Genomic DNA, 144179 nt, shown 5'->3' with positions numbered 1-144179 from the left:
GTTTTGAACCAAAAAATGTTATATTTTCATTATTTTTACAACAAAGAACAAATATTTCTGGGGACGGCAAAAAAAAAAAGTAGTAGGATATACCGTCATATCGGGTGACTTTACCCTATTTTCTTGCAACATTCAAGGTAGGTAATAGAGGACATGGGGGTATTATGGAATACCCTTTACTGTTCTAAAAATAACTGAAATGTTTTTTTAATAAAAATCCCCAAAGTCATCGTGAGTGTATAATATAAAAAATTGTTATAAAATGTCACTTGTTAAAAAAAAACATTTTTTTTTTTTTATGAAAAAAATGTATTGAAAATAAATTTACAAATGGAAGTTAATATGAAACAGTCAGGTAATATGGAATACGTTGTTTACACAATGGAACAACTAATCAGACGTCATAAAACCTAGTTAATTTTAACAAGAAAATAAAAAATAATTATAAGATTAATGTGCATGTCACATCTGGTTCAGGACGAATTACAAAAGTCACAGTTCTTTCACTGAATTAATATAATCAAGGTAAGCCTACAAAGAGCAACTGATGCACTGAATCCAAATTTAACCTCGTTAGTTGCCGGAGAATTTTCCGTTACAGAAAAGGCAGTCAGCGTCTTTGTTTTCTAGTTCTTTAGTAGATGGCTTGAAATCCATTACAGATGATACATCAGAATGGAACGATTCATCGCTGCTGACACTGGAGTCATCTCACACTGACACTGGAGTAATTCGTGATACCCGACACGCTATCTTGGAAAGTGAACATTTAAACTGACGGAAAAAGCATTGTCAGATAAAAAACGACCACAGTATAACCAACTATAATGCTTTTAGTCTACATTATGCTTAACATGAATGTTCAAGTCAAATGTGTAAATAGAAGTGTTTGAAAATTTATCTGCAAAAAGTCTTGAAAATAGATAAACAAATCTTCTTGTGTGTCGAGTCGTGCAACAACGCCAGCGGTCAATTCTCACTGCACTGTATCATGGGAGTCTTCCTTATCCAGTTCATGGTATTCGCACGAAATAGCAGTACCAAGCAGAGCAAAAACCTCGGTATTTCATATTTCCCGACTATTCCCTAATACCCTCCTCTCCTCTAAATAAGAGAAAGAAATTATAAAGTATTTTTTTATTACAAAATGCTTTAAAAGTCCCACTAAGGTCTCAAATTTCGAAGAAGCATGCTGTTATATTTTATTTACTTAGTTCATTTTGAGATTTCATGGTGCGATTAACTTTCTTCAAATATAAATTTTAATGTGTGGAATTCCTTTTGCATGAAAAATCTTCTTTAAGAGACCTTTGTAAGGCAATTACCATCTGCCTAATTTTGACATTCGTAAAAAAATTTACATTAGCAATGATAAAAACTCATGGTTATCTTTGCTTAATACTGCAAAAATATTTTGCTTAAAATGTGCTTAGACACTTACATAATTCATTGTAAATTATATAATGAGTTTTTTTGAAAGGAATTTGAACGTGGGCATGCTTAAATTAACTGAGAGATAAAATAGAATTATTTAGCATTTCGTTGCATTTAATTATTGTTGCATTCCTGCTCTAATAAAAGATAATATTTTTAAAAATTATTTGCTGGAAACGCGCGATGTTTTTTTCCGTTGTACTTTCTGTTTCGTTGAGAAACTATTTTAGAAAGCAAAGCTTTATTTTTTTGCAATAAAAGGCAAACAAAAAGGAAAAATTTCAATAAAAAAATCTATTACAGTTCTGAAAAAAAAAAAAAATGCTGACAGCTTATAACGATTTAATAATAAACATCTGAACACATTATTAAGATCCTCATATGTATAATAGCCAATGATCGAGGTTATTACACATTTGAGGCGCATATGCACTGGTGTGCAAAAATGAAGGACGAGACGGTTTTTTCAATATGACTTTGTACAAAAGCTTTCCAAATCAACACATTTAATACCGTAAGATCCCCAATACGTAAGGACATGTGTAATGTAAGCAACATTTACTAAAAGAGAAATCAGAGAGATAAAAAGAAGCTTTATTGAAAAAGTAGCATGGAGCGCAATGCGACTGAAGGCCGAAACATCCCTGTGATGGGTGTCCAGCAAGAAACATCCGGTCTTTAGTAGGGGATATGATCTCCCCAGACTACTAGGCAGGTTTCACAGCGTCTGCCCATGCTGAGAATGAGGGGGTCAGTGAGTTGTTAAAGCATTGCTGCCCATTCGTCTTGCAGCGCCAATCGAAGCTCCCAAATCGTTACTGGTAGTAAGGTACGAGCTACCAAGCGTCTGCCTAGAAATTCCCATACATGCTCGATGGAATTGAGATCCGGAGATCGTGCCGGCCAATCCATACGTTCAATATCCTCACTCTCTAAGAGCTGTTCGGCAGCTACTGTGCGATGACATGGTGCATTGCCGTCCATGAAAAGGAACTGCGGACCCATAGCGCCTCTAAAAAGACGCACATATGGAAGAAGAATCTCGTTACAATAACGGGTCCCGTTGACTGTACCTGCGTCGAAGATGTGAAGGTCTGTACGACTACCAAGCATGATGCCTCCCCAAACGAGAACACCGCGACCTCCATACCTGTCCCTTTCAATGCTGTTCGAGGGATGATTGCGGCTTCCCCGCTCTCTCCAGATGAGTATGTGTTGAGAATCGCTACTCAGACTGAATCTGCTCTCATCTGTAAAGAGTACTTGTCCCCATTCATTGTCTCTCCAATTCAGGTGTTTCCGGCACCACAGAGAACGCCTTCTCCGATGGGCAGGCGTTAGAGGTACACACCGTATAGGGCGTCGTGCAAACAGACCACCACCGTGCAGTCTTCTGGCCAAGGTAAAACGCGATATCGGTCGTCCAGTCACCTGTGTCGTATGTATAGCGATTTCTCTCGCTGTCTGCCGCCTGTTTCTACTGGCCTGTAAGACAATATACCGGTCATCTGTGGGTGTGGTTCCTCGTGAACTACCACTACTGAAGCCCCGGATAGCTGTTCCTGTAGTTTGAAATTGTCTCCAAAGTCGTGAAACGATGCTGTGAGCTATTCCGAACTCTGTAGCCACACTTGTCACACTGCGGCCTTCCTCCAATTTCCCAATGATTCGACCTCGGGTAAAAGCATCCAGATGTCGTCTAACAGATTGATTATTCGCCATTTCTCGCTGAGGCAGCAACTCGGTGTGATTTTAACTGCTATACGGCGTGCAATCTCTTTGCCAGAAATACTGATCTTACACCGACAACATGCTTTATACTACTCAGACACTCCCCCATTACGTCTGCCTGCATATCTGCGCATGTGCTACCGTACATAACCTTACTTAATCTCCTGATTGGTCTTTCTGTCCGCTCTGCCTCTTCGTTCAGCTGATATGCTAATTTTTCGGCTTCGTCCTTAATTTTTGTACACCAGTGTATAACATATAACGCTCCTGACGTCATCACGTTTTTTGGGGGTCGTCTCCAAAGCACGTTTTTTGGGGGAAATTTTTCAAACATTTATCCATAAAACCTGTTTTTAGTTAATTATTTTCAAATTCTAGGGTCATATCACTTTTCTGGCATCTAACGAAAAATAGACACAAAACGTCATAAAAATCATGAAAAAATAAATGCACTGGAAGTGATGAGGAAATGGTAGTTTTTTTGCTAAAAATATGGCTTTTTAAAACGTATACAGGCCTACAGAAAGTTTTTGTTCAACAAATAAGTAACGTAAAATGGGACTTCTTGACCCGAAATTTCATATTTTTTGCGAGTTTTACACTGAATTTTTGGTTAAACCATAATGTGAACTGATAAACTTATTTTTACCACTTTTCAGACGTTCTGCTACCACCTTAAGCCTTTTTAAAATAACAATTTTAACTCTTTATATTTTTTCTTATATTTTTAAAAATTGGATTCAAGTAGCCAGCGCTGGGACTACTTGGTCCCACTCAGCGAATTCGTTAGAAAAGCTGTAAAACAGATGGTGGTATCAAGAAGGACCAATGATTTTTGAAGAAAACTCAAAACGTACATTCTAGTGAGCAAACTATTTATATAAATTGCAAAATATTGGTATAAATTAATGTAAAATCAACGTATGCATAAAAGCATATTTTTGGACAACCGTAATTTTTCAAATAGAAACATAGTCTAATTACAGTTAAAACCAATTGAAACATTAGAAAAACACATTAAACATTAGAAAGAATGAAAACCCACCAATTTAATTGCTTGGGTTGATTTTTTTTGCTTAATATTATTTAATACCTGCTCTTCCTAGCTACTAAATACTACAGGATGCCCAGGCTTGTTTTGTGAACGATCTTTTAATTTCCTTTTTAGAGTTGATATATTTAAGTCAAAATGGGCTGATGCCACTCTCTAAGACACTTCTCTGGAATTAGTGGAATCTGAACACAATTGTAATTTTTCCTCTTAATAATCCACGTTACTTCCAACTTCAAGGGGTTCTCTTTTACTTTTGGACTCTTTTTATCTCCAGATCTTCAAATAAACGGGCATAAATAGTAACTTAACACTTTATTTTAAAAGATTACAAACCTTACTTAACATAATTTAGTGATGAAATATGGTTTAGATCTTCTCGAACGTTGGGTTCAAGTAGCCCCATTTTAAGGCAACCAGTGCACTTTTACTAACCTATATTAGTTACTGTGTTAATTACATAGCTGTAACCTTAAAACACTGTTATTTTATGAAGAATAAGAATGCAAAGATAAAACTACATTTACCTTGATGATATCAGATGTTTCCATGCACTTACATGTGAAAATTTGTAGACACTAAAAACAACTGTTTAGACAACTTGCAATCATAACCTCAATCAGAAAAAGGCGGAAATAGCAGAAACTTTGTTAAATGCTCCAGCATCCACCTAGTAATGCCATCGAATGTCGCTGGTAATGCTACCTGTCATGGAGAAAGTTTTTTAAGTCTATACATTGAGTTACATAGAACCAGGACGGATTTTAAACACTTTTTTCTCACGGGTTCAAGTAGCCTCTGGACGCTCAAGTCGCCCCACTTTACGGTAGTCAAAATGTGTTATTCATATCATCCTCATATATATAATAGTGAATGATCGTGTAACGTTCCTGACGTCATCAACAATGAAACTCGCTCGTTGATATTTTTTTTTGGTAATGTTTGACATTCATTGAAATGATGGCTTTATTTTGACGAGATTGAATCGGATCCAGTATCTTAACTGTTTAACGGGTAAGATTCATTTTAGGAGAATGAAGAAACGAAATTGTGAAACAATGAATGCTATCTACTGGAGTTTAGGGTTACTCCATTGGAGTTAGGGTCAAAATCTCAATTATCAAACTATCATTAAACAGGAAATTGCTGCGTTCAAATGTAGAAGCAATTTTCACTCGTCATACCTTCACGAGCGATTTTCTAACATTTAATAATCATATAAATTTCAGAAAAATACAATGAATATTGAAGAAAAAAATATTAAGGGTGAACGCCTACCTTAAGAATAGTTGAATTCTTTTCGAGCGATACGGCATAATGGCTTGGTGTATCTATAACCTAGTGAATTTCATTTCTTTACTAATTATAAAGCTGTAAGTTGAACATTTGTGGTGCACAATTTTAAAAGTCACTTAAGCAAGTGGTCCACTTATAGATGTTGATTTATATGATACTAGTGTTCGTCCAGTGGTCGAAGTTCGACCATATTCATAAATGAATATTTGGGAAACCTTGTATGAATTTAACTATTCCCAACGTTTTTATTTCTACTTTTACTCTTGTTTACTGCTTATCTGGAAACTTACAATTTTGATTCGTACACACAGTAACAAAAGGTAATAATTTATCCCAATTTTGCTTTTTATCTGTTAAAATATATGGATGAAAGGGATATTTTGGTAATCGGGTCGTTTCCGAAATTTTTAAAGTGTTTTTTCTGAAAGAGCAAGCTTAGAAACATGGGTTTTAACCATTTTTAAAATAAGTTTTAAAAAATTAATATTTTTTAACAATTACTTAAATAGGTGCGCAGATTGAAATTCAGTTTTTACGCTTCTGCACATGGCATCAAAAGCGATGAAATGCCATTCACTGATGCCATTAGCGCACAGCGAAAATTATCATAGCGTGGAAAGGCGGCTGACAGCAAAGCGTAAACATTTAGCACGGCTCTGGAGTAGCGCGCCAAAGTACATCACTTGTAACGTCATAAAGATCACGTTTTAATTCCAAAATTGAACATTTGAAATATAAATAAAAAAAATAACTGTCGAGAAAACATAAGTTTTTTCTGGTTCCACGTTATTTCTTTTGCTTATTCTATCAATTTCAGTGACTAAAAGTAGTACTTTTGACTGAAAAAAACAGCCCCATTGAGAAATTGGTGTGGTTGTCAAATTCTTGGCTTGGTTAACTATATTTTGGATACCATGTACACTGTAAAAACGATTCAGAAACGTTCCTGGAAAATAATAGGCAGCTGATGTGCCCAATTTCAACCAGGAACGTTTTCCGATACAAGTGAGTAACCTTCCTGAAATGCTGATAAATAGCCCCTGTTAAAACCAGTCGTGAACCTTCTACAAAAATTAAATAGGTTTAATGTATTTGATTAGAACCTTCCTGTTTACCAAGAAAGGCCCAGAAGCATTACCGTGACCATGGCCAAAGCTGCGCGAATAATTGCAAGCAAGAGCCAACCATATTTCTTGCCTGCAATTCCTGCCTCGCAAGGCTGCAGCTATCCAGTGACTTATTTGCTTCCATTGGGAGTTCAGTCAATCTGGACGGGCCGTGATCAAATTGAAGCCGGTACACCTTATAAACATGCTCAGTCATTCTTTAAACTGGTAGCAAAAAATATCTTTCACACCAGTGAAATATCTGCATTCATGCATCTTTTAGCAATTCAGGAAACTTTTCTGCGAAGATACTTGATTTTGCGGGGAAATAGGTGAAAACCTCTGAAATCCCGAAACGTTCCACAGCGATAACCAGTAACGTTTCGGAATTTTTTTACAGTGTTGCTTTGTGCTAAGCCTATGCAAAGAGATACTTCCTTACTCTTTGCTTACGTATGCAAAGGAAAAACATTTTTTTGCGCTGGCATTGGAAACAAAAAATTTGACGCCAATGGATAAAAATCGTCAATAATACAATTTTCGAAATATTCCCGTATGAAATGAAGCATCAAAACTCAGTTTATACGAAAAACTTCTGTGTGAACAATATTACTTATAAAACGTCTATTATTACTGAGTAAGTAGCTTCTTCGTCATTAGAAATATAAATTTCTAAGAATCAAATAAACGAACTCTACTCGTGGCAACAAATAACTGTCCATTCGATAACACTGGAAGTCGCAATAATAGTACAATTAAAAAAAAAAAAAAATCATCTTTGAGATTTGTTTATGGTTGAGGGCGGTGCATAACTGATGTCACACTTTTCAACATTTTCGACCCTCTCCCCTCTTTGTCAAAGTTTCGCAGTTCACCATACCCCTCTTCCTTTTGCCACATGTCTCGCTGTTTTTCATAAACGTTCCTATCAAAAAAAAAAAAAGGCTTGTTGTCACATTCTCCTCATTGTATGTCCCTCTTGTCATTTCTTTCCTCTCTCCTAGTCACAAACTTTTACTATTTCGTGAACCCCACCTTAAAGCGGGACTTCATTCGTGGACAGCCCCTGTTTTGTGGTAACCGTATGGAAATATATATTTCCTTACTCTTTGTTTACGTATGCAAAGAAAAAATATTTCTCGCACTGCAATTGGTGTCAAAAATTTGATATGAAGAGCCCTCTCTCTTGTCACAATTTGTTACTATTTCGTGAACCCCACCTTAAAGCGGGACTTCATTCGTGGACAGCCCCTGTTTTGTGGTAACCGTATAAAAAAATATATTTCCCTACTCTTTGCATACGTATGCAAAGAAAAAACATTTCTCGCGCTGCAATTGGTGCCAAAAGCCCTCCCTCACTCCGTAAAATGATTTATTTAAATATTAAAATCGCGAAAACATAATCAAAATGAAAATATTATTAATGCCCATAGTTACCCAAAAAGCCTCAATAATAATAATAATAACAATAAAAGCAAAAATTTTATTTCTATATGCTCAAGCGAGGAATGGCAACACCCCAGTATTTTCCAGCAATTTCTTCACGCGAACTATGTCGCGTGAAAAAGCAAATAAAAATGAATTTTCACTAACTTTTAATTGCTTCTAGTTCGTTTTCTAGTCATCTTTGCGGGTTTTCGTTTTTTCGCCGTAAACGGGGGGTAAACGTTTTTAGAAGTAGTTTTCACGAGCTTTCCAACCATACCAAGCTCAAAGCACTAAAATGCATTTTTCGTGTAGAAAAAAAGGTTTAAAAAATGAATTAAAACTTAATGTTTCATGCTTCCAACAATGAATTTCAACAATGGAAAAGATATAAAATTAAAATTTTTGAGTTTCGCTAACTAAAAAACGCTTATAACTTTTTTCTAGTGGATTTAGGTTATTGGACCTTGGGCGCCCTGACAATTTCTTCGTTAGGAGTATTTTTTAAAGACCTTTCCAATCATATCAAATTCGAAAAAAATGGACCATCCGTTCGCGTAGAAAGAGCCATTTAGGACGAAAATGCGTTTTTTATTCATATCTCCGTTAATTAGCGTTCGATTTCAAAAATTTTTATTGATGACACTAAAACTCGGCAATAGCTACTGAACAAAAAAAGAATGAAGGAAATCGGTTCACAAACAGAGGAGGAATCGGCACCGAAAGAAAACAGCTTGCCTATTAATATATAAAGATAGGACTCATTCTGTTACTGAAAAAGTGATCAACTTAGAAAGGTGGTCAACTTGCAAGGTTTACATCGGTGATCAACTTTACTGTGCATGTGAGGATTGTGCGGCCCCTTAGACTTTTATACTGTTAGGTCTCCAAGAGGTTAATTCTTGTGTTTTCTAGTGCGTGGGCTAAATGGAATATCTTTACTTGCGTTTCGTTTTAAGTTATTCCTATAACAACGGGAACTTAACTGTGATGTAACACCAAATTAATAGAACAAAATCATACAGTATGCGCTGTGAACTTCCATTATAAGAAGCTTGAAGGGACCACAAAATTTTGCTCGTTGTAACGGGAATTTCGTTGTAATGGAATTCAAGCAATGTAATGGAAATTAAATCGAAACTGAAAATTTATTTCGTTTAAACTGATATTTTGTTGTATTGGTATTCATTGTAACGGAATTTCACTGTATTATAAAAATAAAGGGTTTATCCCTTATCGTAGACATTTAAAATTTCCTCATACCTCTAAATTGATCAAAAAGTAACATTGAAACCGAAAAATAGGGGGGGGGGGATTTCATGTCGGTGAAACGGTTAAAAAAACAATTCTCGATTTCAGAAAGATGAATTAAAATGAAATCTGAATTTTTAAAATCTAGTTATCTTAATATATAAAAATATTCTATGCGGACGTTTGTTACCATAAGGTTTTTAAACGGCTGGACCGATTTTGATCAAATTTTTTGTGTGTAATTAAGTTGTGGCAAGCATGGTTTCGAAGCGCGATGTATCGAATCGGACACGTTTTTCTTAATTAATTAAATAATTTAAACATTGGATGGGTTTTATCTCCAAAATGATTAATATTTATTTTAACCTATTGTTGAGCGAGAACTGAAATAAATATTTAACCCGTTGCCAAAGGACAATAAGAAAGCCAACTCTGCTTTTTGTAATGAAATTTCCTACTATGATACGTCAATTGAGAATAGATAAAACATAGAGAGAGAGAGAGAGAGTGAAGTCTTCACATTTCTTGAAAACAACGATTTTAGGGCCCGTGATATATTTTAAAGTAAAGTACTGGAACGTTCACGCAAAACGTGTGTTCTGTCGTCGTAAGTTGAGCCATGTGACCGGATCGGTGCTTTAGGTTTTCCTAACCAAATGATCAGAAAGTGCCGTACCTAGCTACATTTGTTTCTCGGCTGAAATCCATCTAAGTTTTGGCACCAATGTCAAGAATACTTTAAGGATTATCAAGCTAATCAGTACATTATTAAAGGAAAAGATGATGGAATTTAAAGACGAAACAAATTTTATTTTCGTTCAGATAAATTACAACAGGGTAGTTCTGTACACAAAAGATCAGTACAGTGGAATATCTTTATCTTTGGTGGAAAGAACAAATTAGGAAATTTATGAAGTTTAAAAAGTTTTCGTTCAAAAGATTGGACTGCTAATCGGTCGGAGTTCGCTTCGCTTTATGATTGGCTGGATTACAGTAACGTGGTGACTTGGCGACTTTGGCCATAAACAATAGTTACGTGATTATTATTATTATTTTTACATTTTAAAGCTACTGTTAATTTAATTGATTGTATTTTTTTATTTGGCGAACTATTTTAAATTGCAAAAAATAGTTGATAAAACAAAAGCTCAGTGGGCATTAGATAAATCAAGTTGTAATAAATACACGCATTCTGACACCAAGTATCTTAAAAACATTTTCTTTTTACATTTTTTTCAACAAAACGGTTCAAACACTTGATAGTTTATTGAAAGATTTTAACTTTTCAGTTGACAAAGTTTGAACAGAACAACGTCTGTCGGGTCCTCTAGTATTACTTTAATACCTCTCTTGAAGCACTACGTTTTTGACTTGCATTGTGAATGCGTTCTCATCATGTTATCATTATTCAATATTCACGTTACTGTTTTACATAATGAACTACTTTAAGTATTTCCTTATTTATCGACAATTCTTCCACGTGCAATATTTTTTGTTCTCATTGTTCTAGAGCAGAGGTGGGGAGTCTTTTCCCCAATGGAGGCCGCATTTAAACTAGGCAGTGTTAAAGGAGCATACGTTGATAAATTTATTAATGTAACGTTTATGTTCCTTTTAATGCCAGTAGGTTTTGTACAATTTTTCCCACTATTGCATTATATAGAAATAAAAGAAAATTCAAACGAAAGAAAGAATCTTTCTTTTAATTTTAGAAAGAAAAATAAAAGAAAATTAAGTTTAAAAATAAATAAACAATAAGTTATAAATTCATTTTTTTAACTTTTGAAATTACAATAAAAATATTTTTACATTTGTTAACAATTTGAATTACAGTTTTAGAAAACGAATAACGTATTTGAATATTAGGGTAACGGCACCAGTCACAGACAAGGGTCCAGTAACAGACAGTCGCAAGTTTGGATTTAAATAATAAGAATTTTATTCGTATAAAACTGATGTTGCTACGATCCATGAATACGGCGCAACCATCTAGTGTTATCAGAGTGAATTTTATGAGCCAGTTGTTATTTACAAGGCAGTGGGGGGAAGGTTATGGACAGCAACCATGAGGTCTGCCGGTGATTCATGTTCATTTGAATTAAATAAGGTTTTACATCTAAAAATAAAGAACTTTTTCACATTTTGAAGAGAAAAGGGGAATTCTGTCAATTACTCATCATCCTTTCCTTATTCTATCTGTTACTGGGTATCATTAGAATTTTCGGTGTCTGTTACTGGCGGTCGGACCCTTTTCCGAAATTGAGCAAATAAAAATAGAATTAACAAATTTAAAGGATCTAGGAACAAGTAAACGTTAGATGAGATGTAGTTGCATGAGATAAAAATAGCTTTTTAAAAGTCTAAATACATGAAAAGGCTCGGAAAATAGAGTTAACCTGAGAGCGATGTCTTAAACATGTCTGTTACTGGTGCTGTTATCCTTCTTAAAAAAAAAAAATGAAGTGAAAGTACTTTAAAACTTTTCTATCTAAGTAATTTCATTATGTTAACGGGAAATTCATTAAAAAATAACAATATTAAATTATAAAGCAATAATGAGTAGAATAATTTGTACATCCATTAAAGTGGGATATTGAAATTTATTTGCTGCTTTAAAGTAATTAATTATTTCTATATTTGGCATCCAGATTTTTAGCCGACAACTGACAATAGTCTGTTTATACGGACATATATATTTTGAACATTATTTTTTTATGTTTAATAATTTTTACATTGATTTTCAAATTGTCACTATCTATACAGTTAGAATTAACTAACACAAGAGCTAGCTCTTGTAAAGGGCGCGCAAGAAACATATGGAGGCCCATTCGGCATCGGGGCAGCACGTACCCCACCTCTGTTATAGAGTCACTATTCTTTCGGATCAGGTGAACGGCAATAACTGCAAAAATTTCCTTTTCCATTTTTTTTTTTTTTTTTTTTTTTTTTTGCATTTTTGTCATCTATTGCACTTTAGCTTTATTGTACAAGCTTGGTTTCAGCTGGGAAAAAAAACCCCGTCTAATTCCAACATTTCCCTATTGTTAGTATGGAATCCGAAACTCGTTTTTTCAAATATCCCGAAATTTCATTTCTGCAGATACTGCCATTTACCTGACCACAGCAGTATTATTGTGACGATAAACAATACAGCTGTCTTTATTGAAGTAACAAAAAATTTGAATTTCTTAAAAAATCAATACTACGTTACATTGGAAAAGTTACTTAAAATTTTTATGTACAAGTATTATGCATCCATTTAACGTACCAATCATTCATTGCTCAAGCATAATTTTCTTCCAGTTTGCTTGAATAATACAGAAGCAGTTTTCAGAAGTTTAAATTGCAAAAGTTTGAAATAAATATTCTTCTTTTACTAGGTTTCAGATTAAATAAAAACAAACAAATCAGAAGCAACTGGCCACGTGAATCAGCTTCAAGGGTCACATACGATCCGCAGGCTTTAAATAGGGCACCACTTACTTAGCATTGGATTCCAAATGAAATAAATTATAATGTACGAAACGAATAATTAGCATAATACTGACTATGCATGGAAAGTAACGATTTAATACTATTGTTTAAGAACCCTTAAAGAAAAAAAAATCCAGTTTTAGTATAAATCTATCTTTTATGTTATTTTAGGCTTTTTAAACTTTTATGTTTATGTATAAATTTTGCGCGGAGCAATGAACTATATTTTCAACATTATTGTCGCCATTATCGCATTACGTATGAGTTTTTGAAACCATTTTTGTCCTACGAGAGTAAGTTACCGCCCTTAAGCCAGGGCTAAGGCAGAACTACATGCAATATACCAACAGCTCGGTTATCCCATCCAGAGACTGCAGTTTCGTCCTAGTTATGGACTCATCAGTTTGTAGTAGGGAACAACCGAGCTGAAGACAAATGTTATCTCATTGAAACTCAAGCAAACTGGTAGATAAAGTAAATTTTTCTTTCCGGACAGATTACGCAGACATGGTGCGTCAGAAAAAAAAATCCCATATAAAATCTTGTCTAAATTCTAATCATATAACTTATATGGTTTTAAGAAGTAAAACTACTCTGAAATGTTTTCCTTGTGCTTTTTACGCTCCAATGCACTTTTATAACAGGAAAAAATTGAAATAAATGAAATTTCTTAAAAAATTTAAGAGAAAGGAATAGAAAATATTAACATTTCGTTGGAACAATGACTTCAAGTTTTCTGGAAAAAAAGTACAGTAAAATGAAAATATTTCGCTTAAATAACGATTTCCGACAAAAATTTTCTTCTTTCCGTCAGTAAGCAAAAGAAACGGGGTCTCCTGGTTGACATGATTCCCATCCTCCAAATGGTCTGAAACATATAAAGTTTACTTCTTTTTAAACAAGGATGTAGAATTGTCTGGACGTAGCCAATTTGAAAAGAATATTTTTTTTTCACAAAATGGCATCGTTTTGAAAAAAAAAGTTAAATTTTTGGCTCCTTTTTTGAACTTTGTTATTTTTAAAAAATAATAAAAATAAAAAAACACAAAATCCCCTACGTTGAGACAATTTTGATAGTACTAAGAAAGCCTGTACCCAATTTCAAGTAAATCGGTGCATTAGAACTTGAGATATCTTGTCAACCGTATCGGAAAAACTAGTTTCGAGAAAAACCCGTTTAAAGTTTGCAGTCTCATTTCAGCAAAAGAGTTTATTTTAACAAAATTAACTGCAACTCCAAAAATAATTTGAGTTTCCATAAATCCTCTAAGAAACTTATTCTTAAAGGTCTAAACTTTGAGAATATGAAAGAAAAAAAAAATTGATTTTCATGAATTTCTAGACTAGAGTACCCCCTTAAAAACGATATTTTTTCATATTTTCAAGACACTAACTGGATATTGGCTTTTTGTGAATTTATCGTCTGCTGTGCTATACATTTAATTTAACTTTTTATTATCGTCTGCAATGTATAAAATTCTTCTAACTATTTTTTTTTTCGTTTTTCACCTGCACTTTCTATTTTTCTTTTTTGCTAAGGCAACAGCAGAAGAAATGATAAAAATCTGACCACGAAGAGTTGACCATCAGCTCCGCCTTGTTTCAGAAGTGTCCATTTTCGTGAAGGGTGATATGGTGAGGAAAGATGAGGAACGGAATTTGCAAGTGAGGCATTTGTTCTAGAGCTTGAATATGTCACCTTGGAATTTAAAAAAAAATCAGCAAACTGGATATTGACTTTTTGTGAATTTATCGTATCAGAGACATAAAGAGGTAAAACATTTTAATTTCGTGCGGTCAAGGGAGATGTCTCATTGGACAGGACACATTTTAAGCAAGTCTTGGTTTTACGTCCTTCAGCAGCTATTGGTCAGAGATAACAACGCCTCTTATAATTAATTTCAAGAAAATTTGCGAGGAGAGTTACAATAAAAAATGCAAAGCTTGTTATTTTTACTTTTTCGCAAACTCAATGCAGTTATTACAACAACTTAAACCTTTCAGGTCTTAATAATTGCATAAAGAAGATATACTAGAAGTACATTTTTTTCCATATCGCCAAAAAAGTTGCTGAACTCCAGAATATGACGCGCGTCCTTTCTTCATTCTCTACCTATTTCAAGGAATGGACTCGTTTTCTGAAATGATTAATAAGGGTCATTTGTTCGCAGTTGAACTATACAGAACAGTTGAGCTAGTGTGATGGCATGGTAAATGTCGTTTATTTATCGCACTTGTTGGTTATAATTTATACTATTAATAAAAATACAATTAAAAGGTTTTTCTTTTAATAAAAAAAGTAATCATTTGATTGATTATTCAGTAAGTTACTGCCCTATAGCCATGGCTAAGACACAAATACATGAAGTACACCGCCAGCTCAGTCAATTCCAACCGAGGACTGCAGTTTCGTGCTTATTAGCACTCATCAGCCCGGCATAGGAGTGACTGAACTGGAGGTGGAAAACCTCTTAAGGAAGTCAAGAGTGTCAAGCAAACTGGTAGCTAATACAGAATTAGCACTGACCAGACGAGTGACCGAAGCAACTGTTCGGTTCAACTCGAATATTGAAGGCAAGGCAAGTTTCAAACTGGCATAGAAAGATTCTCATTTTTAAAAAATAGAAATGAACTGAAAAATTCAACGAAGAAAAGAAACATCACGCGATCTTATTTGCACAAATATTTAACTTCTACTGACATTTAATATTTAACTAAAGAAACATGCCTGAAAATTCAGAAAATTGCGAATCATCATAATATTACTACTTTATCGTCATAATAGCTATCACGTTTGATATAAAGCGTTGTTGGTTTTCTGATCATAGCTAGAAATATTAAAAACAATAATAGCAATAAACCACAACAGTCTTTACTTCGTTGCTGTACTTTTGACCCTGTTTGCTGGGCTTTATTTACACTGTTTTTCTTCGTTGTGTGGAACACTATTTTTGATATTTTACACATTCAACTGCTTATAAAATAGTGAAAATAATTGTGACATACAACACTTTTATTTTTTTAAAGATTTTAAAAAGTAACAAAAATAGAAACATAAATTTAAATTTTTTATTTTTGTAACTTTTCAAAAAATATTTTCAGAATAAATTATTTTTCTAGGTCGCAGATAATAATTTTTAACTCTGCGGATGTTGCGATGCTGTACTAAGGAATACATACATACATATATCTATCTATCTATCTAATCTATCTATCTATCTATCTATCTATCTATCTATCTATCTATCTATCTATCTATCTATCTATCTATATATATATATATATATATATATATATATATATATATATATATATATATATATATATATATATATATATATATATATATATATATATATATATATATATATATATATATATATATATGTATATGTATATATAACAAAAACAAGTAAGCTTCAGTAAAATTACGACAACGTGTATACTTGTGCAAATAAAAAAAAATAAAAAAAGTTAAAAAAAAAAACCTCTGCAAACAGCTGTTTCTAGGGTTTGCTTTTATAACCTTGAAACAGCTGTAAGCAGTTTTTTTTTATAAACTCCTCTTGATTGTTTTTATTTTCAGAAGTATACGCGTTCGCGCAATTTTACTCAGTTAATTGTACAAAGTTTCTGACTGCTTTTTTTACATATGTGAGCTTCAATTTTGTAGTTAATCAGTTCTTCAGTATCGTGTGAAATTCAATATCGCATTTTCGTTGAAAAACATTGTTCTCTTCATTACTAGTTTCATCAGAAGTAAATTAGTAAACATATAGTAAGATATTTTTACTGGTTAACTTACGTTTTTTTTGTCGGTATTGACAATTCAATTTCATTAAAAGTACTTTAAATTTGTCGTGTGTTCATCCTCCATTATTAATTTTTTCACGTTTTTAAAATTACATGTCATTTGGACAATGCTTTCAATTTTCTCAAAATTAAAATTAAAGAGCGTTAATGTTAACGCTCTTCTGCTTGTCTCTGATGATTTTACAATGAATATTTTCAAAATAATACCAGTGAAAAAGATTTTCTTCCAGAACGAAATGGGACATATAATTAGGTTTCTTTTACCTAAATTATAAGAGAAGTAATTAATTTTCTAGATTTTGCATGAAAAATCTAATGCACCTTCTTCAGTTTCTTTATTAAGTTCATGCAACACAAGATGTTTATTTTCCTGCTGCGTAAATTCCATTGTTACAAGTGTGAGCAGAAATTTCATATTAAATGAATATGTTTTGACAATCTCTTTTTAAAAAATGTGCCCTAAAATCTGAAAGAATATCTTTTGTAAAATTTTCACTCAGCTCTGTTAGCTGCACACAATGCCTCCCATTATTATATGTACACTGGGGGTTATTATATATATATTGTATGCATTCCCATGTCAAACTTAGACGCAGATGACTTGATATAAAATTAATGATTTTGTTGTAAAAGGATATATATGCATAAAATAAAACTACTTTTTGAAATTTTTAGGTTGAAATTATGAAGTCTTAATAAAACAATCTTCTGAAACAACTTCTTCTAAACAACGTCTTGATAAAACATGTTTACTTAAAACAGTCTCGGAGAAAATAGGGTGGATTATTATAGATTTGGGGGCACGGCAGTGCCCCCGCCAAGTCGAGCGCGAAGCAAACACTGCCGTACCATCCTTTACTGGAACCATTTCGCCGCATTTTCAGGCCCCTATTTAAGAACCTTCTGATGAGAATAGAACGCAGAAATTTTCGTCATCCAGTAAGCTATGATCACATACTTAAAATCCGAAATTTCAAGTCTGTAGGTCATTTAGTTCCGAAGTTAAGCGAAAGCAAAGTTTCGCATTTATGACACTCACTCACTCACTCATGATCATCAAAATAGAACTGGTACTTCCCATAAACTCAGAGAGGTGAAATTTGGTACAGAGTTAGGGTTTGATGGCCACATAAAGGGAAAACTATAAAAACTAGGCTAATTGAAAATCTAGAGTGACCCTGATTAGAAAACACAAGAGCCCAACTAAACTATTAGAGATCGACATACAACCTTTACAAAAAATATTCAATTTGGCGGGCCACTTCACTTGATGTCAAAAATCGAAAGCTGAAGTATCTAATGAAGAACCCTCAGGTGTATTAGAGATATGGTAACGCCCCCTTCTACTGGTACATAAAAAATCGACTGTCATTGCAAAAGTCCAGCGTAGTGGGACACCATCTTCTAACTTAATCTAGCCTAACTTCAGTCTACTCGAACATTACACAAATTAAATGTTTCTACAAAAAGAAGGGAAATCCCACCAAAAACATTCTGTAAAAAACTAGCCAAGTCTCGATAGAGCTGCTTGTTTATCTCTAAAAAGTAGTGAAATCTAGACAAAGTCATGACAAGTCTAAGGTTCCTTACTGCGATTTCTTTATTATTATAATTAATGTTGTGTGACTTGGCCGTTAAAGGGTACACAAGGGTACAAAACCAAGTGCTCCATGACACCATTGCACCAATCTTTCGCCAGAACTGCTACCCATTGACGATGGAAAATCGCCACTTGGAAAACGTGTAAACAAAATTGACCTGTACCCACTAAGGTATAAAGAATGTCTAACGGCCAAGTCACACAACATTAACTATAACAATAAAGAAATCGCAGTAAGGAACCTTAGACTTGTCATGACTTTGTCTAGATTTCACTACTTTTTAGAGATAAACAAGCAGCTCTATCGAGACTTGGCTAGTTTTTTACAGAATGCTTTTGGTAGGTAGTTAATATTACAGTTTAAAATTGAATGTTAATTGGACAGTTTAGAGTGATTGTGGTGTAAGACAAAAATTTTAAAATTTGAGTTCAGTATGGATTTGGATCCTCTATATTTCCTATACTAAGTGAACATTCAAAATTGCTTTTAGTTTTACGTAATAATACCCAGCTTTCATTCGCATAGAAAATTGCTACAGAAGAAGAAAAGATTTTATGAAGAATATATTTCAAATGAAGAAGAACCAATTGAACTCATGAAGAAGAAACATTTTGTTGGACTACAAAAAACATACAATGTGTTTATAAAGTATTGCATAATAAAGAAAATTTAGTGGGGAAAAAAGTGGGTTACTACAAAACTTAAGAATGACACAATATGCGTTTAAGTTGTTATTATTTAATAGTTACTAACGAAAGTTAGTAGCCTGCATGTTAATTAAATGAAAAAAAAAAGTGTACTTGAACGCTTGAATTTAAAAAAAGTTACAATGAGGTATATAATGTATTGCAAAACGTGCATTTCTATTGTTAAGCGTTTAAAGTAGAAGGTTATAGCAAAAAGCTCTGTCCAAAACTAAACGAACCTACTTTCCCCGTATACAAACATCGGCTTTCTAGTAACTAATAAATATTCTCTTAATTAGCTCAGACTGCAAATTATGTTAAACATACCTTGTTAAAATTTTAAGCTGACTTCTAGAAACAAAATATGCCTCTCAAGCAACTAATATATTGTTTTCAATCAAAACTTTTAAAATCGTTTAAAAAAAAAAAAAAAAAAAAAAATCTGGTACATGAAAAGGATGGGACGCGTGCTCATTTAAACCAGGTAAAAAATTAAAAAGTTTTTTTTTCTTAAGAATTATGTTCACATGGCTCGACATGGAATAGACTTCTACATACAATGCGTGAAATCAGAAATTTTGGACTAACGTCAGTCTGGCTCTCAAGTACAGATACAGTTTATCAAAAAAAAAAAAAAAAAAAAAAAAAAAAAAAAAGAAATTGTAAAGCTTTTTTTTCCAGGAAAAAAAAAAAGGGCTTTGGGTTTTATTTTATCCCTGTTGCCAAAAATTGAAATGTATAAGCAACTATACTTTAGAAAATAAATAAAAAGTAATAAAATGAAACACTTAAAGAAATAAATAAGCTGACATAACGTGCATAAAGTAAAAATAAAAGCCTTTTAAGACGTTAAAAGCTTTTAAATGTCCGGGACGTTTTTCCTCAGTATAGGTGTCCTTTCTGTTCTGCTGACGTATTAGTTTCCAGTTCCTTGTCTATTTACTTTGCTGCCTTTCACTTTTCGTCCATTTGATGTTTGGTTTGCATTGGTAAACCATTCATTTTTCTTTTTATGCACTGATGAAGGTGCTTGATTTGATAGCCCCGATGCAGCTGTTTGCTGAGTTTTCTCTAAAGACTCTCTCTTTTTAAATTATTTGTACTTTAGGCACTGCGTCAGTTTACTTATTCCACAGTACAAAGTTTTCGACTGCTTTTTTACCATTTGCACTTAAATAAATACTTTTCTTTATATATCTATAAAAAAAACAACAATTTTGTCAGTGCTTGCGGAGTCGGAGTCGAAGGCTCGAAAATTTCCGTAGACGGAGATGGACTGGTTTTTGGATAAAGGAATCGGAATCAGAATCGAACCGGAATTTTCTTTGCGTTTTTAGCTCGATATCGGCTTTATTCGATTCCAGTGACTAATTGCCGCTTTGTTAAAATCACCAACAAAAATGAACAGTGGTTCTACAGTTATCGTTTTATACTTTTTGTAAGTAAGCTATAGGAAAGTAGGTTAAGAAAACCGTACTTTCTGATATTTTATTTTTTAGTATTTATTTATTATTTTTATTTTTTGACTTTTGTTTTTTAGCGACATTTTTACGATACATTAGACCTTCGTTTTTCATGCATTCTTCTTTGTTAAAATTTTACGGGAAAAGACACTTAAAACGGAGATAACATTGCAAAAAATATATTGTTTAGCTTTAGCGGAAAAGAGAAAGTGCCTGAAATTTTCAGGCAATATTTCGTTCTGAGAAAAATACGATTAGTATTCTGTAGACAATTCGTTGAAAAAACAGGAAGGAAAATTAAAACTAAGACCCCCCCCCACTTTTTTTTTGTATTTGATGAAATGAAAATGTCGAAGCTTTTTTCCGCAGGAAAACTCTTTTCATTGCATTTCAAAAGCAATATATTGCTATTCATATAGAAAAAAAAAGCTTTTTTATATGTTTGCCAGAATGCATTATATCAGAGTTCTTTCAGAAATATGTTTTTGCTTCCTATGATGAAGTAAAGGAATTATTTTGCATTTAAATAAAAATATTTAAAAAAAAAAACATATTTTGCGTTAAACTTCAAATTGGTATTTCTGGATAATCATTAATGAGTTCTTGATTCTCATTATATTAATGATGCTGCAATACATATTTTTTGAAAATAGTTTTTACGTGGAAACAGACTAAGCAAGACCATTTTGCTCTGAGGGGAAAAACCACACACACACACACACACACACACACACACCAAAGAAAAAAGAAGAACAAAGAACAACTAAACTTGGGAGAACAACTTTTAAGAACCACGAATCTTTCTCAAAAGTTGTAAGTGAGTTTTTATCCCTCAGTTCCTCTGATCGATAAGTGTACATGTTTAAGATCTCTTGGAGAATTATATCTGAATAGCGAACATTAGAGAAGAAAACGGCAGGCAAAATATTTGCACGTCATCGTGAGAACATAAATTTAAGAGGAAACGCATTTGGGTTAGATTCATGGCACGCTTAAGCAAGCATTTCTCCAGTTAGAGCAAAAATTTTAAACATTATAAGGAATGTACACATATTTCACGTACATTTGAATGAAACGGATAAATGTTAAAATAAATGTCTATGAACATACATATTTATTAGTGCAGAGATATTTTAATAAGCGTATTTCTCGTATGGGAAACAGAAAATTGGTCTCAGAAATTTTGTCAAGTGTATTTTCATGCTTTGTATTTCAAGTAAAAATTAGTGTCCATAAAAATGAAAGGAAAAAAAAAAGTTGGAGTTCTTAAATTATTATACTTCCATGTTTTGGCATTTTTTAAAATGCAAAATATCCAATACTATATAATAATTTAAAATTGAATGCAAGACTTCATTCCCTGCTATCTTCCAGTTCATCTTTGGAAAGTTAGTTTTTTATGGAAACGCTTTGCTATGGTGAAAGCATCACTTCCTTCATGTTTTTTTTTTCAGTTTCAGTAAGTATTTTGATAGTATTTCTATTCACAACTGGTGTAGGACTTGTAAAGCAGATTGTAGAATCAAAAATCATTTCAGATACTATGTTTATTTCAGTTGTTTTCAAAGGAAAGACTCTTGGTGATTGGAAGTGCGCTGATATTGGTTGAGAACCAAGTCGAACAGATTGTAATATTCCGAAGCCGTAAGTTTTATTTTGGAACCTAACTCTTCAAGTTGTTGATACTTATTTATTCTTTAAATTGCGGCATATTTTTCATTTAATTTTCCTAACAATGTTTTGATATCTTGATTTTCATCAGTTGCCACTGTTGTGAATTCTCTAGATGGCGATATTGGTTACCTGTTTTAATTCCTTTGCGTACTCTGGTCGTTTCCCTAAGACGAATCATGCGGGCAAATCAATTCATACTACAAACATTGCAAGATATCTAAGAAGTTCTTTAGATTTCGAGGTACTGAAGTTCATACAAAAAAGTTCTGTAAGCCAACAAAACTACTTAATGAACCCTGGTTTGCTGCCATGAAACTCTGGAGGCACAGTTGAATTGAAACAGTTGCAGAACTATTAAGTGCGAACTTTTATTCTATGCTCAAATTTTTTAGTATTTTCCCTTTCTTTTGCTTGTGAAACAGGACAGAAATAGCCTAGAATGGTAGCAAAAGTAGGTTTTCGCATCCCATCAGCTTGACATTTATTAAGCCAAAAAGTCCTTAGGTCCAGTAATTTCTCTATCCTTTTTATCAGGTACCAAATTGAGAACAGGTTTCTGCAAAAAATACAGAAAAAAGGTTGAAGTTCTCTCTCTCTCTTTCTTCATTATTATTTTTTTTTCAACGCCGGCAATTACACCGTTATTTTTCTTCCTATTTTTATCGCGATTCACCAGACTGTTAAGAAACAATATTTAAAAAGCATGAAAGGAAGGAATTATGACACACACCTTAAATTTTTTTACGGGAATTTAGCTTCATGAGTGTCTTTTTTTCCGTGCTACTTATCATCGAAAGTAGAAAAATACTTATCTTTAGTACTAATTTTGTTAAAAACACCAAAAAAAAAAAAAAAAAAAAAAAAGCAGCCTATTTTCCAAATTTCAAATCAACAACGACATAAATCAAGAAATTTTCCAAAAAAATATCATTTTCTCTATGTTGTTTTGCTCCATCAGTGGAATCTTTTCGAAATTAGAAAAAAAAGTTTTTTTTTCTGGTCACCAAGGGCGTAATAGCTCATTTTAAAGGGAATTAGTTGTATGTACTTCAATTAGATATAAAACTAGAATAATTTTGAAAAAAAAATCTTTTTCACAAAATATGAAATTTATTATTTATTTATTTATTATTTATTTTTTGAGATACCGTCCGCTGAAAATTTAAATTAAAAAAAAATGAATGCATCTAAAAATTTTCAGAGTAAGAGACCATGAATAATCAGCAGTTTCAGCTTTAATTAAACTACTGTAGCAAAAAATTGCAATAACTGCTGTAAATGCTGATCCTGTCCTACTCCACTTTCCCTGACCCACTCCGAAATATTTTGGATGTATTCATAATGAGTATCCGAAAAACCTTCTTTCTTGAAAATTTTTCAACTTAGATATCCAATTAAAGTCGTTTAATTTTAGTTAAAATGAGTTATTATACAACCCTGTACCGATAATAAAACTTGAGTTATAATATTTTAAAGCACTGCCGGCAAGTAAAAAAGCGCTTTTTCACGAATTTCAAAAATTAATTATTCATCAATTATGAATGTTATAGGTTAAAAAAATGTACAGCAATTTGAGCTGTTAGAGCAAAATTTCTAAAATTTTCAAGAAAACCTGAGACGGTCAGGTTGAGTAAACTTGATTTGACATAGAATGACCCAGCAATGACATATCTTTACTAATAATAAAGCTGAAAGTCTCTCTGTCCGGAGGATGTCTGGATGTCTGGATGTCTGTAGGATGTCTGTGACGCGCATAGCCCCTAAACCGTTCGGCTGATTTTCATGAAATTTGGCACAAAGTTATTATGTAGCATGGGGGTGTGCACCTCGAAGCGATTTTTCGAAAATTCGATGTGGTTCTTTTTCTATTCCAATTTTAAGAAAAAAAATATCATAAGATGGACGAGTAAATTACGAAATTATCATAACGTGGAACCGTAACATGGGCACAAGCCAATTGGCGAGATACGAAATTATCATAACGTGGAACCATAAGATGGGTACAAGCCAACTAGCGAGAAAATTCACCATACATTATTTGTAAACATACAGGCGAACCAAAAGACCTTTTGATTTTTCTATTACGGGCAAAGCCGTGCGGGTATCACTAGTTAGTAATAAAAATACTATATATTCCAACGTATAGTGCGTACCGGCACATAGAAAAACTCGCATTTACCTTTTTCAAATTTTAAGGTACATTCTAATTAGAGGCATAACGCGCACAACCATTTCTAGCACAGAAATAAGAAACAGAATTATTTCAGATAAATTATCCGCGTTTTTTAGTTTTTAAACGTACACATCAATATAACATGGAAGGGAAATTAAAAATGATGATGAAATAGATGGGTTTTCGAAAACGTTAAACAAAAAGGACAAAATGCGTTAATGCAAGTCAAGAAATAGCATTTTAGTTGATATTTTTGGCATTGAAATAAATTACATTATGCACGCTCAAACGTCAGTTTAAAATGAAGTATACCTGACAGTTGAAACAGTAGATGACTCTATATTTGTGAATCGGATTAACAGTGATAATGAAGGAACCTTAATTGATAATTTGTCTGAAAATATAATGGAAGAAGAATATGACGAACTTTCATGTAGTAGTTGGAAAATATTCATTTTTAATTTCGTTAGATATTTAGGTAGACCAAAAAATTTCAATGTGTTTACAAGAATTTGTTGTTTTCCATTTTTCAAAAATATCTTTTTCTGAAAGAGCTTAGTCGAAAACACGAGATGAGTTACTTTTTTTCTTAATTTTGATTTATTTTCTCTCTTTAAAAAAATCTTGAAGGACGTTCGGCCACTGTTTTCATTTTCGCTGCTGATGTCACAAGTGAACAAGTCGCTAGGGTTACCAGAACACAGTTTCAAGACATTGCCAACTTCTCCAAATGAATATTTTATTTACGTGGCAGTTCTCGTCATGTTAATAATTGCTCGCAGTGAAAAACACACCAAAAGGCGCTATCCTGCCAGAAAAGGCAACCACGAGATCCAATCTAAAATGGTTGTCTTCACTTGCGACGTCACAGGATGAAACATCTTTAGGGAGGATCTCTTAAAGGATCTACAAGATGATCCTTCTTTAAAAGACCTTTGCAACACAATTCCTATTTGCTTACTTTTAACATTCGCAAAAAAAAAAAAAAAAAAAAAAAAAAAAAAAAAAAAAACATTAGCAATGATAAACAGTTTATAGTTATGAGATCATCTTTGCTTAGTATACTGTAAATATATTTTGCTTAAAATATGATTACAAACTTACATAATTCATTGTAAATTATATAATAAGTTTTTTAAAGGATTTTCGCGTGGGCATGTTTAATTTAAAGGAGAGACAAAATAGAATTGTTTAGCATTTCTTTGCATTGAATTATTGTAGCATCCCTGCTCCAACGAAATATACTAATTTTTTTAAATTGTTTGCTCTAAAAGTGCAATGATTTTTTACGTTGTGTTTTCTGTTTCATTGAGATACTATTTTAGAAAGAAACGCCTTTTTTCTTCGCTACAAAAGGAAAAAAAATGAAGAATTTAAATAAAAAGCCTATTACAGTTCGGGAAAAAAAGTTATTGACCGCTTATAACGATTTAATAATTACTATCTGAACACGTTATTACGATTATAAATAAAATTGGAATACATCTGGTGTACAAATAAGTTTTACAGGATTTTTTTTTCAAAATTCCCACTGTATTGGGAAAAAATGGTTTCATGTTCATTTTTTAAAGTATTGTCCTCCGTTGGCCACTGCCTTTTCCCATCTTTCTGGCTATTTTCAGATGCCATCTCGAAACAACGATGCGTCTTTTGATGCGGTCCACGAATCGATCCAATTTTGGACTTCTTCAAAAGAGTGGAAGTGCTGATCCTCAAGATCATGCGTCATCGACGAAAACGAATAATATATTAGTCTAAAGGGCAATATATAGTAGGGTGGACCGAAAAACAACTCTTACAAGAATGGTGTGATTTATTAACCGTACTTAAGTTGCTGTCAAACTTTTAAAGAGACGAAATTACAGGAAGGATTTTATAAAAGACAAAAAATAAAGATCTTTGATTTTGTGGCTATAAATTTTCTTTCAAAATGGTAAAGACCGATATTGCTTACCAGAAAACAATATCCGTAAACAAATAAATAAATGAAAAACGATCCTGAATATAATAGAGGCAAGTAAGATCACAAATAATGTTACATTTTGAAATGTGCGCATTAAAAATAGTGTAATGTGGAAACAACCGCATAAAACCAATATTTTAGTTGATAGATGAACATAAGAACAAATTTTGCTTCAGAAAAACTATGACAAGAATTTACTGGTGATTCCCCAACTTTTTGAGTCAAAACACACTTTTTGGAATTAAGATTTTTGCAAGGCACCCTACAAAAATAAAAGTGTGACTAGTTTTTATACTGACAGTCAAAAATGAAATGAGACTCGTGTATCTGCGTTGCATAAACGTGGTTTATTCTGCAGAGGCTCCGTAAAGAATGGCAAACGTTTCATAAATAATAAGTCTCTAACTAATTGCAGAAGAATAGTAAAATTTCGAAGTGACCACTGGAGGACTGCAGGGTTCCCCGGAACATATTTGGGGAATTGTTGGACTATACAATAAATATATGTGCAGCAGTGAATCACTGCTGAATACCGAAACTTTGCCTTCAATTCACGAGTTGAACCGCACCATGCTGAGGACACTCGCTGGTGAGGTAAATTTACTTTATCTACTAGCTTGTTGGCACTCTCAGCTTCAATGAGATGACATCTGCCTCTAGCTCGGTCATTCACTAATCCAGACTGATGTGTTCTAACATAAACGAAACTGCAGTTTCTGTATGTGATAAACGGACTGTGTGGTATGTTGCATGTAGCTCTGCCTTAGCTCCGGCTTAGGGGCGGTAACTCACTGCTTAACTGAAGTGAACTCAACTTAACTTTAACTATTCACAGATATATAACTTTCTCTTCACATAATAACTATGAGTTTAGTGAAAAATTATAAGATATATTTTAATCCTCTAATTAACTATTATAAAATTGTTGATATATGTTTTTTATTTTTCTTTTGCGATTTATAAGCGTTTTGCCGCAGAAAAAAACTGAGAAAGTATTTAAAAGAAGATTGTTTCTACTATCATCCGGAAAAGCAGAAAAAAAAAAAGAACGAAATTGCATTATATATGCACAAGTTAAAGTACTTCACTGAAAGAAGATATGTCTCAGAATTAATCTTTTGTTTTTAAAGACTTGCTTTGTTGGTTTGATAGTGTGTTAGTTAAGTGTGTGTTGCTAAGTGTTAGTTAGAGAGACGTAATCTGTCACTTTACTCCCAAGTCTGAGTTGCATTAATTTCACGTTGATGGGGGAGGGGGAGATTAAACTATATTTTTTTTATAGTTCCTTTCTCTATTTTCTTTTTTTTGTGCTTGTAATAGTTAAAAATTCATTTCCATTTTTTATGGATTGGAGTACTTCGTAAGTTGATGAGTTTTATGTAATTTTCGTTGTCAGTTAAACAAAGGAATTTTTTTGCTCAACGAATCAAAGCTTTTAGTACTATATCACTAACTAACTATTTTAACTCTCATTTTTAAAAAAAAAAAACTCATTTAAAACTACACTAATGCATTTTTAATACACATAACTTTAAATTGTTTAATTTGAGAAGGCAGAAAGTAACAAATGAAAATAACAAATAATGATTGAAATATAATGCTAAACCTTTTGATCACTTAAAGTTGATAATACTAGTGAGAAGATGAAAATACAGGAGTACTATATAAAATCAAAGTATTTTAAAGTTTTTACATAAATGAACAAGAAGTTCGTCCAGAACTAAACGAGCCTACTTTTCCGTATCTGATCAAAATTCTCAATCACGAATTGCGATAGGACCCTGCTAGTTGGACTTCTTATTTCTACTAATGGAATGGAATGGAAATGGCCAAGAAATTTTCACCCGACATATTATGCCTGGTGATTTTCAAGAATGGGTAAAACTAGGCATATCCATAAAAAATAAATGGTGATTAGGATGCGGTAGTAAAGATAAAAATTTAATGACCGATATCCATCAGTACATTTATCATATATAAAGCTCCCATCTACAGCGTATATCATCATGATGTTTTTATTTCTCATCAACTTGAAATGACGAGAACTAGAAATTGGGAGACTTTGTATTTAGATGAAGTTTTGCTAATGAAGTTCGTCTGTATAGGTGTTTTCTTCTAAAAAAACGTAATTTTACACAAAAAAACCTTTTTTTTAATATAAAGTCTGCTTGGGTTAAGCTCTTAAAAAAATATGAATAAAATCAAGCCCCAGACGATCTGACAACGAAAATTTCGTTCTCTAAATAGGGTAACGGCACCAGCAACAGACAAGGGTCCAGTAACAGACAGTCGTAAGTTTGGGTTTAAATAATAAGAATTTTAGACGGGTAAAACTGGTGTTGCTGCGACCCATAAATACGGTGCAACCATCTAGTGTTATCAAAGTGAATTTTGTGAGCCAGATGGCATTTATGCAGCAGTGGTTGAAGGTTATGAACAGCCACCACGAGGTCTACCGGTGTTTCATGTTTATTTGAATTTAATAAGGTTTTAAATCGAAAAATAAAGAACTTTTGCACATTTTGAAGAGAAAAGGGGAATTCTGTCCATCACTCATCCTATCTGTTACTGGGTACCATCAGAATTGTCAGTGTCTGTTACTGGGGGTCAGACCTTTTTCTCGAAATTGAGCAAATAAAAATAGATTTAGTTAATTCAAAGGATGCAGAAGCAGCCAAACGTTAGATGAGATGTAGTTGCATGAGAGAAAACTAGTTTTACAAGTCTAAATACGTTAAATGTCTCTGAAAATTGAGTTAACCTGAGAACGATGTCTTAAGCATGTCTGTTACTGGTGCCATTACCCTAAATGTTAAAAACAACCGTCCTCATGGTAACCTGAAAAAATCAGAGCAACATCAACTTTGTTCAAGTACAGATAGTAAGCAATCAATAATTTCTCAATAATGATTGAAAGGTAATATGGAACCGTTTGATTACTGAAAATTGATAGTACTTGTGAGTAAGGGAAAAAAACAAAAGTATAACAAAGTTAAAAAGGCTTAAAATTGTTAAATAACTAGAAAAGTTAAGCTGTGTGAAATTAAAAACAATGACTATTTTTAAATAATACCTTTATTTTTATTATCAAAGTTTTACAAGTGTTGGTGAATGTTTTTTGATATATATCAATGGATTTTTCTTCCATTCAAAATACAAAGAGTCAGTCATTATCAGTTCTTCAGACACACAAATCTTACTTCTCAAGTATTAAAAAAATAGAGATTTAGTTTCTCAAGATCACAAGACAACTTTAATACTAAAACAGAGTCAATTGATTCCAAAACTAGTCAAGATGTTTCGGAAAAGAATCATGCAATACGTATGCAGATCTATAATTTCAGTTGAAAGGAAAAAGATGGGTTGGTGTAAAAGTATGAACTGTTCTTCCCCGAAGTAGGGATTTTGATTATCAATTGTTTTCATCTTTTTATGATTTCTCCATTGAGTGGAAAGTATAATGAATAACAATTAAGTTGTTTCTTAGCTTTTTTCAGTTCTTGAAGTCATTAAAGTTTCATTTGGGTGTATATGCTGGACTTCAGCAACAATCTGTACCGAAGTACAGCCTGTTTTAGTTTCCCATCGCTGCACATGCGTCTGTTTTGGCGATATACAAATTTCTTGAGTAGATAGAGTGGGGGATATGTCATGTAGCTCGGTTCTAGAGTGTAGAAAACTGCGCCCAGCACCGTATTCTTCATTGTCTACATTTTCTTCCTCGCTATTGACTTCCATTATGGGAGATATCGTTTCTGTGTGAGATCTCTTGCGATCACCCTTGATGGCTCGGATATTTGGAAAAGCGCTGGATGTGATCGATGATGCTCGTCTACTACTTCGTTCTGTAGTACTTGAAAACGGAAATCCTGATGACGACATCGTGCTTTTGCAGCGTCTTCTGTGTCGCTCATCAACAGACTTGCAAGCCACTATTCCCAGCGTCACTCCTACAACTACTAGAAGGGATCCCGTGAGAAGAAGAATGATGCCAACTACCTGCATCGGGTCCAGCTGGTTTTGAAAGTCTAATTTGGTGTTCTGGAACAGTTTTTGGAGAAAAATCATTCCTTTTGGGGAAATTTTTGGCTTGCAGGACATGATGGTAAGCACTGTTCCTCCCACGAGATTGAAAATTCCAAACAGAGAGAAGCATAGAACGAATGGAACAGCCATGACAAACCCAGCGAAACGTCCTTGCAGTAACAGTTGACAACGAGCAGGATCTCGTAGGTAACCTTTGAAGTAACGGTCCTCCATGTACCTGAAATTATACAATAAAATTAACAAAATTTTTGCATGTCTTCAGATATACATACTAAAGTCTTGAATCGTAGAATGAAGTAGAGACACGTCTGTGCCATCTTGGGGCTAAACGATGCTTTCTTCCAATGTCTGCTATGGTTATGTAGCGTGTTTTGCTTATTGTTTGTGTTTTCTTATTAACCTTATGTTAATCCACAACCAACAAGCATCAGAATCAAGAAGCAAAACAAGCTACTTCAGTAATAGCAGATAGAGGAACGGCATTTAGTCCCAGGATGGCGGACGTGTCGCTACTTAAGCAACAATCTAGGGCTTTAATACATACCACACCAACAATGCAAAAAGGATTTTACTCTCTCTCTCTCAAAAAAAAAAAAAAAAGTGTTGGCAGTTTTGCTTAAAACCAATTCAAATATAAAATTTCATTTAATTATTTTAAAACTTAATTTTTTTATATTTAAATTTTGATTTTATCGCTTTTGTCATATTACTCATTGCGAATGAAATTTCATCAAAATTAGAAAATACTAGGTAAATATGATACGTAAAACAACCGAAAATAGAATGTAGAAATTACTTTTTCAAAATTTTGTGGTAAAGATAAATAGTGGAAAAAAAGCGCCAAAAACTAGACATTTTCGGTAAAATATGTTCATATTTCCATAAAATATTGCAAATATACTCCACAAAACTAACGAAAAAGTACTAAAACTAAATCTTTCACAACAAATGTTAACAAAACACTTAAATACTTGGCATAAAGTTTTCAGTAAATTTAAATGATAATCCGTTTTCAAGGAACAGTTTGAATTTTGTAATTATGTCGAAAATTAGGTTTTGAGAAAATCAACATTTTCTGTTCTACTATTGCAAATTTTATTATTGATCAAACAATTAATTTTTAATACAAATTCACCAAAAATAAGGTCTTGTGATTCATTTGAAATGGTATTAATATTAAAAATTAAATCATTATATGGATTTTTTTACTCATGCATTTTATATGCATTTTAAATGCATTTTTTAGTAAAAAAAGTGGCGTGACTCCCATAAAAAGTGTCATAACTTCTCCAACCACCGATTAAATTCTCTTCCACCGATTAAATTTTTTTTTTAATGGTTCAGCCAAAGATCTAGTTTTTAGAAATGTAATGAATGAAAAACCGTTCGTTTGACCAATTTTTACTCATTTGAAGGCCTTTTATCGCCTTAAATGTCTAGTGAGAGAATCAGAGGTTTTTCTTTGAACTTCTAGTATTTTTAGCAAAATCCATTAAGAAACCTGGAAACATTTCATCTGTCATCTACCCACTAGGGTAGCCCTACCCCCTCAAGTCATGAAGAGAATTTCTTATAATTATCTAGCTTTCAGTCATAAATTTGAGTGTTCAAACATGCACATTTTTCTTAAGGGGAAAGTTTGGTTTGAAATGACTAGAACCGCATTTTTCTTCGTTTGTGGTGTCATTTTCGTGGAATTTCCGAAAACTACAGGAATGCTTAAATTATCCTTTCTGACCCAGAAAGGTTATTTTATCCTTTTGAGTGCGTTATGAAAAGTGCTTAGCATTTTTTAAAGAATTCTGTTATTTTATTCTTTTTAGTGAAAATGTATTTCAGAAATAGAATAATTCTACCGTCACGAACCTTCACCTCATTTTTTCATATAAATGCTCGGTACTTAAAGGGAAAAAAATATATACGTGTCTAAAACTTTAAGCAGTTGCACTAAAATCCTTGTTCCTCGCTAGGATTTATGCTTGCTAATTTCATCCTTGCTTCCGAGAAGCCTTGATTCAAAATTTTCATTATAATTGCTTTTAACATTACTGGAAACAAAATTTGTAACAATGGGTTTTATATTTAAACATTTAATGGGAAAATTGCATGAAATTTGCTATTTTCCATCCTAACCGAAATATTAATTTTATTTCAAAGTTTATATTTTTCAGCGTTAAGTTTTACCTTATGATTAAGCAAATCATTTAGTGAAATCCAAAAGTCTCTAAGTGGTCTAGTTGCTAAAATATAAGCAAAACCGAGCCTCAGATTACTCCGTGACAAAAAGCCAAGTGTAATAAAAGTGCTTAAAAATAGTTTCATAAAATAATCCGAACAAGACATCATTTGTTGCGTAGAAGCATGGGCTGTTCAATATTAATTAGTTTAGGTAAATTACTCTACTATTATATGCTTTATAATAAAATAACTAAGGATGAAAAAAAAATTACTTAACACTGCGAAGAAACAACTTTTTCTTGTGCAACATGTTTGGTTTGGCAGATTTAACTGAAAATACACTGATAGCAGCGAAGCATATACGTTGCTACGTGACATCTCACTCAGAGCTGTCAAACCAAAAACGAAAAAATTATTTAACATTTGCACACTTACCCCTTCGCATACTAGTCCTGGTCTCCCCTATTAATAATTCCCCGTTTCCAAACTTTACAAAACAACTATTTAATTAGACAGAACAAAATGTGAATTAATAAATAGAAGTTAATTGACGCTAATACTACGTGCATGTAGAGTTTTACTGACTTAACTTAATTGTTTTGTTTTGTTTAAATTTGTTTTTGCAGCAGAGTGTATGTGAAAGGATAATCAAATTTGTATGTTTTAGAAAATCAATCTCAGTACTTTTGCAGTCATCTTATGAAAGTCTGCAATTTTAATTAAACCAACCAAATATTTATTTAGAACATGCACTCTGTTCATTAAATGTTGAGGGACATAAAGCTTAAAATTTGACTAGTTATTTAACAAGCATAAGTTTAAATTTCAGTTTGAGTTTAAAGCATAGTTATTATTAAATTGCTGCTGTGTTAAAACAAACTATTTATTTATTAAATTTGTGCGTTCAACCGATGAAATGAGGTTTCACTCGTAGAATTTAAGGGTCGCTGTTACTGTAAATTGTCCGTAAATTAAAAATACTGTGAGGTAAGTAAAAAGCTATAACTTTATTAAAACTATTAAGAAAAGTTTAAATAAGATGTGCGTCTTCAAGCAACACTCTATCAAACTGTGCATATCGTTTTCATACCTTGCCGTTGCCAATACATTATATCAAATATTTTCTTGCTACGGCGCTCTCTTCTTGACTCATTTGACTGTAATGTGTGGGGAAATCAGTAAGGCAGAAGTCATTTTAAATCTAGAATGAATATTCAAACTAAGGGTACGGTAAGAGAATACGATCTTAGAAATATTAGAAAGTATATATTACCTGATTTGTTTTTATTACTTCAGACTCAACTTTAACTTTTGGCGGTAGTTACAGCTACCAGAATGCTTTCTTTATTTTAACATACTATACTGGTGTGAAGTGGAACATTGCGTACACACAAGATTCAGTCATATTTAACCTACAATTAAAGTAAAAGCAATAATTAATACTAATCAATAAAAATAAATCATCAAATTCATTTACCATTTAATAGCAGGAATATATAGAAATTCATATTTTTTCGAAGTTAGAAGGGAGATTAGGGGATAAATTCGAATAACCCATTTATTTCCCCATGATGTAGGTAGATAATCGCACAGCACACAATCAGTTTAGAATTTTAAGAAGTTCTACACCAACAATACTCAATCTGTGACCCGAAGGTTGCATGAAACTTGCCGAATCGTCTGAATGTAGTCCAAAATTATTCAAAATTAAAAATCAAACGAAAAATGTAATTATGTATTGAATTTATGTAAAAACATACTTAAAGGTCTCGTTTACATCGAGCAGTCAATTTTGAAAAAAAAAAAAAAAAAAGGAAGAATAAAAATCTTAGTTGTTTCCAGAGTACAAGATTTACGGGGTAAATGGAAACACTTCTCATCAAAAATAACCGGAAAGGTGAAATTCATAGATAAATGTTTCTAATAGCCTTCCACATGGGAAGTAAAACTTGTTGAAACAAGTTACTTTGCATTTGTATACTTGCTGGGGGAAAAAAAAAAACGCAAGCTCATTCAGTTTCGTAAAAAAAAAAAAAAAAAAACGCAAGCTCATTCAGTTTCGTAAGGAAAAAAAAAAGAAAAAAAAAAAAACGGAATTTTCTTTCTTGTTTAATATGACTGCTATATTTCAAGACGTGATGCGAATTCAGACAAAAAATTAGTATGAAAGTAAAACTAAACGGAAACAGGAACTATTTCTTAAAATGATTTTTCAAACTATTTGCGCAAGTCATACTTAGCGTGCTTTAGTAAGAAATTTAATTAAAATATTTCCCATCATTGTCATCATTAATATATTTTTCTTTTTGAACAACCAAATAGTATATAGAGCTGGAATGATAACCTTTTTAAGCCCATTTTAATATCAACTCAAATTCTTTTTCAGGTTTGTTGCGATTTCATTGTTGACTGATGATCGGAAAAATCATAATAAATTCAAATTTGTATGTCTTGCCATTTTCGACTCGTATTTGTTAACAAATATTTTGTTTGCAATTGATTTCAGCAGATATGCAAGGCTTTTAAAGTAATTTTCAATTGTAGGGTAGAAGTATCGAATGTTGGGTACCCTTTGTTTTTTTTTCAATTACAATAAACATGATAAAGAAAAAAAAACAATAATAATGTGCGTGAAATGAAAATATAGAAACCTGGGATTAGGATCATTTCCTCATTTCCATCCCCCTGGTAGAACAATAATAAATTTATAGAAAAAGGCTGCGGGCCCGATGTCCGTGTCGAACTGAGTTTGGAGAAAAGCATCGGAGTCGAGAGTCAAAGGTTGGAAATTCCGAGAGTCAGAGTTGGTCATTTTCCCTCAAAGGCCACAAGTCTGCCAGTACTAGCGGAGCTCACTGTAAAAAAATTCCGAAACGTTACTGATTATTTCCGTGGAATATTTCGGTATTTCACAGGTTTCTATTCATTTCCTGAGAAAATCAAGTATCTTTGTCAAAACTTTTCCTGAATTGATACAAATTACACAAGTTCAGACTACTCATTGTTGTGAAAAATACTTAAAGCTACCAGTTTAAAGGTTAATTGAGAGTATTGAATAAGTGACGGGCTTTAGCTCAATTACGGCTCGCCCAGATTGACAAAGCTCCCAATAAGAGCGAATAAATCTCTGGATTCCTTAGCTTTGTGAGAACTGCAGGCGAGTTAGATTCGTGGTACTTGCCTGCAATTCTGTCTTAGCTTTGGTCATGTTTCCAATAATGAGTTAGGCTCTCTCTTGGCAAAGCAGGAAAGTGCCAAGCTATTATATTAAACTTACTAAAGTTTTCTCTAAAGGTTCCAAAGACTCGAATGGTTTTAATCGGGGAGATTACTAAATTCTTCAGAAAGATGCCAGAATATATTCAGTAAGGTTACTGAGTTTTAGCGATAAACATGCCTGTTTTTTGCAAGATATGTTACTTGCAGATATTGGACACATTATTAGCTCATTATTTTCCAGCAACGGGTCTGAGTTGTTTCTACAGTATTGGAATAGGTGTCAATTTGATTTTGGGTCGAAGGATCCAAAATTCCCAGGGCAAGAATCAGCCATTTTCTCTCTGACCCTGTAGCACTGATACATACAATAGTCCTTGAAAAATCATGTTCGAATCTGAACACATTACTCACAAAAAATCTATGATAGACTAAGGAAAACACTACTCCAAAATTCCTTTTACGAAAGCGTCAAAAATATTTTCAAAAATCCAGTATAAGAATGAAAACCATCCTTGAAAATAACACCTTCTAAAATTCTTCACTAGAATAAGACAAATTCTTCATCGTAATTGTGAAACAGCGACCGTTTATAATGGCTACATTTTACACATTGATATTTTGGAATACGAAATCTTAAAATGACATTTTGCACAGCGACATTTTGTCCCCAAAACCTATTAGAGGATGCTTCTTTGCCTGTAAAGTTGTTTATTTTATGCAACAGGAATTATCTCTGACTCGATTATGGCTATGTAAAATAAACAACTCATCAGGCAATTTAGAAGCACATATTCGGTATTAGCCAGAATCGCGTTAGAAGAAAATTCTGGCTTCGTAAATAAACAACCATACAAATAAAAGAGCAGTCTCAATTTCAATTTGGAGTCAAAATAACTATGCCCAAAATTAATCGATTGTATCTGAAAGGGTCACGTGGTTGCAAAACTGAGTTAGCTGTGATTTTACCATATATTTATGTAGAGAAGTCGAGTAATATAGAAGGGAAGTGAATGCTTGCTCAACAAAGCACTTTACTTAGCGGGCCCAAATTTTGTTTAATGCAGAAGGCAAGATTATAGATGGTCTGGATTTTTTGGCGTTTTGAAGTAAGAACAAATTCACTCTATTTAGCATTATTACGGTAGCGGCAGGTCAGTGATTTAGGGGGTTAGGCGAGATTGCCCCCGACTTTGAGAAATTATAATTTTTTTAAAAAATATAAGTAGAGGAGTGGTTTTTATTACTATCCTATGAAATTTGCATTAGTTATACGCCCGTTATGCTCCCTCTCCCTCCTGGAAAATTCGGAATCACGGGCCTGGATGGAGGTAAGGTAGAAAAGTATCGGAATGGAATTCAATTTTCTCATGGATTTATTAACGTCACTCTAGAAACTGTAAACGGGGAAAAAAAGAAAAAAAACCTATGCTTTCAGTGATGTATAAATGCAGGTGAAAGTAAAGATCAAAACTGTTCTGAGACTTTTTCTGGAAATACAGCTGAAGACGCTTAACAAGATTGCTCATGACCTTCCTCTGAGAGGACACTTGTTTGTTTTTTGCGACTGGGATTTTGGGACAGTAAAACGAATGTTTAACATATACGACAGATTATTGCCGTGTGAACTCCCATCTCTTATAAGTAAACTCCTGAAATTACGTCAAAATGTTCACCGTCGAATCTTTTGAAATTAATAAAATCTGTAACTGCTAAAACAGATGTCTTTTATTGAGATTTTGGAAAAACGATTCTACTTGATAACAAATGTTTTCAATTCTCAACATTCATAAAAGTTAAATATTAAAGAGAAAAGAAAAAATTTCATGGAAGGAATAACTGATATCAATGAGATTATTCAGAGCAATTTTAGCCTGGACTTATTTTAAAAATTGGCTTCGAAAAGTAATAGATCCAGTTCTATACAGCTTGGTAGTTTAAAAAGAAAATAATATTGATAATAATAATAAACAAATACGTTGTTTTCAGAAAAATCGTTGTTTTTTAAATTAGTCGATTTTTAATACAAATATTGTATAAGAATGCTAATTCAGCTTTTATTTAACACCCCCGTTAGTTAAAGTGCCACAAAAATGAGAGGAATACATGGCTAATTTAGACTTTATTGATATCTTGCTCAACCTCTCTCTCTGTCTTGAGTGATACATTTAAATTTAGTTTATTTTTCATTGTTTATTTAATTACACTCACTCACTTAAAAGATGACGAAACTCAACTTAGAATGGAAATAAGGCATACTTCGTTTAGTTCCTTTTGTATACCATTTTTTTATGAATCCTTGCATTACTTCTTGAGATATAGCAGTCATATAAAACGAGGAAAATTATTCTGTGCGCTATCCTTTTGGGATGATTAAAGCCAAGAATAAATAAGCATCTCGTCCTTTAAGATATACCTGTAGACCAAATTTTCTCTGAATCCTTGCATTACTTCTTGAGATATATCAGTCACAAATAATGAAAAAGGAAGGGGGGAAAATATTCGATTGCTCCGCATTCTGGTGTTATTGGCTCTAACATCTGTCCACCTGCTGCTTCCTAACATTTTATTTGATTCCGGTCATCATTTCTTGAGAAATGTCAGTCACGCATATCGATGAAAACGTTCAGTTGCTCCACTATCTTGAACGAATTGACAAAAAGAAAAAAAAAAAACACTCAGACCCAAATCATGTATGGGTACTTGCAGGTATCGTTCGATGTATTACTACTTTTCTCCGCACGCACCCCACCTCTTAGCCGTGGGCCTTAGGTTCCATCTCACGGGGGGTCCGCGTAGCGGGCCCCCCGCGGGACTGAGTGCGGCGGTCGATAGTCGTCTGTGCTACGGACGGGCTTGGTGCTTATTGCGCCGGGGAAGGTCACCATACTGAGCTTCCGCTCAGCTGGGTGTTTACCCCTTAATGTGTGGGTCTTGCTCACCGTGAGATACGGTATATCTCCCCGTACCTCGTTAGATGTTAGGTGGAATGGTGGCAAAAAATCGGAAACATACACACGCACTATTCTTGAAGAAAAGTACAAAACAATTCAGCGAACGTCCGAACTGAACGCTGTCAGAACTTTTTATAGTTGGTATATAGCGAGTCACAAGAGATAAGACATTGTAAAAAAGGAAAAAGGTGTTTGCTTGTATTGTTAACCGGCGGCCTCCTAAACTGGCGACATTTTGAAACAGTGACATTTTGGACCGGCGACATTTTGGGCCAGTGATATTTTGGACAGCAACACATTGGAAAATCATTCCAACTGAAAAAGTTTGACCATAGTACGACCAATATTCACTGAGCTTTGAAACACAGTGTTCTGTGACTTGCACCACTTTACACTCGCCACCAATAACAACTTTTGGGAAAAAAATATAGCGTTTAACAAGAGTTTAAAGTTATATGTGTGCATATAGTGTGATTTTGCAAATTGTTCTAGATTTTGTAGTGTGCTTTTGCGTATCATGGCAAAGCATTTGCATTTATTTTGGAATAGCTATAAAAAATGCAAAAAACTTATTTTATTTACTTCGACAACCTGACATTCCTCTGAAAGGGGCGATAACTTCCAATCTCATCTTTTGTATGGTCCCTTAAAGTTTTAAACTCGAAAATCTCCTTGAGTTTTGGTCGCACAAAAATCAAGCTTTTTGTATCAGTAATAGTTTTCAGTGGAGATTGTTTCTCTAATTAGTTAGGGGACCTGGGGCCGTATAAAAAGTTAAATTTTGTATTTTTTGGCTCATTTTTATTTTTGATTCAAACTTTCAATATCTTAAACATAAATCTACATCTGATTTTGAACATTTTTGCAATTGGAAGTATACATCTACGACTAATGGTTGCGAAAATAAAGGTCTTGCAGGTTAAAACGGAACACCCTGTATATTATACACTTAGACATTGCTTTCAATTTTCTCAAAATTAAAAATGGCAACTTTATACATTAACGCTCTTCTCCGCTCCTTTCTGATAATTTTTAAACGACTATTTCTAAAATCATACCAGTGATAAAGATTTTCTTCCAGAACATAATTAGGATTTTTTTACAGAAATTATAGGAGAATTAATTAATTTTCTAGATTTTGAATGAAAAATCCATTGCACATTCCTCAGCTTCTTCATTAAATTCATGCAACTCAATATGCTTATTTTCCTCCAGAGTAATTCCATTGTTACAAGTGCGAGCAAAAATTTCATATTAAATGAATATATTTTAATCTCCTTTTTAAAACGTGCCCTAAAATCTGAAAGAATATGTTTCGTAAAATTTTCGCTCAGCTTTGTTAGCTGCATACAATGCCTCCCATTATTATATGTACACTGTATTATATATATTGTAAGCATTCCCATGCAGAACTTAGATGTAGAGGACTTGATATAAAATGAATGATATTGTTGTAAAAGGGTATATGCATCAAATAAAGCTACTTTTTGAAATTTTTAATTTCAATTTGTGGAGTCTTTATAAAACATGTTTTTTCTAAAACTTACGCAGGCGTTTAAAATTGGCCGATATATTTATAAGAGGCAAACAATCTAATTTTAAAAATGTACTAGATTTGTTAGAGATGAATCTTTTTTGGCTCTTAATGGTACTTTTACGAAAAACTGTGGGAGACTAACGTAACGTGACTAACTAACCATCGAATAACAAGCAATGACTGCATATAAAAAACTTTCTATAATTAATTTCTTGCTCTTGTATTACTTTTACACTTTTTAGGAACCTTCTTTGTGTTGCATTATGGTTCTTACTTTACTTTTTTTCTATACTAGTATAAGAAATTGAATGGAAGAATTCAGTTCAATTAACTCCATTTGAATGTGCGAAAAAAATAAACAAATAAAAAAACTGCTTTTACAAACTGAATAACATCATTCTTGGGCTAATTAAATCCTAAATATCTCTCTTTTAAAAAATTAACTTTATGTAAATTGACAGTTTCACCGAATTCTAGTATTCTGCCGAAATACTAGTATCGTTATAAGAAACTCCGTAGTACTTTTCAATGGCATATTATTTTTTAAGGTTTACTGATTCATCGAACGAATAGTGTTAGGCATGCTTTTGAATTAAAATGCAATATTGAAAAAAAAAAAAAATACTTGAACGTGTTTGCAGAATGCATTTTAATTCCAGATATCACCGCAAATGTTTGAATTTTCAACTGATCATTCTTGCATTTTCTGAAATATATGTCAGCAGCGCTTATTGTCACTGTATCATGTAACATCTTCAAATGTTTTCAACGAACAGCCATTACTTCATTTTAATAATAGGTGGAGATGTATTTTCTAAAAAATAGAGACGTTTTCCTTTGTTCAGACTGTATTTCCATTATCTTAATTCTTAAGCTTGGATTCTTGTGTTGAATGCACATTCACCAGAGTACTCATTTCGCTTTATTCACCTTTTTTCTTTCTTAATAATTCTTTAAATTGGAAGTATCTTTATAAAGACCTTTAAAAAAGTATTTTTCTAAGTAAACAGAAGGTCTACAATGTAATATTACTGGTATTTTTCACCCTTTATATTTTTAATCAACATAGAATGCCTACATATTCAAAATTGTTCTTGAAAATGTACATTAAATTAAATACGTTTTAAATATTAGCAGTCATTTTTTAAATGTTACGCCAGTCACATGCAAACTGTTACGTTAGTCACAGCTCAAATGTTACGTTAGCCACACATTTTATATCTACTGATACTAAAAAAATATTTTGCACTTTTTAAGTAGATATGACACAGATGCAAGAAAATAAAAAGTGCTGTTTGGTTCAATCATCTGGTTTAGTTTTTAAGCAGAAAATAGTACATTTTCGTGACTAACGTAACGTAAATATTTTCAGTGAAATAACCAAACTAATTAGAATATTTATAATGTATGCAAAAAGAACAGCCAATTTTATTGGGCCAACATCTAATCATTTAGAGTAAACATAGTTCTTTTAAAAATTTGCAAAAATTTTTACATTGCACAAGAAAACGTAGACGCATGTTTTTTGCACATGCTAATAAGCCTTTTCTACAACCTCGCACGTTTAGAGCCAGAAGAAAAACACCGAATGAAATTTAAACTGTTACTGGATTTATGTACTACAGAGTATGCTGAATGAAATGATAGGTCACAATTAAGGCTTTGTGGGAAAGAAATTTCTGTGGTTGAGGTTGACATTTCTATGCAATGACCCTAAATTACTCTAACAAAAATTGCGCTAACTGCCGTATCTGCTGATCTTTTCCTGTCCCACTCGGAAAATGATTGGATGTATTCATTTGAATGAATAGAAAAACATACATTTTCTTTCAAATGTTTTAAAAGACAAACTCTTAATTTTTTTTTTAAATTTAAAATTGTTAGGATTCAATACTTATTTCTATTCTAAATGGGCATGTCAATTACGTCATCTTTCCTCCAAGAAAGCTTTGCGCTTCATCAAGCGCGCAGCTCTCTGTACATGTACACGGCAAATAATCAAACACTTTTTGAACACTATTTGCACGCGTACACTTGTCCCCTTTTTGAGAACACTATTTTTGTAATAGCTATTAGCCGTTTTGTGAACACATGTCATAATACTTTTTGAGCACGTACACTTGTCCCCTTTTTTAGAACACTTTTTTCGGTCAGTTTTCAAAACACTTATAAAAACACTGTTCAGAACATGTATTTCCTTTTTAGCGCACTTTTTAAATATTTCATGGATAGTGTAAAAGAACAGTTTTTGAACACTTGCGCTAAACATTTTGTGACTCATGTTTCAGGGCGCTTATTCCAAGCTCGAAATTCACCTTGCGAGATTAGTTCTGATCGCCTCACTAGATGGCGCTATAGGGAAAAAAGCGGTCTCGAAAGGAAATTCTCGCAAGTAGCAATTCCAATCGCCAAAAGAAGGGGAAAAGTGACTTTTCGGACGCTTATTTGCGGAGTGAAATCTCAACTGCCCTAAAGTAGGTGAGATTGTGCGATTTTTGTAATACAATTTGGGAGTTGGTCTTTCTGAAAGGTATTGGCTCGAGGAAAACGAATTTGGATGTTGCCAAACTTGGAGATGGTGCAGTGGGCAAGGGAGGGATTAAAACTGCACTGGGGGGGGGGGGGGCAAGTGGTTTTCCGTTAAATTTTTGTGACACAAAAATGGGAGTTAGTTTTTCTAAAAGGTATTGGCAAGCAGAAAACAAATTACAATGTTACGAACCTTGAACATAGTGAAGGAGAGGGAGGGGGGTTAAAACTGCGCTGGGGGGGGGGGCAAGTGGTTTTCCGTTAAATTTTTGTGACACAAAAATGGGAGTTAGTTTTTCAGAAAGGTATTGGCAAGCAGAAAACAAATTAGAATGTTACAAATCTTGAACATTGTGAAGCGGAGGGAGGGTTAAAACCGCGCTGGGGGCAAGTGGTTTTCTGATAAACTTTTGTGACACAAAAAAGGGAGTTAGTTTTTCTGATTGGCAAGCAGAAAACAAATTAGAATGTTAGGAATCTTAAACATAGTGAGGGGGGGGGGAGTGGTTGTCCGTGGAATCTTTGTGATAAAATTACGGCAGTTGCTTTTTCTGATAGGTATTGGCACCAGGAAAACGAATTAGGATGTGGCCAACCCCAAAAATGGTGGAGGGGCAAGGGGGGGGGGGTTATAACTGCAAACCTGAAATAGGTATATATGCAACATTTTTCGCTTTACAACAAGTTTTCAAAGCTTAAAATGCTTAATTCAACTAATAACAACATTATAATGCACAAGCATCCGAATTAAATTGCAGACACGTGTTTCGGAAGACACGTGTTAAGAGCTCCTTTTTCAATGTAAAAAATGTTAATTTGTGAATGAAAATGCATTCGGCTAAGGTTGATAACTTCCATTGATTCCACTTTCTTGTAACCAAACCCATCATTTAGGAATTAAGGTAAGGGTGGAGGGGGGGGGGGGAATCGGGGACACTCCAAATTTTCAAGATATAATGCATTTGAAATAACTAAGGGGCTAGGAATTTCCTACTTCCTCTTATTTTTTTTGACCGCTCGACGGCCCGCACAAATGCGTCTAGAGCAAATTTTATGCAAAAAGCGTTTATAAATTTTATTTTTCTTTTGTACATTATTCCACTTAAAATTTAGTTTTTTCACAAAAGTACTAGTTGTTTCTGAAAATTGTATGAATTTCAAATTTACACAGAATATACAATCCCTTTTTTTTTTGCGTTTTTTTTTGGGGGGGGGGGGGCGGTAGCATCACAAATTACCGCCCTGGGTGTCACTCATGCTGGGTACACCACTGACGTAGGTTATTTTTTTGTCTTCTTTTGCTATAAAATCCTCCTCCCCCTTTTTCCTAAATTCTTTATTTATTACCTACTGTCAATATTCAATTTCAATTGAATTCAATTTGTAAGAAAATTTATTTTTGTTTATTGAAATTTGATATTGATTAACTAATTACAAAATAGTATAAAGGCGGTAATTCCTGGGGAATTGTTTCTAAAATTTGATTTTCCATTTCGCCGACATCAAAATTAGCAATATTATACAAATACTGTATTCGATTATACTGTAAGCATTTGTAAATTGGCTGCTATATAATATGATGCATTTCAAGGAAAAGAGAATGCTTCAAAATGCTCCCTTTTTCTTTTCTTCTTCAATTTAGGATCTTTCCTTTGGGTTGAACTTTAAAGTTCTTTATCAGCTGAAGAGAAATAATGATTGAAAAATTTATTCCTTTTACGAATATTTTTTCAATATACATTTACAGAAGCAGAGTATTTATTTATTTTAAACTGCTCTTGTAACCAAGATTGCTGTTTTGACTTTTTAATCTTGAAAATAAAGATGGAATTGTGTAATCATAGGTACAAGTTGCTTGTTTTTAAAAGAAAATCTAAAAAAGTACTGTTTTGAGGATATCTTAAGATTGGGTCTTGGAAAACAATACCTAGAAAAAATGGAGTTTTAAAACCGGAATATTGAAGAAGTAATACTTTTTATTTAGCATATGCTTATTAAATTATAATTTTAAAGGAGAAGAGAAAAAAAATCTGGAACATGTCTTTGAAACTGAGATTGTTGTTATAATTGCAACTGGAGCGGGGGGAGGGTTGGTTTTTATATTACTAATCCTAATATGGAAGATTATATATTCTGTTATGTCTGCTCCCATCCCCAGAAGCTCAATTAGCACAACAAACCTTTTGCATTTTGTAGGGGTGCCCCTCCCCCCAAATATCCGGAAGACTCCCCCCTCCAAAAGCAAGAGCCCCCCCCAAAAATACCACTCAAGCCCCTTTAAAAATTTCAATGGCGCAGTCAGCGCCATGCCCTAACACCCCCTTTCCCCTGTATTTTAGTGTTTTTTTATTCAATTTGAATTAGCAGATTTTTTCATCAAGACTTTTGGATGCCTCTAAACTTTCGCACTCTGCACTTCATTAGACATGGCAACAACATAATATTCAATCTACGATTACGAACTATTTATATTTTTTCGTCTGCATTTATGACGGTTGAGATTTTTTTTTTTTTTAGTATCATTATTTTTTTAAAGTTACTATTATTATTATTTCGATTATAGTTTCTTGGTAAAAATATATTTCATATAAGACGTTCTTACTAATATAGATGGTGTTATATAGTAAATCAACAAAATTTACGGTTAATTTTTATCATATTTATGTATTGGCTGTTTTCACCTCTTCGATTTTGTTTTAGACACTGTAATATTGAAATATGAAAAAAAATATGACTTACTTTTTGCCATTCGACTAAGCTTTTGGCACCGGAGCCCTCGGCCATTTTTCCTTTGTGTGCTATTTTGTAAAATTCTCGGAGAATTAATTTTTAAGAACATCTGGATTTGCTTCAAGAAAATCTAAAATTATTTCGGTGTGATTCTTTGTAACGTAAAACGTATTCTTTGAAGAGTAGCCATTATTGTGCCAGTCGTCAAAGTTCGCGCTTTTCCGTGCAAGGATTAAACAAAACAAAACTAGCTGCTCTGAAAGGACATTGGTTGGAAGAAGTCACGTGTACCTCCTGGCCGACCAAATTAATCGAAAAAATCGGCGCCTCTTCGAGAGACAGCTGCGAGCTGTTCAGAATTCAACGTTGCGAGATTTTTTCGACAACATCGATCACGTGACGGGAAATCTCGAAGTCGAAACGTGAATAGTTTGGAATGACCCCCCAGTATAGTTTTTAAGATATGTTTCGTAACAATTATCGATCACTTATATCCTCCCTGAATGTGCGCTACCCAAGTATAAAAAAAAGGATTTAAAAAGAAAAAAATATTCACTAAATTCATTTTTGTTGAGACTGCAGGCTTGATGATGGGTTTAGTCTTTGAGTGAATATGATTATTAATCTGCATTATTAGTATGAAAATTTAAAATCTAATGTCATCTCAAAATCAATTGAATAGTTTACAGTAAAATGACAAACGAGCAAAAAATTTAGCAGGAAATTGTAGTACAAAATCATATTTACTACAGAAATGAGAACTAAATTTGAAATATAAATTTCCATAAGTAAGTTTTCAAAGCCAATTAATAATGTAAAAAGTAAACAAAAATGTGTCAAAAACAAATGGTTATATAAATTAGTAAAAAAAAATAATAATAATTCCGCAAGAACAAAACCTTTTTTTATTACTGTCTATATATCTAATTTTTTTTTACGTCCCTACTACTTAGCTACTCAGTAGCATACTGCTCGGTTTATGATCAATGACCATTAAAGCAAGTAGTGTTCTTTTATACTATTACTAGTGGTACCCGCACGGCTTTGCCCGTAATGGAAAAATTAAAAGGTCTTTTGGTTCGCCTGTATATTTACAAATAATGTATGGTGAACCTTCTCGTCAGTTGGCTTGTACCCATGTTATGGTTCCACGTTATGATAATTTCGTATCTCGCCAATTGACTCGTGCCCATGTTACGGTTCCACGTTATGATAATTTCGTAATTTACTTGTCCATCTTATGATAATTTTGTTCTTAAAATTGGAAAAGACAAAGAACCACATCGAATTTTCGAAAAATCGCTTCGATGTGCACACCTCATGCTACAAACTAACCTTGTGCCAAATTTCATGAAAATCAGCCGAACGATTTAGGCGCTATGCGCGTCACAGAGATCCTGACAGACAGACAGAGATCCTAACGGACAGAGAGACTTTCAGCTTTATTATTAGTAAAGATAAAGATAAAGAAAATGCAATGAAATTCTTTAATGACTAATCATTTCTGTGAAACTTCACTGCAAAGATGGAATTAACCATTTTACCATTTTTATGCCATGATGTTCCGCTCAACAGAAAATTCAATTAAAAACATCAGGAATAAAACATTAGCTAATGCATAAGTGACATAAAATCTTCGTAGGGAAAAAATGGCAAAACATATGAGTTTGGGATTCCAGTTTTGAACCGATTAGTAAACTGAACAAACGAGTGTTATTAAAAAGTGCTATTACTAAGCAAATGTTGCTGAAGATAACTGAAATTGTTGAAGTGGTAGTGCAAAAAAATAAGTTAATATGGATTAAGATCTCTATTATCCATATATCTCTTTAATATAGTATAATTGAAAAAAAAAAAAACTTAAGATTAATATAAAAATATCTTTAAAGTCCTACAAAAGTCGACGAAATGATTAAGAATGCCAACTAAAATTAAATATTATCATATGGAAACAACTCCCTGTTTAAAAAAAAATGTTAAAACATTAAACCGACAAATTTGCAAAGAACCGCCAACACGTTTTGCAATGCTCTACAAGTTTGTGCGATTTAACGTTGCAATATTTTCTTTCACTTTTCTGCACAAAAATAATTCTTTGTTTCTCTTTTTCGGGTTCGTTCAATATTTCCATATCGTATTTTGTACATGCACAAATTTTGACACATGTAAACGGAAGAAAAAGAACATTCCACTTGCTAAACGGCCATTAATAAAAGATCAAAAATTAGAGAGGAAAATGTCAACGTCGATGGCATTGTGACCAAGCATAAATAGACAAACGAAAAATCAAAAACATCTAGCATCTAGCCCCTGCCACTAATTTGAATTTTAAAGTCTTGAATTCAAATTAGGTTTTTCGTAACCAGGGATTGCGATAGGACCCTACTCATTGGGTTTCTTGTTTCTAGAAATGGAATGAAAAGGAGATGATGATGAAATTCGCACCCATCATACTATGACATGGGGCCTGTTAGATTAGGTAATACGAGCCATATCCGTAATAAGAGAAATGGTAATTAGGATGCGGTAATAAAGACATAGTTATTATGGCCGATATCCACTAGTACAATTATCATAAAAATTATATTTACAACGTTTCCCTTCATGCTAGTTTTATTTCTTATCAATAGGAAATGATGAGAATAAGCAATCGGGAAGTTTTGAATTCAGATGAAGTTTTGAAGTTCATCCATTTTGGTCTTTTCCCCGAAAAAAAAAGCATGATTTCACTCAAAAAAACAATCTTTTTTAATGTAAAATTTGTTTAAATGAAAGCAGACGATTTGTAACTATGGCGCCGAAAATTATTCTCTCTAAATAAGCATTAAAAACAACAGGTTAGATTTAATCTCGTCGTCATGGTAATCTGAAAAATAAAAGGAACATCATAAACGGTCAAGTAATGAACAAAAATCAATTCATCTTTGCTCAAAAAAGGAAATAAGCAGAAGATGAAAGTATTTTAAAGTAATGTTTCTGCTGAAGCTTTCACCAGTTACCATCTTCAAGAATTAAGCGTAGACATGTACACGGTTAGCATAAAGAATATCCCAGTTTTAAAAACTTATATTTCATAAACTATTACACTAAGCACTGTAAATGATACATAAAAATAAGGATAAACTGTGAAAGATTTTTTTTCACTCACAAATGTTCGATGCGTGCTTTCGTATTGCGACACACATCTATAACATACATTTTAAGTGTTTCACAGTCAATTTTTCGTAATGCTACACACATGCAATCTTTCAGTACTTGCAATGTTGTAGGTAATGGTGGTGTATAAACACTGTCTTTGACGAAACCTCATTAAAAAAATCACATGGGGTTCTAGGTCTGACTGGCCGAAGCATAAAGGGAAATCATCATTACCTGCCCATCCAATCCAACGTCGCGGAACGTCAGGGGTGCAGAGAAGAGGGGGTGGGGTGGGGGGGCAAAAACATCTCCCAGAGGTCTTGGTTTTAAATTTGTTTCCAATCCCAATACATTAGTTAATACTCGTATAAGGACTGTTGTGACCAAAAATCCCCTTCCGGAAGGAATTTCTGAATACGCTAGTGCGGATCGTGCACGTTTAAGTAGCTACGTATGTTCAAAAAAACTTGGACAGTTTATCTTTTTTTTTATGCATCATTTATAGTGGTAGTGTAATAGTTTATGAAATGTAAACTTTTTAAACCGGGATATTCTTTTAAGCTAACCCAGTATAAAAGTACTGATGAGTAAACTATGAAGAGTTCAAAATATAATGGAAAAGTCACTAAAGTAAACGTTATATTTTTGTAAGGAAGATAAACTCTGAGTATATCAGATAAGTAACCATTTCAACAAATCGAGACTAAAATAAGGAAGGAAGTGCTATGCAATTTGTTTTGCATTGTAAAATGTACGATTTCTAATTTATAACGCACTTTCAAAAGCATGTGAAATCTTCAACGTATTTTGGGCCGCCGATAGATATGAATGGATCAAAGTAAAAAGAGAAAAAGAGACCAGAAAGAAAAATTCTATGCCTATTACACGGTGCAGAGAAACCTAAGCTCTATGTTCCTCCCCGCTTATTACTCCAATAGAGAGCACTGCAAGCGCTTATTGAATTACGTAAATAGATTATGGTAAAAATTTAGTGGCAACACTTTACAGAGTTTTAGAGATGAATCGAGTTCGAACATGTACGCAAGCTCCGTGTAAGCGAGTAATTCGCTATGTTTAGAATAAATGGTTTGGTTTAATCACCAATATGTAAATTGTACATAGATAGTTTTCAATAAAGATGTTAAGTTTTCTTAGAGTTGTAATAATTTGAATCTACCACTGAACCACCGAATTGACAAGGAATTCACTTTTTTCGAACATGGTGCGTCGGCATTGGAAGTATGAACCAGTGAACTTTTAGTAGCCATTTGGATAGCATTTTTATGCGAAGACTACAAAATGTATGATCTTTTGAACTATTTGCACTGAACATTATTGAAAATGGAACCAAACTCATTTATACAAAAAATAACTGTAGTTTGCTCTTCTACTACGGCAATCGTAAAAAATGTTGATAAATACCCAGAAGAAAAGCAAGACGAAGAATCAAATTGGCTACTACTTTTAATTTCAATAACTTGAATGTCAAAATAGCATAGTAACAAGATATTTATCCTTTGCAAATGAAACTAATTATTTTCGTTTTATATTAATCGTCTGCTAGTAACAAATATTTATCGTTTGCTAATAAAAACATTTATTTTAACTATATATTTATTGTCTGCTATCAAAGATATACCACACTAATAAGCAAAAAATGGGAGAAGAGAAAAAAAAAAAAAACTCTGATTTGTTGCACATGGCACACAAAAGAACAAAAATACAATATCGTTTCCACTTTTAAAATAACTTAGATAATGCCCATAAATAAATACTGTCCTCCCTTATACTTAATTTACTAACAAAGGATAAAAAAGGTGTTAAGAGATCGAACATAGTGTTGTTCTGAAATTCCAATGGAAACGCTATTGCATTTCTGAGGCCAAACTAGCAACATTGGACCCTCGTTGCAGAGAAACTAGGGCCTATGCAGTCAAACAGCTTTACCTGCGCTCATATCTTGTGGAAATGGACCTATAGCTAGAATTTTGTCCAAATCCGTGACCCTCAAGGTTGTGCCGTTTGGCCGTTAGCAAAATTTTCTTTATGTCTTCAAAAACTCGCTCGCATTTGTTTGTCCATTTCCACTCAACATCTTTTCGAAGCAGATTATCTAATGGTTGTCTGATTTTCTGTAGTCTGGGCACGAATTTTCCATAATAATTTATAACTCCCAATACAGATCTCAATTCTGAAATGTTCTTTGGGGGAGGCATTTCCTTAATAGCTTGAATTTTCTTTGGATTTGGATGGAGACCGTTGCCATCAATTATGTTGCCCAAAAATTCAATTTTCGGTAAAAATAGTTGACATTTTTCTGGACGAATGACAAAACCGTAATCTTGACGCTTTCCAAAAAGTTCATTTAATTGCTTTTTATGCTCAGAAACAGATTTGCTTGCAACCATTATGTCATCAAGATAAGCACTTGTGTTTTTAAGTGCAGAAATCATTGCATCAATAATTTTCTGAAATTCTCCAGGTGCTTGTTTCACTCCTAGGGGTAATCTGTTAAACTTATAAAGTCCTCTATGAGTGTTTATAGTGAGCAATTTACACGAATCTTCATCTACTTCAATTTGAAAATATGCTTCAGATAAATCTATCACACTGAAAATGCAATTTTCCGCTAAGTTTGCAAAAATATCATCTGGAACGGGTAACGGGTGCTTGTTCGTTTCCAGTGCATCATTCAGTCTTGTTGAATAATCAGCACATATTCGTAATTTCCCATTTGGCTTCTTGACGACTACGATAGGAGCTGCCCATGCTAAATAATCAATTGGCGAAATTATTCCTAACTTTTCCAACCGATCTAACTCTTCTTCAATTTCGGGAAGTGCGGCATAGGACACTGGTTTCTTGTTTCTGAATACTGGTCGAACACTTTTCTTTAATTGTAGTGTCACCTTTGTTTTTGTACAGCGACCTAATTCTGTTGAAAATACTGCAGGAAATTCCTTCATAAGTTGCGGGGTAAAATTAATGTCCGGGACTGAGCGAACACTACAACATATACTTGAAATCGGAACGTCCCACAAATCAAACAGTTTGATCCACTGAATTCCAAATAAATTAAGATTTTGTACTTCTGTTACAAAACAAGTCCCAGTCTTCGTAGTGTCATTTGTTGTTATTTGGCAGTCAAATTTATGAGTTAACTTGACGAGATTTCCAGATGCACTGCTGGCGGAAAATTTTGTTTTGTTCGCCGTTGGTTTTCCTATTTGTTTCCACGTATCTTTGGAAATAATAGTAATGTCAGAAGCTGTATCGAATTGAAGTTTGACCATTTCATTATTTATTTGCACGGAAATGTATTTTCTTCTATCTTCAACAGAAATTTCATTTATGGCAAAAACTGCTTCTGTATTAGGCGAAAAATATTTCCCTTTCTTCTTCCGTCCAGCCGCAGTAGCTTAGTGTCCGCTGTTACAATATCCATCTTTATGCCCTTCTGTGACATTTTTGGCAATGATGTTTTAAATAAGTACACTTCTTTGCAAAATGCATTTCACCACAAAACCAACTAGGATATTTTGGCATAATTGGATTATCATTACATGGATTTGGCGATGATTCACCAAGCTTTGCGCTTTTCTTTTTTATCAAACTTGGAAGCAGACGATCTTGAAATTTTTCCTCGCCAAATTTTGTTAATTTATCGTTCGGAACTTTATTGATGATTTTGCTGAACTGCACTGTTGTATCATGGCTGCATCTTCTTTTAATGAAGTGAAAGTTTGGCATTCTTCTACGAGTTTGCGAATATCAACTGGTGATGTAGGGGATTGTTTATCCATTAATTGTATCAGTCTAGCACGAATTTCATAATACTTTGCTGCGTTTAGTCCACTTATGAAAATTAGGCATTTGAACTGTTCGATGTCCAATTGATTATATTCAATATCCTCGCAATTTTTATTTACAATGCCTGCATATGAGGCGAAATCATCGAAGTTTGATTTTTTTATTTGAAGACAGTTGTATCTTTTGTGAAATACTGACTGTTTAAGACTAAGAATAGATTTCAATTGACTCACTGTATCGGCAAATGATACATCTTTGACTTTCTTTGGAAGAATGTAGTTGACATATTTATTATAAGAAGGTAGATCCAATTTCCTTAAAAGTAACCTAACTTTAGCGGCGTCATCCAATTAAGCCGCATCGGTATTGAAAGTTTCTTCGTACCGTGTGTACCACTTATCGAATGTTAGTCCGCGATCTGCGTCGTAAATAAAGTCACTAATACCTTTCGCCAATGTTTCCATTAAAAATTCAACGTTATCAGGTCCATTGGACGCTGTAGTTGCTGATGGGCCTTGATGTTGGCGAAATGCTTCTTCCAAAAGTTCCAGCCGTTGATTTGTTGTAAATGCCAGCTGTGTTAGTTGCTTCAATAATTCATAAGTGTTAGCCATTTTTTTTAATGCTTGCAGAATTCTATTCAGTTTAATGGTCCATAATTTGTGAAAATCCTCGTCACCACTTTTGTTATATCCGTGCCTGAGGTGTGTCGAGTGTGTTTAATTAACACGGATGCAACAAATACGAAAAATGGGTTTATTTACAAGACATAAATTATGAGCTGTTACTTTACATTGACGGATGCAATCGCAATGTTCTTGACATCACAAAAGCAGTTCTGCTGTCGCCAACAGACTTTTGTTATATCCAACAAAATGAAAGAAAATTCGCGAAATAATTAATACTGGTGTTCGCCCAGTGGTCGAAACTCGACCATATTCATAAATGAATATTTGAGAAAATTCGAATGAATTTAACTATTTCCAACATATTTATTTCTACTCTTACTCATGTTTACTGCATATCGGTTGAAACGTACAATTTTTACTTTCTTCTACAGTGGCTCCCAAAAGTGTTCGTACATTTTGAAATTTTGTAGTAGAACTCAAATAACGCAAAACTGAATTCGAATATGAAGTCCTTTTTTTTTTCACACCGTTCCTATGCCATTCTGAATAAAATTGTATTTTTTTTTAAAATATTGCCAGATTTTTTTTTTTGAAATTTGTCAAAAAAACGAAGAGACAGAGAAAAGATACGCCACAAAAGTCATCGTACACTGAAATATTTTCGAATAAATTCATAATTAACATTATAATTTGTGGTATTTTTATTATTTTTGCATTATAATGATACTATAAAGTCATTTGCCTTTATTTTTTTGTGTATTTAATCCCTAATATTCTGCTTATTATTTTAAAATGGCAGGCATGCGTGGAAAACAACAAACACAATTCAAAAATTGATTTTTTCCCTCACAGTAGCCGTAAATTGGTTTGAAATGTCTTTAAATTGGTTAATTTATTCCATTCTATAGTGAAGTGCTTGATAAAAGGCTTTAAAGACAAGAATCGGATCGAAAACAAGGTAAGAAAAGGTCAACTGGCAAAATTAACAAAGCGTGATCGGAGGTTTACAGTTAAAAAAACATGAAAAATACACATTCCAGAACTGAAAAAATTTCTGCAGTATTGAATGAAACATTTTTCGTTTAATTTTACCTAAAATTGTTCGCCAAGGTTTCTGATTAGCTGGATTAAATGGGATCTCTTCCCGCAGAAATTTTCTTGTTCGCGCGAAAAACAGTAAGCTTACGCTTTCCGTCGAAAAATCAATGATAAATAAACTCAAAACGTTTTGGTACAATGTTCTACTTATAAATGAAAATTAATTCAACATTTTGGGTTAAATTGTTGTATAATTGTAAATTTAAGAAAAAAATGAGGAATTTAATCTTAAGAACTTAGTTGGATCAGTTAATCAGGACTTTGAAGGTGTTCTTGTGTGAGGGTGCATCTCAGAATCAGGACTTGGAAATTTGTAATTTTTTGGTGAAATAATGAACTATGCTGTTCATTTAAATATTAAAAAAAATATTTTAAACTATTAGCCCAAAATTTGGTAATCGGAAACAACTTTGTTTTTTATCAAGATAACGATAAGAAGCATACGTTTGCGTTTGGTGCCTCATAATTTGTCCTTAAGCTTAGAAATATCTCTTCAATCGCCATATTTAAACTTAATATAACATATTTGGAGATGTCTGGTGGCTAGATTACGAAAATACACCACTGAAACGAAAAGCGAACTAAAAAAAGTAAGACTCGTAGTGCGGCTGAACACTTACTCAGAAATTGAAAAAAAAAAAAAAAAAAAAAAAACTAGTATGTTGTGGCCATCACGAAACTTTCTTCTATATTTTTCTTTTTTTTTTCTGATCCCTCCTCATGTTTGATGAGGAAGCAATATTCCCAAAAAAAAACAAAATTACACATGCAAAAACTTGACGACAATAAAAATGAATCAGCCCCTCTTGGCGCGATTGGCGCCAAAATTGAACCAAAGCCTGTTTACATATAGATTCACATATATTCCAAATTTCAACCAGAACGTAGCATTACTTCTTGAGATAGGGCACTCACAATGGAAAAAAGAACGGGCGATTGCGCTACCCCCTTTTTAGCTGTTGACACCAAAATAAAATCAGCTTTTGTACCCACTAAAGGCTACTTGCCGATAAATTTTTCTTTCATTCTGTTCATTATTTCTTGAGATACAGCAGTCACAATTGACGACAAAAAACGTTCTATAGCTCAACCCCCGTTTGAGTTATTGACACCAAAATTAAATCAGTACCTGTTCCTGTTACTGACAACATATGGACCAAATTTTGTTTGATTCCACCAGTTACTTCCTGAGGAATAGCAATCACGCGTAACTCAAAAAACGTCCCATTGCTCCACCCCCCTTGGATGAATTCGCGCCAAAAACCAATGGGCACAAGTTCACATAGGGGCGCATATGTGTACCAAATTTCGTTCGATTTCATGCGGTAGTTTTTGCTGTAGAGCGGCCACAAAAAACTGGTCACACACAGACGTGACACACATACACACACACACACACACACACACACACACACACACACACACACACATACACACAGACAGACAGACATTTTCCAAAAATAGTCGAAATGGACTCAGCACACCTCAAAACGTTCGAATCCGTCAAAATTCGAAATTCGAAAATTTGCACGAATCCAATACTTTTCTTCTATATCTTAGATCATGGCCCCACTGAATGCGCTGGCGCTTACCAGGCCTTGACAATTTTTGACTTTCCTGTGTTAAACCGGGGCAACTATTTCTGCACTTGAACATGGCCACACTGGATGGAAAAACTTCAAAACTTCATATTTGCCCATTCTGACCGCAAGGAGGCGCCACAAGTCACGGTTGCATCAACCAATCAACGACAAGTTTCAAAGCTTGTTCATTTTAATTAATAAATGAAACAGAAAACAAACAATATTTCGCAAGATGCTCAGAAATATACCGAATCAACCAATTCGAATCGAATCAGTAATGTTATTCAGCTGATTATTTAATTCGTAAATGGAGCATCTAAAGTTGGTTTGGCAATTTCTTTTAATTTAATTTTACATGCTCATTTATAGTTTGTGCTTCATTTGTTGGATTATTTTACGCTTAATGGAGAAACTTAATTATTCAGAGGATTATTTTTTATTTTAATGGACTTTTTGATCTTGTTTCTAGGCTTGCTTCGCTTATAAGTCTTTAAAAAGACAAAATAGTTCATGGTATCGCCAAATAAGTACTTTATATGTAACTTGAAATAGTCCCTGACAGTAAATAAAATTGAAACTAATCGCCAGCTTAAAAAATGCACCGCTACGTACCTATAACGGAAAATTACCCCCCTCCCCACCCTTTTTTTATTTTAAGAAATGCTAGATATTTAGAGCTGCTCCTAATGCTATACAATTAGAAGAAGATGACAAAAATTTGTAAGCAGATCTTAGACTCCTGCGGATTCTTGACGGTCTACTGTGTGTGTGTATTTTATTTTTCCAACAGAAAATTCATATCCAAATTTTCGCCAAACTTGGCGATCAAATATCTTACAAAGTTTCTAGTTCAAAGCTCCTTTCTCATTTATTTTTCAAGTGTAGAAAATAGTTTTCTTATGACTAGAATTCAACGTTTACAGGATTTTACATCGCTAAATATTCTAATTTTCTTAAAAATACAGTCGATTTGCGATAACTCGAAGTCCGATAACTCAAACATTACTACAACTCGAAATTTTTATTAAGTCCCTACTTTTTTGTCTTTAATTCCAATCTAATTATTATAAATAACTCGAAGTTAACTTCTTTCAACTCGAAGTTTTTTCCAGGATTACTCGAAATTTATTTCGAAAGAACGAAAAAAAAAAGAAAGAAAGAAAGAAGTGACTATGGGAGAATAATTATTTCACCTTCATTTCCAATCCGAATTTGAAACGAACGAAGATGTGCACATTTCCTGAAGTAGAATCAGCTCTATTCAAGCGGTTCCAGCATGCTTTTGATTTTTTTCTATCAATACATTTGATTAAACTGTGCATATTGTGCTAAAAAACTTAAGTTCTATAATTTTGTCTGTTATATGTACATATTAAAGCATTCGATGGTTTTTAGTATTAAAATATCAAAAACCAAAACTATCGTAAGTCAAACTTTTGATAAGTCAAAGTTTTCCGTCTTTCTTTTTACTTTCTTCTATCTAATATATAGAAGAAAGTATTGGATTCGTGCAAATTTTCGAATTTCGAATTTTGACGGATTCGAACGTTTTGAGGTGTGCTGAGTTCATTTCGACTATTTTTGGAAAATGTCTGTCTGTCTGTGTGTGTGTGTGTATGTATGTATGTATGTGTGTGTGTGTATGTATGTGTGTCACGTCTGTGTGTGACCAGTTTTTTGTGGCCGCTCTACAGCAAAAACTACCGCATGAAATCGAACAAAATTTGGTACACATATGTGCCCGTATGTGAACTTGTGCTCATTGGTTTTTGGCGCGAATTCCTCCAAGGGGGGTGGAGCAATGGGACGTTTTTTGAGTTACGCGTGCTTGCTATTCCTCAGGAAGTAACTGGCGGAATCAAACAAAATTTGGTCCATATGTTGCCATTAACAGGAGCAGGTGCTGATTCAATTTTGGTGTCAATAACTCAAAGGGGGGTTGAGCTATAGGACGTTTTTTGTCGTCAATTGTGACTGCTGTATCTCAAGAAATAACGAACGGAATCAAACAAAAATTTTTTGACAAGTAGCCCTTAGTGGGTATAAGAGCTGATTTTATTTTGATGTCAACAGCTAAAAAGGGGGGTAGCGCAATCGCCCGTTCTTTTTTTACATTGTGAGTGCCCTATCTCAAGAAGTAATGCTACGTTCTGGTTGAAATTTGGAATATATGTGAATCCATACGTAAACAGGCTTTGGTTCAATTTTGACTCCAATCGCTCCAAGAGGTGTTGATTTTTTTTTGAGCAATCACGATTGCTTATTGCTTTCATTTGACTGTCTTTGGCGTTGTGGTTCCTTTTTACTTTCTTCTATATCTAATATATAGAAGAAAGTATTGGATTCGTGCAAATTTTCGAATTTCGAATTTTGACGGATTCGAACGTTTTGAGGTGTGCTGAGTCCATTTCGACCATTTTTGGAAAATGTCTGTCTGTCTGTATGTGTGTGTGTATGTGTGTGTGTATGTGTGTCACGTCTGTGTGTGACCAGTTTTTTGTGGCCGCTCTACAACAAAAACTACCGCATGAAATCGAACGAAATTTGGTACACATATGTGCCCCTATGTGAACTTGTGCCCATTAGTTTTTGGCGCGAATTCCTCCAAGGGGGTGGAGCAATGGGACGTTTTTCGAGTTACGCGTGCTTGCTATTACTCAGGAAGTAACTGACGGAATCAAACAAAATTTGGTCCATATGTTGGTATTAACAGGAACAGGTGCTGATTCAATTTTGGTGTCAATAACGCAAACGGGGGTTGAGCTATAGAACGTTTTTTGTCGTCAATTGTGACTGCTGTATCTCAAGAAATAATGAACGGAATGAAAGAAAAATTTATCGGCAAGTAGCCCTTAGTGGGTATAAGAACTGATTTTATTTTTGTGTCAACAGCTAAAAAGGGGGTAGCGCAATCACCCGTTCTTTTTTTCCATTTTGAGTGTCCTATCTCAAGAAGTAATGCTACATTCTGGTTGAAATTTGGAATATATGTGAATCCATGTGTAAACAGGCTTTGGTTCAATTTTGACGCCGATCGCTCCAAGAGGTGTTGATTTTTTTTTTTTTTTTGCGAATAAAAATATTTTTATTAATGCAACAATAAGAAAGATAAATCGTAATAGATTGTCGTCTGCGTATTTCTCGTGATTTTAATTGTATGGAAATGATAGGAAATATTATCTCAATGATTTAAAATTTTTAACTGTTGCCATCTTATGTTTGTTAACAAATAAAATATTTGTAATTAATTCAAGCAAGGCTTTTAAAAAAACTTTCAATTTTCGCTCTTTGCTTTGCTTTTGCAATAATTCAGACATTGGGATAGTCGTCAAGTTTTTGCATGTGTAATTTTGTTTCTGTTGGGAATATTGCTTCCTCGTCAAGCATGGGGAGGGATCAGAAAAAAAAAAAGAAAAATATAGAAGAAAGTTTCGTGATGGCCACAACATACTAGTTTTTTTTTGCGAATAAAAATAGTTTTATTAATGCAACAATAAGAAAGATAAATCGTAATAGATTGTCGTCTGCGTATTTCTCGTGATTTTAATTGTATGGAAATGATCGGAAATATTCATAGACTAATAATAAGAGTAGACCGAGCTATGGCAACCCTTTTGCTGCTCATGAACCAAACCATGTGACTGGTGGATATCCTAGCAACAGCGGGCGTTAATCGTAGCAGACGATCAACGCCAGCGCGAAATAAAATAAATAGAATTTATGGAACACGGAAGAATGATCGTTTATGGAGTCCGATTTGTAAATTTGTTATTCTAAGTTGTAAATATTTTGTTAATATAGTGAGTTTTTCGTTTAGATAGTATTGTGCATTTCCTTTAGTCAATTTCAATAACTCTCTAAGCAATAAAAGATGCAAGCGACCAAGAAGAATCAGCAAACGGTAAGATTTTTACTTACAGTTTCAATTTAAGATACCGATTAGTACATTTTTGCGTTAACGCAAAACGTTTACGCCATTTCGTTCACGCCAACGCTGACAGCTCCAAATGAAATACAAGTTACCGAAAACTGATCAAAAACTATTACTAATGTCAAAATAATGCATAACTAAAAGAAAAACAATTCAATCTCTGCACCTGGAAGTTTTTTTTAATGAAAACACATTGTCGTAAAATACATGTCGAGAGCCAAACTGTAGATAATGCTGCCATCTAGCAACCATGCTGCCAAAGTCTTCGCCAAGCCCTTCCACTAGTCACATGATACATCTATGAACCAATTTTCTTCATCAGCAAGAATGAGAAAGCTCGGTCTACTCTTATTATTAGTCTATGGAAATATTATCTCAATGATTTAAAATTTTTAACTGTTGCCATCTTATGTTTGTTAATAAATAAAATATTTGTAATTAATTCAAGTAAGGCTTTTAAAGTAACTTTCAATTTTCGCTCTTTGTTTTGTTTTTACAATAATTCAGACATTGGGATGGTCGTCAAGTTTTTGCATGTGTAATTTTTTTTCTGTTAGGAATATTGCTTCCTCGTCAAGCATGGGGAGGGATCAGAAAAAAAAAAAAAAGAAAGATATAGAAGAAAGTTTCGTGATGGCCACAACATACTAGTTTACATTCGAGCTATCGCAAATCGAATGTATGTTTAAAAATACCTTTAAAATGGCAAATAAAAAAATCATATCATTGTTTTGCTTTTGCAAAGACAAAATTAATTTTGTACGGAACTCTCCCCTGCTAGGATTTTACAAAATATCAACAGTGTTGATATTTTGTAAAATAATCTGTTCCACATTTTTTTAAAAAAATTAGTTTCACAAATTCATGTGTAGATATTTGAAAAGTTTCTTTCCCTATTGCATGTATTTGTTAAATGTTAAAAATAAATTTTACAAAATAATAATAATTTGAATTTTGCCTGCTTGAGTTCGAATAAAGTTATTCACGATCATGAATTGCAATAGGATCCTACTCGTTGGATTTCTTGTTTCTACAAATGGAATGAAATGGAAATGACCAAGAAATTTGCACCCGTCACAATATGACTGTTGGTTTTCTAGAATAGGTAATATGAGTCTGTAAATAAGATAAATATTTTATGGCCGAATCTGACCTTTATCATAAAAATTATTATTTGCGTGAACACTTTATAACAATTGAAAAATATATTGAAGTAATAGCACCTGGGATGAAAACGGTAAGGTCGGAGCCTGGGGGTGGGGATAGAACCTGAACTAAAGTGAACGCTCTCCGGTCTGTGCGCCTTCCGATGTGTGTATGTACACTCAAACCTGTTTTTGTGCGGACTTTTTTTTGTGTAGTTTATAAAAATTATTTATAAAACGAGCGAAAATTTTTAAGGGTTTTTTTTTTTTTGAAAGAACATTTTTAAAATCATAGGATCTGACCATTTTTTTAAAATAACTTGACTAAGTTTAATATTTAAAAAATAATGCATTAATCGGTGCGCTTTCATTGTTTACGCTTCTGCAGATGACATCACAAATGATGAAATGCCATTCACTGATGTCACTCACAGAGCACAATATTCAATAGTTTCTTTACTCACAAGTGTTGGCAACTATATGATTGATAGTAAGCGTAGAGTGCAATATGTAATTCGCTTCTTGATCATCATAACGTAGAAACGCGGTAGACAGATGCGCCAAAATACATCATTTGTGACGTCATAAAGACCACGCTTTATTTTCAAAATCAGAAATTTAAAAAATTAAAAACTAAGCTTCGGAAAAATGAAAGTTTTTTCTAGCTGCATGTTATTTTTATTTATTTTTTGATTATGCTATGAATTTCCTTTTGTAAGGAAAAAAATCTGCACTTTTTCGAAATAGCTCTTGTGCACTAAACGTTTGTGCATCTCTATGCGTATTGTGCACTAATATACTACTAAAATATACACTAAAGTTATTATAACATGAGATGTGCTAAAAATGGAAGGGGAAAAAGATAAATATTATTTTGGTGTCGGTAAAATATTGGTGCGAGAACCACGGACCCGTCGTAGAACCATGTATTAGTCACACTCTGATTTTAAATGTTTTTAAAATTATGTAAATGGTTCATTTTCTCAAATTGCCATCATATTTTTAACTTTTCTATTGTTCTTCTTCATTTGAAAAAGAATATTCCTAATCAGGCCTGTCAAGTGGGGATATCACGGGGGGGGGGGCAATTATGACACCCCTAAATTTCACAAACATACTAAAATTAGGCATTATGCTTGTTTTTTCCCGAACACAAAACCTTTGCCCCCCCCCCCCCCGCGAATTTTTCAATGTCGGACCTGTTCCCAAGCGTACATTTTTAATTAAATTCTGTTCGTTGTAAAATATACACTACATTACGAGCGAAAAGAATGGAAATTGTTAACGTAAATTCCTATACCCCCCCCCCTCTAATCCCCATCAGGGTCAAAAGGGGCAATAAATGACCCTCTCAAGTTTTGCGAAATGAATGTATTTACAGATTGCGGTTCGTGTTTTTTTTTTTTTTTTTCGATGTAATTTATTGAACAGAAAAAAATTCGCATGTAAATGAGCATGTAAAATTAGAAATGAGGGCTGCCTGCCATATATCATCAATCTTAGAACTGTTGTATCCAAAAAGGAAACCCCAAGGGATTTTCAATAAAAAATTTGAAAATTATTCAAAACTTTCAAAAAAAAAAAAAAAAAAAAAAACAAGTTTGAAAAAATATATTAAGAATTACGCATTAATGTTAAAAAAAATCATATGTTTTCTGCGTTTAGTTAAAAAATTTTATTACGCGTAATTTTTGATATAACATTAAAATAATAACAAGAAATGCTCTTCACCTTTGTAATACAATGTTTATTCAGCACTTTTTCTCTTCATTCCTTTTTTTGAAATTGAAATTTTCGTCAAATGACGTACGCCCGACAATAAGTCGAGAAATCACGTATTCACAGATGCCAAAGAGCCAACGCTCACAATCACGCCAAGTGGAAACAAAAACAGGGGTAGCCAGTGGCGCCCTCTTTGTTGCCATGAGTTTCAGCGATTGCCACGGCCGTTAAGTATTCAGTGGGGCCATGCTTAGATATAGGAGAAAATAAATGAAAGAAAGAACAATGAAATCTATTCCCAGACGTTTAAAAGCTGTTGTTGTTACTGCATGATATTCTACTAAACAATAACTTACTAAAAAGTTAAATTATGTACTAATTTTTTGACATTTTTTCAAAGTGTACGAAGACTTTTGTGAGATAAAATTTCCGACACTTTTTGGTTTTTGATTTTTAAAAAATTAAGTTTTAATGTTTTATTAAAAATTTTCATGTAGTTTTGTTAAAAATAGATCATAGATCTTATAATTAAATACCTATTCCGAAACATTAATTCTAACCAATGGATAAGAGCCTATTTCATTGAAAGTCGTAGGTGTACGAACACTTTTGGGAGCCACTGTATATCTAATATATAGAAGAAAGTATAGGATTCGTGCAAATTTTCGAATTTCGAATTTTGACGGATTCGAACGTTTTGAAGTGTGCTGAGTCCATTTCGACTATTTTTGGAAAATGTCTGTCTGTCTGTGTGTGTGTGTGTGTATGTGTGTATGTGCGTGTGTGTGTGTGTATGTGTGTCACGTCTGTGTGTGACCAGTTTTTTGTGGCCGCTCTACAGCAAAAACTACCGCATGAAATCGAACGAAACTTGGTACACATATGTGCCCCTATGTGAGCTTGTGCCCATTGGTTTTTGGCGCGAATTCCTCCAAGGGGGGTGGAGCAATGGGACGTTTTTTGAGTTACGCATGCTTGCTATTCCTCAGGAAGTAACTGGCGGAATCAAACAAAATTTGATTCATATGTTGCCCCTAACAGGAGCAGGTGCTGATTCAACTTTGGTGTCAATAGCTCAAACGAGGATTGAGTTATAGAACGTTTTTTGTCGTCAATTGTGACTGCTGTATCTCAAGAAATAACGAACGGAATCAAACAAAAATTTTTTAACAAGTAGCCCTTAGTGGGTATAAGAGCTGATTTTATTTTGGTGTCAACAGCTAAAAAGGGGGTAGCGCAATCGCCCGTTCTTTTTACTTTCTTCTATATCTAATATATAGAAGAAAGTATTGGATTCGTGCAAATTTTCGAATTTCGAATTTTGACGGATTCGAACGTTTTGAGGTGTGCTGAGTCCATTTCGACCATTTTTGGAAAATGTCTGTCTGTCTGTATGTGTGTGTGTATGTGTGTGTGTATGTGTGTCACGTCTGTGTGTGACCAGTTTTTTGTGGCCGCTCTACAACAAAAACTACCGCATGAAATCGAACGAAATTTGGTACACATATGTGCCCTTATGTGAACTTGTGCCCATTAGTTTTTGGCGCGAATTCCTCCAAGGGGGGTGGAGCAATGGGACGTTTTTCGAGTTACGCGTGCTTGCTATTCCTCAGGAAGTTACTGGCGGAATCAAACAAAATTTGGTCCATATGTTGGTATTAACAGGAACAGGTGCTGATTCAATTTTGGTGTCAATAACTCAAACGGGGGTTGAGCTGTAGAACGTTTTTTGTCGTCAATTGTGACTGCTGTATCTCAAGAAATAATGAACGGAATGTAAGAAAAATTTATCGGCAAGTAGCCCTTAGTGGGTATAAGAACTGATTTTAGTTTTGTGTCAACAGCTAAAAGGGGGGTAGCGCAATCACCCGTTCTTTTTTTCCATTTTGAGTGCCCTATCTCAAGAAGTAATGCTACGTTCTGGTTGAAATTTGGAATATATGTGAATCCATATGTAAACAGGCTTTGGTTCTATTTTAACGCCGATCGCTCCAAGAGGTGTTGATTTTTTTTTTTTTTTTGCGAATAAAAATATTTTTATTAATGCAACAATTAGAAAGATAAATCGTAATAAATTGTCTTCTGCGTATTTCTCGTGATTTTAATTGTATGGAAATGATAGGAAATATTATCTCAATGATTTAAAATTTTTAACTGTTGCCATCTTATGTTTGTTAACAAATAAAATATTTGTAATTAATTCAAGCAAGGCTTTTAAAATAACTTTCAATTTTCGCTCTTTGCAATAATTCAGACATTGGGATAGTCGTCAAGTTTTTGCATGTGTAATTTTGTTTTTGTTGGGAATATTGCTTCCTCGTCAAGCATGGGGAGGGATCAGAAAAAGGAAAAATATAGAAGAAAGTTTCGTGATGGCCACAACATACTAGTTACGAAATGACTTTCCTTCTTTCACTCATGCATTTAATTATACCCTTTTAAAAAACGTTTACGCCAAAACATTAAGGGCAACGAACTTTTGCCTTTAAAGTTTTTAACCTTTTTACTTTCTTCTATATCTAATATATAGAAGAAATTATTGGATTCGTGCAAATTTTCGAATTTCGAATTTTGACGGATTCGAACGTTTTGAGGTGTGCTGAGTACATTTCGACTATTTTCGAAAAATGTTTGTCTGTCTGTGTGTGTGTGTGTGTGTGTGTGTGTGTGTGTGTGTGTGTGTGTGTGTGTGTGTATGTGTGTGTGTGTATGTGTGTCACGTCTGTGTGTGACCAGTTTTTTGTGGTCGCTCTACAGCAAAAACTACCGCATGAAATCGAACGAAACTTGGTACACATATGTGCCCCTATGTGAGCTTGTGCCCATTGGTTTTTGGCGCGAATTCCTCCAAGGGGGGTGGAGCAATGGGACGTTTTTTGAGTTACGCGTGATTGCTATTCCTCAGGAAGTAACTGGCGGAATCGAACAAAATTTGGTCCATATGTTGCCAGTAACAGGAACAGGTGCTGATTTAATTATGGTGTCAATAACTCAAACGGGGGTTGAGCTATAGAACGTTTTTTGTCGTCAATTGTGACTGCTGTATCTCAAGAAATAATGAACGGAATGAAAGAAAAATTTATCGGCAAGTAGCCCTTAGTGGGTATAAAAGCTGATTTTTTTTACTAATAAAAATATAAGTATTTTGCATGTTTTGAAATTATCATACACTGAAATCCTATTACAACGAATACCAATACAATATAATATAATATCCGATGCAACGAAATACATTTTTACTGACGATTTAATTTCCATTATGTTACTCTAATTCTGTTATAACGAAAGTCCCGTTACAGCGAACAAATTTTGCGGTCCCTTGGAAGTTATTATAACGGGATTTTAATGTATTTCACATATTTTACTGACACATTTTATTACTAAGGTATTTTTTTAAAAACTTTAATACTAAAGTATTTGAAACGAGAAATTTTGCATGTCTTTCCTAGGTATTTTATTTCTATGGCATTTGTGTTATCTTTAATAATAAAAAAAAATTAAAAAAAAAAAAAAAAACCCATTATGTCCAAAGCATTTCGCCGTGTCCCTCGTGTAGCAAAGCAAGATATGCAAATGCCAGATATTAAATACCTTGCCCAGAATTCCATTGCAAATTATCTTTTCTACGGTAACATGCTTCGTTACATAAAGGTGCCTAATGCTTTACATCTGATGTTTCTCGCCTCAAAACTTAAACTACATTTCTGTGTTATTTCATTATTATAAGTTAATTTTGATTACTTTAACCAAGGCTTCACTCGATGCGCGTCTTGTAAGACTCGATAAGACGCGTATCAAGTGAAGCCTTGCTTTAACAAGTTATGAAATTAATTATTAGTAAAATGTTATATGTATGCCAGTTATTAAATTTTGTATGCACTGATTACGTGACGCAAATTTCTACGTATATTTTGATTTTACTTACTGTTTTTAGTCTACTTTCCCAGTAAAAGTCAGAGAAAGAAGAAAAAAAGCATGAAAGAAGGCTTAATGCATCTTAAAAATATCCCGAAAAACAAAAAAAAGTCAAAAATAAATAAAATAGTTAGATAAATATTGAAAAATTAAAAATTGGAAAGAAGGGTATTGAGATGGGGAAAAATGTCTGTCGGTCTGTCTGTCTGTCTGTCTGTCTGTCGGTCTGTTCCCCCCTAATATACCTTTTGAATGAATAGTCCGATTCGAACAATTTTTTTTTGTTAGAAAGATCTCGGCGAGGACATCTCATTCCCATTGTTCATTTTTTGATTTGAACAATTTTTCGTTCAATTTTGAACAGTTCAAAAAACTTAACATTAGCGCCTACGAGGAAATTCAAATCAAAAATAAATCTTGAACTTAGAGGCGAAGTGGCTCCAAACAAACTTTGTAGGGAAAAGCTTTTGATGAAAAACATATATCGAAAATATCTTTATGATTTGAACAAGTTTTCGTTCAATTTTGAACAGTTCAAATCCCATAACATTAGCGCCTAAGGGGAAACTGAAAGTCAATATAGATTCCGAACTTAAAGGCGGATTTACTTCAAACAAACTTTGTTGGAAATAGCTCTTGACGACCTACTCCCGACTCCGACTCCGAGAATTTAGGGGCACCTGACACCGACTCTGACTCCTGTTCCCGACAATTAATCGGACTCCGACTCCCCGACTTCGACTCTGACTTCGTAGCTTTGGCAAACATTTATACACGGAGGACAAATGACTGACTCCGATTCTTGGATATTCAACGCCGACTCTTTTATCCCAAAATGAGATTGACTCCGACTCCGACTCCGGTGCTGTGGTTTTAACTGTGAAATAATTATTGTTGATATGATTTGTTTTTATTTTCACGCTAAAGTTTTAATTTAGGTATTTAGTTTTCGGTGAATAAACTCGAAAAATATGCGCAGACGATTTTTTTTTTTGACAATGAAAATTATTTCTTTAAGTGGACATTTTATTGTTTTTTTTTATTTTGGTTAGTGCATTAATTCGTTTAAAAAATTATTTTTGGCAACAGGTGAAAAAGAAACGATTTTTTTATATGATGTATTTATTTTAATGATCTTATTATTATTATTTTTTCGTTTTGAAAGCTGTTAAAAAAAATTTTTAATGGAAAGAAATGTATTAGCTGCTTTGTTTAAAAGGTGCTGCTATTTTATTTGTTCGTTTTTTTGAAGAAAAGTAAGGAATATTTTATTCCTAGAAATCAGCTTAAAATATTAAAAAAAATATGTTTGAAAAAATTTGCGATTTTAGCTATTTTTGAGAATATTGATCAGGTACTAGAAAGTAGTATGGGTATACGGGAAAGTAGGCTCGTCTAGTTCTAGACGGAACTTCTTGTTCCTACAAAGTTTGTTTGAAGCAAATTCGCCTCACAGTTCGGAATTGCCTTGAATTTCACCGTAGGAGCTAATGTTAAGTTTTTTTTGAACTGTTCAAAATTGAACAAAAAATAGTTCAAACCAAAAAGCGAAATATGGGAATGAGGTGTCCTCGCCGAGATCTTTCGAACAAAAAAAAGTTTGTTCGAATCGGACTATTCATTCAAAAGTTATTAGGGGGGGGGGGGGCAGACAGACAGACCGACAGACAGACCGACAGATAGAAAGGCCGACAGACAGACCGACAGATAGACAGACCGACAGATAGACAGACCGAGAGACAGACCGACAGACATTTTTAACCATCTCAATACCCTACTTTCCAATTTTTAATTTTTCGATATTTATTTAATTATTTTATTTATTTTTGACTTTTATTTTTGTTTTTCGGGATATTTTTAAGATGCATTAAGCCTTCTTTCATGCTTTTTTCTTCTTTTTCTGTCTTTTACTGGGAAAGTAGGCTAAAAAGCATGAATGAAGGCTTAATGCATCTTAAAAATATCGCGAAAAACAAAAAAAAAAAAATCAAAAATAAGTAAAATAATTAAATAAATATTGAAAAATTAAAAATTAGAAAGTAGGGTATTGAGATGAGGAAAAATGTCTGTCGGTCTGTCTGTCGGTCTGTGTGTCGGTCTGTCTGTCGGTCTGTCTGTCTGTCCCCCCCTAATAACTTTTGAATGAATAGTCCGATTCGAACAAACTTTTTTTTGTTCGAAAGATCTCGGCGAGTACACCTCATTTCCACATTTCACTTTTTGATTTGAACTATTTTTTGTTCAATTTTGAACAGTTCAAAAAAATTTAACATTAGCGCCTACGGGGAAATTCAAGGCAATTCCGAACTGTGGGGCGAATTTGCTTCAAACAAACTTTGTAGGAAAAAACTTTTGATGAAAAACTTGTATATAAAATATCTTTTTGATTTGAACAATTTTCCGTTCAATTTTGAACAGTTCAAATCCCTTAACATTAGCGCCTACGGAGAAACTGAAAGTCAATGTAGATTCCGTACTTGAAGGCGGATTTACTTCAAACAAATTTTGTTGAAAACAGCTCTTGACGCCAAACTCCAGACTCCGACTCCGAGAATTTAGGGGCACCTGACTCCGACTCGACTCCTGTGCCCGATAATTAATCGGACTCCAACTCCCCGACTTCGACTCTGATTTCGTAGCTTTGGCAAAAATTTATACACGGAGGACAGATGACTGATTCCGATTTTTGGATATTCGACTCCGACTCCTTTATCCCAAAATGAGATTGACTCCTCAGCTATGGTTTTAACTGTGAAATAATTATTGTTGATATGACTTGTTTTTATTTTCACGCTAAAGTTTTAATTTAGGCATTCAGTTTTCGGCGAATAAACTCGAAGTCATTCATGTTTCTACATAAAGATATACGCAGACGATTTTTTTTTTTTTTTTTGACAATGAAAATTATTTCTTTAAGTTGACATTTTATTGTTTTTATTTATTTTGGTAATTGCATTAATTCATTAAAAAAATTATTTTTGGCAACAGGGGAAAAAGAAACGATTTTTTAATATAATGTATTTATTTCAATAAGCTTATTAATTTTAATTATAATTTTTTCGTTTTGAAAACTGTTAAAGAATTTTTTTAATGGAAAAAAGTGTATTAGCTGCTTTGTTTGAAAGGTGCTTTTTTTTTTTTTAAAGATGAGTGAGGAATATTTTATTCCTAGAAATCAGCTTATGATAGTAAAAAAATATGTTTAAACAATTTGCGATTTTAGCTGTTTTTGAGAATATTGATCAGGTAGTAGAAAGTAGTATGGGTATATGGGAAAGTAGGCTCGTTTAGTTCTGGACAGAACTTCTTGTTTATTGAGGTTAGAAGACAGTGGATCATAAAAAATTATGAATAAACGGACAGAATTATCGGCGTCAAGATCGTAACGCCATTTGGACATCTCACATGTATGTTTGAGAAAAATTACTTTTCTTCTAAGATACTGCATAAAAGCTTATGAAAACACTTTTAAACAATTAAAAATTAATTCTGATGATCGATAAATACCTTTAAAACGAAAACATAATATACTTAGTTCTCAAAAAATAGCATTGTAAAAATCGTAACTTTTGGACATGCATCAAATTTCAAACTTACTTTTTTCCAAAATCGTTTTCAAAGTAAATAATCTGTCTTTACTTTTGTTATTTGTGTAAAATATTAACAAAAAATTATTCAGCGTAAGATTCATGCCTTAGATTTTTTTTTTAAAAGTATGGAAATAATTAAAAAAAAATTTTTTTAATGGTACATTTGCTCAGTTAACGTTTTGGTATGTCCAAAATTATGCCTTTTAGCAAAGAAAATATTTTTTAAGGGCATAAAAAGAACATTTTTTCAAAAATTTATGGCAATTCTTGTCTTTATACAGTATTATAATTTAACTCAAAAATTTATGGCAATTCTTGTCTTTATACAGTATTATAATTTAACTCAAAATTTTTTGAGTTAATTAAAATGAAAGTTATTTGGTGTTGAAGCTTCAAAGTTGAGGCCTGTGCTTGTTCCCACCTTTTGAGAACTGTCCAATTATGAATTTTTCCATTATACATAGCTTTTATAGCTGAAATAAATGCAGCATTAATTTTATTGCCATATTTGCTGCCTCAAGGAATTATCAGCAAAAAAAAGGGGAATTCCTTTCAGGAGCATTTCATGGATGAACTACTAGTAAGTCCAAATTTAAGTTAGAGTAATGGTTTTTGCTGTGGACAAAGTAAAATGTCTATGTAAAATTTCAATTGAAAAATTGAAAGGAAAATAAAAAGTATATGATAAAAACTAACAAACTTTGCTCGATACGCTAGTCACCATTTTCATTACATACCTTTGAATCTCTTACTTGCAATTCTGTCTTAGCGTTGGCCATGGTTGCATTAATGCTTATGGAGCTATCTTAGTAAATCAGTAACGTTCTAATCAATTATGTTATATAAAGTACCTAATTTCACTTGAAATTCCAGACAGGTAAGTATGAAGTATGTACCAAAGTACTCCAAAGTATGAAGTATGTACTGCGTGCAATAATACACTTCCTGTATTAAACATAAATTTTGCCAAACAAGCATTCTACCTAGAAGCAAAATTAATAAGACAAATAATCGATTGAAAAAAGAAAAAGGTCAGCTTTTTCTCAAGATTATCTAATTTCATTTTCTATATCTAATTTTCAAACAAAGATATACAAACTTAAAGCTGTCCATTTTATTGCACTATTTCTTTAAAATTCATGGTATTAGTTTGATAAAAATCTTTTTTTTTGGAATTTTTTTATGCGATGCAATGAAGAAGTAAATTCCCAGCAATTTTCTCATGAGCAAATATTGATGTAACTCTGCATAAAAGTAACCTATGTCTTATTTTTCCAGAACCCAATGTCTGCTGAGGAAGTAGCACTTCTATATTCCCAGTAGGGGCTGTACGATGTAGGAAGTTTTACATCGTGATGCAACGCTGAACTTACATTGCGAGTAGTTGAAGCAGATTGAATTATTCTTCCCGCTATAGGCGGCAAACCCCCGATTAGGGTAGTTTTCTTTGCAAAAATCCAAACTTTTGTCAGAATTTTCCCAAATTTGGCACGAAAACTACCCTTTGGGAATTCACAAACATCAAAGGACAAATGTACCAAACTTGGAATAGATCTGACAAAAACCCACGCGGGGCATTCCCCATGCATAGCAGGACTAAAACGGGGGCATTCTCGAGCATCAAAGTAATTCTGTGCCAAATTGGGAAAAGATCTTATAAAAACTGGTTTTTGAAAAAAAAAAAGATCCCAATAGCTGGGCGAAAACTACCCAATGAGAATTCCTGAGCACCAAAGAAGTTCTGTGCCAAATTCAGAAAAGATCCACAAAAACTTGCTTTTTATAAGGAGAACCTCAATGGGGGTTGCCCCCCCCCCTTTAGAGGAAGGAAAACTACCCTGCTTGAATTCCAGAGCAATAAAAGACCTCTGTGTAAAATTTGGAAAAGATCCCACAAAAAACTTGGTTTTTATAAGAATAATCCCAATGCGGGGTTGCCCCCCCCCCCCTCCCATAGAAGAACGAAAATTATCCTGCTTGAATTACCGAGCATTAAAAGACGTCTGTGTAAAATTTGGAAAAGATTCGACAAAAACGTGGTTTTTATAAGAAGACCCCCATGGGGTTCCCTCTCCCCCCCACAATAGAGGAACAATAACTCCCCTTTGAATTCCCGAGCATCAAACGACCTCTGTGCCAAATTTAGAAGAAATCCGAGAGAAACTTGGTTTTTCTAAGGAGAACCCCCATGGGCGTTGCCCCCCCCATGAAGGGACTAAAACCGTTGTGTGTGCATTCCCGAGCATCAAAGGACCTCTGTGCCAAATTTGGAAAAAATCCGACAAAAACTTGGCTTTTATAGGGAGAACTCAGCCCCATAAGGGTTGTCCCTCCCCCCACCCCCTCCATAGCGGGACGAAAACTGCTCAATGAGTATTCCTGAGCATCAAGAATGAACCACTGTGCCAAATTTGGAAAAGATCCGGCAAAAAATAGATTTTTTGCAGGAAAACCCCCCTTATGGAGGTTTAGTTAGATACCATGGGGAGTTAATGGAGCCGGACTAACATGCGGGTTTCCGTTCTTTTTTTTTTTACTTGGATAAAAAAAAAAAAATGCTTGTATGTAAGCAAACTTGTGGAGCACACCGATCTATCTGTTTAGAGGTTTTTATTCTAAACCGGTGTAACGATGTAGGGTGTACTTGTACATCGGTATTTTACGATGTATCGATGCATCGTAAAACCCTAATTCCCAGATGTCATTTCACAATGTTCTTTAACTTGAATTTGCAATAATTATTTTTACATTTAAAAAAAATTGTCTGCTTGTATTTTTACATTAATAAAATTTCTTTTTAAACATCTTTTATGTGCCTCTTTTTTCAACAAATACTTGCCTTTTGCTTTAGACGGAGGGAGGGGGGTGCAGGCCAGTCATTTCGATTTTTTTCCAATTGTGGAAAAAGGTGTATAATCTTCAAAAATTTTATAGAAAACCAACTAAAACCACGGCCTTTCGTACGTAAAGACATAAATGTTCAAAAATCAAGAGGGGGAGGTCATCCCCCATTAATGACCCCCCCCCCCCCCGTAAATGACGAGCCTGTGATGAGTGTGACTATGCGCATCAAAGTGGGAAATTATGGTGGTAAGATTCTGAAGTAAAGATTTGACTAAATCTTATAAAATACAGTCGAACCTCGTTAAAACGAACTTTAATGGATTATTAAAATCGATTATTTTTAACAGAATTCGTCTTATCCAGAAACAAACAATGGGACAGGGATTACAAAAAACTCCATTTTAGAAGTAATTCTTTTTAAGCGTGTTCGAATTAACGAGGTTCGTCTGTATTCTCAAAAAAAAAAAAAAAAAGAAAGAAAACTAATCAGCTCAAAAAAGAAAAAAATTAAAATAAAAGAAATAAATAAACTCAAAAAATTACGAAATTAACATGCTCAAATATGACGAAATTAATTTGTCGAAACTAATACTCTCAAAACTACGAAAATGATTGTCGATTTGACGAAATTAGAATGAAGAAATATTTCGTTACATTTGACGAAATTCGCATCTTCAAACCAGAGACGAAAGCAGTTTCCTCAATTTGACGAAATGTTCGCTCGGAGCATATCCCTGGAAGTGATTTCGTCAGAAACGAAGAAAATTTCGTCGAATTTGAAAGTCCATTTCTGAGAGTGTATTTATTTTATGAGCTATTTATTTTTATTTCTTTCTTTGAAAACGATTAAAGAATTTTTTTATAGAAAAAGTATACTAGCTGCATTGTTTGAAGGTTTTGAGGTGGGAAAGTGAGTCATTCGGTCCGTCTGTCTGCACTCCTCTAATAACTTTAGAGTGAATAGGTCAATTCAAACAAACTTTTTTTAAAAAAAGATCTCGAGGAGGACACCTCATTCCAATGTTTCAGTTTTTGGTTTTGAATAATTTTAGTTCAGTTTCAAACAGTTCAAAAGTATACTTTTAAGTGAATAGTCAGATTCAAACAAACTTCTTTTTGTTAAAAAAATCTCGGAAAAGACACCTTATTCCCATGTATTTCTTTTTGATTTGAAATTTTTTTTTGTTCATTTTTGAACAGTTCAAAAAAAAAAAAAGTTAACATTAGCGTCTACGGAGAAATTTAAGGCAAAAATAGACACCGAACTAAAAGTCGGATTTGGTTCGAAATTTGCTGGAAAAAGCTCTTGATGAAGAATATGTATAGAAAACATTTTAAATTAAACTTTTAAGGAACATGTATAGAAAATATTTTTTCCTTAAAATACCCTTAAAGGATATTTTATGCCCTTTTCGGAAAATTAGCTAAACATTTTGGCTAGGCCAAGGAAAACTCATTACGAAACTGCACCTGGCTTTAATTGTCTAACGTAAGGATGAAATAAAACATTTCTATTAAAGCAAAGTGAGGGTTTCGTTCGTGAGAGCACACAGCAAATTTTATTTTCCAGAGCTGGAAAACGCACTAGTTACGTAGAAAATGCATGAACATTATTATGTTAGAAGCGATTCCCTGAGGTCAGACGATTACCAGAGGAACATGGTTGCAGCATTTTAGCCCGCTAACGTACTTTCGGTACTATTTAATCTTCAAAACGTATTATGCCTTTTAATGGATATCATTGTTAAACTTTTATTGCGCAAAATGCGTTTTCGGGTAAATGCGTCTGCTTGAGCTACCTTATCGGGTAAAACACGTTCCAGTCAAACGTGTACAAAAACAATTACTTTAGACCGTTAAAACGAGTTATCACTGTTAGTTCAGTGACAGCAAATAGCAAAAGTAAATAAATTAGCTTGACATTTGTCGTACTTGGAAATTTAGAATCAGTACAAGGACGGATCCAGAAAGTATTCAAGAAGGGGGCAATCGGTTTAATTTTTTTACCCTCTTACTAATTTCCAAACCTTCACCTTCTAACACAACAAAAGATTGTCTCAAATTAAGTTTTTTTTTTTTTTTTTTTTGGAACTTCTATCTTTACAAAATTCCGGAGGAATGAGACTCCCATCCTTCCTTTTTCTTAACGTCATCGGTGTTGTATTATTGCTTATTTTTAGACTTCAATTTAAAACACCTTTCCAGATGAGAGTCTCCCGAACCCCTTTTAATGACCGCTAAAATCGTCTAAAATTTGAGTTTTCGGAATTTTGAAAATCTTCTTGTTCAAAGTTCCGACCCCTCTCTGAAGTGTTACGAGATTTGACCCCAATTACGTTTTTTAAACTACAATTTGAAAAAAAATTCGAAGGAGAGCACTCTCTTTTGTAACATAAACGGAGATCGCATAAAATTATGTTTTTGGAACTTCAGTACCTAAAATATTCCGAAGGTGAGTTCCTGCATCTTGGCTCAAGGAGGGGGCGATCGCCCCCATTGCCCCTCTTTTGTATCCGTCCTTGTCAAAGTCACATTAAATGATAATTTTTTGAGGTAAAGCGCTTTTTTACTGAAAAAAGCGAACTTTTTTATTTGCTTCTAAAAACGTGTAAAAATCCATATTTTTGGTAAAAATAGCATCTTATCAGAGAAAAACACGGTTTGTTAATGCTTAAATTTCTGCAGCATTGACTAAAATGCAATCTTAATCTTTACTAATAATAAAGCTGAAAGTCTCTCTGTCCGGAAGATCTCTGGATGTCTGTAAGTTGTCTGGATGTCTGGTTTTCTGTGACGCGCATACGCCTAGACCGTTCGGCCGATTTTCATGAAATTTGGCACAAAGTTAGTTTGTAGCATGGGGGTGTGCACTTCGAAGCGATTTTTCAAAAATTCGATGTGGTTCTTTTTCTATTCCAATTTTAAGAACAAAAATATCATAAGATGAACGAGTAAATTACGAAATTATCATAACGCGGAACCATAACATGGGCACAACCCATTTGACGAGATACGAAATTATCATAACGTGGAACCGTAACATGGGTACAAGCCAATTGGCGAGAAAATTCACCATACATTATTTGTAAATATACAGGCTAACCAAAAGACCTTTTAATTTTTCTGTTACGGGCAAAGCCGTGCGGGTACCACTAATTTAAAGTAAAATAGAAAAGCTTTTGCGATTCAACAGCCTATCAGCGTGAATTGAATCTCTCATTCAGCAAAGAATCAGTAAAAGCTGAAAATTTCGGCAGTACAACAGCAGATTTTTATTTGAAATTTCGCTAGCAGTTCTCGTTGAAAAAACTATAGTTTGGTAAGACGGAACTTGAAAAGTATATGAAATACTTTTCTAAGACCACGTCCACAAAAATATCTCCGTTATGAAAGTCAATATTCAATATTGTATTAAAATGATAAGCAAAATTTGAGGGTGAGCGTTAAACACTTTTACGTGAACTCTATAATATACCTCTTAATTGAAATTGATGTCTTCTGATTTAGTAGAATCTCAAAAGTTTTATCCTCCGTCAAAAGTAGCATTACGTCACTCTTCGTAGACTTATCAGCACCTGTTATTAAGTGAAATGTAAAGCTCTGCAAAATCCCTATTTTTCTAAAGGACTGATTTGAAACAGTTTATGAATAATAAGCTGATCTGAAAAATCAGGGTGTTGTTTTTACTTTCTTCTATATCTAATATATAGAAGAAAGTATTGGATTCGTGCAAATTTTCGAATTTCGAATTTTGACGGATTCGAACGTTTTGAGGTGTGCTGAGTCCATTTCGATCATTTTTGGAAAATGTCTGTCTGTCTGTGTGTGTGTGTGTGTGTGTGTATGTATGTGTGTGTGTGTGTGTATGTATGTGTGTCACGTCTGTGTGTGACCAGTTTTTTGTGGCCGCTCTACAACAAAAACTACCGCATGAAATCGAACGAAATTTAGTACACATATGTGCCCCTATGTGAACTTGTGCCCATTAGTTTTTGGCGCGAATTCCTCCAAGGGGGGTGGAGCAATGGGACGTTTTTCGAGTTACGCGTGCTTGCTATTCCTCAGGAAGTTACTGGCGGAATCAAACAAAATTTGGTCCATATGTTGGTATTAACAGGAACAGGTGCTGATTCAATTTTAGTGTCAATAACTCAAACGGGGGTTGAGCTGTAGAACGTTTTTTGTCGTCAATTGTGACTGCTGTATCTCAAGAAATAATGAACGGAATGAAAGAAAAATTTATCGGCAAGTAGCCCTTAGTGGGTATAAGAACTGATTTTATTTTTGTGTCAACAGCTAAAAGGGGGGTAGCGCAATCACCCGTTCTTTTTTTCCATTTTGAGTGCCCTATCTCAAGAAGTAATGCTACGTTCTGGTTGAAATTTGGAATATATGTGAATCCATATGTAAACAGGCTTTGGTTCTATTTTGACGCCGATCGCTCCAAGAGGTGTTGATTTTTTTAATGAATAAAAATATTTTTATTAATGCAACAATAAGAAAGATAAATCGTAATAGATTGTCGTCTGCGTATTTCTCGTGATTTTAATTGTATGGAAATGATAGGAAATATTATCTCAATGATTTAAAATTTTGAACTGTTGCCATCTTATGTTTGTTAACAAATAAAATATTTGTAATTCATTCAAGCAAGGCTTTTAAAATAACTTTCAATTTTCGCTCTTTGCTTTGCTTTTGCAATAATTCAGACATTGGGATAGTCGTCAAGTTTTTGCATGTGTCATTTTGTTTTTGTTGGGAATATTGCTTCCTCGTCAAGCATGGGGAGGGATCAGAAAAAAAAAAAAAAAAAGAAAAATATAGAAGAAAGTTTCGTGATGTCCACAACATACTAGTTTAGTTTTATCGGAAAGAATGTTAGATATTGTAAAGCTAATTGAACGTAAACATAATTCTAGCTACCTGATAGTTTTTAGTTAAAATTTTTTTATAGGAAATAGTTCCAAAAGATGTTGGAAACTTAGAATTAATGACAACAAGTTATTGTTTGTGCTTTATTGAATTACTTTCCCAATAACAATAGCTAACAATAACTTTTACGTTTGCAGTTTTAAGCTACAGTAGGAGTTTTCCATGCTAATAATACTGCCGTGCTAAGCACAGATGTGGTATCTGCAGTAGAGCTCAAAATGAGAAATTGATGATTAAAGTTTTACAACTCGTTTCTTTGATTTATGACTTAATTAAATGCTCAAATTGCGGTAGTTGTTTCGTAAATAACTTATCTGAAAACCGTAAGAGAGTATTTTTGTAAAAATCTTAATTTAAAATAAATAAATGTAGTTACGACAAATTTTCTTTTCAAAACCTTTTTATATACTAAGCTATTTTCACCGTAAGTGACTACTGCTAGGCATTTTTAGGGATATCTGCACAGATACGACAAAAATAGCTTAATAAAACGTGCTCAATGTATCATTAAATGATACTGAAAACATCTGCTTTCTTTGGACTTAGCTGTTTTGCTTTATTTTGTTAATACAATTCTAACAGAATCTACCTTCTGAAAGATACCATTTTCAAAACTCCAGACAATTAAAACTGTAATCCATAACAATTTTCTGTTTTTTATATTCAAAGAATGTGTTTTTTTTAATACTGTTTTATTTTCTAGATACATTTTTACCGAACATGAAGATAATTTTGGCAGCAGACGATACTTAAATAAAAATATTACTGGCCGTAGAACGAAATGCGTTTTTTTTGCATGAAAGAATTAGATACAGTGGCTCCCAAAAGTCTTCGTACACCTACGACTTTCAGCGAAATTGGCCCCAATCCATTGGTTAGAATTAATATTTCGGAATAGGTATTTATTTATAAGATCTATGATTATTTTTTAACAAAACTACATGAAAATTGTTTAAAAAATATCAAAACTTAATTTTTAAAAAATCAAAAACCAAAAAGTGCCGGAAATTTTATGTCACAAAAGTCTTCGTACACTTTATAAAATGTCTATATATTATTGAATAGTCTAACTTTTTATTAGTTTATTAATTAGTAGAATATCATACAGTATTCATAACACCTTTTAAACGTCTGGGAATAGATTTCATTCTTTTTTTCTCTTTTTTGCGTAATTTCTGAGTAAGTGTTCAACCACACTTCGAGTCTTACTGTTTCTAGCTCTATTTTCGTTTTAAAGCCGTATTTTCGTAATCTAGCCTCCAGATATCTCTAAATACGTTACATTAAGTTCAAATCTGGAGATTGAGGAGGTATTTTCTAAATTTTAGACCGATTTTCGAGGCACTAGACGCAAACGTTGAAAACCGTGTGCTTCATATCGTTATCTTGATAAAAAACAAAGTTGTTCCAGTAACCAAATTTTTGGCTAATAGTTCACAATTGGTTTTTAAAATATTTAAAGGAATAGCATGATTCATTATTTCGTCAGAAAATTCCAAACTACCAAGTCTTGATGCTGATATGCACCCTCACACTAGAACACCTCCACCGCCATGATTAACTGATCCAACTAAGTTCTTAAGATTAAGTTCCTATTTTTTTTCTTCTACTTACAATTATGCAACAATTTAACCAAAAATGTTGAATTCATTTTTATCTGTAAGTAAGACGTAATTCTAAAACGTTTTGAGCTTATTTATCCTTGATTTTGCGACGAAAAGCGTAAGCTTTCTGTTTTTCGCGCGACCAAGAAAATTTCTGCGGGAAGAGGCCCCATTTAATCCAGAACTTGGCGAAAAATTTTAGGTGAAAATTAAACGTAAAATTTTTCTTTTAACTCTGTAGAAACTTTTACAGCACTCAAATGTGTATTTTTCAAAATTTTTTCAGTTTTAAATCTCCGATCATGCTTTGTCAACTTGCCGGTTGACCTTTTCTTACCTTGTTTTCGGCCCGATTCCTTTCTTTAAAGCATTTTATCAAGCACTTTACTATACAAACAAGTAAATTAACTAATTTAGAGTCATTTCAAACCAATTTACTGCTACTCTGGGGATTCGAATTTTGAATGGTGTTTGCGGTTTTTTACGAATACCAGCGATTTTATAGTAATAAGCACAATATTAAAGAATAAATAAACAAAACATTAAAGCCAAATGACTTATAAGGGTCAACACAATGCAAAAATATTAAGAAAACGGCATATGATAATTTTAATTATGAATTTATTCGAAAATATTTGAGTGTACGATGACTTTTGTGGCGTGTTATTTCTCTGTCTCTTCGTTTTCTGACCCATTTCAAAAAGAAGATCCGTCAATATTTTGAAAAAACCAATGAGTTGTATTTAGAATGACATAGGAATGATGTGAAAAAATATTGGACTTCATATTCGAATTCAGTTTCGAGTTATTTTGGTTTTAGTAAAAAATTTCAAAGTGTACGAACACTTTTGGGAGCCACTGTATGAATATTTTACATGCATTTCATTTTTAGAATTTGCATTTTAAATAACCATTTAAATAGAAAAAGCTGAATATTTACTTTAAAAATTATGCAAAATTGTATTAGTTTTTATTATCAACCTGTATCAACTATTCAACGTAAACTAATTTTAACATTCTGTGTTACAATAAAGTGCTACATTATTAAATATGCTACTTTACTAAAGTATAAAAGTCGTATCTACAAATTACTAAGGAAAAAAGTGGTAACTGCGCAGATACCACTTTAAAGGCTTAGTGTTTGTCACTTACGTTCAAATTGCCTTAGCAAACTAAGCAAATTTGCAGTTACAACTTTTTTCGTAACGCTTTTTCTAATATTTCCCGTTCACAAATCGAGAAAAAACTTGAGATTCAGGTAAATTAAATTATTAACGACCACCTGGTGACAATAACTCAATTTTGATAAAATGTGCAGATACCACATCTGTGCTTAGCACGGCAGAATACATAATACGCCAAATAACATTTTAAAAATTTTCCTTTGTTTAATGTTTTAGAGATTAAAGTTTCGAAAAATAGACAGCAAATCATGTTTTAATTCATTGCGAAATTTTCATGTTAAAAGAGTATTCAATATGTAAGATTAAAGTATATTTTGTAATTCACTCAAATCGAGCATTTTATAACAAATAATATTAACATAAAAATGTAAAAGGAACGTAACGCATATTGTAAATTGAAACATGTATGTTCAGTGATGAAAATTGATACGATTTGAAATCATCTTGAATTTTCAAGGCCCATTTTCCCCAAGTAATTTTTAAAATGTTTCTCTTGAGCGTCTAAAAGGATTTGGCTCCATTTTCCCATTAAAATATGAAAGAAAGAGTTTAGAAGACTTGTTGAGTCAAAAATATTTATTCAAGACCGTTCTAATGTCTACTGATGGATTTGAAAACAAGATTTTATTCAGAGTTTCTGTTTACATAGAATATTCGAAATCTTCAAACAAAGCATTCGGCATTTCACAAACCTAAATTTCACAAGTCTTTTAGAAACGTTTTATGCCGGAGAAGGATTGTACTGTAGAACAAAAAATTTGATATTTATCTTTTTGCGTTGTAATTGGTTTGACCCTTATGTCGCAAAAGGTCATAAAATCTATCATTTTTCTCCCGTGTTACATACTGTCCGAAAAACTCTAATCGGACTTCGAATCAGTACACTCGTAACACATATCGCACAAATACATTTATTCACAGGACACAGCACATAACAAGAAAACATTTACACAATACATAATTTCATGGCAAATTTTCCTAACTAATGCTCAAAACTCGAAAATAAAACTCAATAACTCAAAATGAAACTCAATAACTCACTATTTCATTTTATAAAATCTCTCAAGTGTTTCTCGCTTCTCAATACTCAAAATACGCCATCCAAACTAACATTTTTCAACTCTAATAATCAAAACTCTTTTCGCACGCACATTCTAAAGATATTTTGTTGCCAGCTCTCAGAAAACAAAAACTAAATAAAACAATTTCAATTACGCATTTCACTAGTAAAATACAATAAAATTATTATAACGAGGAATCTCTCAACATTCTCCCACCTTGCAATATGAAATTTACTAATTTGTATTGCAACACAAAACCTACGAAATATCAATTAGATCAAAGAAATTATAACAGTTCAAATGAAACAGAGTTTTACAGCTTTAAACGTTCAGGTACTCTAATCTTTCTCCCATATCTGGTTTCTTTCAAAAGGGGCCAAGTGTTGTTTGATGTTTCTTCTCCCACAAACACGTCTGAAGGTATCCCAGGCTCTTTTCTCGTTCCTGAGAAAAAGGTTGTTTCTGCAAAGGTCTCTTTGACCAGCGAAGGTAATTTCAAAGAACTAACTTCAGTCGCAGATAGTTCTAAGGGATATAGATTTTGAAATGGCCGCAGTCTCTCTCCTGTTGTGTCTTTACTCTGGCTACTCTGGAATGGCCATCTGCTCCAGGATAGATTTTTATTACTACTCCAAGAGTCCAGTCATTACGCTTGGATCCGTCACTCCCTATTTAAACAATATCACCAACTTCCAATGAGTTAACTTTCCTATAGCCTTGGTTAATTAGAAGTGCAAAATATTCATTTCTAAATCTTTGTCGTAAGTCTTCTCTTAATTTCTGTAGATATTTGGACCTTCTTGTCAACAAGGTTCTGTCTACCACATCTAGATCAGCATTTTGAATCTTGGTGCAGTTGTCACTTACCAGAAACATAGCCGGAGTTTAGGGCATCAGTTGATCTGGTGAACTTGATATGTATGTCAACGGTCTCGAGTTCTTGATTGCTTCACAGTCGCATAATATTGTTGAAAGCCCCTCGTAGTTAACAAACGATTTACCTAGCATTCTTCTTAAAAGGCCTTTCAGCATCCCAACCATGCGCTCCCACCAACCACCCCACCAGGCAGCGGTTGGTGGAATGAACTTCCAAGAAATCTGTTTTGTGGTGGAATAAGAGCTTATTTTATTCCAGTCGAGCGTCATTAGCACATTGTTCGTTCCAACAAACATCATGCCGTTGTCGGTGTAGAGAACAGCAATTCTTCCTCTTCGAGCTACGAATCGTCTTAATGCTAAGATGAATGACTCTGTTGACATTGACTTAACTAGCTCAAAATGTACAGCTCGGTAAACCGCACATGTAAATAAAATGATCCAGGCCTTTTCTCCTGATCGCAAATACAAAGGCCCGGCATAATCAGCCCCGGAAACTTCAAAAACACCTGCATGGGTGACTCTGTCTCTTGGTAATGGGGCGAATGGCACTTCCAGAGGTTTAGCTGTATGGCGTTTACATATAACACAGTTAGAAATCACTTGCTTAGCTAACTTTCTGACGCCTAATATCCAATATTTTTCTCTTAATCTCACTAATAAAGTAGACAGTCCTGCGTGGAAAGATTTTTTATGTTCTTCAGTCACCATTTTCAATACCGCTTTATGTTTTGAAGGTAACAGAATAGGACTCTTAAACTCTTCTGTTTCCTCACAATCAAACAATCTTGTTTGTAATCGTAGTAATCCATCCTTATCTTTGAATGTTTGCAGCATCTGCAAACGATTATCTTCATGAAATTGCTCTGACTGTATTTGCCTCATAAGTGCAATTTCAGCTCTGTTGTACTCATCAGCTGTCAACTCTCCTATTATCTTATTCTGACTGGAAATATTGTGATAAAATCTATAGATCCATCCAATTGTTCTGATTGTCTTCGTATAACTTGAAAATCGGTCACTTACAATGTTATCTGTGCATTGCACGTTGAACATAGATGATACCACGCCTCTCTTTCTTTCACTTTGAATTTCTTCTTCATCAACACAAAATTCGTCTTTTGGCCATTCTTCCGATGGGAAATACAACCATTGCGGACCTTCCCACCATTTTGACGAAAGAAGTTGACGAGCAGAACAACCTCTACTCGGAAGATCTGCTGGATTTAGTGATCCTGGGACGAACCGCCATGCATTCAAAGGAGTCAAGGATCTAATTTCCTGCACTCGGTTTTGTACAAACACTCCCCACGGCCCTTCTCTTCTCAACCATGAAAGAACGGTAGTAGAATCAGTCCAAAACACAATTTTCTCTTTTTTGAATTCTTTCAGAACTTCTACAGAAAGACGTGCTAAAATTGTGGCTCCAAGAAGCTCTAATCTTGCTATAGTCGTCTCTTTCTTTCCACAAGGTGCAATCCGAGATTTGGCTCTTAGCAGATGAACAGCTACTGAATCATTCAAACAAATTTTTATAAAAACAACAGCTGAATAGGCAAACTTACTAGCGTCGCAGAAAAAATGTAAACTATCAATTACGTATTCGCATTGCAACCATCTAGTTATCTTCAATTCTTTCAAAGTCTCCAAATTTTTCAACCATTTCAAGAATTCTTCTTCAGTATTTGTATCTACTTCTTGATCCCATGTTAATTTGCATTCCCATAACCTCTGCAGCAAAAGTTTTGGCAGTAAAGTAACCGGACAGACTATGCCTAAAGGATCAAACGTTTTATGTGCAGCAGATAAAATTGACCTCTTAGAAATTTTCATCGAAGAGGTATCAGTATCATGTGATAACTTTAAACTGAGGGTATCATTTCCACGGTCCCACATCATTCCTAGCACATTCGTGGGTTCTGAAACTTGACAGCGGGAATCCGAGTACTCCCACCCTCGTAATTCAAATTTTCTCTCCATTAATATTTCTGTAGCCGCTTGCATAAATTTATGCAACTGAGCTTCATCCTTTACGCTAACAAGACAATTGTCCACATAAAAACTGTTAGCAAGTTCTTCTACAGTTTCAACGGGATATTTCGAGGACTCAACTCGTGCCTCTTCTAGTGCTGATTCTAAATGATACTGAATCACAGATCCGAGTAAAAAAGGGCTACACGAAGCACCGAATACTACACGACAGTGCCTGAAATACTTTAGCTCAGACTTATCGTTGTACCAGAGGAATCTCAGATAATTTTTGTCCCTTTCAGATACACGGATTTGCAGAAACGCTTTACATATATCTGCAGTAACCCCTATTTTATACATACGAAAGCGTGTTAATATTGATGGAATGAATTCAATAAGGTTCATACCCTTTTCAAGGCAGTCATTTAGACTTGGTGAAGATCTCGACTTAGCGGAAGCATCGAATACTGGCCTAATGCGAGTCGTACTATTTTCTTTTACAACAGGCCGATGTGGTAAATAATGCTTGAATTTCATTATAAGGAACCTCTTCAATTATTCCCTCCTTTTCCCATTCTTTGAAAACCAGGTCATAATCCTCATACAGATTTTTCGCTTTTAAGTTCTTTACTGTGTTGTTCAGTCTCTTCAAAGCCAATTCAAAATTTTCAGGCAGAGGGGGATGTTCACTCAACCAAGGCAAATCAACGATAAACCTTCCTTCATCGTCTATTCTAACAGTTCTCAAAAAATGTTCTTTAGCTGCTGCATGCAATTCATCTTGCGTTTTCTTCTCAGATGGATCCAGTATACCGATCGTTTCCAGTGACCACAAGTTTGATATACAAGTATCATTACAAATCATACTCGTTACAAGTAATGCAGTGTTTTCTCGTGATTCTAAACTAGAGTTCTTCCCCATTAGTGTCCACCCTAATTTAGTTTCAATTGCGGCAAGGCCACTAGGAAGTAATTTATAACCACCTGTCATCAGTTTTCCCGCAACGTCTGCTCCTATCAAAATTTCAATAGGGGCTGTACTATCATCCTCAATATGAATATTTAAGTCACAGAGTTCTTTTATACAGAGTTCATTTGTAGGTGGCTTTGTTTCACATATGACTGGTTGACTCAAAACGTCAAAATTGCAGTTATATTTACCGTTAGCACTAGTTAAATACAATTTAAAAACTTCATGTTTACACACACCAGAATTTTTTCCTCCGAAAAGTGCATGTTTGAGACACTCTGAACCCAGGGCTTCGTACTTCATCTCCTTTGCCGTATCCTTTAGAATGTATGACCTCTGGGATGCAGAATCAAAAATTGCTCTCGCTTTACGGCTCTTTCCGTTTCCTCTTATGATTACTGTTAGGGTTTGCAACATCACTTTTGGAGACATTGAAATGTTTGCGAGAGCTGAATCTTGCTTTGGAGTTTCTTCTAATGCAACAACTCTTTCAGAAGACGAAGGTAAATGTGGTTGGCCACTTCTGCACAGCAAAATATGATGTCTTCTTCCACAATTAGCACATCCAGCTTTCACATTGCATTGACGAACTTGATGTCCTGTTTTGAGACATAGAAAACAGCAGTGAGATTTTCCAACTAGTAATTCTCTCTCTTTAAGCGGCATTTTCCTTGCTTTTATGCAGTCATTCGAATTATAGTGATTGCCGCAAAAAAGACACAGTTTCTGTTCCCGCGATGCAGTAAAAAGATCAGCTGCTGTTGCTACTTGAGCTCTATTCCCAAACTTTAATTTATTACCATTTTTCTTTTCAATATGTAACTTATTGTCCTCTCGAGAAGTAGATTTCACTTTAGGACAATCGAACGACTGAGAAGCCAAAATTATTCTGTCTTCGGCCTCTACCTCATCTTGCAGGAAATCCAAAATTGATCTCAAGTCGTTCTTCTCTTCAAACTGTGAACTCGATTCATTTTCTGTGGCAACCTCTCGCGTTCTCCGGTTTGTTGCTCGGCATCGTTCCCAAGCTCTCAAAGTTTCTTGTGGAAGTGATGATTCAATTAGAGGAAATAACATATAAGCATATTTGTCTCTAGTTACTCCTAGAGACTCTAATGCCCTCAATTTAGTCTCTAATAAGTCGTATAATACTCGAAGAGATTTGGTTTGAGCACTTTCTCTCTGAAGAACTAATGCTAATAGATCTCTTACATAGATCTGGATCAGCAATTCTTCTTTTCCAAATCTACTCTTTAGCTGATTTAATGCTTTTTCATAGCTATCTCCTCCAGGTGGGAAACTTTTAATGAAATCCTCAGCAATGCTACCTTTAACCATACTTTGTGACAAATAAGAAAACTTGTCATGTAGGTCCAAGTTGGGGTCTTGATCGATCTTTTGAAACTGTCCCCAAAATCCGAGCCAGTTTCTTATATCTCCATTGAATGACGGGAGCCGTATCTTAGGATACCGTAACAGAGTGTTTTTCTGTGACGTATTTGTACTTGAAACCGAAACAGAATCTTCTTTTTCACATGATGAAAGTTTTTTAAGTTTTTGTCCTAAAACGCGCCAACGATCAATATAAATCTTAGATTGATCGAACTCAGCATCACATTCTGTTTCTGAAATATTTTCATCGCAAAGATGATTTCTAACCTTGTATTCAGTCTCAATCATTAAAAGTGCCTTTTCTTCAATTAATTTGAGTTTAAGTAATTTATCTCCATCACTTAACCAAGCTTCTTCTGCATCAAATTCATTGCAAGCTTTCGTAAATAATCTCCTGTACTGTGTCCTGTTTTTCTTAAATTCATCCATTTTTTTTTTCCTCGTAGCACGAAAATTAAAATTTATTTTATTCAAACAGACGAAAGAGTCCTGTCACGGACGCCAGATGTCCGAAAAACTCTAATCAAACTTCGAATCAGTACACTCGTAACACATATCGCACAAATACATTTATTCACAGGACACAGCATATAACAAGAAAATATTTACACAATACATAATTTCATGGCAAATTTGCCTAACTAATGCTCAAAACTCGAAAATAATAACTCAAAATGAATCTCAATAACTCACTATTTCATTTTATAAAATCTCTCAAGTGTTTCTCGCTTCTCAATACTCAAAATACGCCATCCAAACTAACATTTTTCAACTCTAATAATCAAAACTCTTTTCGCACGCACATTCTAAAGATATTTTGTTGCCAGCTCTCAGAAAACAAAAACTAAATAAAACAATTTCAATTACGCATTTCACTAGTAAAATACAATAAAATTATTATAGCGAGGAATCTCTCAACACATACTTTTACGTATCATAATTATACAATTATTAAAATGTAGTAACCAAATTGGGAAGATAATTAAATAATTATGATTTTTTATTTGACTGGAAAACGAGAAGTTATAGGCAAATTGCGTACGGTTACATAAATGTATTTAACATTAACAAAATTTAAGTAAACTGCGATAAATTAATATTCTGCGTGAGTGTCACTGATCTTTTTAACTTAAATTTAAACCATCGTGCAAGATTTCGGATGCTGCGAAATTATCTTATACATATAAAATCTGAGTATCTATCTATCTATCTATGTCCAAGCTTCTTCTCCCGAACGACAGTAAACTGACCATCGAACCAGGTATCGATGGATTCGTAATCCTCCCGTCTTCATGTTTAGCTATTTAGCATAATCCTCTGATAATAATTAGCGGAGATATCAATTAAAAACTATTAATTATGACTCTTAGATTTCAAAATCAAATCCCTATTTTTCGAAGGCTTTCCTCCATTTAAATTATTATTCAGTGCTTCATCTCAACTTTTCGCAAACAACGCTTTTATTAAAATGTATAGCGTGAAGAAAATTATTGAGATGAAAGATCTGTTGCCATTTTTTTTCTCGAATACACACAGGTAAAATTCTTGTTTTTGTTTTGAGGCTTTTCCTGTAATCACAGGAGATTTAAAATGTTTACTTTTTGGTGTTTTTTCCGCAATCTGCCGCAAAATTTCACTGATTTTTTTTTGTTTTGGTTTAGACCTGAGTGTTGAACTCGCGTCACTTGACATAACTTTTATTTTCGAGGTGGACCGTGCAAAGCCGGGCGACGCAGCTAGATATAGTTGATAATGCATATATTTTCGCCTTTTGTGCTGACTGAAAATGTACTCATAACTTGTATCATTGATAACGATTATTAACGTTGATGAGGTGTTTTGGCAAAAATATGTTTTACTGGTGTTTTGCAAACCTTGCTTTACGCGCATTTATTTATTCCTTAACGCGTTAGAAACTAGTGTCAGTGTACTATAAAAGCATCAACTGGACTGCTCTTACATTTTTTAGGTAGCCCGTGCAACGCCGGGCACGCAGCTAGTCTTATACATATAAAATCTGAGTATCTATCTATCTATCTATGTCCAAGCTTCTTCTCCCGAACGACAGTGAACTGACCATCGAACCAGGTATCGATGGATTCGTCATCTTCCCGTCTTCATGTTTGGCTATTTAACATAATCCTCCGATAATAATTAGCGGAGATATCAATTAAAAATTATTAATTATGACTCTTAGATTTCAAAATCAAATCCATATTTTTCGAAGGCTTTCCTCCATTCAAATTATTATTCAGTGCTTCAACTCAACTTTCCGGATGAAAGCTTTTATTAAAATTTACAGCGTGAAGAAAATCATTGAGATGAAAGATCTGTTGCCATTTCTTTTTCTCGAATATGAACAGGTAAAATTCTTGTTTTTGTTTTGAGGCTTTTCCTGTAATCAGGGTGTTTAAGTTGTTTACTTTTCGATTATTTTGCCGTAATCTGCAGCAAAATTTTGCTGTTTTTTTTTTTTTTTTTTTTTTTTTTTGTTCAAGCCTGATTGTTAAATACGCGTCACATGACATAACTTTCATTTTCGAGGAGGACCGTGCACGTCGTAAAGTAAATGAGTGATTTACATGCAGTTTATTTTTAGTTACCTAACCTTAGTTAAACCTTGCTTTACGCGCATTTATTTATTCCTTAACGCGTTAGAAACTAGTGTCAGTGTACTACAAAAGCATCAACTGGACTGCTCTTATATTTTTTAGGTAGCCCGTGCAACGCCGGGCACGCAGCTAGTAAATAAATAAAAGTTAATTATCAAAGGTGTTCTTTGCTTCAAGTGTTGCGTTGCTTTAACTTAAATTTTTCAATGTAACATTGAGTTAATATAATTTCAAAATGTTTGATGAATGATATACTATATTTGCAAAATGTTCGTCATTTCAAAATAACTTTTCTCTAATTTAAATTTAAATGTAAATAAGTACTGCTGATATTTGAAAATGATTAAAAAAAATGAGAGCTTATGATGAAAATAGTTTCTTTATGTTAAATATTACATTTTTAATAACCAATTTTGTAGCTACCCTAACATATGATACTAAAAATTGGTAAAATTTTAAATTATTCAGATATTTAAAAAAGTTTTCCCCACAAGATACTTGAAGTATAGGCGAAAAAATCCCACCCTTTAATCAATGTTACGAATAGCTCGATTATCGGTTTTTTGGTGATAGGTTTCCAATATTAGACGACAGATTTGCAATTCCTGTTTTTATCAAAGCAGAGTATCATAAAATTTCTTTTCTTTAAAGAAGAAATCTGTAGCAGATATATTTTCAATAACGTTGAGAAAGATGAGAATTTCCAATTTAAAATTTGCCAAATTTAAATATGCTTAAGGGTTCTATCACCAAAAATTGCCAATATTTCGACATAAAACTCCTACGTTTTCTCGCTTTATTTATACGCTTACACGTGTCATCAGAAGTACCTATATGCAATTTCCATTTCAACATGTATTGCATCATTGCGATTGCATTTCATTGCATCATTGCGATGTTCCAGTTTAATTTAATTCAGTATTTAAACTTTATTAACTAAGCAGTTACAAGATTTAATTGCAGACGGTGATAACACAACACCAGAATCAATAAAAAGAAGCCCCCAGTAATTTGTCTGCAGTGATGAATTTGTTTGAAGTTATAATTTCTTCAACTAAAGAAATTTTGAAAATTGTTTGGTAAAAAAGTTTCAGGGATTGAATAATTTTGGATTAGGATAAGCGTAATAATGAATTTGCTTCATAACATGAAGGTCAGGGAGTCTTAAATAACATAAACAGAAAAATTTACTTCTTCATCCGTTATTTTACTTGATAATTTTCGACACAAGCGATGACTTATTTAAAAAAAAAGAAGATAAAAAATCAAAGAACATTACTTAGTGTTTAAGAAAATTCTTCAGTTTCTAATGTACTTTTAATAAAACAACCACATTTTCTATTTCTGTTAGCTCGAACGAAATCTTTACAGATCTAAAAAAAAAACAGGGGAAAAAGGTTTTTGTTTAATTTTTCGGTTTCTCTTGGATTCTGCTGCTGGATATATTATTCATTTTTTTTTACTAATCTTATTTGAAATTTTTTTTTGAAATGGTAATATTTTTGAAATTATACTTATGCATAAAATATATTTAACTTATGAATAAACATGACGGTTTTATAACACCTATGAAATCTTAATTTTTAATTTTATTTGATATATTTAAAAAGTTTTATGCGGTGAGGTTTCGAAATGGGAAAAGAAACTTTTGAATTTGCACTTGACTCTGAATAAAAATAAAATGATAAAAAGGAACCAAGTGTCAACGTCTTTATTATATTCGAAATTGCCTTAATACTTTTTATAGCATTAGTAAGCACAAAAGGAATACAAGAATTCTTTTATAAACATTGTAGTAGATGTGAATATTGCACACTGTTAATAAAACATATATGTATAATAATTTTCTCTTCAGAAAATTTTCCCTATTTCTTAATGAATCCCTTCCTTCCCCGCATGCAATTGGAATGTAAATTTGCGCATTAAGTAACACATTACTCACAAATTTCATTAACATTAACATTGAAATTAAAACTTCAATCCGTCACTCCTTACAAATCAGCTTAATTAAAATGATAGATGAAAACAACGTATACTGGAAGTAACTACCAAACATCACCTGAAAGTACATTATGCTAATGATCTAACAGGCAATTGAAATGAGTATAAAATAAGGTCCCGTGGAGGATTGTATACGTAGCCTATTACATAAACACTGACTTTTGCAGTTAAGAAATTAAAAAGTGTGCTACATTAAACTGCCAGCGATGCAGTACCGATTAAACACAAAACGTATTTCTACATGCATGGATTTATAAATTATCCATTCATATCCTCTACACACACTATAAACTATAGTTGAGGCAAACCAAACCTGGTAGCATTGTGAAGGCTATGCAGATCCTAATCGCTCCATTATGATGTTGACAGGTTATTTTTGCTCCAACTATAGTACTAGACGGAGGACTGATTTTTATAAGGAAAATCTGAGTAGCTTTCTTGTATTAAAAAAAGGTTTGTCCTTTTACTTCCTTTTACAAAAAAGATAGCATTATATTCGCAAAAAAAGTTTCACTCAAAAATCGACTTTTAATTTCCATTTTGCTCACCGCCGAATGAATGTCGAGTTTTTTCGACCCAACCACACATGGATATATGCCTAAGAACATACAGATACCCGAAATATCCCTTTCGACGTTTCCCGAGTCAATTACAACGAGTTTTCTCGTGACGTCTGTATGTGCGTATGTACGTATGTGCGTATGTATGTCGCATAACTCAAGAACGATATGTCCTAGAAAGTTGAAATTTGCTACTTAGATTCCAAGTGGGGTCTAGTTGTACACCTCCCCTTTTGGTTGCATTCGGGTGTTTATAAAAGGGTCTTTTGCGCCTTTTTTGGGGGAAATCATTGTTAATTTCGTTGTAAACTCAATTGGTGTTACAATTTGGCGGACACTTGGCGATATTTCGCCATTCTTTTGGTCGCCAACTCGGCAACAAATTTGGCAGTTTTTTTTTTAAATCTGGTTTCAATTTGGCCACTGTTGGTGATATTTAGAGTGTTAACTATTGAATCACATTAAAATAGCAATAATGGGGAAATAACATTAAATTGGTGTAAAAGGAAGTCATGTGATGCACACATCAGCTCGTTTTAAAAAAGTCATTTAAAAGTTGAAGTTGAAGTTAATTCCGAGAATAAAGTACAAATATGTATGCGTGAAAACGTCACGGCTGTGGATATGAATTGAGCGATATCTATTGTATTTACCCTGGATAGATGCTGAAGTTTCTTTGCAGTGTACCTGAAGTCGGCAGAAGGTATTATATGGATATTCTTTATAGATATTTTTTTAATATCTAGATTGTTTACTGTGCTACAGTTTTCAAAAGATATCATGCTAGCGTTTGGTACTACATCCAAATATAAACGACAGTTATGCATTGCCTTATAATTTTTGTGACTAGAAGTAGTTATTGCTCCATAAAAACTGCGCTTCTTTAAAATTCCTTAATGCAAATTCAACGTATAAAATATAAATTACCTAAAAAATTACAAAATTCTTTTAAGCTATAATTTTAGGAAGAATTCTTTTTTCGTTAAACTTTCAGACTATGAACTTCAAAACGATTAAGAAATTTTACTCTATAAAAGTAATGCGATTAAATGTCGAGCGCAAAAGGAATTATTTGCATAGCGTGAAAAACACGAAAAATTTAATTTTAAAGGTTTTTTAACATGCTTCAAAGAACTTTTATTAAATTCAGTCTAATAATAATTTTCGGTTCAAAGATTAAATTAAAATAGTTCACTTTGTTCTCTTTTCACATTAATTAATGCTCGGATATGCTGAAGAAAATGTTGTCTTTAGCTTTTCTTTTTTGGATATCATGACAGTTAAGCTTTGATGAGTTCTGCTAAGATATAACATTAAAAACTCACTAAATGTTTTTATTACTGAGAAAAAGCAAACCGTTTTAATTAAAGGATCGTCGAGTGTAGTTCAATTACGGCAAATTTGTAAATGGCTGCAGTTAAATCTATTTGGGTAATTGGAAATAATTGCAGGCTGATTTAAGGCAGAGAAAGTTCTTAATTCAAATTAATTTCTTAAGGGTGTAACGTTTTGCCGGATTATTTTCCACTTGGTTGGCCAAGATTCATTTGTTTGAGCTACATCTTGTGATGGCTTCATTAAAAAAAATGCTTACTCAAAGTTTTAAACTGGAAGCAAAAATCGCGAGATTTTTCAAACAAAGAACTGCAAAGCGGAATAGATAGACTTTTTACTTTTACAAGTTCATAGAATCCTCACATATATTATAGCCAATGATCGAGTAACGCTCCTGTCGTCATCAACAATGAAACTCGCGCCGCGGCATGATAATTTGATAATATGTTTTGGTAATGTTTAACATGCAGGGAAATGCTTTATTGTGACAAGGTTGACCTAGATCCGGTAACTTAATTGTGCTACTGGTAAGACTGTGTCATTTCAGGGGAATAAAGAAACGAAAAAATGGTCAACAATGAACGCTATCTACTAGAGTTTAGGGTTAATCCAGTGGAGTTAGGGATAAAATTTCAACAATCAAAATACCACCAAACAGGCGATGTTTGGTTCAATGGTGGAAGCAATTTTCACTCGTGATACCATGACGGGCGATTTTCTAGTAGGGTAATAGTTTCGAAAATATGCCTTTTAAAAATCAGGAAATTTATTAGCGCCAACCCTGCATTTTGAAAACAATTTTGGCGTCTTCCAATTGTTTTGTCTTGAATGAAAACATGTTCTTTTAGAAAAATATATAGAAATCTACAAAAATATCCTACGGTAAATATGTCGTTCTCTGTGACTCAACTTCGAACATATGACTATGGTTTTGGATTTAGTCTCATTATGGTTTCGGATTTAGTCTCATCCTCGATTTTTCTTAAAAAATGTGTCGACTTAAACTTGAAAGGTCAACTATCAAAATATCACCAAATAGGCAACTGCTTCGTTCAAATGTTGAAGGGATTTTCTCCCGTCATATCTTAAAGGGCGATTTTCTAGTTAAAAACAGCGTTTTAAAAACTACAAATTGGCAATATTCGTTTTTAATGCAAACACTCAGAGTATTTACCTCTGTTACAACAGGGTGCCCTAACACTACAAATACGTGCAAGCAACCTTTTTAGAAGTTTGTGCCTAAGTTCGTTATTTAAAAAACATCAGCTGCTACATTAGATTTATTTTAAAACCGGAGTAGCTTACGAATGTGTTATCTACAATCAGGGGTTTCATTCAGTTTAGTATTAAAAACCAAATACCATGTTAAAAATCTAAAACACATATTTTAGTAAATACTACCGACTGCTTTTTTTTATTACAATACTTCAATATCTGTACATTCTAGGCAACTTCATAGAAACTCGTATTTGTGAATTCTTGATTCGAAGATTAATGTTGATCTCGTATTCTTTTGTCTGGAGTTAATTGGAGAATTCGTTATGCGAAGAATTAATCTTTTGCTCTTATTCTTCCACCTGGAAAAACGTTATTAACGAACGAGAAGATAGGTAGGAAGATAGAAGAGGACACTCAAAACGTATCACAAGCACAAATGTGGGTTATATCTCTGTTTCTTAAATCTTTTTAAACAAATGTTAATTACAGTTCTTGTTAGGGTTGGTTGGGGGAAGTGCGTCACTGAGGTAAGAGAGTCACCCCCCCCTAAAACTGAAAATGGATAAAGTTTTCAAACTTTTTTGCACAGATCATGTGAAATTTCATCAGTTTCACAGTGATTGATTTTGCCCATATTTGGGATTCGTGGGATTTTTTTCTAGGGTCACAGCACTTAGTTAAAAAAAAAGATAGATTTTTTTTTTTACTATCTCAGTGAAATTGAAAAGCATAATCAAATTATACTTTTTAAGGTTTAAGAACTTTAGTTTAAATACTCTACGTTAGACGTAAAGCGACGGTTTTTTTTCGAACTATCCATTTTTTAATTAAATACGTCAGATGTTCATATTAAAACTCATTGTGTAGAAAGTTATCTGTTCTTTTTTTCCCTGAAATTTCTCAAGCATTTCGTGCAATTCATTTGACAAAGGAAACTAGTATGTTGTGGCCATCACGAAACTTTCTTCTATATTTTTCCTTTTTCTGATCCCTCCCCATGCTTGACGAGGAAGCAATATTCCTAACAAAAACAAAATTACACATGCAAAAACTTGACGACCATCCCAATGTCTGAATTATTGTAAAAACAAAACAAAGAGCGAAAATTGAAAGTTACTTTAAAAGCCTTACTTGAATTAATTACAAATATTTTATTTATTAACAAACATAAGATGGCAACAGTTAAAAATTTTAAATCATTGAGATAATATTTCCGATCATTTCCATACAATTAAAATCACGAGAAATACGCAGCCGACAATCTATTACGATTTATCTTTCTTATTGTTGCATTAATAAAACTATTTTTATTCGCAAAAAAAAAAAAAAAAAAATTTGAATTTTGACATCTTGAATTCAAATTATGTTTTTCGCAATCACGAGTGTGTGTATGTAGGCGTGCGTGTTTGTGTGTGGGGGGATGTGTATGTGTGTGTAGGCATATGTGTTTGTGTCTGTGTGCAGGCAGGAATGTGTGGGTAGTTGTGTGTATGTGTGTGTATGTATGCGTGTGTGTATGTGTGTGTGTGTATGTGCGCGCGCGTGTGTGTGTAGTTGTGTATGTATGAGCGCGCGTGTGTGTGTGTAGTTGTGTATGTATGCGCGCGTGTGTGTGTGTGTAGTTGTGTATGTATGCGCGTGTGTGTAGGACATGGACGCAACCTGGAGACGGCTTTGCTAGAGGAGCTGCATCGTGAGGAGCCAGCCGGTCCACGGTGATGGTGCGGAGGGTGGCGGTGGGAAAATAAAATGATAGGACATCAAAAACAGTCAAATGAAAGCAATAAGCAATCGTGATTGCTCAAAAAAAATCAACACCTCTTGGAGCGATTGGAGTCAAAATTGAACCAAAGCCTGTTTACGTATGGATTCACATATATTCCAAATTTCAACCAGAACGTAGCATTACTTCTTGAGATAGGGCACTCACAATGGAAAAAAAGAACGGGCAATTGCGCTACCCCCTTTTTAGCTGTTGACACCAAAATAAAATCAGCTCTTATACCCACTAAGGGCTACTTGTTAAAAAATTTTTGTTTGATTCCGTTCGTTATTTCTTGAGATACAGCAGTCACAATTGACGACAAAAAACGTTCTATAACTCAATCCTCGTTTGAGCTATTGACACCAAAGTTGAATCAGCACCTGCTCCTGTTAGGGGCAACATATGAATCAAATTTTGTTTGATTCCGCCAGTTACTTCCTGAGCAAGCACGCGTAACTCAAAAAACGTCCCATTGCTCCACCCCCCTTGGAGGAATTCGCGCCAAAAACTAATGGGCACAAGTTCACATAGGGGCACACATGTGTACCAAATTTCGTTCAATTTCATGCGGTAGTTTTTGCTGTAGAGCGGCCACAAAAAACTGGTCACACACAGACGTGACACACATACACACACTCACACACATACACATACACACACACATACACACACACACACAGACAGACAGACATTTTCCAAAAATAGTTGAAATGGACTCAGCACACCTCAAAACGTTCGAATCCGTCAAAATTCGAAATTCGAAAATTTGCACGAATCCAATACTTTCTTCTATATATTAGATATAGAAGAAAGTAAAAAGAGCAAATTATTAAGTTAAATAATTAATTTCAAGTTTAGCAATTTCAAAGTCGGTCATATCATGGTAAATATAATCTTTTGGACTACATGTATCAAATTTCATGGCTGTATGTGTTGCAAGTTCGTTAAGCATCCCACGCACTCATACACTGTTTCCCTTTTGTTAGTCGAAATAAAATTTCATTAACACGTACCCATCTTTTAGTAAAATCACCTTTGCTCTGAGATAAATTGGTTCGATTAAGTGACGGATTTCAAAACCCGTCGAAGGATCTAGGACACTTAGTAGTGCACTATTAGTTAAATACTCCTTTAAGCTAAAATTTTAGACTTATCATCAACTAATTGCATCTAAGTTTAATATAAGGAAATAAGTAAGAGTGAAATACTCCTGTGCTTTGCATTCAAGGCAGTCACGGATAAAGTTAAAATATTTCAAAAGATGAATTACATCCTCTGCTTCTCTCACAGCTTTATGAGCTAATTCCTTCCTGTAAAGTCACTTCCTAGCTTTTGTAATTACCTTTTAAAATGGCGGAGAGACACAATAGTGGTAATTGGATCGTTTCCGAAATTTTAAAGGGATTTTCTCCTGAAAGAGCATACTTAAAAATATACACCGTAAAACCGATTCAGGAACGTTCCTGGAAAATAATGGGCAGCTGATGTGCCCAATTTCTGCTAGTAACATATCTTGGAAAAATACAGGAATGTTTTCCACTAAATGCAAGTAACCTTTTTATGAAATTATCCTGGAATCTTTCTGAAGAATTCCGTAATCTCCCCGGTTCAAGTCAGCCGAGATAAAACTTACGTAGGTTTCATATAATAGCTTGGCGTCTTCCTGATTTGCCGAGAAAGCTCTAGAAGCATTACTGCAACTAGGACCAACGCTAAGACAGAATTGCAAGCATACCTTTTTACTTGCAAATCTGCGGAACCCAGAGACTTATTCGCTCCTTTTGGGCGCTCAATTAGTCTGGATAGGCGTAACCGAACTGAAACTGATACACTTTATATATATATATATATATATATACACGCTCAGTTAATCTTTAAACTGGGAGCTAAAAAATTTTTTCACAACAGTGATAAGTCTGCATTCTTGCAACTTGTAGCAATTCAGGAAACGTTTTGACAATGATGCTTCATTTTCTCAAGAAGTGGATAAAAGCCATTGAAATCCCGAAATGTTACACTAAAATGATCAGTAACGTTTCGAAATTTTTTTACAGTGTAAGTTTCAACCATTTTTTAACTAATTTTTGAAAATTTAGTATTTAAAAAAAAAAAAAAAACTTTAATTGGTGCGCAGATTCAATTTTATCTTTTACGCTTCTGCTCATGACATCATAAGTGATGAAATGCCATTCACTGATGCCATTAGAGCAGAAAGCAATATTTTGGCATTAGATAAAGATAAAAATATTACAGCGCAATAATACTAATGAATTTGGTGTTTGTTTCAGAAAAGCCTTCATTCGAAATTCTCATTATGATTGCTATTAATATTACTGCTAAATGGCAACCCTTTTTTTTTAAAACAATGTGTAAACATTCGATGGAGTAGCGCGCAAATGTACATCACTTGTGACGTCGTAAAGATCACGCCTTATTTCCAAAATCGGACATGATGAAAAATTAAATTAAAAATAACTATTAAAAAAATAAAAGTTTTTTTTTTCTGGCTCCAGGGTTTTTTTTTTGTTTATTCTATCAATTTGAATGACTAAAAGTAGTACTTTTGACTGAAGGAAACAACTCCACTCTGAGTAACACTATAGTTTTGCAATGTTGGTTTATCTTTTGTAATAAAAAAACTCAAGGAAAAGTAGGTAAATAAAATAGAAAAATGTATAAATACTTTTAAAAATAAACAAAAAGACGCGTCTTTTTGCTCTATTGCACGAGAATTCAATGAAAACTGCAAATTATATTAAATGCTTTCTCGATTATTTCTATAGCCCTCAGACTCTCAACTTCTTTGAAGTAAGGCAACTCGCTATGTATTAATATTACATCAACCTCAGTAACGGCTCTACTTTGAAGTAGTTAAATTTCTTTCTTCTTATAATGACTGAAGTTGGTTTCCCTAACATTTTTTCAATGTTGCACTGATGAAGGTTATTCTAATTTATTACTCGATGGTAAATTCTTTAGCATTCTTTGTTTGGCTCGACTTTGAGAAAATGAGTGGACTGTGGAAAAGTTCGATAAAACAGTCCCCTTTGATCTGAGTTGAAGATATAAGATGGCCTTTAAAAACAAATTAGATAAAAAGCATGATCTCTTGTACCCAGTGTCTTCTTGCAGAGATGAAATATTAGTAACATTTTCAGGGTAGGTGGGAACTAAACGGTTCCAGGGAAGGTGGGAACTAAACGGTTTCAGGGTAGGGGGGACTAAACGGTTCCAGGTAGGTGGGGACTAAACGGTTTCAGGGTAGGTGGGGACTAAACTGTTCCAGGGTAGGTGGGGACTAAATGGTTCCAGGGTAGGTGGGGACTAAACGGTTTCAGGGTAGGTAGGGACTAAACGGTTTTTTCGATCTTGAAATGTTTTTATATAGCTATTGGTAAGGATGAAATCGTCAGCATTACTGGTTGGATTGAAGTTGCTAGCAAAATCTAAGCTATTGTACTTTCATAAATGTACTAGAAAGTCGTCCGTCAAGGTACGACGGGAGAAAATTGTTTCTACCTTTCTCCACTTAAACTAAGCTATTGCCTGTTTCGTGATATTTTGAGCGTTTAAATTTTAACCTTAACTCCAGTGGATTAACCCTTAACTTCAGTAGATAGCGTTAATAGTTGACCCCTTTTGCGTTTCTTCACTCTCCTAAAATGACAGTCTTACCAGTAAAACAGTGAAACGACCGGATCCAGTTCCGCCTAGTCAAAATAAAGCAGTTCTCTGCATATTAAACATCACCAAAAAATATTATCAAATTATCATGCCTTGGCGCGACTTTCATTGTTTATGACATCAGAAGCGTTACTCGATCATTCGCTAAAATTTAATATGACGGTGATCGAGGAATGGAAAACTTTCTTTAAGTTGGCATTTAAAATAGCAGTCATCGAGTGTTGTTTTGAGATCTGCTTCAAGTTACGTGGTTAGTTTCTGTTTGCTACAGTTTGAATACTAACATGGATCTCCCCCCCCCCCCCGAAAAATGCGGAAATTTTGACTGTGAAATATCTAGCATTAACTCGATTCCTTTTGGCCACATGTTGAACTATTGTCATGCGCCCCCTCCCCCCAAAAGCTACAAGCTCTTTCAATTTTAGTTCTTCCACTCAGAAATCGTTTCAAACTTTACTAAAAATGTATATTTAAGAGCATCAGAGAAAAAATCTTCCGCTGGTGATTAGCTAGTCAACGCATGTCTTTATCTTACCACTCTACTAACTGAATCATAACAAGAAGTTCCGTCTAGAACTATACGAGCCTACTTTCCCGTATACCCATACTACTTTCTAGTACCTGATTAATATTCTCAAAAATAGCTAAAATCGCAAATTGTTTCAAACATATTTTTAAAATATTTTAAGCTAATTTCTAGAAATAAATATTCCTAAAAAAACTCTTTAAACCCTTCAAGCGGCTGTGACGTAAAATTCCTTCACCCAGCAATGTATTGAAGAGCGGCCGTGTCGAAAAATTTGGCCTTGAATATTCTGCTTCGAGAACGGCTGCGGCGTAAAATTCTATGGAAGAATATTCATGGCGAAATTTTTCAACACGGCTGCTCTTCAATACATCGCTGGGTGAAGGAATTTTACGTCACGGCCGCTTGAAGGGTTAACAGCTTTCAAAACTAAAAAATAATAATTAAAATTAACAAGCTCATTAAAATAAATACATCATATCAAAAAAAAAAAAAATCGTTTCTTTTCCCCCTGTTGTCAAAAATAATTTTTTAAATAATTTAATGCATTTACCAAAATAAATAGAAACAATAAAATGTCAACTTAAAGAAATACTTTTCATTGTCAAAAAAAAAAAAAAAAAAAAATGGTCTGCGCATATCTTTATGTAGAAACATAAATGACTTCGAGTTTATTCGCCGAAAACTGAATACCTAAATTAAAACTTTAGCGTGACAATAAAAACAAATCATATCAAAAATAATTATTTCACAGTGAAAACCATAGCTGCGGAGTCGGACTCGGAGTCAATCTCATTTTGGGGTAAAGGAGTAGGAGTCGAATATCTAAGAATCGGAGTCAGTCATTTGTCCTCCGTGTATAAATTTTTGCCAAAGCTACGAAGTCAGGAGAGTCGGAGTTCGATTAACTGTCGGGCACAGGAGTCGGAGTCGGAATCAAGTGCCCCTAAATTCTCGGATTCGGAGTTTGGATTTTGGCGTCAAGAGCTATTTCCAACAAAATTTGTTTGAAATAAATCCGCCTTCAAGTGCGGAATCTACATTGACTTTCAGTTTCCCCGTAGGCGCTAATGTTAAGGGGTTCTGTTCAAGGAGGGGGGGGGGGGGGGAACTGTTCAAAATTGAACGGAAAATTGTTCAAATCAAAAAGATATTTTATATATATTTTATATACAAGTTTTTCATCAAAAGCTTTTTCCTACAAAGTTTGTTTGAAGCAAATTCTCCTCACAGTTCGGAATTGCCTTGCCCAGTAGGCGCTAATGTTAAGTTTTTTTGAACTGTTCAAAATTGAACAAAAAATAGTTCAAATCAAAAAGTGAAATATGGGAATGAGGTGTCCTCGCCGAGATCTTTCGAACAAAAAAAAGTTTGTTCGAATCGGAATATTCATTCAAAAGTTATTAGGGGGTGACAGACAGACCGACAGACATTTTTTCCCATCTCAGTGCCCTACTTTCCAATTTTTAATTTTTCGATATTTATTTAATTATTTTATTTATTTTTGACTTTTTTTTTGTTTTTCGCGATATTTTTAAGATGCATTAAGCCTTTTTTCATGCTTTTTTCTTCTTTTCTGATTTTTACTGGGAAAGTAGGCTAAAAAGCACGATTTTTTTTATCCGTTCTCTTTTTGCCTTTCATTATTTAATACTATAAAAGCATACTTAAGAAAGAATGAATACTCCAGTCAAAAATGAAGCTGAATTCGAAATCGTTATTAGCAAGTTGATTTTATGCACGCATTTGTATCCAAGAATAATTTGTTAATTTAACAGTTTATACTTTTTTGCTGGAATTTTTATTTTCTATTTATAGTTTAGTTTTTCGTTCTTACAGCAATTCGATCGAGAAAACAACTAACTTCGTTAAGCACTGACTCAAAGAAACGGTTTGCAGTACCTTTTTAAAAATCTTCAGCAAGTCTCAGTGTTTTTTCTTTTGATGTCTTTGAATCTGTTTCATAAATCATCTATGAATAAAATATTGCCGCAACTCTAATACCTTAAAATAATGTTGGTTACAGGAAATTGCATAATTTATCTGTTGTCAAATCTTGCGCTCGTGTGTTAAATTAAATTTAAAGTGTATTTCTTAGAAACAATTTTGTTCTAATTAGCTCCATATCGCCAAATCAGAAAATAACATTCATTGTTTCAAGAGAAATAATTCTGTTTCATAACTACTTTTATGCTTAAGAATACAAATAATTTTATTTTCCGGAAGGAAATAGATACAATAAAAATATTGAACGAATAATGAATTATTGAAGTTAAATTAATGGATAAAGTATTAAAATAATGCTGTAGGTGAAATAAACTGAAGCAATCTTCCCCTTTTATCCGTTTCTCTCTCTGGCATTTTAATATATATAGTTCAATAAGGAGAAAGTATAAATATTTTTTTCGATTTGTTATCTATATCTGCACTGTTTATTTATCAATATATTTATTTGAATTTGTTCTCGTAACTCTTTTAATGTCAAGTTAACTAATAAAAATGGAATAAAATACATTCTAACCGTTTTTTGTTTCCTTAAAAATATTTGAACATTACTCCTAACATCACAATTCTCTAATAAAATGCTAGATATTATTCTGAAATAGTTTGTTTATTTTCTCCTAGCATATGACTTTTTTGCAGCCATTATATTTTTGATCAATTAATAACCGCCGCTTCATGTCACGCCTATTAATCTACGTTATGTCGTCGTGACATCGACTATATCACGTCAATCGACCAACGTTACGTCGTGACATCGACCTATGTCACGTTTATCGACCTATATTAATTTTTGATCTCCCTAGACACTAGATTAGATATATAAAACGTATTTTTGCCATTAGAAATACTTTCAATATAAAAGACAACATTTTACTAATTTCAGCAGAAATTTTTGATTTTTAAAAGTATTACACGACTCTCAAACTTTTAAATGGAAAAAAGCAGTTTTCTTTAAGTTGTAGAGCTTTTAAATGTTTATTTTCTACTGTGAAAACACTAATATCAGGATTAAGATGTATATATGCTTTTATAAAATAACCTACAAGATTTTCTCAATTAAAAAAAAGATATCTACCATCATTTTTAGCCTACTTTCCCAGTAAAAGTCAGAAAAAGAAGAAAAAAGCATGAAAGAAGGCTTAATGCATCTTAAAAATATCGCGAAAAAAAAATCAAAAATAAGTAAAAAAAATTAAATAAATATTGGAAAATTAAAAATTGGAAAGTAGGGTATTGAGATGGGGGAAAATGTCTGTCGGTCTGTATGTCTGTCGGTCTGTCTGTCGGTCTGTCTGTCTGTCCCCCCCCCCCTAATATAACTTTTGAAAGAATAGTCCGATTCGAATAAACTTTTTTTTGATCGAAAGATCTCGGCGAGTACACCTCATTCCCATACTTTACTTTTTGATTTGAACTATTTTGTGTTCAATTTTGAACAGTTCAAAAAAAACTTAACATTATCGTCTACGGGGAAATTCAAGGCAATTCCGAACTGTTAGGCGAATTTGCTTCAAACAAACTTTGTAGGAAAAAACTTTTGATGAAAAACTTGTATATAAAATATCTTTTTGATTTGAACAATTTTCCGTTCAATTTTGAACAGTTCAAATCCCATAACATTAGCGCCTACGGGAAACTGAAAGGCAATGTAGATTCCGTACTTGAAGGCGGATTTACTTCAAACAAATTTTGCTGGAAACAGCTCTTGACGCCAAACTCCAGACTCCGACTCCGAGAACTTAGGGGCACCTGACTCCGACTCGACTCCTGTGCCCGATAATTAATCGGACTCCGACTCCAAGACTTCGACTCTGACTTCGTAGCTTTGGCAAAAATTTATACAAGGAGGACAGATGACTGGCTCCGATTTTTGGATATTCGACTCCGACTTCTTTATCCCAAAATGAGATTGACTCCGACTCCGACTCCGCAGCTATTGTTTTAACTGTGAAATAATTATTGTTGATATGACTTGTTTTTATTTTCATGCTAAAGTTTTAATTTAGGCATTCAGTTTTCGGCGAATAAACTCGAAGTCATTCATGTTTCTACATAAAGATATACGCAGACGATTTTTTTATTGACAATGAAAATTATTTCTTTAAGTTAACATTTTATTGTTCTTATTTATTTTGGTAATTGCATTAATTCATTTAAAAATTATTTTTGGCAACAGGGGAAAAAGAAAAGATTTTTTTTTTCATATGATGTATTTATTTTAACTAGTGTTCGCCCAGTGGTCGAAATTCGACCATATTCATAAATGAATATTTGAGAAAACTTGTATGAATTTAACTATTTGCAAAAATTTTTTTTTCTACTCTTGTATAATGTTTACTGCATATCTGGAAGCATACAATTCTTATGTGTACACAAAATAACAAACAGTAATAATTTATTTCAATTTTACTTTTTAACCGACTTCAAAAAGGAGGCGGTTATCAATTCATACCGTATGTATGTTTTTTTTTGTTTGTCCACTCATAGCGTCTCACCTAGTGAACCGATTTTGATGATTCTTTTTTTAATGGATAGGGGATGACTCAACTTAGGTCCCATTACTTTGTTTGACCATATTTGTTCTTTAGAAAAAAAATATGGGCAAAAAACAGTAAATTTTATGCAATTTCATTATTAAATGATATTGTAGCGAAGTTCGCACAAATCATCCGTGGATAACGGTGGCTCAGTGGTAGAATTCTCGCCTCCCACACGAGCGACCCGGGTTCAAATCCCGACTAGGACAAATTGAATTTTACTAAAATTTCGTTTCTACTGTTTCCCGTATTTTCTCGAATCTTCTATTAATTTCTGTATCTTTCCAAGTCTGGAAAGTTCCAGCACTTTCTCAAGTTGTATATAAGGAGATGTAACGTTCATTCGTGGTTCTGAATAAAGATCTCGAGTTGAGACTAACGAGTATTTGCTTCATTTGGCTTTCACATTATCTTCGCTATCTTCATCTACGCGACAATATGAAACTCATTGTTATAAAAGTTTGGTGCCATATAACAGTAACATTAATAGTAATTGTAATGATAATTTTGAATGAAGGCTTCTCTGAAGAAAGCATCAAATTTCTTCGAGGGATATTTCGATCATAGGGAATCTGGCGTTGTCGTCTCATTTTTGGCGTAAATAATTTTATTTAAGTAATCCTGTTGATTTATAGTAACCCTATGTGAATTATCAAAATCTTCCTTTCTTCAGTAATATTGCTCCATAGTAGGGGTAAACCTAACCTGGAAGCGAGGTGATGCAGTGATTAGGATCTGCTTAGCCTTCACAATGCTACCATTAGGTTTGACTCAACTACTCTGTAGTATTTTTATCGTTATCATCTATGCCGATAACAGATGATCGGGGCTAAGTAAGAAAATACAGGATTGCATCATGAGCAACTTAGATGATGTGGAATGTAAATTAGTTAGGAAAAACGTAATACTTAAATGGTTATAGTTAAATTAACTACGCATGGTTTCCAGAGAGGAACAAAGATAAGTTTTTAGTGCCAATCGCTTAAAGTGTAACGCGTGTCAATAGTTTTTTTTTTTAGTATGGAGCATTTTTAAGAAAAAAATGTGAAGTTTCGTGATGGTAACTTCTTATTATTTCTGAAATACTTACATTTACACTAAAAAGAATGAAATAAAAAATTTTTGAAAAAAAAAAAAAAAAAAAGTAGAACCGACTTCAAAATTGCTCTAAAAAGTGAAAAATAATTTTATTCTTTAAACACCATCGATAATGCTTTTAAACATAATTTTTGAAGTTGGCGCAAAAACGATAGATAAAATCATTCACAGCCATAACTCAAATACAACTATAAATTTAACCAGGACCAGTTTCTTCACTATCACATACATTATGCATTGATGACAGCATATTTGAATAGCGATATAAATGTTTCGTTCGTAATTTTGGATGCTTTTCTGAAAAAAAAAAAAAAAAAAATATGAACGAAGCATGGTTACACTGGATTTTACGTTTTGTTTTTGCGCCAACTTCAAAAATTATGTTTAAAAGCATTATCGATGGTGTTTAAAGAATAAAATTATTTTTCACTTTTTAGAGCAATTTTGAAGTCGGTTCTATTTTTTTTTTCAAATTTTTTTTTTGTCTATTAATCTCAAAATAAATGGATGAAAGGGGATATTTCGGTAATGGGGTCGTTTCCGAAATTTTAAAAGTTTTTTTTTATGAAAGAGCATGCTTAAAAGCAAAGGTTTTAACCATTTTTTAAATAATTTGAAAACATTTAATATTTTTTAACTATTATTTTATTCGATGCGCAGATTGAAATTTATTTTTTACGCTTTTGCACATGGCATAAAAATCGATGAAATACTATTCACTGATGCCATTAGCGCACAGCGCAAATTATCATAACCTGGAAACGCGGGTTGACAGCAAAATGTATACATTTAGCGCAGCACTGGAGTAGTGCACCGAAGTACATCACTTGTAACGTCATTAAGACCATGCCTTATTTCCAAAATCGGACATTTAAAAAAATAATAAAAAATGGCTGTTGGGAAAGTATAATTTTTTTTGCTCATTCTATCAATTTCAGGGACTAAAAGTAGTATTTTTGACTGAAGGAAACAACCCCATTGAGAAATAGGTGTGGTCGTCATATTCTTGGCTTGAATAATTTTATTTTGGATGCCATGTTGTTTTGTGCTTACCCTATGCAAATCGACATTTCCCTACTCTTTGTTTACGTTTGCAAAGGAAAAATATTTTTCGCGCTGGCATTGGAAACACAAAATTTCACGCCAATGGATAAAAATCGCCAATCATCCAATTTTAGAATGGAATGAAGCAGCAAAACACAGTTTATACGTAAAACTTCTGCATGAACAATTCTTCTTTTAATAAGATTAATATTATCTATATATATAATTCTCTTACGTGCCGGCAAATGAAGGGGTGAATTTCTAAACCTCTGTTGGCAACACTTCGCCGATAAATCATGTAAACAAACTTCTACGTTGTTTTGAAATCTTGAATCACAGAATACTCAACGAACTTTTTTTTTTTTTGAGATGAGTTTGAGTCGGGCTGTGGCCCATTTCAACCTTAATCAGCAAAGAAAAGCTCAAAGAAGGCAGGAAACCGTTCTTGAATCCAATTTAAGACGAGCCATTTCCAGAGTTGTATTCTCTGATTCGCTGCCGATAATTTTTAGCGGCTGGGGAATTTTCAGTCAGCAGTTCCTTCAACAGATCAGGTGCGTCACACAATGCCGGTAACCGCACCTTTCCGTCATGGCAACATTTAGTATATTTATTTGCAGTATTACGCTCTTTCTGCCAATAAAGAGCACCACAAAATTCGCATTCTTCACACATTGCTCCACAATCATGTTCATCGGCAATGTTGTTTTGAACGCGTAGGCGCTTTGAGCGTCGTCTATTCTCTGCTTCAGTACGACAGTTCAGTTCAAAATGAATAACCGAGAAAGAATTTACTTTATTCCTTTTATTCTCAGCTGAAAGGTTTCGCCAAATTTGTTTAGGGTTATAGTAGTTTTAGTATTGTGCAAGCAAAGTAGCCTTGGCGAGTTTTCGCGTTTTTAGTTAAACCATTTTTTGTTCGTGACGTGGCAAGGATTCAGAATAACAACAAGAAGGACAAACGTTTGAGAAAATATGTTTGGTGCTCTCTGAGCCTGTTTTTAGTCATGGCCAGCTCTATGTGGCATTATCAAGAACAAGATCTTTTGAAGCAGTGTCAGTTGTGGCTCCCAAACGGGACATTTTTAATTGTGTATATGAGGAAGTTTTCTCAGATTAGAATATATAAGAGTGTAAATATGTAAATATATAAGAGTGTAAATAATGTAAATACATCCCTCGGGGGAGCCTGTAACCCCTAGAGGGCGCGTCCCCAGGTGGCGGATAGGGGAATGCCTTCATTGGTTTTCCAATGGGTGGTAGAAGGGAAATAAAATACCTTCCGCGGACCAACAGGTAGAAGTGCAATCTCTCCAAAGCAATGACAGACACTTTTGTATCTATAATGGTAAAGTTGTGCACATTGCCAAGGCAGTCATCTTACATACAGCAAAGTTAAACTGTCGAAAATCTGGCTAAAGCAGACAAATTAACATTATGAACGTAATTTTCATATTGGTTAAATGGATGGTGACCTAAATGCAATTACCAACTTTAATTTTTACGGAAAATTTTAGCTAGGCTAATGTATTGGCATACAGCGAGCGAGCGAAGCGAGCATGGATCGCGAAGCGATCCACAGGGAACTGCGTAAGCAGTTCCGGGGGTTGGCGAGCGATAGCGAGCAGGGGGCGATAGCCCCCTAGTTGAGTAAGTTGCCTTGACCTCTGCCGCTAGAATTATTAAGTTACAAACAGTCAAATAAACGAATCCTACTTGCTACATTAAAAATTGTCCATTCAAAAACACTGGACGTCGCAATAAAAGTGCTATTTAAAAAAAAAAAAATGTGTTTGTGATTTGTTTTTGGTTTAGGGGAAAACTGACAATTGCAATTTTCAAAATTTTTGATCCCTCTACCCTTTGTCGCAGTTTCACACTTCACAATAAACCCTCTTTCCTTTGCCACATGTCGTACTGTTTTTCATGGACGTTCTTATAAAAAAAAAAGCTTCATGTCTTATTCTCCCCATTGTATGTTTCTCTTGTCATTTATTTCCTCCTCCTTGTCACGAACGGTTAAAATTTAATGAACCCCACCTTAAAGAGAGACTTGATTCGTAGTCAGTTCCTTGCAAATAGACATTTCGGTACTCCTTTTTTAAGAATGCAAAAGAAAAACATTTCTCGCCATGGAATTGGTGCCAAAATGGATAAAGTTCGCCAATTTCACAATGGAGTTGTTTCCAAAATTTTAAAAGTATTTTTTTTTATGAAAGAGCGTGATTGAAAACATAGGATCTAACCATGTTTTAAATAATTTGTTTAAGTTTAATATTTTTAAAAAATTACTTAAATCAGTGCGCTTTTATTATTTACGCTTCTGCCGATGACATCACAAATGATAAAATGCCATTCAGTGTTGGCATTCACAGAGCTAAATATTTAATTCGCATCTTTACTCACGTGTATTAGTAACGATATGGTTGATAGCAAGCGTAGAGCACAATTTTAATTCGCTTCTTGATTATCATAACGTGAAAACGCGATAAAAAGATGCGCCATAGAGCATCATTTGTGACGTCATCAAGACCACGCCTTGTTTGAAAGATCGACATTTTAAAAAACTAATTAAAAAATAAATGTTGGGAAAATAAAAGTATTTTTTGGGTCCATGTTATTATTATTATTATTTTATTTATTTCATTTTATTTTATTTATTTATTTATTTATTTATTTATTTATTTTTGCTTATTCTATCAATTTCAGTGACAAAAAGTACTACTTCTGACTGAAGGAAACAACCCCATTATAGAAGTTGTTCTGAATGAAATGATGCTGCAAAACTCCCTTAATACGTAAAACTTCATTACAAACAATGTTCTTCGTAAAAGTAGGCATGACCTTGCCGTTAAATTGAAATTTCCAACAGTCAAATGAACAAACTCTACTCACGGCATTATGTAATGGGGTCGTTTCTAAAATTTTAAAAGTATTTTTTTTTCTTAAAGAGCATGCTAAAAAACATAGGATCTAACCATTTTTTAAATAATTTGTTTAAGTTTAATATTTTTTAACATTACTTAAATCGGTGTGCTTTTATGGTTTACGCTTCTGACGATGACATCACAAATGATGAAATGCCATTCAATGTTGCCATTCACAGAGCAAAATATTTCCTTCATATCTTTACTCATGTGTATTGGTGACAATATGGTTGATAGCAAGCGTAGAGCGCAATTTTAATTCGCTTCTTGATTATCATAACGTGGAAACGTGGTACAAAGATGCGCCAAAGAGCATCATTTGTGACGTCATCAAGACCACGCCTTGTTTGAAAAATCTGACCTTTTAAAAAAATAATTAAAAAATAACTGTTGGGGAAATAAAAATATTTTCTAAGTCCTTGCTTTTTTTTTTTTGAGCAATTACGAATGCTTATTGCTTTCATTTGACTGTTTTGATGTCCTATCATTTTATTTTCCCGCCAGCACCCTCTGCCGCATCACCGTCGACCGGCCGCCTCACGATGCTGCTCGTCTAGCGAAAACCATCTCCAGGTTGTGTCAATATCCTACACTTACACGCATACTTGCACGCACGTACACACACAAACACATACATACACCTACACTACACACTCTCAAACACATACACACACACGCATACATACTGATACCTACACATACACACAAATACTCACACACTTATGCCTACACACAGACACAAACACATATGCCTACACACACATACACATTCGCCCCACACACAAACACTCATACACACAACTACCCGCACACTCATACCTGCACACAGACACAAATACACATGCCTACACACACATACCCCCTACACACAAACACACATACCCGCCCCACACACACACATAAACACACACGCCTACATACACACACACACTCGTGATTGCGAAAAGCATAATTTGAATTCAAGAAGTCAAAATTCAAATTAATTTTTATCTTTATTTTTCGAGCACTCACGATTGCTTATTGTTCTCATTTGACCGTTTTTGATGTCTGTGCCTTTTTCAGCTTAGACAAGGGGCTCTGCTTCACTACTGCCCACCGCCCTGCGCAGCTTCGAGCACTTTCTCCTGGAATCAATTTCTCTTGGTCGATGGCGTCCATGTCCTACGCACACACACACGCGCTCATACACAAGCCTTTACACACATACACACAGATCTACGCACACACACAAGCCTGCACATGCACGCACGCGCCTCTACACACACACACACACACACACGCCTGCACAACTCGTGATTGCGAAACACATAATTTGAATTCAAAATTTCAGAATTCAAGTTAAATTTCTTATGATTTTTTTTGAGCAATCACGATTGCTTATTGCTTTCATTTGACTGTTTTTGGCGTGCTCTATCATTTTATTTTCCCACCGCCACCCTCCGCACTATCACCGTCGACCGGCTCCTCACGATGTGCTCCTACAGCGAAAGCCGTCTCCAGGTTGCATCCATGTCCTACACACACGCGCATACATACACAACTACACACACACACACACATGCACACATACACACTCAAACACATACACCAACACACATATACAAAAAACATACACACATGCACACAACTACCCACAGACTTATGATAGCACACAGACACAAACACACATGCCTACACACACATACACATACCCCTACACACAAACACACATACCCCCCACACACAAACACACACGCCTACATACAGACCCTCGTGATTGCGGAAAACATAATTTGAATTCAAAATGTCAAAATTCAAATTAATTTTCTTTTTTTGCTTATTCTATCAATTTCAGTGACAAAAAGTACTACTTTTGACTGAAGGAAACAACCACATTGTACAACCGGACGTCGTAATAATACGCTAATTTTATCCTAAGTTTCACCTTTAGATCTGTTTGTGGTGATAGCAAATGCAGGTATTATTGGGAGCTGGAACTGAAAGTCGTCCCTCACTCCGTAAAATGATTTATTTAAATATTAAAAATCGCGAAAACGTAATCAAAATGAAAATATTTTAAATGCCCGTAAATACCCAAAAAGCCTCAATAATAAAAACAAATGCAAGTATTTCATTTCTTTATGCTCAAGCGAGAATTGGCAACACCACAATATTATCCAGCAATTTCTTTACGCTATGTCGCGTGAAAAAGCAAATAAAAATTAATTTTCATTAACTTTTTATTGCTTCTAGCGCGTTTTCTAGCCATTTTAGCGGATTGATATTTTCGAACGGTAAGCCGGGTAGAAAGTGTTTTATAGTATTTTGCACGAGCTTTCCAACCATACCAAGCTCGAAGCGCTAAAATGCATTTTTCGTGTAGAAAAAGCGGTTTAAAAAATGAATTAAAACTTAATGTTTCACGCTTCCAACAATGAATTTCAACAATGGAAAAGAGATAAAATTAAAATTTTTGAGTTTCGCTAACTAAAAAACGTTTATAACTTTTTTCCTAGTGGATTTAGGTTATTGGACCTTGGGCGCCCTGACAATTTTTTCGTTAGGAGTATTTTTTAGAAACCTTTCCAACCATATCAAATTCGAAAAAATTGGACCATACGTTCGCGTAGAAAGAGCAATTTAGGACGAAAATGCGTTTTTAATTAATATCTTCGTTAATTAGAGTTCGATTTCAAAAATTTCTGTTGATGACACTAAAACTCAGCAATAGCTAACGAACAAAAAAAGAATGAAGGAAATCGGTTCACAAACAGAAGAGAAATCGGTACCGAAGGAAAACGGCTTGCCTATTAATATATAAAGATAAGTTTATTATTTTAACTAGCTTTTACCCGCGGCTTCACTCACGTTGATGAAGTTTTTTTCAATCGATTCAAGTTAACGGTCAACACAGGCAGATGTCAAATAGTTACCAAAAAATGATTTGTCTCCAGTTTCGTTGACATTTCAAATTGCCCGCTTCTTTAAATGTATCAATAGGTATGATTAAAATTGATAATCAGGGGGAAGGGGGGTAAATGAAATGTCGGCGAAAGTAGGAAGACACCCAAAAAATCACACAAAATAAATCACGAAAACGTTCAGGAGTTCTAAAGAAGTTAGTTTGGGTAATTCTCAAAAAATCCAATTCGAGTGAGGTCAACTATTCATAAATAAAGTGAAACAGCTCCCTTATAATCCCGATCTCCGTCAAATAATATCCAGCGCTACACCGATTATCTAAATTATTGTATAATGTATAACTTCTTACCGGAGATATCGTCCCAAAATAGGGTCAACAATCACTACAAATCCTGATTCTAATAATGTCCCTTTAGAGTGAGAACATCAAACCTTTAAAATCCCCATCAGAAGGAAATCAACTGTTTCTAAATAACGTAAACGGTTCTGATTATAACACCAAAAAGTTCAGAGTGAAAGTACTATTAATATCAAAGTAAGGACAATTTTTTTAAAGCTCCCATTTAAATGAACACAATAGTACAAAAAAAATTCACAATTCGTAAAGAGAAAAATTCCCAAAAGTCTCTTAGAATGGTCTCTATTAGCGTTTTTAAATAACAATTCCCTCTGATGATCTCAGTCATGATTATTTCCAAAAATCTTCATCAGCACAGGTCCGATAGGATAAAAAGCAAATAAAAAAACAAAAACAAAATAAAAGAAAAAAAAAGAAAGAAAGAGAGAGCAATATTATCCATTGTCGCCATTAAAATAGGGACATTAATTCCACAAAATTCTAATTAGCATCATTAAGCCTTAAAAATATACAGAAAAGAAAAAAGAAAATGAAAAGTTTTATAAAAATTTTAAATAATTCGCCAATGCACTAACGAAGTCGCCTGGTAAGACTGGAGATAAAAAAGGAATTTGGTGGATTAATTTACATTTTAATAGTAGTTTGGCGGAATTTTTACATTTTAATGCAACTTTTGTAATGGCTGTAGCGTTAAATTTATGATAAGTTTTTAAAATGTCATTTTGTTTATTCTCATTTTATAATTTTGCAATTAAAAGCAGCTTTAAAATGTAAAATAATAAATCCAAATACATTATTAATCGCCAAAGGAACACGGTACCATACATTCGCCAGAGACTTGCCAAGTTTATGAATCCTGGCGAAAAATAAATCTTTGTTCGACGGTAACTGGTGGTAGGGGGACAGACTCTGTTTCATAACTTTACTTAGTTGCCAAATAATTGTATGTAGCAAAAATACCCGGTGTTGCCTGGGTCTGTAATGATTATGAGAAACAATCGCTACTTTTATTCGTTCTCTGCTGTAACTGAAATAACTAAAAACACACTGCTTTGACGTGATTAAAAATAGAGCTTCTTCCTAACCCATAAAAGTAAAATGGCAATAAGTATGAAACACAAAATAGTACTCTTTTAGAAACGGAAAAACGATACTTAAGCATATACAAATTTGAGGAATTTTCAAAATATGAAATTAAACTTCACTTGTTTAAAAAGATTTATCTTTTTTTTGTTTTTTTCGAACATAGTCTAAAACCTTCTCTATATTGCTATTGAAATACAAACTTTTAAAAAACGTAATCGCTCGTAGTCCCTTACTGCGATTTAAAATGTTATCAAATTTGCAGTAATCGTATTGGGATATCTTAAATGAGGTTCCCTCTCCCTACTTTGTAAAACTTCGTGTTACTAATTTTCATCGAAGAGATAGTGTCGCTAAATACTGAGATACTTCTGATGATTATAAAATGCTGCTACCCGAAATGTTTCCCATGAATAGTAAAAATTTGGCAATTGTTTGAAATTGTGCGCAAAGACAAATTAATGGAAGTTTTTGTGCTGTTTATGGATTTGCTTTATTTAAATGGCGAATTATTTTACGTGTTAACAAATTTAAAGAAAGAAATATTAAAGAAATGGTGATATTTGGTTACATGGTGAAAACCGAGAAACATTATGGCGTACTCTTTAGCTTCACAAACAGCAACAGTTGAAAAAAACTGCCAAATTCCTTACCTATTGAAATGATTATACAAAAAAAGTTTGGCTAGTCAACACAAATAAATAAATGAAAAAAAAAAAAAAAGCAAAAAAAAAAAAAAAAAAAAACGCATTAATTGCCTCAAAGTTGCATTAAAATGGAAAATAATCGGCCAAATCCATGTATTATTTACCAATCTTGTGCAAAAACCTTTCTTCAAGATTTGATTCGAGAAAAGCCTTGAACAGTCACGAAAAACAAAGATAATCAACAATACCAAGGCTTCACTTGATACGCGTCTTATCAGGCTCAGTCATTTCAATAAAAGTTGTAGTATGAAACCAATCAATCAAACAAAAAACCTGGTCTTACTCCAGTGACATCTGGTGGATTTTGTGGCAACTTTTAACTATATAAACAACAGATAAGATTATTCTTAAAGAGAATAGTTATTCAAAATTGAGTTCAAAAGTATTTGAGTTAATTTAAAAGCGGCTTTTTTCTTCCCGAGGAAAAGTGTTTGAAAAGATATTTTAGGCAAAAAGTGAAAAAATATGAAACTTTGTTTTCAAGAAAAATTGAGTTTAGAAACAAAATCAGATGAATATAAGCTGAGGAAGACAAATCAATGTAAATTCCGTTTATGAAAAAATGTTGTGATTAATTATTCCAACTTTTCGCAATAAGCATTTTCAAAATTATTTGAGTAATGTAACTGCAAACCTTTAATAAATATAAATAGGAGTGAGCATTTACTGCAATTTATACATTGAATAACAATTTCAAACGAGCTTAAAAAGAAGTTTTTTGTTCGAAAACGCATGTGAATAAATGTTTTGGAAATACTGTTATTTTTTCTTTTTTTTTTGGAAGGGAGAGGGGGGGGGGGGGTAATTTCTGCTTCCAATTAATAAAAAAAAACATTGGAAATTTGGCTCTGAATGAAATAATGCGCAATATTATATAATTAAACATTACATCTTATGGACGAAACCATACTGTCTATTAAACGTATGAACTATGCTTAATAATTTGTATCAAGAAAAAGTATTTTTTTGGTTTTATTATGCAAAACTTAATTACATATGCTTCATCAGGCACAACTGATAAATATATTTATCAGTTAAAACAGAAAACAAATGAAAGTCGCGATTGTTTCTCATAATTATTACTAACCCAGGCAACGCTGGATATTTTTGTTAGTTGATAAATATATTTATGGAAACATTCAGAGAGCTTTTGGTAATTTTTTTTCTTATACTTTAAAGTTTAATTCAAAATTAGTTATTTTTTAAAAACATATTCCGAAAATGGTGAGTAGCTCAATTTGATATTTTTAGTTTTTTTACAATAAGAATTATTAAAATGCACAAAAAATGCACAGAGATACAATTTTTCTAAAGAAAAGTAAGTAGAAAAGATATCAAATGAAAATTTTGCCATAAAACTGATCGTTAGTATCGATCATTATAAATTACAATTTATATCATAAAGGAGTACGTTGTATGTTAAAAAACAAGAAATTTAAATCATTTAAAAGTACATTGAAACAATAATGAATTCATCCGGAAAAACATGCTAATAAAAATTTCAAAAAAAGAAAACATGGCAGCTTTTCACTTAAAGATTTTTATAAACCTATACATTCCAGCCTTAAAAAAAAAATAATAATTTTTATAAACCTATATATTTCAGCCTTTAAAAAAAATAATAATAATAAAAATTCCTTTTTTTGAACAAAACTTTTGCTTGTTGAAAAAAAATAAATAAAAATAATAATAACAGTTAAAAAATAAAAACAAGCCTGTTAAAAAGGTAAAAGGTATTCCAATGTTTACGCATTGTGAGGAAATTTAAAGGGGAGAAACTTCGCCACATAAATAAATTATTGCACAAAAAAAACATGAAAAGTTCCACAAATTTTTAAATTATTTGTTAAAGATCAAATTAAAAGAAAAGCCATTAAGTAGCATAAAAAGTTACATTAAAATGAAAAAAAAAAAAAAAAAAAGGAAAATTAAATTAAGCTTTTTCGTAATCCGCCAAATCAAAACTAAACAGTATTAGGAAGCAACCATGTTACTGTATTCAGCCAAGGATCCATTAAAGTGTAAAATAATTCGCCAGATAAATGTATTAATTAATTAAAAAACAATAAAAGTTTCATCAAAGTATCAAAAGAACAAGCATTGGCGATAGCAATTTTAGCAATATAAAAAGTTTTCGCCAATTTCACATGTTCTGCGACTCGATAATTCCCCCATGATTTTAATGTCAATATTAAATGGCAAGAAATATAATGCTGTCAAATTTTGCGACGCCAAAGAATTTCATATATGTGCGTCACGATGTATTTCAACTCGTGGTGATTATTTTTTATTTTATTTGTTGTTCCCGTATTCGGTTTTTTGATTTCAATAAAATGAAGCTTTTATATTTGTCAAATATAGTTTGTTCAGCATATTTTTTTATATTTTACTGAAACTTTTAGTGTCGTTTCGTGGGTAGTTTCATTTACTGAGAGGATTATTGAAACTTTTAATAAATAAATGGTAATAAAATTATATGTAATAAAACTTTAAATGCTTTCGATCATCGAATTTAATCGCCCCCATAACGGGACGAAAACTACCCTATGTGTTATTCTGATGCATAAGCTATATTATTGTAAAGTTTCATCAAAATCCGTTCAGTAGTTTTTGCGTGAAAGAGTAACAAACATCCATACATCCATACATCCATACAAACTTTCGGATATATAATAGTAGTAAGATTATTATTTTTTCGTTTTGAAAGCTGTAAAAGAATTTTTTAATGGAAAAAAGTGTATTAGCTGCTTTGTTTAAAAGGTGCTGCTTTTTTTTTTAAAGATGAATGAGGAATATTTTATTCCTAGAAATCAGCTTAAAATATTTAAAAAAATATTTTTGAAACAATTTGCGATTTTAGCTATTTTTGAGAATATTGATCAGGTACTAGAAAGTAGTATGGGCATATGGGAAAGTAGGCTCGTTTAGTTCTAGACAGAACTTCTTGTTTTAATTGAGGAATGTTCTGGTGCTATTGGCATTTGAAACTTTTCAACATAAAAGAAAATACTAAATAAATTGAGTATTTTACCTTCTTTTTCTTTTATTTGTCTAATTACCTTCATAAAGAATTCAAAAAAATTTGATTATTATTATCAAAGGTTCAGTTGCAAAGCAAAATTTTTTCTTGATGCATTGGCAATTTAATTGCGAGTTTGTTATGTATCAACTGGCGAATAGAAATTGTGCACCGCCGGCCGTAATTGAAACTCCAATTTAGAGAAGAGCTCTTTTGAAATAATGTTAGCATAAACTTGTTGGCATTCACAACTGATTCAATCCAAATATTTACATCACACTAAACACGCAAGGGCAATTTAAGTACCAAAGTTAGTACATTAATAACTGTTGCGGGTAAGAGTTTATGTTATCGCCAGGGCATTTATTGAATAGGTTACGACATTTTTAAAGGAATGGGTATTTTGGTCGGATGGACATGCTATTCGGGGCTGGCCACAAGTGATGGGACGGGAAGGGGTCGTGAAATTGTGATAAAGTGGAGAGAGGGTGTAATAAGTGTGACATTATGCCTATTTTATAAGAATATGAAAATGAAATATAGCATGATATGTGACAAAGGGGAGAAGGGAGAGAGGGTCGAAATGGCGAAGAAAAGTGTGACACCCTTTATGGGCAGCTTCTTTTCTGTCTTGAATGTGTCACGTTTTCCTCTAAGCATCCTTTAAAAAAAGAAAATTTACCTTGACTGATGAGATAAGATTCGTTCACATAAATGAAGTACAGGGTGGGGCAAAAAGGTATGTTGGTGGCCTGCGTTGGTGGTGGGGAGCGGGTAGGCAGTGGGAGAATCTATTTTCATTTGCAACTATGGTTTGGACGTGAGAACATCGTGGCTTTGCTGTTAGAACTTTTTTTGAGAATGGTCCTTTTGTTATCACTTTGCTGATGTCATCTTACTGATGTCATCTTAAAACTTAATGTAAAAAACTAGATCGTCTACAGTATCACACAATACAAACCTAATTTCTGAAAGTTGAATTGTTTTTGTTTTAAATTCCTTTACTACCGATTCTTATTTTTTGCCTCACCCTGTATAAATAGAAAGTTAGAGTGAGGAAACAAAACAAGTTAACAATTTAAACATTCAAACTCACTATATTTCCTTTTATCATCCCAACACCATGGTGCCAAATCAACCCCGACTGCGTAAAGTAAAGAAAAAGAAGGCGCCAGGAATTTAAAACCCGATTTTCTTGGACTCACATACCTTTCACATTACTTATGTTTTTCCTCTGAGCTTTTAATTTGTTCAACTTTTATTGATCCCTTGCTTGTGGAATGTATTTGAGAAAAATATGCCGAAAATGGAAAATTTTATTCTGTTTAATCTTGTTCGTTATTATCATCAACATGTTGGAAATGGATATTTTTTTAAAGATTTGTCTTAGGACATTGCGAAAGAATGGAGTTTCAAGACATGTATTTTTTTTTTTTTTTTTTTTTTGACCAAAGCATTAAGACATCAGATTTCCAAATAACACTCAGTAAAATAGGGACACTCATTTGTTGAAATATTGCTATCTGAGCTTGTAGAGCTTAACAAGTATTCTTCATCATCGTCAAATTCCGACATTGCGACGATAATGAGGTTTAAATGAAATTTGGGAGAAGCGGCAGAATTACAAAAAAACTGACTAAAGGCGCAAAACTTTTTGCGAGAAAATTTAGAAACAAAGTACGGATATCTATTGGACATTAGGGTGGGTCCCCTATGAAAAAACCCTTTTTTCCCCAATGTTTTGATAATCGTAATGCGAAAAGGTGCCATTGGTAGAGCAAATTGCATATTAAGATAAATGGAATTTTTTGGGGGCAATTTCTTGATCTGCAGCAGTTGTGTTGAAGTTTCGACTGCATGCTGTTTCTCGATGTTTTTCACAAAATTAGAAAAAAAAAAAAAAAAAAATGTTTTTCTGCTTTCGATAGTGGGTTGTGCGGAAAAGATGCCAATGGTGGCCCCATACAAAATTTCAGATGTGTGTTGTAGTGCTTCTTTTGCTGCAAATGAGTAAAATTTTCACCAATTTTCGTTTTTTTTTTTTTTTTTTTTTTTTAACGTTTTCAATAAATTTTGTCAACAACTTAAAATTTTGTTTTTGTCGTATTTATGTGAAATAATTGTATAGTTTGTCACATATTATGCATTTTTAGTTTCTTGGTACGTTATAAATTAACGACTTAGTGCTTATAAATTTTAAAATTTGAAATATGCTATTAGAAAACTTCATGCTACGCTCTGCTTACATTGCGTTTAAAACCAGCGAAAACAACTCAGAATTCACGCCTAATTCCTGGTAGATATTTTGAAATAAGAACAAAGTTACTGATTCTTATACTAATAGACGGCGGGGGAAACGGCAGTTCCATATGAAAAGGGGAAAAAAGTGCCGTTGCTGGTATTGAAAAAAAAAGAAAGGAAGAAAGAATGAACTCTGCAGTATTTAGTGTGCATTTTCGAAACGAACGAGTTCTCAATCTGACACCTGATAAATAAGATAGAGAAATTTCTGGACGTTAGGACTTGCAGCCCCAATAGAAGCCAAGCTGAAGGGATGCGATGCGAAAACCTACTTATGCTACCATTCTAGGCTGCTTTTGTCACGTAACATGGTCAAAAAAAATTTGGAAATTTGAGTATCTGTCCCAAATACGTATTCGATAATTGTGCAAAATTTTCAACTAATCCGTGCTTTCTAGAGTTTGAAAACAGTACAAGAAGTTCCGTCCAGAACTAAACGAGCCTCGTATACCACCATCGTCATTCAAGGATCAAATCAATATTCATAAGCTAAGACAGCAAATTATGTCAAACAAGCCTTTTCAACGTTTTAAGTAGATTTAAAGAAAAAATTTATCCTCGCTCATCTCATGAAACAGATGAAAAAAAAAAAAATAAGTAAAACAACGAATAACGAAGTAGCACCTTTTTATTAATGCAGCTAATATATTTATTTCTGAAAAAAAAAAAAAACTTTAAATCGCTTTTAAAAATTGAAAAAGAAAAGATAATTGAAACAAAAAGCTCAGCAAAATAAATACGATTCTTACCAAAAGAAGAAGAAAAAAGAATTGTTTAAGTTCTTTCTTCTTAAAAAAAGTAAAGCACCTCGAATTTTTTTTTCCTTTGTTGCCGAAAAAAAAATAATAAATAAAAATAAATAAATAAATAAATATAAAAAAAAAAACATTACTTTAGAAAATAAATAAAGCATTACAAAATGTCTATCCAAAGGAAAAAAAAAAAACTCTAATCATCAAAGGAAAAAAAAAAAAATCTGCACTCTTCTTTCTGCTAAAACCTAAATGATTCCGAATTTCCCTGTATTTCCCCATTGCCAAAGATGGAATAAATAAATTAAAACTTCAAGAAGAAAATAAAAACAAATCATGTCGACAATCATGATTTCACAATTAAAAACAGAACTGCGGAGTCGGGGTCGGAGTCAACCGTAAAGGAAGAGATGATTTCATTATATAACAAAGTTGTAATAGAAGTAAAAGCGCTGAAAAGCCAAAATTCAACTCGAAAAAGGGTTTTATTGCCTAAAACATTGTAGATAAAACATTCGGTTAGGAGGCGGGCAGAAATTTTCTGCCCACCTATTCCTTTGTTGGTGATATCTACTGTCTGACCATCGGTTACATGGAAAGACTAATAACCGGTTTTAGGAGGAAATGGACGTACCTATTAGTTTATAGGGGTATTAGTTGGTATTATATAGATGTGCACTTTTGCCTTTCTATTATTCAGCCCCAGTTTTGTAAAAATGAAATTTTACTCACGGAAGTATTTTTTAAATCTGAAGTATATTCGATCTATATTCTCCCGGCAAAAATTAATTGATTTATTTATTCGCAACAAAGTTTTGAGCTTACTACTTTGCTCTTACATTACTGAACGAAATGAAAATATTTTCTTTTCTCTTTGTTGTTTCCATTGTGACTATTTTTGTTTTTCCTTATCTTATTTTAGAGAATGCAATTCGCAACTCCAACGAACTATAGGGGGCACTGCAGTCACTGTCTAATGGCGGATGAAAAAACTAAAACAAACGCACGTGGTAACGAAGAAAATGCTAAAAGTGTTGTGATTTTTGTTCGTATGTATGATTTTTTTGTTTTATCCTGTTTAAATCAATATTTTAAGTCCTGGGGATATTTTGGCCCAAGTAGAAAGAGATTAGAATTCAAGAAGCATTACTAAATGTCAAACATTAATGCAAACTACGTAGTTCGTAGTTCTAAGCAGCCATTTTCACGACGCTGAATTCGATATTTATCAATTCTTGATAAAACTGAATAATAATTGTGGCCTGGCAAGAATAACAATTAATGCTAGAAAATTTAATGTGACATTAAATTATTACCAAAAGAAGATGATAATTCTTTGCTTTGCTTGACTAGCGCTTATTGTTTTGCATTTGTAGCTGAGTTATTTCTCTCGAATTCCCGAATCGGTTAATTTAAAAATTTTCTATTTCGATTTTTCTAATTTCTGAGTTACGATTTAATTATGTCATGTTATGCAAATCATCTACAAAATTCTTACGGATATATGGTGGTAGTTTTCTTTTCAGTTGATTGATCATTATTTCTTTTTACTTATCGAATTCTGTAATCTTACTACCATTTTATTCCACTCATGATAAAAATTAAAAATGGTTTAACTAAAAACGCGAAATCTCGCCAAGGCTACTTTGCTCGCACAATACAAAAACTATAACCCTAAACAAATTTGGCGAAACCTTTCAGCTGAGAATAAAAGGAATAAAGTAAATTCTTTCTCGGTTAAACATTTTTCATTTTGTTCTACGATAATATATTCAAGAAAATATTTTGCATACTGTCCATTCCAACTAAATGCTGCTGTAAAATATGGTTAGTTAAATTAATTTAAGATTAAAAAAACTCATTTTCTTACAAATTCATACAAAACAATAAAATTTTTTACTTTGTATAACGTTATCCAAGTTTGTTAATCCAGAGTTTCACCATTTCTCAATCAACTCATATTTTAGAAGGAAATAAGGATAACTAACATTATTTTGAGAAGTTCGATAATACTATTAAGGGACGAATTAATTTCTGTAGCTGAAAGCAAACTAAGACACATCGATTGCGTTAATAAATACTCAGAACAAACTGCCTGTGTTTACGTCAACAGACACACGTGGAACGCAACGTGGCAATGTTTTAGTTTCTTCGGCAGTTTTGTAAATCACCGCAAGGTAGCGTATTCGAGCGCTGGAGTTGCGAATACAGGAATAAGGCACTGGTAACAGTATAAAACGCGTGCATCTAAATCTCATCGTTATTTTCCCTTATCCCCTGCTAGATTCGTTCAGATGGAATAGTCTTTACTTGGCAGATTACCAAATTACATACAATCCGCGGTCAAACAGTAAACTGTTTTACTTTGGTTTGAAATGCAAAGCAAACAGATTTGATAGCATATTTCACATTTTAAAATTTATGAGCAAAGAGTAGATAGTTAATTTATAGCACAACAAGAATCTAAACATGCATCATAACATGTGACAAACTATATAAGTATCTTATATAATTTAAAACTGTGCGTACCTATGTCCGAGCCACTTCTACAAAACGCCAGTAAACTGACCATCGAATCAGGTATCGATGGATTCGTAATTTTTCCGTCTTTATGTTTGGCTAATGAACATAATCCTCCGATAATAATTATTGGAGCTACAGTAGACTCCCGTCACAACGCGATTCAACTTACGCGAAATGGCTATAACGCGAATTTTCCACGAGTAACGAATTTTAGATCTGACGCGAGCGAATTCCTCGTCAACAACAAGAATTTCTTTAGAAGGAAGTAGCGGCTTCGTTATTGACAGCTAAATATATATTTTGTGAATGTTATTACATCCCATTTGTATCACACTGACCATTGAAAGTTCCCACATCGAACTAGTCTAGGCATCATGTTGTTAGTGCATAAAAAAACCGCTCAGCAGCTTTCTTTTTTTACATTCTAAACATTAAAGTTGATGAAATATAATGGCACCTTAGTGAGCTGTTTCATCTAAAATTTATGAAGATGGGGGGGGGGGGGGGATAAAGTTTCTGACAGTAAAAAGAAGATTAAGATTCTCGATATGCTTGGGCATTTCAATGTTAAAGCTTGCAGAGTCGGAGTAAAGTATATGAAAATGTAAGCTGCTCTTGCATTGTGGATTAAAGAGATTGGGGAAGAGGGGCTTGTTGCCATAAAAGGAAATGTTGTAAAAGAAAAGGCGAAGCAACCGTATTTAAAAAATGTATTTATTAAAAAAATAATGATCTGATTAAGCAGCATAAATCTTCATCATCTTCATTTTTTAACTCATAAATATTATTACTGTATCTACTGTACAGTACTATTATAGTGCAGCATTTTATTATTACTACATACTGTACGTACCGTGTTTTATTTTATCAATCATTCTTTTTGTGCATTTTAACTATTTTATGTTGAATAAAACAGCTTTTTTATTTATTAAATACAGTAAAAGTTGAGTTTTTTATGTAAGAAACTGTAATGTATAGTTGAGGAATGCTTTAAAGCAGTTTGAGGGGTGTTTACAAATGTCTAAAAAAGTAGGTATGTTTCTAAAAAATGTTTATGCATACATTTTTCCACAACGCGAAATTTCGACTTACGCGAGGAGTCTTGGAACGCATGACTCGCGTAAGTCGGGACTCGACTGTATCACTTAAAAACTATTAATTATGATACTTCGATTTCGACATAAAATCCCTATTTTTCGAAGGCTTTCCTCTATTCAAATTATTAGTCAGTGCCTCATCTCAACTTTCCGTAACAATGCTTTTATTAAAATTCATAGCGTGAAGAAAATCATTGAGACGAAAGATCTGTTGCCATTTTTTTCTCGAATATGAACAAATAAAATTCTGACTTTTGTTTTAAAGGATTTTCCTGTAATCGGGGGATTTGAAATGTTTACTTTTTGTTTATCTTTTTGCAATCTGCCGCAAAATTTTACTGATTTTTTTCTTCAAACTTGATTGTTGAACGCGCGTCACTTAATATAACTTTTATTTTTGAGGTAGACCGCGCAAAGTCGACCGACACAGCTAGTTTCATATAAATATGATGAAAACAATATTTTAATGCTTTGATTAAATTTGTTAAAAACGTTATTAAAAAGAAAATGTTAATACGTCTACGCATTTGTACAAAAGGAAAGATTTATACCGCACAACTCAAATTTTTATGGGAATTTTGGACCAGTAACACCTTTTCCGCACAACCCATCAGCGAAAATAGAAAAACTTTCTTTTGAACTAATGCTGCTAAAAACATCAAAAAACGGCATTTGGTCGAAACTTCAACGCATTTGCGGCAAATGAAAAAAATCTCCAAAATTTTTTAGTTTTTTCAAGTGCACTTTGTTTAGCAAATGACAGCTTTTCCGCACTACCTATCATTGGAATTAGAAAGAAAAAAAATTTTTTTTTTGGCTCACCCAATTGGATATGTTTTTCATTGGACGAACTGAGTTCGAGCTTCACGAACTGAAACACCTATTGTTCGAACTCAGATCGGTTTTTCAAAACTGATGCATTTTCGTTGTTCGAATTGAGTTTCGGTGTCACATGCAAGGGGTTAGTTATCTTCCTGACCACAATATTTAACAAAAAGTTCTTTTATTTTACTAAGTTGAAATGAATTTAAACATTATATAATTGAGAATCATCACAAGAAATGACTGCATAAGAATAAAACCTTGGCAAGTTGCATCAAAATGTAAAACTAGAAAAAAATGGAGCAAACAGGAAGAAATCTTAATTTTCAATTTTCGCCACGGCAGAAAGTAAACAAGTCAAGTGATGTACGTAGTATCCCAGTCATAAATCACCTGTTTAAATAAATTTGACAGCGGTATTAATTAATCTAAATCTATCTTTTTCGTATATTCTATGCCTATTTTCAGTTGCCTTTTGTGTCATTCACCTTTTTGCGCCAAAATTGCAATCAATGATCATAAAAAAAAAAAAAAAAAAAAAAAAACTGCGCTTTATTTGTTTAATTAAATAGCGCAAAAAGCTCTCTCCTTGTTCCCCGTAGTTTGCAAAAAATAGCGTTTGCAAAAAAAAAAAAAAAAAAAAAGCGATCGCGCTGCAGTAACTCACCCAATTAGCGAGCGAAACGAGCTCTGGCCGATAAGCAATTACAATCAAAAAGCACGGTATATCTAGAAAAAAAGGAAATCCCGTATCCCGTATGAAAAAGAATTCAACTCCCCAGCAAAAAAACAACGCAATTAAGAAACACGGTACATCTTGGACAAAAAGGCTCTTATGAAAAATTTAACTATTAAAAAGCTATCGTTTGAGAAATGAAAAAAAAAAAGAAAAAAAAGAAAAAACCTCTAGAACCGCTCGCCAGCCCCCGTCAGATGTCAAATAACCAGTGATCATTTTTTTTAAACTAAAATGCGTGAACACCCTTTGAAAACGAAAATGCAATCCTTTGCAATCTAAAATATTTTGCGAAATGAACAAATAATCCGCAACTCCAATGTTTATCGCCAAATTCGCCAAGCGACTTTCAAAATTAAGAAGAAAATCAATTAACGTTAGCACAATGAATAACGGTGCAATAACCAATTCAAGAAACCACAGGTTTTACTATTCAACCGCAACCGTAGCCCTATCATGACGTCAGAGAATGAAGAAACATTTTTTCCCCTATCGAAAAAAAATGTGTCACTTTGAAGTTTAAAAAATTGTTAAAAAAAAGCTATTGCATATTTTTGGAAATTTTTTTTTCTGAAGAAGGCGAAATGTCTTATCCACTACTACATACTAAAATTTCAGAAAGAAAACTCTCATACATCTTGTAAGATGGATTTAGAAAGAATTAAACCCAAGAAAAAGCGAAAAATAAAGGGTTTTTTTTTCAAAATTTCATATATTTTTTTTAAAGCTATCGCGTATTTTTGAAAAACATATTTTTCTGAAGAGGGAGACATGTTTTGACTTTACTACATACTAAATTTTCAAAAATAAATATCTAATACTTTTTGCGGGATGGGTTTAGAAAAAAAATAAACCCGGGAAAAAACGAGCAAAATTAAGGTTTTTTTCAAAAATTTATACAAAATTCAAAAATTGGTCAATCTTTGAAATTTTTTTGGTCGTTATATTTGAAATATAATTCCCTACACTATGGTACAAAAATATTTTTCTGGCGCAATTGCTTGGGGGCCTGTGACGAATTATACAAAAAAAAAGGGCTAAAAATCATATAAAATATTTAATTAAGAAAAAACTAATTAGAAATTAGTTCAAGGTGCACGCCCCCGGTGTACGTTCGATTTTGTGCCAAGTTTCAGAGCTGAAGGTGCTGTGGGGGCTTCTGGTCATGGGTACAAACAAACACCGTCGCTGTTATATATACTATATATCTTTTTCATTTTTTTAGAAAGCATAAAATATGAAACATAAACTCTAAAAACAAACCTACAATTGTGAGAGTAAAATAGAAAAAAGAGTAACTGAAAACACTAACTACTAATACACTTTTTTTTTTTTTTGCAATTTCAAGTTCTATTTATTCATTAATTTTTGCTTCACGAAGAAGGAACAATTCACATGTGTTGCTCAAACCAATTACAATCATAACAATAGTTTTTCGGTAAATAGCCTGTCTATGCTTTTTAATGGCTATCACTAACTGCGGTGGCATATTATAAAACATCCCCCCTCCTTCACCCAAATATATATAAGAAAAAAAAATCATTTTTTAATTTTTTGCAACCTGGCACTAGGTTTTGGAAATCAGAGAGAATTCTCCAACACCAAATAGACAAAAAGTGTTTAATTTGAAAATATATAACTCTTAATCCAACGGTTCTCAACCTCTTAGTACTATTGATATAGTTTTCAATAATTTTCATCGCTCTTCCTTCTTTCCCTCTTTTTATATTAAAACATAAATAAGAACATATTTTGAGGTTTTGATACTACTATTTTTGTTCAATACTTTTTAGCTAGGTAATTAAACATAAATTCATTCATAAAACCGTATACAGATATTTGCCATACAACAGTTGTAATGCTGTGTTTTATCTTCATATATTAATTAGTGGTACCCGCACGGCTTTGCCCATAGTAGAAAAATAGAAGGTCTTTTGGTTCGCCTCTATATTTACAAATAATGTATGGTGAATTTCTCACCAATTGGCTTGCCCATGTTACGGTTCCACGTTATGATAACGTGGTAATTTACTCGTCCATCTTATGATAATTTTGCTCGGGAAAATGTTCTTAAAATTGGAATAGAAAAAGAATAAAATCGAATTTTCGAAAAATCGCTTTGAAGTGCGACAGCTAATGCTACAAACCCTCATGCTACAAACGGACTACGCGCTATGCGCGTCACAGAGATCCTGACAGATATCCAGACAGAGAGACTTTCAGCTTTATTATTAATAATGATAACTGCAGTTTATATACATGTAGAATAGCAAACAATTCACGTGCAATAACATATTTAATGTAATATATGTTGACTAAATAGGCTTCAACTTCATATCGAGTGTTCAGAATATATAGAGTTACAGATAAACTCTTTTCATAACCGTTATTATATTACCCAGTTGATTAAACTGGAAATTGCTCGTTTAAAGATGTAAGATAAATATTTACATGCAAGCAGCTCAGAGTCACAATATGTGGATGTCTATATGAGCAAGACCTATAATCAGCAGTGATCGTCTTGCAGCTGAACTGATGATATTACTAGTGAATCCAGGGGCTTGCATAGGAGGGGGGGGGGGGGAGAAAGGAAACCTGTTAGACCGGACCCGAGCTTGAAGGGGGCCTCAGATTTATAAAATAGGAGGGGGGGAATGCAATGGTTACACAATATTGAGGGGGGGGGAAGGCCGTAAAAGTCATTTGTGACGGGTCCCAAAATTTCTGAGCATGCCTCTGTATGTATTCATAGTAAGTCTCTCGTATCTCGGAAAAGGCTCCAACGATTGGAATGAACATTTATAACTAATAACGATTGGCTTTTCAAGTTTATCCAAAAAAGACTTCGAGCCTTATTGTTAAAATAATAGAAAAAATGGTTTTCATTACTATAAAATTTTGAAACATTGTATTAAAGAAGATTATGCAAGCAGAGAAAATTAAATCATCAATCACACAGAAATAAGCATAATATTAACGATTTCTAAAGAGCCGAAATTGTAATTAAAAAAGAGTTGATTTGAAGTACACTAAAAAAATCAGATTATCATTGTAACTAATCAGCATTGGCCAAGTATCTTTTGCCGATAATTCGGTAATCTGCCATCCTGCTTATCGGTGCACCTCTACAACACCTTTCACTTTAAATAACCTCAAAGAAAGGTTAAAATAAGTGTTAAATTAAATGATCTAGGGCAGCGTTTCTTAAATTGTGTTCCGCAGAACCCCAGGGTTCCACGGAGCTCTCTAAGGGGTTTCATGAGATTTGTATGTTTTCTTTTCACACCTTTCAAATTTGTCACTTAAAAAATCGACAAAAATAACGCTTTTTCAAAAATACATTTACTGTCACTTTCGCTTCTAATCTAAGCATTATTGCCCATCTGGAATAGACACTATGGGAACAATTTTATTTATCGCCTGAAAAAATTCAAATTTTTGACCATCAAAAAAAGCATGAAATGGTGCCTTTAAGGTTTTAACTTCGAAATGTTTTCGAGATCAATCCCAAAATGCCTATTTTTCAGCTAATGTCTCCAAAAATAACATAAAATTGGGTTTTAAAACCTTCAATTTAAAAAAAGTTTCGGAAGAAGTTATTGGTTCCCTAATATTGCCAAAAATAGTTTAAAATTGGGTTCAATGTTGAAGAAAAAATTTCGGGTAAGCACCCCAAATCCCTCTCCTATACACATTACCAAATATTGCCATAAATTACGATTTTTGACATCAGTTTCAAATATTTTGCCCTTGATACTAGCCACTCTCCCAATATCTATCGCAAGACCATAGTGGTCTGATCGGTAAGGCATCAGACTTATGACCGGAGGGTCCCGGGTTCAATCCTCTTTGGTCGAAGATCCAACGTCTTCATTAATGGTGACTGGGGGACGTTAAATATGCTCGTGGTTACAAAGTCCTCCAAAAGAAACGATACCTCTGGTGGTGCTGGACCAGGGATTTCTCGGTTACTGGTCTGTTTCAAAAAATCAGAGCTGTCTTCAGAGTTCCATACAAAGGCACAAATAGTGGCAAGGTACAGCGGACTCTGGAGTGAAAAGTCTGTATAGCAGCAGTTGAAAGGACAATTTAAGTATTTAACAAGTGATGACCAATTTATGGAGGAGTACTGCTCACGAGGATCTAAATAGTTTAGTTCTGTCTAAGGCTGCTATATATAAAGCTACTCTAGTTCTGTCTGAGGGAACATACAGTGACATCAAAACTCTTATTTGTAATAAATTTTAAAAATGTTAAAACATAAGAGATATATTATAATTTAAAGGATTAAAAACTTTTTCTACTTAAATTTAAGTGAATTATTAACATTTTTGTAGGTAAAGCAGCATTTCTTTTCCTAATTAAGAAGGTATTTTAATCATATAACTCATGCATAAGTTCTGAGGTTATTTATCCCTTTTAAAATTCTGAGTATTTCTCAGAATCACAAATAGGAGTGTAGTAGTATTTTACAATAAGAAAAATAATTAGCAATCATCAATAATTAAAGTTATCTATAATTATGTGTACTTAGTTAGCGATTTTTTTAATGACAAATAGTGAATGTGATAATCTCTATGAGGTAAGAACCTGGGCATTATCCGAAGCAGAACTCTCTATGCCACAGCAAACTATTTAAACAACAGGGGTTCCACGACAAAAGTGAGCATTAAAAAAAGTTCCACTAATCAAAGAAATTAAGAAACGCTGATCTAGGGTGACAGCTCTGAACATGAAAACGAGAGAGTACACGATAAAGAAATAACTTATGCAGTATCGTTCAAAACTGAAATGTTCAACAATGAAAACACTTTCTTCTTCCGTGCAATGATGCATGCTTTTTACTAATCCAAAACTTCAGGCTGTCAGAATACTTGCTTTTTTTTCCCCTTGCCAATTTTAAATTATTACTTCCTTTAACAAAAAAATAGGAAATATTGTATTCGCGAAAAAAATTTCACTCAAAAATCGACCTTAATTTCCATTTTGCTCACCCCCGAATGAATGTTGAGTTTTTTTTTTCGACTCGACCACACGTGGTTTAGTGCCTAAGAACGCATAGACACGCGAATTATCCATTTTGACGATTTCCGAGTTAATTACAACGAGTTTTCTCGTGATGTCTGTATGTACGTATGTGCGTATGTATGTCGCATAGCTCAAGAACGGCATGTCATAGAAAGTTGAAATTTGGTACATAGACTCCTAGTGGGTTCTAGTTGTGCATCTCCCCTTTTGGTTGCATTCGGGTGTGTAAAGGGGTCTTTTGGCCCTTTTGGGGGGGGGGGGGAATCATTGTTAATTTCGATGTAAACTCAAGTGGTGTTACGATTTGGCGGACACTTGGCAATTTATCGTCAGTTTCTTGGTCGCCAACTTAGCGACAAATTTGGTGATTTTTTAAAAAATCTAGTTTCAATTTGGCCGCTGTTGGTGATATTTAGAGAGTAAACTATTGAATCACATTAAAATTGCCAATAATGGAAAAATGACATTAAATTGGAGTAAAAGGAAGTCATGTGATGCACACATCAGCTCGTTAATTTTCTAAATTAAAATCTTGATTAAATTTTGGGTCACATTTTATAGCGAGCAAAGAAATTTTATATCAGGATCAACTGTACTGTGTAAAGGCAATGAAGCAGGCCAACTGGACGAAGTATTTGCGAATAAGTTCTCACTCTAGCTTCAACCTAAATTTCCGTTCTAATCCTTCATGAAATAATGTCGACTAGTTTTTTGTGACGTCTGCTCGTACTTATGTACGCATGAACGTTTTTTCCATCTCTGAGTCCATTTTGCGCCGATGCATGCATCTGGCATGACTCAAAAACGGTTAGTCGCAGAATGTTGACATTTCATACGTGGAACCTGTATAACGTGTAAGTGTGAACTGACTTTTATGGCTACATAGGTTGTTACAAAAAAGATTTTAAATCTTTTTTTTTGTGCGGAAAATCAATGTAATTTCAAGTCATATGTTTAAAATATTTATTCCAAGTACGCAAATCCACTGAGGGAAAACTGTACATGGGTTCCACTGTGTGCTGAAAGTTTTGGCTAAGAAGGAAATTGTTCGCTAATTGGATCGTTTAACATGAGAATATAAGACTGACAAAGCATGTTTGAATCAAGTCTTACACGATATCTGCTTCATTGCATTCGACATTTTTTCATTTTAATATCACTTAAACTAAAGACTGTAAACTGTTCATACATTCAAAAGCCATAAAGTAAACTTAACTTTTACGCTCTCTACGAAACTTACCGCTTATTCGAAGGCAAACGATTTTTAAATGAACACAAGGAATTGAATCGCTTAACATCAAAATGAAAGAATGTCAAAACAAGTTTGAATCAAGTTTTACACGATGTCGACCTCCCGTTATTTGATACGTTTTTATTTTAATATCCATTTAAACTAAAGACAAACTATCCACACGTTCAAAAGCATGCCCCTAACTTTTACGCTCTCTATAAAACTTATGATTTATTCGAAAGAAAACGACTTTAAAATGCACACAACGAGTTGGATTGTTTAACATAAGAATGGAAGATTGTAAAAAAAAGTTTGAATCTATTTTTACACGATATCTGCTTCATTGCATTTGATATTATTCATTTTATTACCCACTTCATCTAAAGACAAACTAATCATACATTCAAAAGCATGTCCATAACTTTTACGCTTTCTACGAAACTTATCATTTATTCGAAAGCAAAGGACTTTAAAATGAACTCAACGAATTGAATTGCTTAACATGAAAATGAAAGACTGTCATAACAAGTTTGAATCAAGTTTTACACGATGTCGTCTTCACTTTACATGATATATTTTTAAAAGACAAACTATCCATACGTTCAAAAGCATGCCTCTAACTTTTACGCTCTCTAAAAAATTAATCACTTACTCGAAAGCAAACGACTTTTAAATGAACAAAATGAATTGAATTGTTCAACATGCGAAGATTGTTAAATAGGCGATTCTCGAAGAAATGTCCCGTGCGTAACGCTAAGTATTTTATTTTATTCAAGTAACTATTAATTAAATATGGGATTAACTGCTATGCTTTGATAGTATATTAAAGAATGTCTTATTCCTCAACAGTATTATTTTTTGAAGGCTTTGGTAAGTTGGAAAAAATAAAAAACCTAGCGTTACGCACGGGACATTTTTTTCAATAATCGCCCAAAACATGTTTGAATCTATTTTTACACGATATTTTTGATTTTAATATAAACTTAAACTAAAGACAAACTATTTATACATTCAAAAGCATACACCCAACCAAAATGAATTGGATTGTCCAACATGAGAATAAAATATTGTCAAAACATGTTTGAATAAGGTTTTACACGGTATCCGCTTCATCGTTATTTTTATTTTAGTATTCACTTAAATTGAAGACAAACTTTTCATACATTCAAAAGTATACCCCTAACCTTTACGCTCTCTACGAAACTTATCATTTATTCGAAAATAAACGACTTTTAAATGAACACAACGAACTGAGTTGTTTAACATGAAATCGAAAGATTGTCAAAACATGCTTCAATCAAATTTTACTCGATATCTGCGTAACTGCATTCGGTATTTTTTATTTTAATATCCACTCAAACTAAAAACAAACTTTTGATACGTTCAAATGCATACCCCTAACTTTTACGCTCCTTTCGAAACTTTGCCCTTGTTAGAAAGAGAACAACTTTTAAATAAACACAACTGTGCAGTATCGAATTAAGCTGAACATATGCGTATCAATACCCTCTAAGACAAAGTTACCTATTCACATTTTATTTAACACATAATTTAAACTCACCTGTAGATCTGATACGGACGCTGTAGAAAATAGACGGTATCCAAGATGAATAATATTCTTCGATGGATAGAAACATAGCACGCAAAGCTTCTCCAAGAAGAAGGATGGAAGCACTTCCTCTCTGTCCAGATCTCCAACCGCGAATGAGGCGGAGAGCAAGAGGGATGGTAATGGAGGTGTTAGGGGATTGTAGACTCCCTCGCAATCCGGCTAAAGAAATGGTGGCTGGCGCAGATAAGAGCAAAACGGACTTCGATTCGCTCAGAGGTAAGAAAAAAAAACAGGAAATGTCAGTAAACTTTTATTTGCGATTTTTTTTCCTTCTGATCGGTGTTACAACGGAACATTACGCCAGAAGGGAAATAAAGTTGGCAACGCAGATAGATTTCTCACATTATCCCTAGGATATCGATTTTAATTCAGGGACGTGAAATTGAAGACGACGTATTGTTATTTATTGTTGTTTTATTTAGAAAAAAGATCATTTTCGGTGCAGACGAATTATTTGTGTTAAAAAACACTTGAATTTTTCTCTTTTTGTTTGTGTAAGCATAGAAGAGTTTTTAAAATCATCAGTTAGCATCCTGCAGTGTTTTGTTTTAGCTTTATGATAAAAATGTGAATTTTTGCAGAAAATGTCAGTTTTTATATTGTTTTAAGCAATCCCCTAATCGCGCATATTTTACCTATATGTCATACAGGTCATTTTTAAAAAATGTTACAAAAACCTGTCTTTCAAATTCAATACCCTCGCCTTCTGCTTTACTTTATTTATTTTTAACTATTAAATAATTCACAATAGAATTAGTTAGCAGTTTTTTGCCTTTTAAGATTTGATGATGATGATTCATATCGTTCATGACAGATATAGACCAGATATGGGTTTGCTCAAAATCATTTTCTAACGTGATAGTGTGGACAAAAAAGTATCAAATTACGAAGAAACAAAAACACCTTTGACTGTTCATAAACTGAACTAATTTTGATACTAAACGTCAGATAAATAGTGATTTCAATTTTGAACATTAGTTTTTCTAATGTACATGCATTACGGATTAAGGGTCCTTAGACCCCTTAATGCACGTACATTAGAAAAATTAAAGGACTTTTAACCTTCAAAATTTTGCCTTTCTGGGAAAAATATATATTATGCATAATTTATTTGTGAACAATTGGATATCTTATTTATTACCATACGTAAAAAACTTTTCAAGTTATCGTAAAAATGCGTAAACTTTCCCATAGAGATTTATGTATACAGCAGCTGTTTAAGCCTCTCTTTTTCAGATGCCGGTTTCTCGTTTTGCGTGCTTGATATCTCAGAAAAATTCTTATGTATTTCCATAAAACTTTTCATGCATGTTTGTCTAATTTATCTTTATGATCTGAATCTAAATTTTAACTAAAAATGAAAGTTAATATGAAAGTTCACCCAAAATTTTGGACAATTTTTGTATTAACTTACAAAAAAAAAAAAAAAAAAAATTAAAAAAAAATAAAATAAATTTAGGTTTAGACCATAAAAATAAATCAGACAAATAGGCATTAAATGTTTTACGGAAATATATAAGAAACATTCTGAGATATCACGCACGCAAAACGAGAAACCTGAGAAAACGGAACCTGAGAAAAAGAGGCTTAAACAGTTGCTGTTAACATAAATCTCTATAGGGAAAGTTTACGCATTTTTTCGATAACTTGAAAAGTTTTTTGCGTATGTTAATAAATAAGGTATCAAATTGTTCAAAATTAAACTATTCATAACATATATTTTTTCCAGAAAGTCGAAAAATTTGAAGGTTAAGGGTCCTTAGACCCCTTAAGATGTTTCAAATTGCATGTTTTTATAATTCTTGTAAGAAAGTTTGTATCTGAAAGCTTATTTCTTTTTCTTTAACAACATATACTTCATATTTATTAAATTTATACGAGTAATATTTTCCCATACAGTCTGACCACCGATGATATGGAAAGGCAAACATCCGGTTTGAAGGTGGTAAGGAACGCATTCCTTTAGTTTACTGGGGTGGTAGTTTATTCGTTATAGTGTTGTTTCTGAATTATTTAGTTGCAGTTCCCTGAAAATGACAATTTGTTCACGGCAATAGTTTTTTAAATCTAAACTACTATATGCGATCTATATTCTCACTACAAAAATTAATTGATTATTTTTTTTCGCAACATAATTTTGAGCTTACTATTTTGCTTTTACATTTCTGAACGAAACGAAGACATTTTTTTGTTTCCATAGATACTCTTTGTTTCCCTTCATTTTCAAGTTAGAGAATGCAGTAAAATAATAAGACCAAATAACATTACAAGACGCGTGCATCAAAATCCCATCGTTATTTTCTCTTCTCTCCTTCTAGATTCATTCAGATAGAATCGTCTTAACTTAACAGCTTTCCAGATTCCACGTCCGCTGTATTTAGACTGTACCTTCTTTATCTTTACTAATAATAAAACTGAAAGTCTCTCTGTATGGATGTCTGGAGGATGTCTGTAGGATGTCTGGATCTCTGTGACGCGCATATCGTCCAGACCGTTCGGCCGATTTTTCATGAAATTTGGCACAAAGTTAGTTTGCAGCATGGGGGTGTGCACCTCGAAGTGATTTTTCGAAAATTCGATTTTGTTCTTTTTCTATTCCAATTTTAAGAACAAAATTATCATAAGATGGACGAGTAAATTATGAAATTATCATAACGTGGAACCGTAACAAGGGCACAAGCCAACTAGCGAGATACGAAATTATCATAACGTGGAACCATAACATTGGTACAAGCCAATTGGCGAGAAAATTCACCATACATTATTTGTAAATACACAGGCTAACCAAAAGACCTTTTAATTTTTCTATTATGGGCAAAGCCGTGCGGATACAACTATGTTATAAAAAAAATGTTTCTTACTTCGATCACCTGACGAGACGAATAGTTTACCTTTTAGCAACAAACCCTTTTCAAAAAATTATATTCACTCAAATTTATTTAATATAGTTACTTTATCTTCACCATGATGACAATATGACCCCAAATGCCGAAATTTCAGAATTTGCTATATACATCTTTTTCTTTCATCCCTAAATCCGGTTTCAACTTTGCGTACAATGGATCACATAGTCTGTGTTTATCTTTTGTCTTTGACTAAGACTTGCTTATTTTATCGTGAGTAATTATTATCAAAGTCTTTCTAAATTCGCTTCTTTTTTTTGTCCTGAAACGATTTCTTCTTTAACAATAGCTTAATTTTTAATTAATACTTAAGTTTTTGTTTTTATTAAGATATGATGATGGCATTATTATAACTATTATTCACATTTTGATGGTAGAAAGGAAATTTCTTTATTAAGCTGTGATGTTGACATTGTAATAACTGTTATTTTGATGGTAAAAAGGAAATTTCTTTATTTTGATCAAATGACGCATTAAGTGCCGAGATAAAACGGAAATTATAATGGGGTTGTTTCCGAAATTTTAAAAGTACTTTTTTCTGAAAGAGCATGCTTAAAAACATAGGATTTAACAATTTTTTAAATACATGAAATACACCACCAAATCAGTCAATTCCAGCCGAGGACTGCAGTTTCGTGCTTATTAGCACTCATCAGCCCGGCATAGGAGCGACTGAGAATTAGCACTGACCAGACGAGAGAGCGAAACAATGGTTCGGTTCAACTCGAATTTTGAAGGCAAGGCAGGTATATTCAGTAAGTTACCGCCCTATACTCAGTCAATTCCAGCCGAGAACTGCACGAAACTGTAGTCCTCGGCTGGAATTGACTGAGTTGGTGGTGTATTTCATGTATTTCTGCCTTAGCCCTGGCTATAGGGCGGTAACTTACTGAATTTTTTAAATAGTTTGACAAAGTTTAATATTTTTTAGCAATCATTTTAATCGGTGCGTTGATTGAAATTTATTTTTTACGCTTCTGCACATGACATCACAAGTGATGAATTGCAATTCACTGATGCCATTAGCGCGTAGCGCAAATTACCATAACCTGGCAACACAGTTGGCAGCAAAGCGTAAACATTTAACGCGACAATAGAGTAGAATGCCAAATTAAATCACTTGTGACGTGATAAAGACCACTCCTAATTTCCAAAATCGGACAATAATAATAATAAAAAAATAATAATAAAACAAATAAAAAATAACTGTTAGGAAAACAAAAGTTTTTTATGGCTCCATGTTATTTATTTATTTATTTTGGGCTTATTCTATCAATTTCAGTCACTAAAAGTAGTACTTTTGACTGAAGGGATCAACCCCATTGATGATGGTTAAAGAAAGATGATTTGCGAAGAGAAAGGTAATAAACGCAGTTTCTTCATGAATTGAAACTGTCGGTATTATTATAAAAAAATAAGCGATTCCATGGACGAATAACATCTTTTTCGAGTTTTATAGAAAACTGATGTCATTCTTTTCAGTGTCTTTTCAGACACTAAATTAGATTTCTCTTCCAGAATCAAGATAGCTTCTGCGTATTTCCAGGAAGAATACCTCGTTTAGGAACAAAATGCTTTATAATGTCTGTTTAATGAAACATTTCTGAATATAATATACATTTAATTTACTGAATCGTTAATAAGATCCTTTTTTTAAGAAAAAAAAGATGGTAATTGAATTTTTACGTGGAGCGATTTTACATGTTTATAAATGAAATGATTTTCAATAAGTCTTAAAACACACTGAATATTATTGTTTGTCGAATCATCTTGCTGCATAGTTATGTAACAACGCCGTTTCTAGGAGAGGACAAATTGTATTGCTACGTAAATATATAAAAATGATTTTATTTATTTATTTTTTTTTTTTTAAAGAGAGATCAAATTCTGTTTTCCTAATTAGTTCAAATCAGTCCTGTTACATAGTTGCACAAAAACGTCGTTCCTAGGAGAGAACAAATATTTGTTCCTATTTTATTCAAACGTTGCTTCGTTGTATACCAACGCTGCTTTTACGGGAGGAAAAAAATTCTGTGCCTAATTAACTGAAATCGGTATTGTTGCGTACTTGTAAAATAGCGCTGTTAACAAGAGAGAACACGTTATTTTCTGTAATTAACTGAATATGTTAAGCTTTATTATTTAATGCTTATGGCTTCTTCCTCTTTTCACTATACTGCAGTGCTAAGCGCAGAAGTCGTTTCTGCAGTTGAGTTTAAAATGAGAAATTGCCGTTTTTGCTTGCTTTGCCTCTATGCATTTGATTCAGATGTAACTTTTCCAAAATTCTTCTAAAAAAATATTGCCCAACATTATGTCTGTCGAACCTTATTTTATACGCTGCAAATTATTTATTAAAGACCTTTTGATAGCAAAAAAAAAAAAAAAAAAAGAAAGAAATTTAGACACTTTGAATTTAAATTATTCTTTTCGCCATCACGAGTGCGTGTGTGCATGTAAGCGTGTATGTGTGCAGGCGTGAAAGTGTGCAAGTTCTGTGTGTGTGTGTACTTGCGTGTGTATGTGTACGCGCGCGCGTATGTTTGTGTAGACGTGTGTGCGTGTAGGCGTATGTGTGTGTAGTCATGTGAGTAAAGGCGCGTGTTTGTGTGTAGGCGTATGAGTCTGTGTACGCATGTATGTGTGTATGGGTACGCGCGTGCGCGCGTGTGTGTGTATGTACGAGAGCGTTTGTGTGCGTGTAGGCTTATGTGTGCGTGAACTCCCATGTGTATGAGCACGCGAGTGTGCGTATGTTTGTTTAGGCGTGTGTGCGTGTAAGCGTATGTGTGTATGTGTAGTCATGTGTGTGTAGGCGCGTGTTTGTGTGTACGCGCATGTGTGTGTGTACGCGCGTGCGCGTATGTGTGTGTAGGCGTGTGGGCGCGTAGGCGTATGTGTGTGTGTTTAGGCGTGCGTCTGTGTAGGCGTGTGTGTGTGTGTAGGCGTGTGTGTGTGTAGGCGTGTGTGTGTGTGTAGGCGTGTGTGTAGGCTTGTCTGTAGTCCCTCGCGTGTGTGTGTAGCTGCGTGTTATGTGTGTAGTCACGTGTATGTAGGCGTGTGTAGTTACTTGTGTGCAGGCGCGAGTACAGGCGTATGTGTGTGTGTATGCGTGTGCATGCGTATGTAAAGGGTAAAGACGCTGCCGCTTAGGAGAAGTCCCGTCAAGGAAGCGGTGGACAGTAGAGTTCGCAGAGTTACATTTTATGCTTAAGTTAAGTCTTGAACAAACGCAAAAGATTTGTAACCATGGCGACGAAAATTTATAATCTTAATGAATATTAAAGCAACGAGTTAGCTTATTCTCGTCGTCATGGTAACTTGAAAAATCAGTGAAACTTTAAATTTAGTCAAGTGAGGATAATAAGCAGTTCATGATTGCTCAAATAGTCCAACAAATCAGTACTGTCTCAAAAATCCAAAATAATCTTTCGCTTAATGGTTGTTTTTTTTCCTCCAGGAAGAAGGTAGCAACCATTCTCAAAGAAAAAAAAAAGAAATAAATGCAATCATTGTGACCACAGGACTGAAAACTAATATGTCCAGCAATGCCTTCACAAGTGTTTGTAGCGAAATAATGAAGATCGGAATGAAATTGGCGAGACGAGCAGTCATCGATGTTGCTCGCAGACAAATCTAAAAATAAACTTCCTATTTTCGTTGCCTCGTTTTCTCATTCTCTTCATGCCTGCAATGAAAGGAATATAAAACATGTATAGGGGGGCCATTTCGATGCTAAGATAGATTGTTTTAATAATATCACTCACATATTAACAAAATTAAATCGAGCAGTTGTATCAGGAAGGATTAGAAGACGCTTTATTGGTGATAGATTAGACTCCAAAGCTAATAAGAATCTACAGGATATTTATTTTAGTTACTCTCAAAACATTGCAAACTGTCCTAACAAATTCATCAGAATAAACTTTTCTAGCAAAACGGTTGTTGCCTTCTCAATACAAGAGGGTTGCCAATGCACGAGACTAAAAATATAAACTAAAAAAATAAACGTAGGAAATGTGAGGCAAAGTGAAATAAATGGCTAAGATGACCGAGTTTTTTAAAAATGAAAAAGATGGAAATTTGTTTTGAAAATAACAGTACATAAAGTAAGAACATTATATTTTATAATAAAGCTTGCGTTGAAACAGTACTTTTTATTTTTGTCAATAAATTTGAGCCTTAAAAAAAAAATCCTTTTTTTTTATGGGGCAAAGTGAAAGATAAAATATTTTTCTAATGAAATATTTTCTATTCGATTATAAAATATGTTTTTGATCAAAAGAATCAGTAAATAAAAGGTTGAATGAATAAATGAAAAGATAATGAAACAATAAACGAATAATTAAATAAATAAATCAATTAATATATGATGAAAAATGAATGAGCGAGTAAAAGAATGAATGAATAAGAAAATAAGAGACTGGATGAATAAATAAGTGAATTACTAACTGAAGAAATGTAAATGAATCCATAAAAAAATTAAACGTAAGAGATTTATATTGAATGATTGAGTGAGTAAATGAAGCAAACTATTTCACTTTGGCCCGTATATACTTGACTAAGTGTACAAATTATTTAAAGTACAAATAAATTTTATTTTGACTAAATTAATACTGTATTGAATATTAGGAGGTCTCAATTCATATTTAAAATGTTAATAACAAGAACTTTATCATTTTATAGTAACAAAAATAATTTTTGACTTACAACAAAATATTACAACATTAGTATGAATTTTTTAAAATTGCCTGTATTACCAAATACTTTAATCTTCGGGGGTATTTTTTTCCTAACTGGAATAAATTACATATCGTACTACATAGTGAAAATGATACCAGATAGGTGGAGCTAAAAGCAGAGTAAGTATTACACCATTTCACACTTTGTCCGCTATTTCACTTTACCCCATGTTCCCTTACTACAAGTTTTCTACGTTTTGAGAGCAACTGAAATAAATATCCTGTAAATCCTTATTAGCTATGGACTCTAGTTTTATGCGAGTACATATATATATTTTTTTAATTTCCAATGGCACATTTAAAGACAGTTTAATATCAAAAGGATAACAACAAAACTATAAATGAAACCGAGCAATCCAATAACGTTCCCAGATGGATGTCCGAGGGAGAGAAGGACATCTGGACAAATAAGGCAAGTCCATTACTTCGTGGAGATCACACAAAGTGCAGAAAAGGTCAGGAACCACGTTGATACGACAAAGATGTTTTCGTAGGCAATCATGGCCAGATAATAAACGAAACATGGCGACAGATTTCATCCTAGGCCAATTAGGGACCTTCAGAATCAGCTCAAACCATGATTTATTGCTGTTGCGATTTTTGAGTTCTTCGTGAAAAGTGTCTTTAAAGATTTTCTTTATTAAGCTATTCTTATTAAGCTTTCGATGTAACTAAATAGAAGCTTAGGATTGGTTCTCTGAAGAACCGATGCTCCCTTTTTGGCCAAAAAATCGGCCATCTCATTACCTTGGATTCCACAGTGGGCCGGAATCCACTGAAGAACAACTGTCTTATTATTTCTGGCAAGCCGGTTAAGGAGCATCAAACAATTATCAGTGGTTAAAGTTCGGGAGTAGCTAGGTGTATCGATAGCTTGGAATGCAGCCTTTGAGTCCGTTAATACAACTGCTTTTGAAAAAGAGTCTAAATGTGGCTCGAGCTGTGACAGGGCCTGGCAAATGGCAGCAATCTCGCCATCGAAAGCTAATCTATGGTTGCCAATAGGGGTGTAAAAGGAAAAAAGTTCATAGTAAACACCAGCACCAGTATTAACACATCCATTCACTTTAGAGCCGTCAGTATATATTCTCAACCATTTCTCTCTGGGGTAACGGGATTCTATTGTTTCGAGAGCAAGAGTTCTTAACACTACATCATTTGTCTCCGCTTTGAACACATTCTTGATCAAATTAAGGCGAATGGAGAAACCTTTTTCAGAAATAGGGTTTATGGAGGGAGGAAATTGTTCAGTCTCATATTTTAAATCTAGTTTAGAAGAAATATCAGCTACTTCCTGGAGAAAAGCTTTTTGTGATTTTAAGTTTCTCCCGCCGACCAGAGAATCCTGGTTCCACAGGGACAGACACCCAGGGATTCTAAGTATTCTTTCCCATAGGAGAACAGCTCTTTCTTCAAAGATCATCTTTAGAGGTCTATTATCAGTGCTGAGTAACATGCAGTCAATGGGTGTTGTCTTCACTACTCCGGTAGTCAGTCGTAGAGCAAGATTTTGAAAAGTCTCACACTGTTGAAGGACTTGCTCTGATCCTGTGATCAGCGGCTTACAGCAGTAAGTAAGGATGGGTAGAATATAAGTTTTGTATGTAAAATTTAGCGTGTCTCTTGAACAACCCCATTTAGAACCCGCTAATATTTTTAATAGATTAAGTCTTTTTATGGCACGTTGGGTGATGTCTTCCACATGGTACCCCCATGTAAGTTTTATATCAAAACTGACGCCCAGGTATTTAAAGTTTTCAATCAATGGTATCTGACACCCTTTGTAGAAAATTTGAGGGTAAAACGGTTGATGCGTCAATGAAAAAGACTCAACAAAAGTTTTATCAAGATTTACCTTCATATTATTCGAATCTGTCCATTTTTCAAGAACTAACAAAGCCTTTCCTAAAATCCCTTCTATGGTGACTTTGGCTTTGTTCTTAGGGACTGTAGACCAGATGACAAGGTCATCAGCATAAAGCAGGCATTGCAATCCGTCAATCTTTTTCAATTCACTGATTAAATCATTGATGTATATGTTGAAAAGTATACAGCTGGAGACTGCACCTTGCGGTAAGCCGGTCTTAAGAGCTCTGTATCTCGACAAGGAATAGTTGTATCGTGCTCTACATAATCGAGTTTTCATAAAACCATCGAACCATCTGAGCATATTGGAACGTATTCCGATGTCAGACAATTTCGCAAGGAGGTTCTCTCTCCAAACAAGGTCGTAAGCAGACTTTAGGTCAATGAAGACCGCAGAGAGAATCTGTCTTTTATCCAAAGCAGCTTTTATTTTCTGACTAAGCAATGAGACTTGCTGTTT

The 144179-nt window shown here is 33.5% G+C and overlaps 1 protein-coding gene across 1 annotated transcript; it reads right to left on the bottom strand.

Annotated features, from left to right (window-relative positions):
• Positions 1-29198: 29198 nt before the first annotated feature.
• Positions 29199-134293, bottom strand: LOC129217326 (uncharacterized). Its single transcript, XM_054851607.1, has 3 exons — positions 134158-134293; positions 33640-33778; positions 29199-30405 (listed from the first exon to the last, which is right to left on the bottom strand). The coding sequence occupies exon 3, from the start codon at positions 30399-30401 to the stop codon at positions 29625-29627; it is 777 nt and encodes a 258-aa protein (XP_054707582.1). The 5' UTR covers positions 30402-30405; positions 33640-33778; positions 134158-134293; the 3' UTR covers positions 29199-29624.
• Between the last annotated feature and the right edge of the window lie 9886 nt (positions 134294-144179).

This window comes from Uloborus diversus, chromosome 2 (genome assembly GCF_026930045.1).
Source record: "Uloborus diversus isolate 005 chromosome 2, Udiv.v.3.1, whole genome shotgun sequence".
NCBI classification, from domain to species: Eukaryota; Metazoa; Arthropoda; class Arachnida; order Araneae; family Uloboridae; genus Uloborus; species Uloborus diversus.
The sequence above is the reverse complement of the archived record's forward strand: the minus strand, read 5'-3'. Positions and strand labels throughout refer to the sequence as shown.

Bases quoted from the DNA above. Each gene is read 5' to 3' on its own strand.
- LOC129217326 (XM_054851607.1), bottom strand. From the start codon at position 30,401: ATGGAGGACCGTTACTTCAAAGGTTACCTACGAGATCCTGCTCGTTGT.